The sequence below is a fragment of the Pseudorasbora parva genome, chromosome 18, assembly GCF_024679245.1.
Source record: "Pseudorasbora parva isolate DD20220531a chromosome 18, ASM2467924v1, whole genome shotgun sequence".
In the NCBI taxonomy this organism is placed as follows: domain Eukaryota; kingdom Metazoa; phylum Chordata; class Actinopteri; order Cypriniformes; family Gobionidae; genus Pseudorasbora; species Pseudorasbora parva.
Genome location: NC_090189.1, coordinates 36,585,783 through 36,729,961, shown reverse-complemented (window position 1 = coordinate 36,729,961; position 144,179 = coordinate 36,585,783). Strand labels below are relative to the sequence as shown.

General features: G+C 40.1%; 1 protein-coding gene and 1 long non-coding RNA gene across 3 annotated transcripts; one reads left to right on the top strand and one right to left on the bottom strand.

Moving 5' to 3' along the window:
• Window positions 1–24,778: 24,778 nt before the first annotated feature.
• LOC137047064 (NACHT, LRR and PYD domains-containing protein 3-like) lies at window positions 24,779–98,600 on the top strand. 2 transcript variants are annotated; one of them, XM_067424604.1, is made up of 9 exons: window positions 24,780–24,851; window positions 46,415–47,052; window positions 49,353–51,323; window positions 67,921–68,094; window positions 68,200–68,373; window positions 68,479–68,652; window positions 90,407–90,580; window positions 90,664–90,710; window positions 97,811–98,600. In XM_067424604.1, the coding sequence occupies exons 2-9, from the start codon at window positions 46,436–46,438 to the stop codon at window positions 98,368–98,370; spliced, it is 3,891 nt and encodes a 1,296-aa protein (XP_067280705.1). In that variant the 5' UTR covers window positions 24,780–24,851; window positions 46,415–46,435; the 3' UTR covers window positions 98,371–98,600. The 2 variants fall into 2 exon arrangements, with proteins under 2 accessions (XP_067280706.1, XP_067280705.1); XM_067424605.1 differs by lacking the exon at window positions 46,415–47,052 and having other exon boundaries at window positions 24,779–24,851.
• Window positions 98,601–110,797: 12,197 nt separating this feature from the next.
• Window positions 110,798–114,648, bottom strand: LOC137046428 (uncharacterized). The gene is made up of 4 exons (XR_010898961.1): window positions 114,458–114,648; window positions 114,049–114,294; window positions 113,732–113,892; window positions 110,798–113,631 (listed from the first exon to the last, which is right to left on the bottom strand). It is a non-coding gene; the product is annotated as an uncharacterized lncRNA (long non-coding RNA).
• Between the last annotated feature and the right edge of the window lie 29,531 nt (window positions 114,649–144,179).

Sequence of the window (144,179 nt, the reverse complement as noted above, 5' to 3'; positions counted from 1 at the left end):
GCAATATGCGCGAAATTCAGACCGATCACACACACTAACACTAACACGCTGTCGTAAGGAAAAGTCCAGCAGAACGCGCGTTCGCCGTGTTCAGAGGCTTAACCGGGCTGAGTGAGAATATGCGGCTGCGCGTCAACTCGCTGTCGGTCAGAGAAGGAGAGGAGAGGAGGGCGCAGCTGGGATCGATACTGTAGAAACTGAGCAGGCTATCGTATCTTTTCAGATATTTCAGTATCGATATTTTTGACAACTCTAGTTGCACTGTGCCGACCAGGCTTTTTAAAAGTGAAATAAATCCACACTTCAGAGCGCCGTTTACCGGGCTTCCATGGCTAAAGAACAAGCGGATGAAGCGGATAAAGATGATTTCCGGCAAGCACCGGAAATCATGTGGCCATGGTAACCAAAACTTGCGCGTTTGGAACCGATGATCGGAACCGAAAACAAATTTTCTAAACGATTCCAATGGAATCGTTATTTTTTAAACGGTTCCAAGTTGGAACCGGTTCTCGATGCCCAACCCTAATAGTGAGGCAGTTGTTATAGCGAATACAACACCGATAGGCTGTTTAGGAGCCCGAAGCGGAGGGATCTTAAATCAGCCTGAAGGGGTTGTATTCGCTATAACAACCTCTTCGCTATACATTATCCCACTTTATTTGGCAACCTACCAAATAAATCAATAATTTGACACAAAATATTGATTTAAAAAGGAGTTAATTGATTTAAAAACAGTTTGTATTGCTTCCGATAAAGAAAATAGTCAGTTTCGTCTCTGTGGTTAGAATCCTGCGTCCATAGCAACGCGCTGTTTTTCATGCCAACGGTCTGTTAAGCAGCGCATTCTACATTGGAATTCAACCAAGCCATGTAATAACAAACAATAAACACTGGCATGGTGATTTGCATATTATTTATCAATTTATTTTGTGACAGTGACCACATAGCAAGATTGCACCAAATGACAATATTCACAGAATGTTCCAAAAAAATAAAATAAAAATAACAATAACAAGTGTTTGGGGACACTTACTTGTTAATGCATGACAGAAAGTCAGTTAAATTGTCAGGCCTAACTTAGTCATTTACACGTGAAATGACATGGATGCAGTCTGTGCATTTCATTCACAATTTGAAAATTGTTTTGTTGAGATTGAGAATAACACATAAGTGTTTCTTTTTAAGGCAGGGAAGAAAGCAGTGCCAAGCCATGAAAAGAAGATATAGTGAGTTTATTTCAAAGAAAACAAAACAAAACAAGTGTAGTAGAAGCAGAAGCAACTGAACAAAATGTTACTCTTCACCAAGAAGAAAATGTCAGGCAGCAAAAAACAGTCACTGTAACAGAATCAGCCAGCAAGGAATCAAAAGGCCAGACAGTGGATCCAGCTGACAGCAGTGGCCTTCATTTTCCTCTGTGCTTCCTGTAACTTCAAGTATGTGAAGTGTAGAGGCAATTGTAGGGATATTTGAGAAATATTAAATTTCATTTGTATGAAGCAAACTAAAACGGTAGTAATCATTGCATGTACATGAATGTGCCCTAAAAATACCATGATTTATTCTGCAACAGTACTCACAGATCTTGTTTTTTTTTCTTTTTCTCATTGATGTAATATTTACTTGTGACATTTCATCATTTCTCAGGATCAACGTTTGGTGGGGATAAACAAGCACCTTCATCCCCAATAGAATGCAACGGTATGTACAGTTGTAGTTAAGACCTTAAAGTTCTTTTATTTGCACATGTTCAGAAAGTGAAGTTTGATATCTACTCTGTTGATTATTATTTTACTGTATCTGCAGATAATTCAGCTCTAAGTGACCTGTCTGAATTTGAAGACCACGAAGAAACTTTGTGTCAGCGTAGGTCAGGGGGTGATGGTGACAGACCTCGGGCACTACATGCCAACATCTCCACAGATAGCATTCTGCCAGGACCACACGGTATGCTCCAGTTTTTTTTTAACTTACATATTTCTAGAAGGTATTGTCTAAATGGGTGTTAATGATGAGCTTGTGTATTTTAATTAAATTCCTAAAACCTTAAAAATGACTGATTTCCTTCATATTATTGGAGGGTCTATGGTTATGTAACTAACTTTCATTTAAACTTAATTTGCAGTATCAAATGTATGTATCCTAGGTTGATTTTATTTGACAAACTACACCTTCTGCACTGTTAATTATTTTTATTATTACTCATTGTTTAAATTAATTGAGGACCCCTGGTAGGCTAGTCATCCCTATAAGAAGACCATTCTCTTTATTTGCAGACATTTCACAGTCTCGGGCAGCAGAACCAACACAGCCACACTTGAAGGTGTTCCCTTGAACCATGATGGGTGACTGGGAAAGAGCTTTCAACAAAATGTGGTACACACAACACCAATGGCTGGAGTATTCTGTAAACCGAGACTCTGCGTATTGTTTCTGACACTATTCTCTCCCTGGTATTCAAGAGACTTCATTCACATCATCACTGGGCTATTCTAACTGGAAGAAGACAATGTATAAAGATGAAGGTTTCAGGGGACACGAAAAATCTGAAAATCATGTTAATGCCATGATAGCATGGAATGAACAAAAAAAATAATCTTGACAGACACTTCAATGTTAAATGCCCTCGATAAGAAACACCAAGGAGTAGTCAAACAAAATCGTACCTACATTAAAACAGTTGCTGAATGTCTGTCAGATATGGGAAAGGATCATCAGTGAAGTCAAGGAAAACAAATATTTTTCTATCATTGCTGATGAAACAAAGGATTTAAAAAAGAAAGAGCAATTGTCATTAGTACTTAGGTACTATTATAATGGTTAGGACTGCATCAAGGAAGCAGTCCATGAAAGCTTCCTTGATGCAGAGGGACTTACTCAAAAAATAACACAATGCCTGGAGACGTATGGACTTGAGTACAGGTCAAATCTAGTGGGGCAAGGTTATGATGAGGCCTCAGTCATGTCAGGGAGACTCTCTGAGGTTGCAGCAAGAATTAAAGCTAAAACAAATCACGCTTTTTGTGTGCACTGCAACGCACATTGTTTTAACCTTGTTCCCGTTGACTCAAAAAAATCAGTACCTGAGTCTGAAATCTTCTTTTCTTTGCTACAGAAATTGTATGTGTACATGTCAGGCTGCTATGTGCACCAGAAATGGCTCTCTGTACAAAAGGAAATGTAGCAAGGTGCCCTAAGAGAGCTACAAAGGCTCAGTGACACCAGGTGGGCATGTCCGGTACCAGGCTTGCAAAAACATTAAGGACAGATTGCCTGCTGTATTGCGTGTGCTACATGATATTGATGTGGAGAACAGAGGAGAACGCTCTGTGGAGGCACAGGGTTTACTTGCCCAACTGTATCTTACCTTTATCGGAACACTTGTCATCTTTTCAAAAGTCCTTGGAGAGGCAAAATTTCTTGCAGACATGCTTCAGTCAACGTCTCTTGATTTGGCGAAGGTCTTGGACTTAGTTGAAGCATTTCAAGACACCCTCCAAGACCTAAGAAGTGATTCATCATTTGATGAAATCTGGAAAGACACTGTAGACACTGGAAAGCAGTGCAATATTGCAGTAGAAACTGGTGAAAAGACCACAAAAAATGAGTCCTCATCACTCATCAACCGCATCACTTGGCGATTGAGACAGAGGATAACAACATTAAGGCTAACAACCGTAAAGCTAGCTGGGTAACTGTCTGCTCATTATTATAATCATTAAAAGATAATATATAACATATTCAGTTATCCTAGCTAGCGTTAGCTAACAACCATAATATTGTTAAGTGTGCTGTAAGGTAAGGACATAATGTGTGGTTAGCTCCATAGGTTTCTGAGCTCATGCAGTTGGTCTAATCTATACCATGGACCTCTGTAAAGCCCAAATATTATCAGTATGACAGGCCAGTCCTCCACAAGCCTGCCACAACAGTGGCAGAAAAATGACACTGCAGCCCGTAACAGCTGTTGTAACGTTAGTGGCGAAGGCAAACCAAAAACGGAAACACATCTTCTGTCACTACAGCAATGATAGGTGTGTTGTTTTTCACGCTTTGTAAATAAGGATATAAATACCAAATATGATGAACCATGTAAATTATTGTGGTATAAATTACTATACCAGTAAGCTAGACTTGTATGACACAAGTCAGACATGAAGTTTGTGTAGAGCATTGTCTGAAATGACAGATGAGGATTTCAGGCAGGTTTTGGGAACGGATGAAACTGTACATCGCCAAGCCTTTCTGGATACCTGCTGTCTGCGTTGCAAGTCCCATACTCATGTTAAAAACAACATCAGTCTACTAAGAGTGGTGGTTTGTTTGTCGGACAAATGGCGGATAGCAACGGGGGCGCACAAAATCGGCGTTGTGAGTGGTCAGAGCGCCTGTCAATCAAACTCGCCGCAAAGGGTGAATTGTTGAATCCACTGTTGGACAGCGGAGGTGTAAGGAAGGAGACATGGAACTGTTCAGAAGTGGTATATTCCTCCCCATTCTGGACTGTCTGAGTGGGGAGATGCAGAGGCGTTTCAGTAAGTCAAACTGCAGTATAATGCAAGGTATACAAGCAGTGAACCCTAAAAGCAGAAACTTTTTGGACGAAGAGACCATTTTTAGCTTTGCTGGGATTTATTAATGTGATACCGATGACATAAAACATGAACAGACTGGAATTGAATTGTCTAGTCTCCTAGAGTTTACCATCTTCCTTGAGCCATTCAAATAAGTGTTTTATCAGCTTTTTCGTTTGTGCTGCATAGCTGCGGCCTTACCAGTCAGCAGTGATTCTTCTGAGGAGAGAACAGAAGAATCCAGCTCTTCTAGTTGAGGTCTGCCTTCTTTCTTTTTCGACTGTTTTCCTCTCTTTCTGCTACTGTTTTGATTGTTTCTAAACTAAAGACTGCTCTTTAATATATTAGCAGAGTGTAATGGTTCCATATTTTATTTTTAAACTGTGGTGTTTTCATTCAAACTGTTACAGTGCTAAAACTTTAACTTTGTGTTATTCAGCTTTTTTGTAAATTAATCTTGAAAGAAATGTTGAATGATTTTTTGGCCAAACCATTTGAATTATTACAGTGGGTGGAATTTTTTATTTATGTATTATTATTATTTGAAAGAGATTGTGAATAAATCTACTTCTGTATATTGTGATGGCCAAACTAATTAAAAGAAAAAGTTAACATCGTTTCTGCTTCTGGGTTTTTAAAATTGCTCATTATTAAAATTTGTTTTATGAAAACAAAAAAATATAATAAACACTGGCTCTCAAATTTAACTTAATGGATACAGGGATGATAAAAAACTAAATTAATAAAAAATGTGCTTTATTACTACATTAGTTTAACTTTATTCAAGCTAATTATATATATATATATATATATATATATATATATATATATATATATATATATATATATATATATATATATATATTCAATAGGATTTACATAATATACTGTAGAATTTACCTTTTTTTTTGTCACTGGCGGCCACCCCGTTTGGAGACAGTGCCCCAGCGAGCAGGGCAATCACCCAGTAGAGCATTACAATAAACTAGCCTTGAGCTCATGAACGCATGTAGTAATTGTTCAGCATTTTGCATTGAAAGCATGTGCCGTAATTTAGATATGTTTTTAAGATGGAAGAATGCAGTTTTACAGATGCTAGAAACGTGGCTGGCTTTCAAGTGAAAGATTGGTATCAAAGAGCACATCCAGGTTCCTCACTGAAGAAGAGGGCTTGACATCGAGTCATCGAGTGTTAGACAGTATTCTAGGTTACTACTATTGGAGCTTTTCTGTCCAATAATTACAAATTCAGTTTTATCTGAATTAGGTTGCAGGAAATTACTATTCATCCAAATTTTTATATCAGCTATGCATTCCGTTAATCTTGTGAATTGGTAGGTTTCGTCAGGGCGTGAGGAAATATAGAGCTGAGTATCGTCAGCATAACAATGAAAACTAACGCCATGCTTCCTAATGATATCTCCCAGTGGTAGCATATACAGGGTGAAAAGCAACGGTCCTAACACTGAGCCTTGCGGTACTCCATACTGAACTTGTGATCGGTGTGACATCTCTTCATTTACTGCTACAAACTGATAACGGTCAGATAAGTAGGATTTAAACCATGCCAATGCAGTTCCACTAATGCCAACATCATTTTCGAGTCTATTCAGAAGAATATTGTGATCGATAGTATCAAATGCAGCACTAAGATCGAGTAACACTAATAGAGAGATACAACCACGATCAGATGATAAGAGTAAATAATTTGTAACTCTGATGAGAGCAGTCTCAGTCCTGTGATACGGTCTAAATCCTGACTGGAAATCCTCACATATACCATTTCTTTCTAAAAAGGAACATAATTGTGAAGACACAGCCTTTTCTAGTATTTTTGATAGAAACGGTAGATTCGAGATTGGCCTGTAATTGACTAATTCTTTAGGATCAAGTTGTGTTTTTTTAATAAGTGGTTTAATTATAGCCAACTTAAAAGTTTTTGGTACATATCCTAATGTCAAGTAGGGCTGGACAATAATTCAATATCAATATATATCGCAATTTTTTTTTTCCAATAATGGTGATATGATTATTAAACACATTTTCGATATTTCTATATAATAATATATATTATTTGTCACTGACTTAAGTTAGGCGCGCAGCCGTCAGAGAGAGCAGAACACCATTGGCTACTTTCGTGATGACGTACACCTCAGAGTCACGCAACCAGTGCTCAGCACAGCAGCAGTAGGCTGAAATTTTTGCTACAAAAAGAGCGCCGCGGCCCTGACCGCAATACAAATGTGACTGAACGAGCTTCCACAAGTGAGGAGAAATCAGACGAAATGGTTGATAAGAGAGGAAAGACTAATTCAGTGGTATGGAAGTGGTTCGGCTATACGAGCTCTGATAAACTTCAGGTTTCAGCGTGCTGCAAAATGTGCCAGAGAGTAGTGCGGACTAGCAGCGGGAACACATCAAATCTGTTCCACCCGATAGAGCATTCTGAGAGTCAGAAGATGAGGCACCATAAAAGTTTAAGCCAACAACCTGTCCCTCAAACAACACCACCATCATCATCCCTAACACCAGATGTGTCAAAAGAGAAACCCATGCAGCAAACACAGATCGCTGCATTCATGCCTTATGATATGCAGTCTAAACGTCATAAAGACATTACAAAGGCTGTTACAAACATCTTGGCTAAGGACATGATGCCGTTTACTACTTTGGAAAATGTGCGCTTCAGGACAATGATTTCAATCATCGACCCAAGATACGAGCTCCCTGGGCGAAAATATTTTTTGCGCGCAGCTATCCCTGCACTTGTTAAATAATTGTATCCCTGCAATGGTAAAGTTAGGGAAAGGGCAGAGGAACAACTGAAGTCAGTGTCATTTTTCTCTTTTTTTCTGCAGCTGAGCACTTTTCATATATATATATATTTTTTATCTTGGCTGAAGCACTTTGGTTTATAAGAACAAGTTTTTTTTACAATACGTTTTGTGTAAAGAATAATATAATCAGCCTGTTATTGTTTAAAGATAAATATATTAATAAGGTCAGTCTGAGAGTCTTATGTTTATTTCACTTTTCTTGTTTGTATAAAGGTTAAATACAAATAAAAGGGTGAACGTTCATTTATTTGTACAGTTTTTAATTCTAAAATATTATGTAGTTTTATAGGAGGAGGTTTCATAGACTTGGCAAATTAATTTTTAATGTATTATTTATTTATAATTAATTTAAAATGAATTAACCTCAGAAGATTGTCGGTACAGACATCCATTGTGGGCGTTATTGGCAGTTTTTCTGAGGCTTTTATATTGTTCATATTGATATCGAAATGATATCGTATCGACCGAAAATAAGAAATATATCGTGATATAAAATTTGGCCATATCGTCCAGCCCTAATGTCAAGGATGAATTAATGATCTTAAGCAGAGGATCTATGACCTCTGGAATCATCTCTTTTAGTAGCCTAGCTAGTCGGTATAGGGTCAAGCATACATGTAGTTGATTTGGATGATTTAACAAGTTTAGCCAATTCTTCTCCTCCAATAGCAGTGAATGAGTGTAATTTTTCCTCACTGACACTACAATGTTCTGTCTGAAGTGATACTGTAGTAGACGGCTGCATGGTTATAATTTTATTCCTAATATTATCAATCTTACTAGTAAAGAAGTTCATTAAGTCATTACTGCTGTGTTGTTTACAAACGTCAGAAGTTGAAGCTTTATTCTTTGTTAATTTTGCCACTGTATCGAATAAATACCTAGGGTTGTGTTTGTTTTCTTCTAAAAGAGTTGAGAAATAAGCAGATCTAGCAGTTTTTATGGCCTTTCTGTATGCAATCATGCTCTCTTTCCACAAATTGCGAAAAACATATGAACATATGAATCTTTACTATCTTCTACTCCCATCATGGGAATAGCAAGCTGTTTGATGTCTATGTGATGGATAAATGATTCTCGTCATTTTGATGCAAGGTAAATTTGTGTAAAATGTACTGTGATCACAATAGTAAAGTTGGGTCCTTAAAAGTGTTTAATCAGACCTTGCACTAATGATATGCATGAACAGGAGAAGTGGGCAGGACACCCGCCCACAACAAAATCTCATTGGCCGGAGACACCCCAGAGGAGGGACCTTGGGGCCCGTTTAAAACTCCCGGGCAACAAGATAACTTTGCTTTTTGCTTCGTGCTTTACTAACTGCCATGGTTTTGCGGTGACTTCTGCTTTGATCGTGCGGGCCTTTCCTGCCTGCATGCAGCGTCCTCTGAGCTACCCAGAGCTCTTCATCATTACCATACTTCAAAACTCTGTTTGAACCTCGCCTTAGAAAACTTCCTGGAGTTCGCACAGTGGCGCCACAGAGATGCCCGCCGTGTAGCAACCAGCTAACGGCATCCAGGATCCGGCTTTTCACCCCCAAAACCAACTATTTGTCCCTCTGACCACAACAACTGACCACCAGCCGAGCAACGCCGTGCTAAGAGGAACCCATGCTCGTAGGAGCATATAAACGCAAGTACATGACTCTTCATTCTGGCAGAACTGGTAAAAATCATATCTAAGTGAACAAACTAAGATTGACCTGCTAGTATATTGATTCTTAGGTTGTGGTTAAAGGGGTACTGCAGCACTGGGAAGATGAATCTGTATTTAAACTTGGTCATCAATGTAGTAGAAATGTAAAATTATTTTTGAATTTGGTGTCTTCTAGACTGAGAAAAGACAGAAAATGTATTTTTGTCCCATGGGGATGAAAGACTACAATTCCCAGAATGCTTCGCTGCCCTGTGTCATTCCCAACGCCACCAACTTGATTACAGTGACTGAGTTAGAGAAGACACTACAATTAATAACTGAACGTGTCTGTTCAATATAATGAGTGAGTCACTGCGCGAGTCTCACAGCACTGAGCACTAACTGCTGGAGTGATGAGAGTTGAGGTAATCGCTACTACACTCGCGGCATTCATTCACAACGCGAGTTCAGTCTGGCGCGTTTCAGTTCATGCCTTTACAAGCTTAACTTTCATAGAAATTAATTTGAGAAGTTAAGACTTACATTGCATACCATAGCTCCGTTTAAATGAGTGCCTGTAGCTGCCAGCTGAGCTCTCCCTGCAAGCTGAGTGTTATCTCCCATCCCCCATGCGCGGATTCAAAACATGCGGAAATGGCTCCCTCTGCTGGCTGTAGTCTTTAGCCTCTGGGCAAACATTACTCCTATGAGGCAAAAATCGTCAATTTGCATCATAGGAGGAATTTTTCCAGAAATAAGATGCATAAATCTCTTGTCTCGGGAGATATGAGGGGGGAAAGCACAATAATTTGAATATACTCCAGGGTTTCTACTGATACAAAGCCATATGCTAATCGCTGAAGTAACCCTTTAAAAAAATCATTGGGACTTCACTCCTATCCATTAACAAACATCCCTTTCCCAGTAACTGTATGACTGTGTTTTTGTAAGTGTGTGTGTGTGTGTTTAGAATAGTTCAATAAACTTTTGTTTACCTTTTTCAGATATAAGTGTCTTTGGCTGTGTTTATAAGTTACTGCCTCAAACTGATCGTTTGTGTTACCTAAGCTTACAAACAGTGAACATAAAATTGATATTATTGCCGTTGTAACGGGTAATATCTTGATTCAAGATTGATAATGTACTCTAATTTCAACTGGACGAATAGTTGATAAAGTGTTAAATATTAATTTTGAATCCTTTTATATGTATCATGGTTCCTTTCACTGTAATTCAATACCCCTTTGAGTTATTTGATCCAAATCAATGTCTTACACGGCCAATCGTGGATCAGCTGTGTTGTCATCAGAGCTCTTGCACCCTGCTGCAGCCACCCTTGAGAATCTGTACCGGCTGCATCAGCTGGCTGCTCTTGCGGTACTTTGTTGACATACGTCACAGTCACGTGCCGTCGGCGCAGTCTCAAGTTGGACAAAATTTATAACCGGCATGCACTGCTTTAAGTCTGCCGCCGATCGGTCTGCGCATTTCTGGGTGAAGGCGAACAAGCCTTATATCTTGATGTGGGTCTGGCTTGCCAGGCTAAGTCGATCCTATATTGTCTCAAAATCCAAATGAATCAAATAGGATCGACACAAGTCAATGAATGCAGCACCGTTTCCACAAATGCACATCTTACTCATTGCACCCACAGATTAATCATCTTAAAGGGGGGGTGAAATGCTGTTTCATGCATACTGATCTTTTTACACTGTTAAAGACTTGGAATCCCGTACTAAACATAGACAAAGTTTCAAAAGTTAAGGTGGACGTTTGATGGGAGTATTTCTTTGTCAAAAATACTACTTCCGGTTAGTCATAAGTTTCGGCAAGTTTTTTGAGATCATGCGTCCCCTTTGACGTTAATGGGGGCGGAATTTCCTTGTATGGGCCTTACGGACAATTCTACCGGAAGCGCGTGAGAGAGAGAGAGGGAGAGAGAGGGAGAGAGCGAAAGTAACAGGCTACCCCCATCAAAGCGCTGGCTCGTAGGCTGCTGGACAGGTGATGTGCACATAACAATGTCACCAAAAAAGTGCGTTTTTGGTTGCCAGACCAAGACAGTCCTGCACAGATTCCCCCAAAACCCCGCGTTAAGGCAACAGTGGATGTAATTTGCTTTTCCGGATCAGCAACTGAGTTGCGCGAATGTTTATATCTGTTCGCTGCATTTCGGTGCCGACTGTTTCATAAACAAGGCCCAGCTCGACGCCGGATTTTCCCAATCGCCTAATGCTGAAGGATGGAGCAGTCCCAACGTTAGAAGGGTGAGTGAGACTGCTTCAAATGTCTGTGTTTTTTTTAGTCCGCTTACTGTCTACACAAACCACGCGTAAACACACGTGCACAACTGCACTTCCCACATGTACACCTTCAAAGACAAAAATACGACGATATAATTCAAGTATAAATATGTAAATAACACAAGCCGCTAAGCATATTATATAGTTAGTGTATAACTTGTACCACATACAGACGTCCTGCTCTAGTCGTTTTTGCTGCTGCTCCTGTTCAACTGCAGCCTCTGGGTCTGATTCCGGATCATAGATGTATGGCTGTATCTGATTAAAAGCCATATTTTTATTTTGAATAAAGTTTTTTTCCCGCTGTTAGGGATGACAGCTTTACGACGCACTCGACTCAACATAGCAGCAGCGAGCACACGTCATTATTTAGCTCCGCTCACACGACACGCCCCCACCCGCTCGGCTTTTTTCGGAAAGACTCGGAACAGCGCATCTTTCTTATATAATTATTAAAAAAATAAAGACTTTTCGGAGATATGCAGGATGCAATGCTACTCTATAGGTACTCAAGATTGACATGACACTGACTGAAACTGAGTGTTTCACCCCCCCTTTAATTCTAAAAGTATCCCATAAAATAGATGAACACCTCACAACAAACGATGCACTACAAAAAAAATTAGTTGCACGAGTCAGAATTCGGATCGAAATCGGACGAAATTCACAGAGTATGCCAATCTTAAGAAAAACAATTATGAATAAATGATTTAAAACATGATAGAGTTTGGTGAAAAACTAACTGAAACTCAATGTATAAAGATTATCCTGGCCGTTGATTGTGTATGAGGGCGTTCATGTGACTATTAGCATTGCAGTTCACTCTGACTCGCCCAGGAGAAGCACATCATTTGTAAAAAATAAAGATGAATAAAAACACTAAATTAAAATTGAGATGAATTTTATAAATATATTATTGTAGGCAAGGGCGTAGGTTTGGTCTCAGCTTTGCCCAGGTTTGCCCAAACCAGGTTTGCCCAGATTAAATAGTCTATTATTTATTACTGAGTATGGAAATGCACCATAGTTTAGGAATGAATACGATTATTAAACAATTATCTTTTCAGCCCAATCAAGTACCATAATAATAATAAAACAAAATACTCTTTAATTGTCAAGTTCATTAACATTAACATTTATGCATTTAGCAGACGCTTTTATCCAAAGCGACTTACATTGCATTCAAGGTACACATTCAAGGTACACAAGAAATGTATACAGGTTTGGAACAACTTGATGGTAAGGAAATTGTCAGATTTTTAATTTTTGGGTGCACTGTCTCTTTAAGCAGTCATTTTGAACCAGTAACCACTTTGAAATATTTTTTTTATTTTGAAATTATTTTATTTTGAGCAAGATATAAAGACACATAACAAAGGCTATAAAGAAGCATTTTGATAAGTCAGTACAACAAGTTAAATTCATCATACTTGTGACGTCACAATTCCAACTGTTGCTCGAAAAGGAGTGGGTAGAAGAAAACTTATTTAAACCCACCCCGGTTACAATTAAACAGGAAAAACAACAAAAAACAATGCATTCAGTTCAACTTTACTGACAAAAATGTTCTGAAATTCACATTTTTTATTAAATCTTCTTTATTAATTTACTATTATGACTATATTATTATGGAATTATTTGTCCCATTTTTATCTAAATAATTTTTAAATGTCAAACTTTATATGACAGGATTATTTATTATTAATATAGCTAAATGATAAATTAATAACATTAATTAGGCTATAATCTATTAATTAACCGGTCTAATGTCTAGAAAAATAAGTCTGCCAAGCTTTGATAATGTATGGAATATTATATTAATACATTATCCATTAAAAAACAATAGGCCTACCTAGAAGCACGGATGTGTCCGTCATCGCTGCTGCTTTCAGTCAGACAGTCTGAGACACTGAAATGCTTCTGCAAAGGGTGCAGTTTGTCTTAGGTTCATCGTAAGTTACTGGACAGATCCACTGATACCTTTTTTTCCGCGCACACGCACACGCACACGCACACACATGGGGCGGCAGTGGCTCAGTGGTTCATGTAGGTTGTCTACAAACCGAAAGGTTGGTGGTTCAATATGGAGCCAGAATGGTGACTTTAAAATTTGGCATCACAAATTAAAATTGTCGTTGAAAACAAAAGCAGAACTGAAAAAGGAAACATTGGCATTGAAACATTTGCACTGAAAACAGTTGTATTGGCATTGAAACAAGTATTGGCAATGAAAAAATAAAATAATTAAAATCTTACAATCTTATTCTTTTATTGTATTGGGATTTATTTGTATTTTTCAATGACAATCTTCAGATTTTTTCTTCATGTCACTCTTTTTCAGTGACAGATTTTTTTTACAATGTCAGTTTTTTTTCAATGTCACTGATTTTCAGTTTCAACTTTCTGTCACTGTTTTGGCGTGGAGAGGGGCGGGTCTGAGGGGAGGGGTAAGTAGAGCGTAGTTTCCATATCATTTGCATATAGGTATACTGAAGCAGTAGGCCGAGCGTCACTTTACTGGAACCCTTCGTCAGCTCTGAAGCCTCTTGGCATGACAAATGTCCAGTTTACCGGGAACTTCCAAGCCGCAAGTAAGTCTGTTTTTTTTTATCTGCCATTTACATGTTCTCTCGTGCAACCTGGCCGGCTTGGTTAACTTTTAACTGCCGTTATGCTGTTTTTTCCCCCCGACGTCGACTTGAACATGTAAATTACCAACATTAGCCGTGTTGGCTAACTTAACTGTGGTTAATGCAGGGTCAAATATAAACACCGGTCACCATGCATATGCACCGAATAAGGCTAAAAGTCTGGTTTTAACGTTAATTAATTAAAAAAAATTAATTAACGTTAGGTGTCTGTAGGTATATGGGTCAATGACATGACATGTATTTTTTGTGTCCAAATTATTTATTTTTCTAAAAAGAATTTTAATAAATACATGTCATATATTAAATTGATTTGCAATGTCTCCTTTATAAGAAACCCTTTTCATTTTATTGTAATTCAATTGATTTTTTTGAGTTTTGGTGTTTGAAAGACCAAAAATGTCAGGTGGTGCGACCGTCCGAACCTGCAAGCAGAGAACAAAACTGCAAAAAAAAGGTTAATTTTCTCAGTAAAATTATTAATCAAATAGTTTGTAGTCCTATTTCAAAACTATTTTAATATTTAAAAAAACTTTTGTCCGAAAAATTTACTTCTCCAAATGTCAGGTGGTGCGACCGACATAAAAATGCAATTAAATGCAATGTTCCTTTAAGAAAACCATGTGACAGCATATGACATCACACAGAAGACCCCAGAGGACCCATTTGATGCAGTAACAAGGTTAGTCACCCTCCCATAAATATTAGATAATTTGACATTTTTGAGTAATGATGAGGTTGATTCAACTTCTCATGTCAGGTGGTATGACCCCTGGAAAACTTTGAAAATGTGTTATTATTATAAAAATGTGTATTTGATTAAAAAAATGTATGCATAACCTTGAGCACATGGTCAAACATTTTTATAGGTGTCCAAGTTAATGCCTGTTAGATTTGAATTGAGTTTGAAATGTCAGGTGGTGCGACCAATATGTCAGGTGTCGCGACCAGAATTACAGTTAAACTAACTAAAAAAAGTCATTTTAATTCATGTTTTCGAATATATTAAATACATTTTAATAAATATATAAAGCTTTCTTTAAGATATTAAATTATTTAAAGGTGCAAATTAATCTTTTTTTAATTTGTTTTTGTAGATGCCATTATCAAGCAAGGAGAAAACAGCACGACAGAGCTAATTTAAAAAGTGATCCAGTTGCAAGGGCAGAGTACCTTGCCAAAAGAAAAGCAAGGTATTGTGTATATCTAGATAAATTGCATCTTAAGTTAAGATGTTGTTATTTTTGTGGTAATTACACAGTTATTACATGTTAATAATACATACTTGATAGCAGTATCATACAGCATTACAGAAGAGCATATAGTTATTAGTCATGAATTCAAATGATTAATAAACCATTACCCATTCTATTCAATATTTAAACTAAAATGATTGATTTCACAAATGATATATTATGTCCCATATATTTTCATTTAATTAAAATAACAGGGGTCTGAAACCATGTATCTTTTATAGAGATAGGTATGTTACATTGTCATTACATCTTGTTTACAGCTTGTTTACATCTTAATCACCCACAACTCTGTCATTCTTTTTTTTTTTAGTTATCAAAAAAGGAAGAATGAAGGAAAAATTGTGAAAAAAACAATAAGTCAGCTGTCCAAATCACAAAAAAAAAAACGAGGCAACAATGGAGGGATTACCAAAAAAAGCACAGGGAAGGGACAAGGGCACTGGACAAAATAATGAACTTTACACCTGAATCTATGAATTCGACTGCATCATCTGCTGCTGATGAGCTTCCAGTAGAGGCTCAGCCTAACCCTCCTTATCAGGAAGATGCAAACATGTATGTGCATGATGGGAAGCAACCACAAGCATCCTCAACACCAGAGAAAGAAGTAAGGGTGAAAAAACGCTGCAGAATTTTGCAAAAAGAGAAGGCAGGCTTACGGAAGGAAATGCTAAAACTAAAAAGGCAATTGGCAGCTACAAAACAAACTTCTGAGAAATTGCGAAAGAGCTTAGAAAGGTTAAAGAAAGGCAAAAAAACTGTCAGTGAAAGAAACAAGCCAAAGGGTACAAAGAAACTTGCCCTGGAGAAAAAGGAAGAAGTGGTTAAATTTCTCTGTCGGGATGAGAACAGTCGCCTGCTTCCCGGGAAAAAGGATACAATAACTAAAAACAAAAGCAAACAACAGAGGCGAGTCTTAACTAAACCCCTGACTGAGCTCCATGTTCAATATAATTCTGAAATAAAAAAAAGCCTTTCTCGCTATCATACAGACAGTTTGTTCGCCACTGTCCCTTTTATGTAACACCACCCAAAGCATCAGATCGGAACACATGCGCATGCTTGGACCATGAAAATGTCAAGCTTTTAGTAGACAAACTGCACCAGAAAGGTCTTCTGCAAACTGCCAGAATTTCAGAGCTGCTGACTTCAATTGTATGTAATCCACAAAGCAAAGACTGCATGTATCGGATCTGTGCAAAGTGCTGTTACAATGAAATAGAGGTGGCAGTACCTCAGGAGGAAGTACCTGTTACATGGCAGCAGTGGTCACGAGAGACAAAATCGGACGGACAAAAGACATTCACAAATTTTGCTAAGATGACTCAAAGTGGAACATGGTCTAACCTATTCGAGCTGTTTAGCCAGAAACTTGATTCTCTGGCAAAACATCACTTCAATTGGTTGCACCAAGCTAAAGAGTTCAGGGCATTAAAAGAAACCCTGACAGAGGATGAAGTTTGCCTTCATGTAGATTTCTCAGAAAATTATTCATGCAAGCTGAACAGCGAAGTCCAAGCTTTTCATTTTGGAGGAAGCAGGAAACAGGCCACAGTTCACACATGTGTGGCCTATACAGCACATTGATGTCAGTCATATGCCACCATCTCTTCATCCCTTCGACATGATGAATGTGCTATATGGGCCCACTTAGAACCGGTGCTGAAGGATGTGAGGGAAAGGTGCTATCCTCCACCAACAACTTTACATGTCATGAGTGATGGGCCTGTCACTCAGTACAGGAATAAAAAAAACTTTTATCTCCTTAGCACAGTACCATTTCTCTCTGGGATCAAGTGTGTGACATGGAACTTCGCCGAAAAGTCCCATGGCAAAGGGGCTCCTGATGGAGTTGGTGGGGCTGTGAAACGCGTTGCAGACTCCGTTGTTCAAGGAGGAGCAGATGTGCAGACCCCAAAGCATCTGTACAACCTGTTAAAGGAAAAGGAGTCAAGCATCAAGTACTACTGGATCTCTGGTGAAGACATTGAGAGATATGACGAGGCTCTTCCAGACAGTGTTCCAGCTGTGAAAGGAACACTAAAAATCCATCAGGTGACCACTGCACAACCTGGCAAAATCCAGCACAGGGAGATCTCTTGTTTCTGTAGCAGACCAGGCATCTGCCAGTGTCACAATCCCTCAGAAGTGCACTTCCAGAACACTACTATGGTCCATCCTACAAGTCCCCGAGCCAAAGAAAACCCCAAAGATCTGAATGGGAAATTCGTACTTGTGGAGTATGATGGCCAACCTTTTGTGGGGCAAGTCCTCAAGGTGGTGGGCAATGAGATTGAGGTGAGCTGCATGCAGCAGTCAGGAGGGAAGAATGCATTCATTTGGCCTCACCCTCTTGACATTGTATTTTATTACATCTCAGATGTGCTGGAAGTGATTTCCAAGCCAGAGCGCCTCAATACACGCCATTCAAAGCTGAAAAGTACAGATTGGGACAGTTTGTGCCTGCTGAAAGCATGATTTTGAATTATATTTGAAAAGAGTAGTTTGTTTTATCTTGACTTTATCTTTTATATTGAATTCTGCCCTTAATGTTTCTGGGCCCAATATTTGCACTAATTCACCGTTTCATGATATGACATTTTATAAAATATGTTCTCGTTTTTTAAATGTGTTCCTGAGATGCTTTAAATTTCTAGTTCTAAAGTTCTTTTTTTTTTTATCTCGACTTACTGTTACTACTGAGTCTATTTGTAATTATATGTTACATATTATATATCTAAATGTTATTATAAGACTGAGTTACATAAATTGGTCTGAGGATTAAAATAAAGGCAATTAAAACCAGAATAAAATGCATTGACATTTTTATTTTTATCTTGTGAATATAGATCATTATTGACCACAACGTCAGGTGGTGCGACCGGTCATGGTCAGGTGGTACAACCAGCAAATTTTCATTTAAATGTATCAATTCCCACTGCAATTGCAAAATGAAGTAAGAAATATAACTGTAAAACTTTATATAACGCATACAAATAATTTTAACAGTTAAAAGCAAAAATAAAAACTCCTTATGGGAAAAAATGGTGTTTGAACACATAGAAAAGCAGCCATTTATATGAATTGGAATAAAAAGACAATAAATAAAGAAATGGAAGGGGAATTTACAATGGGATACGCATTTAAGATACTACAATGACTCATATTTACATGTTCTCAGTAGTGCTAAGTACATTTAATGTATATTAATTTAAATTAATATATGGTCGCACCACCTGACATTTTCTGGGTGGTATAATCAGAAATCTTGTTTAATAATGAATTAATGCTGCCTAAAAAGCTGTAAAACCAATATGAATCAACATCAAACATTGTTTTGGACATAAAAAAGCATTTTAAAACCGTTTTGCTAAAAAAAAAAAAAAAAAATATCTTGAAAACCTTATTTGTCATTGACCCATATACTTGTTGCTGCTAAGTATGAGTACATCACAGCAGTGGCTAACAGTAACATAGCCTGTGACGTTAACACTGACATGATAAACAGCTGGGCATCGGCTGTGTGGGCTACGTTACACTATTGACATCCCCAACCACACACACACACACACACACACACACACACACACAGGAGAGCCGCTAGTTCGGCTTAAAGGCAGCGTTAGGCCGGAGACACACTGCAAGCCACACGTTTCTGCTGCGTGTCAGCCACGGGGCGGCTGCCTGCCGTTTTCTCTGTCTTTGCACAACAGAAGCGTGTCTGACGCGGCGCTGCTGCTGCTGGGAAGCCCTATACTTCATGTTAAATATAAATATATTACCTATTGATACAGCAAAGACAACGTCGGCAGTAGCCTATTGACCATACATATGGTATTGACGGCAAAATAGGCTACAGAATATTTCGTTCTGTATTGACAGGTTTAATATTTCAAAATCGATAATTATGTTGTTTTTTATTATTACAAGTAGGCCTATATCTGCATTTATGTTAACCTAAAGACTTTCAAACATGAATGTCATTTATTAATATGTATTCGTGTCAAAATGACATATAAACATCTTTTCCTATGCCGTTTTGCCTAGAAACTGTTGAAGAAAAAATTAATCATTTATGTTTGAATTCACACAGAAGTCAACATCTGTCTCTGCCATACAGAAACACCTCAGTATGGAGTCACAGGACAGCTAGTTTGGAGACACCGGGCCTTAGGTGTCGTTAATTAAATCACAGCCACAGCCACAGAGATTAGATCTTCACACAAACAAATTCTCTACTACATTTACATCATAAAATGTATGCCAGCCACACCTCACATTCCTATGCACAGTCATAAACCCTCCCCATCACCACTTGAGGCCTTGACACAAACACTGATGGAGGAAGACAAGGGGGGGAACCATCGTGTCCCTTGTTTTCTTATTTGAATTAGTTACAGAAGGGTGGGGGGGAAAGGCATTTGCTTCATCTTTCCTTTTGTTTCTGTAAAACACTGACACAAGAGTATAAAAGGTTGGACCTTCTTTTGTTTCCTCAGTTCACACTCGACGCAGGTATTGCCTGGTTGATTGTGGATTCATTCTTGCAAGGATTAAATCTTTATAAAGACACGATTGGCTAAGGTTTGTCTCTTATTCAGAAATGCAACGGAGTTAATATAATTTTGCCTATACAAAACGCTTCCAACACGCTCGCGTGTCGCGTGAAAAATAGGCGTCTCTTCTATTTGAAGCATGCACGCATTTTCCGCGCGGCTGACGCAGGCAGTATGCAAGCGCTAACCGGTTAACATGGGAGCCGAAATAAAAACGGACACGCCACGCAGCCGAGACGCTCACGACACGCTTGCAGTGTGTCCCCAGCCTTAAGTTATATAAACGGCATGCTTGCATATGTATGACGCTCTCAATATAATTCATAATTCCATGTTCATAATGAACCATGCGTTATGGTTATTGTGTTATTACAAACTGTGTGCTGGTTATAAAGATAACGTGGTAACACTACATCATGCTTACTTTTGTAGACGGTTTATAACAATGTCTGTTACAATGTAAAAATGTTTTTTTATTTTATTTCGTGTTGTAACAGTTATTACTGCATGAAGATGAATGGTAACACCTGCAAAATACAGTTACATCCTACAAATGCGTATGATTCAATACTATAAATACTCAAAATTATGTTTTTCAGTATTACTCCAGAATAAGTTATGTTATCTGATCACTTACTGAACGCTTCACCCGCTGTGTCAAAGCACCCACAGAAAAGAGGGGTGGGGTGAGAAATATTAGCATAAAAGGCACATGCACAGAAACAGTTTGCTGAAAACAGAGCTGTTTTTTTACCATGTTTAATGAGTGATTTCTTAGAATACTAACTAGAATTTTTAATTAAAGTATATTACAAAGTTTTAATTTAGACACTAAATAATCATATTAACTTGCAGTGTTGGGGGTAACGCGTTACAAGTAACATGCGTTACGTAATAATATTACTTTTCTGGAGTAACGAGTAAAGTAACTCATTACTTTATAAATTTACACATTAATATTTGAGTTACTTTTTAAAAAAAGTAATGCGAGTTACTTTTTAGTTTTATTAATTTTGCATTAAAAAAATTTTTAAATAGCCTTTTGAATTAAAATGAACGTTGTCGTAGAATCACGCACTCACGTGCGCGGGAACAGACTAGTCAGTCAGAAACGAAGATGGCAGGCCAGAGCTGTACATTACTGCGATGGAAGTATTCTCATTATTTTGAAATCGTAAAAGAAAAGGAGAAGGGAATAATCGTTAAGTGTAGATTATGTGCGGGTGAAAAGCTTTTGTCAACTTCTAAAAACACCACTTCAAATTTAAAAAAACACCTGCATGCAAAGCACAGCACTACACAGCTGGAAGCGAGAGAGCCGAATGATTCCTGCACCCCGCCTCAAGCTAAACAACAAAAACTTGATTTCAGTTCGCCAGGTAAAACAATTAGTTCGACTGAACTGAACAAATTGGTTGCTGCTTTTATTGTTGAGGAGATGCAGCCACTGTCCACTGTGGAGGCGCCCACATTTCGCAATATCATCAGCAAAATCTCCGTGACAGGGAAAAGGCCGGGGGCCGTGCTGCCCGATCGCAAAACCTTTACAAGCTTTTTGGACAAGGCCTATATGGACATGGAGACAGACCTGAAGAAAACTTTTGCCGATCTGGAATATGTTTCCACCACTGCTGATCTATGGACTGCTCAGAATAAAAGTTTTTTGGGAATTACTGTACACTGGATCGATCCTGCTACACTGCATCGCCAGAAAGCTGCAATTGCCTGCAGACGATTTCGTGGGAGACACACGTACGATGCCATCGCAGCGGAGATAGAGCAAATTCACAGCTCGTTTGCTCTTTGTGGTAAGATAACTGCCACTGTCACTGACAATGGCGCGAACTTTGTAAAAGCATTCAGAATGTTTCAAGCTGATGATGACGATGAAGCAGAGCATAATGAAGACGAGGTCATCTTTACGGACTTGAATGAAGTTTTACGCGATGACATTGAGACCAGCGAAAGGTATGTTCTACCTCCGCATCACAGGTGTGCATCCCACACCCTTAACCTTATATGCACGAACGACGTAGTCAAATTTTTGACAGCGAAGGTAGATTGCAAAGCAGTGTACAGGAGTGCAACTGGAAAATGTTCAGCCTTGTGGTCAAAAGTTAAGTTAGTCGATCAACTGTGGCATCAGAGAGCCTGGAGGAATTCAGCAAAAGGAAGTTGCTGGTCCCTTCAACTACAAGGTGGAACTCGTTTCATGATGCGCTAAGCAGAGTCACAGACATTCCCTTAGTGGACCTCAATCAACTTTGCACTCGCCTGGACATCAGATGCATTACGGAGAGAGAGTATCTTTTCCTTAAAGAATACTGCAAGGTTCTGAAGCCTGTCTGTATGGCATTGGATATACTTCAAGGTGAAGATGAATGTTTCTATGGGACCCTTCAACCTACCCTTGAAATCCTGATGGCCAAAATCGTGGCACTGAAAGAGGGCCTCTCTCATATGATGGCTGACCTCCCAGACCTCATAGTTCAAGTAAGTCTGTTTAATATTGTCTTATTATTAGTTGTATTATTATTATTATTATTGTAGTTTTATATTATGTCAAGTAACTTTTATTTATATAGAACTTTATACAATATAGATTGTTTAAAAGCAGCATTTCAGTGATAACAGGAAAATAATGATTCAATGATGTAAACAGAATTAAATTTCGCTGTTAAGCAGCACTGTAAAGAAAATAGTTAACAGTCATTATTCAGTTCAAATCAGTTCAGTGTTTTAGTTTGGTTCAGTAACTGTGTAGTTCATCAATTATGAAATGAGTTCAATATATAGCTAAATGGTTGTTTAAATGGATAGTTCACCCAAAAAAAGAAAATTACCCTATTATTTACTCACCTAGTTGGTGTATGACATTCTTCTTTCAGATGAATACATTCAGAGTTATTAAAACATGTCTCTTCCAAGCTTTATAATGGCAGTGAATGGCAGCTCAAAATTTGAAGACCAAAATAGCACATCCATCCATTATAAAAGCAATATATACCACGCCAGGGGGTTAATAAAGGCCTTCTGAATTAAATCGATGGGTTTGTGTAAGAAAAATATCCATATTAAAGGCGTTGCCGTAAGATGAATACAGAAGGTGGTCCGCCAAAAGCAAGATATTTTACTTTATAATGTGTTAAATATTGATATTTTTCTTACACAAACCCATCATGTCGCTTCAGAAGGTCTTTATTAATCCCTGGATCCTACGGAGCACTTTTATAATGGATGGATGCTTTTTTGGGGGGGGGGGGATCTTCAAATTTTGGGCTGCCATTATAATGCTTGGATTAGCCAGGACATTTTTATATAACTTTTAATTTTTAATATCATTTTTAAGATGAGTTAAGGGTGAGTAAATCATTGGCTAATTTACATTTTTGGGTGAACTATGTCTGTAAGTTTAATTCTACTTTTCTGACATAAATTTAATTATGAACGCATGTCTATTAGTTTATAAACTGGTAGTTTTAATTCAGTTTAAAACTAGATTTTAAAACCCATCTAAAATTTTCTTACAGGCTATCAAGACACGGTTTAGCTCCATCCTTGACAGTGATGAAGCTTTGCTTGCTGCGGCAACCCTGCCAAAATTCAAGCTGCGGTGGCTGAGGGATGAAACAAGAAAAGACAACATCAAGATGATTCTGGCAGCACAGTGTCGTGCTCTCACCATTGATATACCACAGAAAGAGCCACTGCAGTCTCCTGAAAGCAGAGACAATGAAGATGACTTCTTTGCATTTCCTGAAGAGAAGAATCAACATGACGAACAAGCAATTACTGTGGACATGGAGATTTGCGAATATACCTGAAATCAGCTGATATGGGAAATTTACATGAATTCCCCCGGATTTTGAAGATCTTCTTAAAAGCCAACACAGCAACACCTTCCAGTGCGCCAGTTGAGAGGCTGTTTAGTATTGGAAGTCTCATTCTCACCCCAAAAAGAAACCGTCTCACAGACCAGTGCTTTGAGAAACTGCTCCTTCTTCGCTACAATCGTTACTTTGAAATAAAACCCAGATGAAATGGTGAACTTTTAGTATTAAGATAATAATCTAAACGTTACATTAAGATAAATCTTTTTTTTGTATTATTATTATTATTATTGCATTACATTGCAGAAGTGATTTGGACTTTTTTTTTTTTCACAAAATATTTTTTTTTTTCTATTGGAATAAATTTATGAATTTATTTAGGCCATGTGAAATGTATCAAATTTAAAAGCTTACAAATGTACTTACAAATTTGTGGCGTTGTTTGTAGTATCATCTTGTTCTTTAATAAGTTATTATTAAACATTTAAAACGTATGTCTATTTATGTCTTTTGCTCTAATATAACTTAATTCATAATGGCAATTATCTAGCCTATTTTATACTGTTTATTATCACAATGGACAGTAAATTTCAATTTTGCAGTCCATAATCTACCCACACAAAAAGTACAGAAGGAACATTACTGTGTTAAACACTAGTACAAGAATTTCAAGACTCAGCCAGGTAAGAAAAAGTAACTCAAAAGTAAAGTAATGCATTACTTTCCATAAAAAGTAACTAAGTAACGCAATTAGTTACTTTTTTTAGTAGTAACTCAATATTGTAATGCATTTCTTTTAAAAGTAACTTTCCCCAACACTGTTAACTTATACAAAAATGGCATTATATGACCCCTTTAATAAAACAGGTACAGATAATTGTGAGGGAAATGTAAAGAAATCTGGAGTGTATATTAAATTACAAAACATGAATTTATAAAGAATTACAGTGAAACAAATGATAACTGAAGTGCAATGAATATAAATAATGAAAGCAATCTCTAGTACAGGAGGAGGCGCTAAACACATTTAACGAGCGACTGAAGACTAAGAGCAGAAGAAGAGAGATGGGCAGGGTTTATGTGTTGTTGACACCTGAGGTCTCCTGCACATGCGTGTTCTGAGGAAACACAGAAAGTAAAGACTCAATTCTGACGAGATGTAAAGTCACATTTCCAGGAGTTAAAAACGGTCATAAATATCACATTACGGTAAGTTCATTCATCAGCTTCTGATATCATTTCATATTATTGTCCGGTGTTTTCTGTGTGCGATCATATTAAACTCAGTCTTTACAGTTTAATGGTCATTTTAGGAAGTTGTGCCCTAAAGTGAGTTTCAGAAACAGAGCCGCTCGATTAAGACTGTGTTTTAATAACTAGATCAACTATCACTTCTTACTTCTCAGACTCATATCAGGCAAATCCACCTTTTATGCATGTGTTATGTCTTAAATGTATATGTTTTAAAGGGAGGAAATAATTGACCGGACCTCTAAAACTAGTGTGAGCTAGTTTGAGATCAGATCTATTGTTTCTGATTTAGTTCAGATTCATCTACAGATTCTTTACAGTTTGAAATACACAAAGGTGAAATGTGAACATTTAAACAAAATAGGAAAGGTTTGATGCAGTCTAAGAGGAAGAAAGGTTTAGAAACACTGCTATAGACAATTATAAAAATATACATTAATTCATATACATGTTTTTATGTAGTTTTCACACATACTTTATTTCACTTTATTTTATATATACACTTTACATTTACTTGAAAATATTTTTATAAAAGCAATTTATTGTAAAGTAATTGGTGTCTGACCGCAGGAATTGAAATACTGACTCAAAATTTTCTGTCAGATGAGATTATGTCACTCCATATCTTAGTTTTATTATTGCAGGGTTTTTCCTGTATTGAAATTTTGAAAAAGTAATTTTGTCCAAAACTTTATTTGAACAGTATTGTGATTTTATGAGTGGTGTAGATGATACCCCGATGTGCTTAGTCAGAATATGAGTCTGATACTGCTCCATTGGGCTTTGATTATGGGGGCCTATTTCAACCGACACAGGAAAGCCCTCAACTGGATAGACCTACAACTAGGGGTGTGCACGAATATTCGAATAGTCGAATATTCGATCTGTAATTAACATTCGAAAACTAAAAATACTATTCGAATTTTATTTTGTTAATTGGCTGGCAGTAAATGCAGTTGTAGCAGATATCAAGTGGTACCCTCAGGACAGAAGGACAGCCAAACATGGATGAGATGAAGGACGTGCATTTATTTACTTTAAAGAAAAACTAGGTTGGAGCAAAATTAGAAAACACACACACACTGGAAGGCCTACTGTTTCACTCCGCACTTCCCCCGCTGCATTCAGTCAGACTGAGCGCGAACGCTTAAAGGGGAAGCGGATAACGCATCCTAAGGTGCGCCACTAATTAAGGCCCCACCTACAACAATTGGTAGGAACTTCCGACTGGAACCATTGAAAATTAAACATAAATAACAATGAAAGGGTAACATTAAGTTGTGATGAAGTTAAAACATTTACAAAAATATTTATTTCAACACAAATAAGTTAAGGTAAAATAAAATAATAAAAGTAGGATGACATAAAATAAAAAGTCACAAGCAACTGGCTACACAGTGCATCCATGAGAAATCCCTCTAAATCTCGCAGTTATATCTCAATCCACTGGGTGGCGTTGTGGAGCAGGTTAATAATTTAAGTGCATTTGATCACAATGTCGTCGTCTGCCTCGCAATGTTTGGAATTAACGTTACTTCGATGAAAATTGAAAATGCTGTTTGCACTATGATGAAAATGCACAAAATGGAGTTACTTTTGATGAAATCAATTACTGAAACTGAGTTATAATGACATCACCACCACAAACGAGAATCACATGAAATCCAAACACCAGTGGAATGAGCGATCACTGCTCAGGAGTGCAGGTAAGCTCATCTGTAGCTAAGTTACCCCGAGTGCGAGTGAGAACTTATGATAGCAAAATGATCTCGAGACAAATGCTTCCTTTAAAGTTCTTTGAGGGTTTATGAACAGAAAATACAAAGTTCTTCACTCAGACTTCACTTAACCGATATCTTTGTCTCCGCAACGCCTGTCAGTGGCGCATTTTCTCACCCGAGAATAATATCATAATCCAATAATATTATAGTTTATCCCTACATGAAAATGTGAAACAATACAAAGTAAACACATCAGCCATATGAAACACACACACACACAGGTCGGTAGGCTATAGCCTATTGACGTTTGTGTGTGTGTGTGTGTGTGTGTGTGTGTGTGTGTATACGTCACGCTAACTGACGCGCTCTGCGCTCGTGCTCCTTGAGCTTATAATGCTTTTGTTCTTTAGGCATTTTTTTACACACTGTTTAATGTTTTAAAAACCTTAAGATATAACGTAAGCGTGTTGTGTACATTGCCTAATCATAAGCTTGTTCAGAAATGGTGACGACATGTTTAGAGAAAAAAAGAAAGAAACATCTCTCATTTTCTCAAAATACCTAATTTAAATAAACGAATATTCGAATATTCGACTTTTATGAGCCCAAATATTCGAATACAATATTTTGGGAAAATGCCCATCCCTACCTACAACCAATCAGAGCAACAGACTACAGAGCTACAGATGCATCTTTCCCATAGACAAACACCTTGATCACGTTCCACTGTTCCTCTTTTAAAATGAATGCACTGTTGATATCTTCTATAACAGACGCGATGGTGGAATCTACACATCTCAGTTCTTCAACAACAGCCAGTGGCGTAACTTTGTTTTAAAAAGAGGGTGGGACAGTCTCACGAAAATGCGTGAATTTTGTGATTTCACCGGAACAAATAGAAAGTCTCTGCGATGGCGTTAAGCGTTAGATTAAATCGCTCGTCTGTGTAAAGACTGCATGCATGAGCCACAAGAGAAATCTTCACCTCGGATTACAGCGGCAACAAGCCCAGATTGCTTCTTATTTAACAAACGAACAAAATTATGCTCTTCTAGTTAACCAGAGATGTTTTGTTTGTATTAGTAAGGTTCATCCGTGCAGCAAGATGTTTCAAAATGTGGTGGGGACATGTCCCACCTGCAAATTACGCCTATGACAATACTGCCCTACAAAGGCAAAAGACCTTAACTCACTGGAGTGTGGAACTGAGAAAAATGACTTTAAAGATTTTTTGTTGTCCAGACAAATTAGTTATAGGTAGGACACTGGAAATCTGGCATTCAGATGTTTTAGTAATGAAAATTATCTACATACACTATTTTTTTTTACTCAAACTTGACTTTTGACCTCTATTTTGAAGTTACTGCACTCTGCCTTTGTATTGTCTGCAAAAAATGTCATGCCAAGACAAAAAAGGCAGTAACTTCCATATTATCAATATTTGGTCGCTGATCACCATTTGCAAAATCATTATAGTAACACCTCTATAAAATCTAATGATCATGGCATTTATTTTGGATGATTTACAATTAATTATAGCCATCTTCTTATTACCATCATGTGCTTTGGTTGCATTCTGATGCCATATTAAGGACAAATACGTCTTGTAAAGAGTATCTTCATTGGTGTGCAGCAAAACTTACAGGTTGATAGGTGATACTGAATTATATGAACAAGATATGCTTATTTCTAATGAATAAACATTTGCATATATAATGCAAAGATATAAAAAAAATAGAACAAATTCCAATTCCATGCATTTTTACATGATTTGTTATAAGATAAATAGCAAATAGTGCCGCTGGTTAATCAAGGGTTAACTTTGGCTATCACACTCTAATGACAGCACTGACTGGATCGGATTGCCCATTCATAGGCTAAACAGAGTAATTATTTATTGCAATATGTTTTTAATGTTTTTATCTAGTAGAAAAATGATACAATAGGCTACATAGCTTTATTACTTTTACATCTTTGAATGAAAATCGCCTAGCCTAAAAGGACAACTTTTAGATTGATGTGAACGACAAGTAGGAATAATTCTCAGAATGCTTGTGGATTAAACATCTCCGATGACGTTCATTGCCATGGATTTTATCGGGTTTACAAAAAAAGGTAGGATATATGGATATAATTGCGAACTGTTACTACGGATTGTATGCGTGATCGCACGCTGTCACGGCATTCGAGTACACACTCGTGCAGTAGGCAGCCCCATACTGTCTGACAGGCGCGCTGAGTGAAAATTCCGCATTATGAAAACATGTATGACAGTACACAGGCTACACCGTAACTTAAACACGGCAAACTTTAATAGACAGTAAAACAAAGGCGGGACAACATAACTGCATGTCGGTACCGTAACTTAATTTTGACGCATGACTAAACAGAGTACCGTAACTCAGTTTGAGCGGTCCAAAACAAAGGCAAAGAGCGGTAACTGCTGTTACGGTGTTCTGCCTTGGTTTCTCTTGGACTTTTGGAAGTTACTGTTAAGACAGTCCATAATTTTCTCGAAAAAAACAACCGAATTGAATAACGACATTTATCCACATGATAAAGGAGGTCTTGAATGTCCCAAAAATGTCAAGAACTCATTTTCGACCAAAAACGAAGTTACGGCCTTTTGCCTTTGCACGGCAGAATAGCCATCATTGTTGTAAACTAATTCAACCCAAGCACTCTTTGATGACGTGGCTCATTATGTTTCTGGTGATAATCTGTCAATCATCGCCCTGACAATGTGATTTGTCCGAACAGTTTCTGTTTGGGCATAATAACTCCTCTATGGATCGAGTCCAGACCGAACTTTAAGTCCTAAAATTGTTGTGGGCAGGGCTAAGTTATTGTTTTTAATGTTTTCTGGGGTGCACTTATAGGGCCCTATTTTAATGGTCTGGAACTCATGGTGCAGATGAGTGTCCAAATCCACTTTTGCTAGTTTAATGACGGAAAAAATGGTCGGCCAAAAGGGTCGTCCCTCGCCTCTTAAGGGGTCATGTAGTGTTGCACGATATAACAGTACTAGAAAAGTTTTGCGATACTCTGCTATTACAAACGGTACGATATGGAATTTTATTAGTAGTGGTACTTTAAGGTAGGCTTGGGCGGTAATACGGTAAAATGGTATACCGCGGGATCTAAAAATAGCAACGGTATCAGTTTCAATACCGTCAAACCGGCAAAAAAAAAATGCCTTTTTATTAAATGCCTAAATATGTGTATGCGTTGTTGTGACAGCGTGGATGAGAGAGAGAGAGAGAGAGAGAGAGAGAGAGAGAGAGAGAGAGAGAGAGAGAGAGAGAGAGAGAGAGAGAGAGAGAGAGAGGGGAAAAGACGGCGAGTCGGGCACTGAGTTATTCAGTCTCGAAAAAGAACACAACTTCTGCAGTTTGGAAGTATTTTGGGTTTTGACGGTAAATACAGACGAGGCAATTTGCAAATTGTGCAACAAAAAGATGACCGCGAGAGATGGAAATACCTTGAACCTAAGGGCGCATATCCGAAACCACCATCCACTCACTGCTGCGTGGATGAAAAACCGAGCGCACCCTCGGACTATGCTGTAATATTGCCTTTTGTCACACAGCTGGCAATGTAAGCAATAAGCATGAACTCCACAAAAATCAAGTGGACATGGGACTCACAAAAAAAAATGTCAATTGTCTGACAATTGTCTCATAACGGTAAGCATAAAACGTGCAGAGAGTTTCTCAGGGGCAGGGGCTCAAATGTAAAAAATAAAATAAAAATATAGGCCTATATATATATATATATATATATATATATATATATATATATATATATATATAAGCCAAGCCAACAGTTTGTTGACGCTGTCTGAGCCTTACATCATAATGTTTTAATTATTCACGGTAATACCGTATACCGAGGTAAAATAGGGAGGAGGTTTGACGGTATCAAAATTTGGATACCGCCCAAGCCTACTTTAAGGAGGACAGCGCTAATATGAGCTGTATTTCTTAATTTGCGTCTGTGTGATAGCAGGTGTGATTCAGGACGTGTGTGTGAGCTCTTCTACTTCCAATGTTTTAGTGAACGCTGGAAGCAGAGTTAAATATATACGCGCAGCACATGACAAAGAAAGCAACAAATATGCGCGTATTAGAAAATAAAGCGTGGCGTGGGACGTGCACGCACTGCCAGACTCTGACCTTAAGCGCGCTCACACACACACACACACACACACACACACACACACACACACACACACGCACGCCTTTCAGACAACATTTGATCGCTATTCAGTTCTTTCGTGGAATATTGTTTGGGGTTGAATGGTCAAAATATGTAAAAATGCACGGTCTGAATCCCTAAAACCTTAAGCGACTAACAGCTTAAGACTTATCTATTTAATTTGAATTTTGAATAATGTGGCAAAAGAAGACCTGTTCTTGTCTTGTGTATGTGAGTGTGCTAATGTTATTTTGTGCAAATGTATTGTCTAATACTATGTAAAGTGACCTTGAGCTTTGGAAAGGCGCTATATAAATAAAACTTTTTATTCTTCTTCTTCTACCGGTTCTCAATGCACCTGCTGCAGAAGCTATTCTACAATACTTTAAATAAATAATTAGAATTTAAACAAAACATGTTTAGCTTCATATGTATGTTTAAATAGTAGGCTATAGTGTTTTTTTCTTTATTTTATTTAATCAATGTTGATTATGAAAGTGAGCATGCAGCATGAAAAAAAATATGATGCATCATGAGATGCTATATGTTTGAAAAAAATCTTGTGGGTAGAACATGATTTTGACTGCTTCATTGAGTTGTTTTGTATAAATTGTCTCTTAATTTTGATTAATGTTTTACATCTATATTTGGCATAAGAACGCTGTCCATTGATGCCCACTTCAATCACCTAAAATGAGAGGCCAATTCACAAGTCAAATAAAGTGTTTTATTTAGAATAATTAGATTTAGATTTTTTGATTTGAATTGAAATTGAACTAGTTTCATATTTAATCACTGAACAAACAATACATGTATATTATTTTGTGATGTCTTGCCTTTAGGTTAGCCTAGGCTTCTTCAGCCACAGTACTATGAACAATAGGCAACTGCATAAATAAATAAATAAATACTGTAGTGGACAGCACATTTCAGGGCCCAGTTTATGGCCGGGCCCCTCTTTGCCCGTAACAGTGGACAAAGGTTTGCTCCATTTTGATTGGATCCTGTTGGACTAGCACAAACAAAATGTCCAACGCCATCAGATAAAGATGATTGGACAACAGCCAGAAACCTCTTTGAGGGCAAGAAGAAAACCTCTAGTTTCAAGCCCAGGAAGGACAGGACTTCTCATTGGTCTACATGCAGTTTCTGCCCTTCACCCACCTAGAGACTGATCCCTAATGTCCTGGTTTGTGACGTCCATAAACATTCCTCAGAACCTCAGCAGTAGTGGGTGAAACAAAGAAAGACCAAAATGATCCATCCAAATCCATTCACAACTATGTTTGGAAACCTTAAGACTTACGTAAACTACACACATCCATCTCATACTTATTCAGAGAAATAAGTATTCTCAGTGACAGCTATTTTTAATGCAACATCTTACACAAATTAATGAACGCATGACAGTTCAATCGTTTTCTATCATGTTTGGTGTCTATTTGTTTAGTATATTGCCAAGGGTATTCTGATGATGGTTTGGAAAGGGAGAAATCCATTGAAAAATTTTAAAGACACTTTAAAGACTTCTTACTGTGTACAGTATGCAAATGAGTTCCACAGGGGAAAGAAGGGTGGGTCATACTGTGTGCCATCTCTGCCAGCAGCCTATTGCAACACTGGAATGGAGAAGCGCCAAATTGCAATGTTTTCCCTTTCCGGAAAAGGATAAATGTACCCTTTCAACAGACACTCCTTGTTCTGAGTCTCCACATGGGAGGCAAACAGTTCACCAGGTTCTGAGTTTCCTCATCCGAGAGACAAATAGTTCCCCAAGTTCTGAGTCTCCTTCATGAGATAAACAGTTCAACAGGTTCTGAGTCTCCACGCGAGAGACAAACAGTTTCCCAAGTTCTGAGTCTGTCTGGCGAGGATGAGACTGTGAAAGAGCAACCAAGTTCTAAGCCTCTGGTTTAACCAGAGAGACAACACAATATTCGAGGATCTGAATCTACAGCTTGTGAGGCAGAAACAGATACGGCAACGTTCTGTGCCTCCAGCCTGGGAGGAAAGAGACATTAACCAACACTATGTTTAGAGTTTTAGTCCAGCGAGACGACTACAGCATGTCCTGAGTCTCCATGCTAGAGAGACCAGAGCAGATTGACCAACTTCTATGTGTCTGGCCCTGAGAGGCAGAAGACACACAGAGACATTTGCAACAAGGTTAAGCTCAGGAGAGAAAACCTTCACTTTAAGGTTTCTTCATCTGCGTGTTCCAGATTAAGGACCTTCTGCACCTACTTCAGGGCCTCATCTGAATGTTCCAGATTTTTAGGACCCTTTGGTGCCCCAGGAGATCAGCATCCCACAGATCTTTGCGTTCAAGGCCGTTGAAACGGATTCAAATTCCCTTCCCCACTGCATTGTCTCCAAGCAAAACCAGTGGAAGAAGGCTTACTCAACCAAGTGGAACGTAAGTATCACTGAACCAAACCTCTTTCTAGAGACCTTGGCATTGTTGATTATTATCAGTATATGATTTTCTAATTTACATTAGAGGTAATTATATCTGATGCCGGTTAATAACAAATAATCTTTCGTTTATTTGTTTGATGCATAATAAACTCATCTTAGTTTCAGAGAAACAACAGTTTATCTTTCCATAAGATAACGTAACTTTTCTATAGCCACACTTAACTTACATGTATTTTATGCATCTTATGCACTTTATTCCTTTATGATTCATTGTATTCATTTAGTAGTTGTGTTAATTGTTCCGTTTTATCTTTTGTTAATAAAATCCCAATTGTGTCTTCCTTGTGCTGATAAAACAGAATAGGCTCTACAATTTCGAAATCTCACCAATCTTTCAGATAAATCAGCTGACCAACTCTCCCCCCTTTACATTCATTCTAAATGACTGGACAGCCTCCTGTTCGGAGTGTTCTCCTACAGCCAAGGTAAAAGGCCTTGACTAGTGTCCCAAACTAAGAGGGGGGAAGGTGGTCATCTGATGTACTCATAACCACACCTTAAGTGACATGTGATCCAAAATCACAACGTCAGCGGTGACGTGAGTACCAATCACTACCTTACTTGGTTTCCTTGGGTGGACAAAAGTAAAAATCACTACAATACCGTAACGCTGAAATGCTCAGTGGCAGTAAAAGGCATTTAAAACCATTTCTAACCTCAATTTAAAGGGACTGTGCACCAAACATAGCCTTGCGTTCAGTTGTGTTGCTGATGAAGCTCCGAACAAGATATGGTATATCCAGCCTGTCCAGAATGTCAGTATGTATGTGCATTAGCGCCAGATGTGTCAACCTCTTCTGGCTTGTGGTACTTCGGGTCCAAGTTTTCAGTCGTCTGAGTGCTGAGCATGATCTTTCTGATGGAGCAGCTGACACCGGTAGATATAAACAAAGCTCAACGAATGCCTCAACTTCTTTAAATATTTCTCTAGTTTGAGGAAGCAATGATGAAATGAATTCAGCAAACTCTTTCACTGCAGTGAACCGTCTCTCCTTAGTTAGGTCACCCAGCAGAGTTAGCTGCATTTGTAGGCGTGATCGATCAAAATTTTCCGGGAGTTGCATTTCTTCATTTAGCCCAGACAGGTTTTTTTTGCCACTTCGATAAGATTCGTTTCTTTTTGTGCAGCCACTTTCATTCCATTTTGAACAAATCTTCTTTTAAGATCAGTTTGGATTAAGTCTACTGCTTCAAAGAACTGACATCTCAACTATGCTTCTCCAGATTTGCACACCAGAGCCTCTGGTTCTAAAGTGTTGCAGATGCAAGCTGGGGTTTGGCTCAATCTGGAGGGATTTGGCATTTTCAAATTGTTGCATCTTGCAGTGGTGTTAACCTTCTCCATTAGCAGTCTAAAACAGGTGAATTAAAACAATGGCTAAGTGGCTAAACGCATCTTGTTGTCGTATGAGGGACCTGTTCATGTTGGACAGACATTTAGTTACATTTTGTGTCTGTTAAGAGGCACAAAGACACCCTTTACGTGCATGCCCCCAAAGCTGCCGTTTTAGCTGAGGGGGGGGGCTCTGGGCATTAACTGTAATAACTCTGTGTTGCAAGCACCAATCCGGTTCATTTTTTTCTATAGACTGTACTCACAAAGATAACGATCAAGATAAACTTAAAAATTCACCGGAGTTGTCCTTTAAGTGTTGTCTTAAGTGACTTTAATGTTATGATAAGTCTTGAGGAGAAAACTGGCCTGACCTGTAAAACTAGTATGAGCAGTTTCTTACAGAGATTATCATGAGATCAGATCTAGAGATCAAGAGGAAGAGAGGTTTGGAAACACTGCTATAGACAATAATAAAAAGATCAAGGAGCCTTTACTTTATTCTTACATGAGCTGAGCAAAATTTCATTATTGTGGATCCCCATATGGAAAAGTTTAGCTAAAAAGGTGTGATTCTTATATGTTCCAACAGAATACTGTAAGGATCATATATGTGGCAAAAACCACATATACAAATTGCACAATATTAATGTATTTTCAATCAAATATGTCCTACACTGTAAAAAATATATATATGCTGGATTGTGTTAACTACAACCCCTGCAAATCAGTTAGATTTTACTTTAGTAAATTAACTAGCAAGTAAAACGAATAAAAATGGGTAACTCTAATGCAAAGAAAATATTTCCTTACATGTGTGAATGAAATTATTTAACTGCATATTATACAGGATAAATATATTACAGTATTTAATAATACATGAGGAATTGCTGCTTTCAATTTGAAAAATGTGACAATATATTTACTCATATATCATATTGCATGTCATTTTATTTGATGTGCTTGTGATGATATACCCAAAAATATATTGAACAAAATATATAAAATTATAGAACAAATATAATATATAAATATATAGAACAAAATAATGTATTACAAAATAAAAGGAACTGTAATCCGTTACAGTTACTGAGAAAAAAGTGCCATTATATTACAGTTACTTTTAGTTTTAGTAAAACAATTATATCCTATATTTATCCTGATCTAATGACGACAATCTATATAATTCGAAAGCTTACGAACTCAAGATTCATCCTGTGAAAACCGTTTTGAAATTGGACTTTGCATTACCATGGAAACAGTGCTCTAAATTATTCTAGCGGGCTCCTCCCCAAGTGGCGTCGTCATGTTTCATATTTATTTAACTACTTTATAATAAAAACCTTTTATCTTGACAAAACATATTGTCGGAAAGGTCTGAGTCTCACGGTTCAATATCTGTTTGTTTTGTGATATTTGGACAAAAATATATACATTTGACACAGGAAATCGCATTTAAAAAAAAAAAATGGAATTTCAATGACACCCGGTGGCTATTTGTGGTACAGCACCTAAACAAAATCTCATGGGAACTTGATTTTGTGTGATATCAACATCAAATTTAGAACACAAGTTGATTAGACGCATGGCTTTGATTTGACAGTAATTTTAGAGTACACATTATTTTGTAAAATATATTTTATATTAAATATTAATATCTAGTACAGTACATTTGATTTACAGTAAATTAAAAGTTCCAAAACTTTTTTATACTTTACTTTAAGTGATTTAACTTGAGCAATACTCTGCTGACTGTCTTCTTTAAAATGAGACCAAACTTATGGAAACTATATTCCAAAGCATTCTTGAATTGCAACCATTTAAGTTAAGTTTGGATAGTGAATTCTCATGTATATTTTCAAAAAGGGGGATGACAGTTAAAAGGTTAAACCAAAAGTAAAGCATGGTGGGAAGTAGAAATTTGCTGTAACTCATTCTGTAAAGATGTTTAGCCTATATGTGTGTACATGTATGCATTCACATTAATATGGGAAATTCAATATACAGTAAGGCTACACAATAAAGGATAAAACTTTATGAATGTTACATGTAATGCTATTTATGTCTTAATTACTAAATATTGAATGTGCTAAAATATAGCCATACAGGGTCAATGCATACATTGCAGCAGCTATAATTAAAAGAGGCTTTAGTTTCCTTTATTCCTTTTTATTTCCTTTAATATAGGCTATTTTGCATATAATTGCAGTATATCCCCATATATTTGTTTTGTAAAGGTGGTCTACCTATACAAACTATTTGTTAACAATAATATCAGCAATATTTAAAAAAAAGAATTAAACACTCAAAAATAGATTTAGTTCTGTCATCGCAAACTGCGCATGCGTCAACGCGCCGCGGCCAGGCGGAAATCAATCGCGGGTTCATTGTCTCCCTGATATGATTGCCTCCCAGCGGGACCGCGATGTTGTTTCAAGCTCCCGGTAAGATTTGTGTTTGTCATGTCATTCTCAATGCAAATGTTAACTTATTTAATGGCAAGATTTGCTAAAAGATTTGTAAATTGTTCGTTTCTGTTATCATTTCTGCGCCACAGCCTTAGTGTTAGGTAACGTAGGTAACATTAAGCCTATTTATGCTGCGCACGTGCAACATTTAAACAATTACAAGTATTTAATGTGCAAAAATAACAAGTGAAAAATTATTATATTTGTATTAAAGTTATTAAACTATATGATTGGTCTCCTCACTTGTTAGTCCCTTTGAATAAAAGCGTCTGCTAAATGATCAAATGTAAAAAACGACTATTCTTGTTGTTTAACTATGTAATTTGGTAACTAAACCCTAAAGCTCATGGTTTGCATAGATAACGTTACAGCGATTTGCTGTGTGACACCGACAAAAAGAAAAAGTTAGAATCCCGGTATGTTCCTTTTGTGATCATTAATAGTCAATTAATAGTAATTTTTGTGCCAATTCACTTTAAAAGAGTTAAGTTGTAGTGAACTTGAGTTTGCAGATTGCTCTAATGTAGTTAAAATATAGCTAAAATATAAGCTATCATTTGCATTCATGTAACTGCAACATATATGAATCTAAATTATGTACAATATTAACATTTAGTAATAGAACGCAAGTTACTCTATTAGAATAGATTGTTATACTGGAAAACATTATATTGAAGCTAGGCATGTGCCGATTTTCTGTAATTCGATATATCACCATAATGAAAATGCACGATATTGTTATCATGGGTACTTCAAAATATCGTAAATAATAATTTATTACCAATTATAATTTTTTTTATAATGCACTCAAGAATACGTTGCCCATCAATCGTATGAATGCTCAACACAGCAGTATTCTGAGTCAAAGGGACACTCGCTCAGATGTAAATGAGAAGCACATGAATTGATGAAGGAGACGCGCTAATGAAGTGCCGCTCAGTGACAGTAGAGGGCGCTGATGAACTGCACAATGCAGCGTTTACCCCGGAAACCCCGCAAACAAAAGCAACCATGCTAGCAACGTTTTAAAACATTATAAACGCCATTTGTTTTTGTAATCTCAATGTTGTTTATCAAAGCACCAAATACTTAATACTTAAAGATTTAATAGGCTATTTATTTTCAAACTTAAACATTGTTTTAATCTGGACTACAACATGCCCTAATGATTAGAATTTTTTTGGATTATTTGTCCAAAAGACATACGACTTCATTAGTAAAGTTCATTATGTTAATTTATTATTACCAAACTGACAATGAAAAATACTTATAAAGAATTAATTATTCTAAGTAATGTTAATTTCTTAGTTGCTCTTTAATAACAAAATAACCTTTTTAATGGACCTAAGACAAAACTAACAATGATCAGTATTTCTTAACTAACATTACCAAAAGACATCCTTTCTTTACAAATGTAGCTATTGCTCAGTATTAGATAATGCATTAAATAATGAGACATTATTGTAATTTGTTACCTGTTGTTCTTTATAGCCTAATTCTTTTGCACTTTAAACAGTTTGAAAATTGTACTTTTACAGCTCTAGAAAAAATTAAGAGAGTTCAGTTTGAAGTTCAGTTCAGTTCAGTTTGGGCTGAACTCAAAACACAAACAGACAGGTATACATGTAACATTAACATTGATTTCTCTTATTTTTTTCCAGAGCTGTATATATTTTTGGTGCATTGTATTATTGTATTTCAATATTCAGCTATTTATGTTATTACACAAAATAGGTCTTAAAGCTATAATGCTATGACAACACTTTTTTTGCAACTTATTTCAATATTGTGATAATATCGTATACCGTGATAAAAGCTTCATCAATTAATCGCAACATGAAAAATTGATTTCGGCACATGCCTAATTGAAACGTGTTTCTAATATTCATGTATGTAAATGGGTTGGTCAAGAAGATTTTTTCTTTTTCATCCACAGAAAGATCTTTATGAGAACATTTGAAGACCATGCAAGAAGAACAGGTTCCACAGGTTCAGCCACAGACTGTTTCATCCCATGAGGACTGGTTCAGTTTTGAATGGGAAGTGTTGGAGAAGTTTATGTAATGTGAGTTGTAAGACTTTAACTAATGTTAACAAATGAGACTTTATTGTAATGTATTATCTAACATGAAATAACAATGAGAAAAACATTATAACAGTATTTATTAAACTTTGTTAATTTTTAACGTTTAGTTCACCCAAAAATGTAAGTTCTTAAAATGACCCTCATGTCGTTCCAAAACCATAAGACGTTCGTTCATTTTCAGAACACAACAAATAAAGCTTTAATATGTGTACTATAATTACTATGTGAAATAAGTACTAATAAACAGTTAATATAGTAATTGATATAGATACTGATATAGATATCCATATTTATAACTTTATTGACTAAAATAACCAGCTCATGGCAGACCACTTGAGACAAAAGAGTGACCTGAGTGATGCGATGTAGGAGTAGCATAAGCTTCAATGTCTCTCTGGGCAACAAAAGCTCTTCTCTTATAGCAAATCCTCTTTAAATTCAAATTCGTGACCAGTGTTTTGTTTTCCTTTATTCTCTGCATATCCGCATTCATCAATACATCATGCTTCAGGTCAGAGGTCACTCTTTTGGCATAAGTAGACGTGCACGGTTGACTAGATATTTTAGTCTATAAAGTCAAAAATATGGATATTTTTCTAATAAAAAATGCTTATCTGGGAGCATGCAGAGGCTATGAAGCCCTTTGAAAAGAATTATATGATGAACAATCTTGGAATGTTTTCTTCAAGAAACTTAATTTCTTTTCCACTGAAGAAATAAAGACATGGTCATCTTGGATGAGATGGGGGTGAGTAAATTATCAGTCAATTTTCATTTTGGGGTGAGCTAATCCGTTAATTATGTTTGATTGATGGCCATGACACTGTGTTCAATGTATTTTATTTTATTTTTTTCCTGAGCAAAGTTCAGTTTGCTATCAAGTTGGAATTGTAAATTACACATGTGGAGTATAATTTGAGTGTTTCCTTTTGTGTTGAAATAAAAGTGTTTCCATCACAAATTTGTGTTTGTCATAACATATAATATAATTCTGACTGATTTAAGTAAGGAAGATATATGGTCGCTATATATGAACCATACAGGTTTTTTTCATATGGGCATGTTTGTGTATAAAGTGTGTTTAAGCACATGTTTGTGTGTCATATACATCGTGACTTCTGCTCGTTTGAGATGAACACAGATCAGTTGCTCTTTTTTATTCAGAATGAATCTACTCTCATGATTTACTCTAATTATTATAGCTGCTAAACAAAGTTATGCAAAGCTTGTAGAATATAAGCAAAGTTGTGTCCCCTGAATTAATCCACGTCTTAATAAAATCATGACACCACGGCTACAGAAACCATCAATATTATACAAAAACCATCAATATTATACGGAAGCCATCAAAATTATAGAAACCATCAATACAAGTCCCTCTAAAAAAATGAGCATATTGTGATAAAAGTTTATTATTTTCTATAATGTAATGATAAAAATTAAACTTTCATATATTTTAGATTCATTGCACACCAACTGAAATATGTCAGGTCTTTTATTGTTTTAATACTGATGATTTTGGCATACAGCTCATGAAAACCCAAAATTCCATCTAAAAAAAATGTGCATATCATGAAAAGGTTCTCTAAACGAGCTATTAACCTAATCATCTGAATCAACTAATTAACTCTAAACACCTGCAAAAGATTCCTGAGGCTTTTAAAAACTCCCAGCCTGGTTCATTACTCAAAACCGCAATCATGGGTAAGACTGCCGACCTGACCCTGTCCAGAAGGCCATCATTGACACCCTCAAGCGAGAGGGTAAGACACAGAAAGACATTTCTGAACGAATAGGCTGTTCCCAGAGTGCTGTACCAAGACACCTCAGTGGGAAGTCTGTGGGAAGGAAAAAGTGTGGCAAAAACGCTGCACAACGCGAAGAGGTGACCAGACCCTGAGGAAGATTGTGGAGAAGGACCGATTCCATACCTTGGGGGACCTGTGGAAGCAGTGGACTGAGTCTGGAGTAGAAACATCCAGAGCCACCGTGCACAGGCGTGTGCAGGAAATGGGCTACAGGTGCCGCATTCCCCAGGTCAAGCCACTTTTGAACCAGAAACAGAGGCAGAAGCACCTGACCTTGGCTACAGAGAAGCAGCACTGGACTGTTGCTCATGCTGGACCTGTTTGCATGTCATTCGGAAATCAAGGTGCCAGAGTCTGGAGCAACACTGGGGAGAAGGAAATGCCAAAATGCCTGAAGTCCAGTGTCAAGTACGCACAGTCAGTGATGGTCTGGGGTGCCATGTCAGCTGCTGGTGTTGGTCCACTGTGTTTTATCAAGGGCAGGGTCAATGCAGCTAGCTATCAGGAGATTTTGGAGCACTTCATGCTTCCATCTGCTGAAAAGCTTTATGGAGATGAATTGACGTTTTTTTTTCCAGCACGACCTGGCACCTGCTCACAGAGCCAAAACCACTGGTAAATGGTTTACTGACCATGGTATTACTGTGCTCAATTGGCCTGCCAACTCTCCTGACCTGAAACCATAGAGAATCTGTGGGATATTGTGAAGAGAAAGTTGAGAGACGCAAGACCCAACACTCTGGATGAGCTTAAGGCCGCTATCGAAGCATCCTGGGCCTCCATAACACCTCAGCAGTGCCACAGGCTGATTGCCTCCATGCCACGCCGCATTGAAGCAGTCATTTCTGCAAAAGGATTCCCGACCAAATATTGAGTGCATAACTGAACATAATTATTTGAAGGTTGACTTTTTTTGTATTAAAAACACTTTTCTTTTATTGGTCGGAATAAATATGCACATTTTTTGAGAATTTTGGGTTTTCATGAGCTGTATGCCAAAATCATCAGGATTAAAACAATAAAAGACCTGAAATATTTCAGTTGGTGTGCAATGAATCTAAAATATATGAAAGTTAAATTTTTATCATTACATTATGGAAAATAATGAACTTTTATTACAATATGCTAATTTTTTGAGAAGGACCTGTATTATACAGAAACATAGTATGACCGATGTTGCGTCACAGACAGGAATTCAACGTCTCAAGAATACTTCGGTCACTCTGATTCCGCTGGGGGTCGATGAGGTCTTTTTTTCGTGGCCTTGAAATCTATTCTGTATCTGGCAAAGACTGTTGTCCAGAGCATTGCTGTGGAGTTGGGTGTAGACCAGATCAAACCCTTTCTCGCTCAGTGGTGTCACAAAACTCCTTCACCCCTGTTACACAGAATTGCACATCCAATGTTTTGTGCTGTAGTTTTTCTAAAAGCACATCTGAATAGAGTTCGACCGATATTGGGTTTTTATGGCAGAGACAGAGCAGCATATTTTAAAATCAAGGGTTTAAAGTTTGAAACTGAACTCCTGTCTGCATTCACTTCTCAATAAGCGACCAACACACACACACACACAAACACACACACATTATAGTACAATAGTAGTGGCAGTCACACAGCATGTAAAAAAATAAAAATTATAAAAAAGTACAAGTTGGTAGTGTTTTCCCTGGAAATCTTAAGTAAAGTCTAACTTCATAACATTTTAGTGTAACATTAACAAAAAGTAATTTATGCCGTGGTCTGTCTGAATATTACATTCTGATTGGCTGGAAGGTGTGCAATAAATTGTTTAATGCACAGGTAGTTCCAAGTAGGGATGCACCGAATCCAGGATTCGGGTTCGGATTCGGCCGAATATTGGGCTTTTTGACTGGGTTCGGTTTCTGCCGAACCTTAGAATTTTTTTCCACCGAACCGAACCCGCTTGCACTACGCAATACTGGTCGAACATGATGCCGCGGTTGATTATGGCAACGTGTTTACTAGGTGTTCCAATGTCGAGGATCCTCTATATTTCAACCAAGGACTGAGTCCTTCGTTCGAAAATATGTCATATACAGGAAAGGATGCATATGAGTAGCCTTCGCGCTCTTCGCGTTCTCAAATCACCCACAATCCTATGCGCGCAGCTTTGCTATCTTCAGACGTTCCCAGAGTCGGAGCGTGAACGGGGCAAATATGCTTGTATCGGGGTTTGTAGATGGGAAGGAAGGAGGCGGGAACCGGCGAACGTTCAACAACTTTATAATAAATAATAAACAAAACGAAAGTAATGCGGACGACTGCCCGCACACACATAATAAAACATAAACATACCATAACATAAAGTCCAGGCCTAGTCCTCTCTCGTCTTCCATGCTCCTCCAATTATACTCCCGTCACTGCCGTGAGACGGGACCGGTGTGGTGATCAGCTGCCGCTCATTATCACTCCACCGGCCCGCTCTCATGGTCCCTCACCTCGCTGATTGCCACAATGCTTTTAATTACGTTACCAAACATTTGTTATAACCGTAGTAAATATAAGTAAATTTTAATGTTTAATTGCCGGTGCAAATTACTAATAATTTTTTCACTGACGTAATGACGCAATGACATGCACTTGCTAGCCTGTTCCATTTACGTGTTCTCCGAATGCTAAAGTGGAGCCTCGCCTAGCCTATGAAGGTAGTCCTTCCAAGGAAGCATCCTTGACATTGAGAAACACCTAGTATGTCCGGTTCGCGAACGAATCATTCTTTTTAACCAGATCTTTTAAGTGATCCGGTCGAACCAGTTCACCAAATCGGACTGAATCGTTCTAAACGGTTCGCGTCTTGAATCAGCGCTGATCCCACAAGTTACTATAGTTACTCACTTTCTGGCATGAGTGACAGTCCCTCATACTAGAAATAAACTAATATCTTGAAGTATATGTTGCAACTCCAACAGTTCACTGAACTGATACCCCTTTTCCACCAGAATGAACCGGGTGCTAGTTCGGAGCCAGTGCTAGTGTCAGTTCTAAGTTGGTTCGACTTGACAGCCTTCTAAGAACCGTTTGTTTTTCCACATGCTAAGAGCCACAACAGAGCCAGGTCTTACGTCATACCAGAGTCCTGCACGGGTCCATCCCAGACCCGTTAATATTTGCCCGTTACCCGATCCGTGCGCGCAATAAATCACACACGCTAAAATCATTCCAATTAAAATGCTTTATTTTTTTTTATTTTGCACCTCTCTCAACATCACAACAGCGTCATGAATGGGCTAAAGAAACAGGCTAAAGTGCCTTTATAGACTCGTTGTCAACAATTTTATATACTCCACTCACAAACTTTATTTTTACTTCATCCATTGCTAATCCTGCAACGCTTGCTCCATCTGGGCTACGAGAGGCATCAACAAAAGTCGCAATGGTGGTGACGTGATAGATCATATGGCATATCGTTGTTGCGTGTATGTGTAATGGTAAAGGAGGATGACCAGTTTGTTTTTCGAGAACCAGCGAACATTTAAAAGACTTAACCAAACAAAGCGAAAGTAACGCGGCCCCTCACGGACATCTGCCATGCACACACATAATAAAACAAACACAACTCAACGTAAAATCTAGGTCTGGTGATCTCTCGTCCTTATATGCTGCCGAGCTCCCTCATGAGAGGATTTGAGACCGGTGTGGCTCACAGGTGACGCTCATTTGCCATCACGCCCCGGTCTCGCTCGCTCCTCCACCTTGCCACAGCACAGAAAATATTGCACATATTTTTCATCCGGGCTTCTACCCGCTCGCACGGAATTAATCATCCGCCCGCACCCCCGCCCGTGCATTTTATAAATTACTCAATCCACACGTTTTAGCCACTTTTATGCCCGCGGGTACCCAACCCGTTGCAGGACTCTACTGCTAGCGAGGCAGCGGGAAACACAAACACACACAATTTCCAGGCATGTTTTATCTAATGCATTGACGTTGCGCAGACCAACCCACATATGATATCTAAATACTGCGCGAGTGATTCAAAAGCATAAGGAGTCGTTTGCTCTCGCTGTTACTTTGATGTCATATGGCGATGTCACAGCGCAGAAGCATCTCGATCGAGCCTTCCATCAACAATGCCGAACGTTGCGTTACTATTGATTCGACATCGTAAATCATCGGCATCAAAACACAGCGAATCCAACGCATTCATGCAGTTCGTAGTAATTTGTATAGACGGTGATTATATACGAGCCGCAGCTATTAGCTCCATTAGCTGCTATTTAAAAAATGGCGGATCTCAAGTTTGTGTTCATCTTGTTGACCCCGCCCCCTGCGCCTGACGTAAGCGGTTCTTACTTCTAGCCCAGCAATGTTTTGGTGCTATTTAAGAACCACTTTTCCTGGCTCGGAGCTGGTGCTTTGGCTGTGGAAACACAAAGAACCGATTTGAAACTAGGCTCTGGCTCTGAACTAGCACCAGCACTGCCTTGGTGGAAAAGGGGCAAGAGACATGTTTTGCTGTGAGAACCGGTGAGCTGAGATACTGCATGCGTGATAGCGTCGTCTTGAACAGAACTGTTTCTCTCAGAGTGGGACGGCTGCTGTTTCTCTCGGAAAACGGATGCTGATAATATATGAGCACGGGTGAACCAAGGATTTGTGTAAGTTTATGTTATGTCAATGTAAGTTTATTTAATCTGTGTAAAACATAACTGTTTGCACGACAGTGGCTGTATTGAGTGCTTTTGCAAAACATGAATTAAAAAACGTATTCAAGATGACGATGATTACAATAATAATTATTGCTTTACTAAGTTTTTTTAATTACAAATACTTTACATGAATGTGTTTGAATGTATTTTCATCCGCTGGTATGATAGAAATGACGTCATTACGTAAGGACGTAAAAGAAGCTGTGATCCGGTTTTTTTGTGCATGAAGGAATCTATAGACAGCAATATGGTACAGTCATCCTGGCATAATGTTGCCTTTTTTAAAATTAAATTAAATTAAAAATACTCTGTTGTGGACGTTGTTTGTGTCATTAATGTGTTTACTGTGATAATGGACTGAGGATGGGAGTTGGATTCCGTATTCGGTTTCGGATTCGGCAGAATCTTAACCAGTGGATTCGGTATTCGGCCGAACCTCAAAAATCGGATTCGCTGCATCCCTAGTTCCAAGTCAGTTAAATCATCATTCAGCGCATCCCTGTGTGTGTAATAAGCAGGTGTGTGTGTGTGCTGCTGCTGCTGTTGCACGTCCCTCTGTGTGTATGCCCATTGTGCATCACTTATAGGCTCATTTGACTAATATTACACCCTTTAAAAAACTAAGAAATACTGCGCTATTGACTTTAGAGCAGGTGTGTTGGTCAATGATCAGTGTTTTTCAGTTCCTCACAATAGCTTCTCTCCAACAATGCTCCTGAACACACTTGGTTTAGTTGTGTGATTTGTCTGTGTGCAGGTCTGAGCTCAGTTTGTCATTATGGAGAAAAGACGGAGCAGCGAGAGATCTTCATCTGCAGAACCCAGTGATGAAGCTGTAACCTCTGACCCCAGCTGTGTGTCTGTGAGGAGTGACCGATCCATGGGTCATTCTCTTAAATTCAGTGAAGCCGTGACCTCTGACCCCAGCTGTGTGTCTGTGAAGAGTGACCGATCCATGGGTCATCCTCTTAGATTCAGTGAAGCCATGACCTCTGACCCCAGCTGTGTGTCTGTGAGGAGTGATCGATCCATGGGTCATCCTCTTAGATTCAGTGAAGCCATGACCTCTGACCCCAGCTGTGTGTCTGTGAGGAGTGATCGATCCATGGGTCATCCTCATAAATTCAGTGAAGCCGTGACCTCTGACCCCAGCTGTGTGTCTGTGAAGAGTGACCGATCCATGGGTCATCCTCTTAGATTCAGTGAAGCAGTGACCTCTGACCCCAGCTGTGTGTCTGTGAAGAGTGACCGATCCATGGGTCATCCTCTTAGATTCAGTGAATCCATGACCTCTGACCCCAGCTGTGTGTCTGTGAGGAGTGACCGATCCATGGGTCATCCTCTTAGATTCAGTGAAGCCATGACCTCTGACCCCAGCTGTGTGTCTGTGAAGAGGTGAGATATAATAATAATAATAATAATAATAATAGATTTAATTTATAACGCACTTTTCATTCCAAAGAATCTCAAAGTTCAACAATGGAAAAAGGGGAGAAAAAAAAAAAAAATGTATAAAAAATAAAAATAAAGAAAAATACAAACGATCAACACATAATAGCCTTTCTGAACAGAAAGTCTTCAGTTGAGATTTAAACTGGTCCAGGCTCTATACTGCTCTCAGCTCACTGGGAAGGTGGTTCCAAAGCCGCGGTGCAGCCGAGCAGAAAGCTCGATCTCATGATAAGATCATATGATCTAGTATTAGAGATTATATAATAAATTAAACAAAACTAAAGGGAAAATTGTAAGATTTCAGAAGCATCCCAGAATGATGATCTGATGATCTCTGAGCTGAATATCTCTGGAGTCATCTGACAGCCGTTCTGGAGATATTCACCTCAGAGAAGAAACATCCCACACTTTAAGGGTTTTTAGGTGTGGAGTTTGTGTCTAAATTCATCTTGATTTCTCTAAATGGTGCTTGTGTGCTTTTCCTGGTTCACAGCGGACAAATGTTCACACTTTGATTATACAGCTTGAGTCTGATGGAATCATTCTGCGAATCTTTCTCTTCTAAAGCTTGAAGCTACTCGGTAATTACTGCCATTATACAGACGAACACGAGCAGGACATTTCTCAACATTTCTCCTTTTGTGGCCTAAAAAAGAATGAAGATCATAAGCCATTAGAACAACATCAGGTTGAGTAAATAATGACTGCATGTTCATTTTTGGGTGAATTTAACAGGTCCCTTTATCCCTTTAACTGGTCTAGTGTAACTTAGAGATGACATTAAACATGAGACTCAAAAACAAACTTAATACACAGAGTGATGAGTTCAGTTTTTATTTCTGATTTCACCTCAAATCTGTGGACAAACATTCAGTGATGAACTTTGATCCCAATGTCCAGATATAAGACACTTATTGTCTATGTAAATGCTGTTTCATGCATACTGAGCTTTTTACACTGTTAAAGATTCTCATTCTAAACATGGACAAAGTTTCAAAAAAATAAGTTCAACGTTTGATGAGTTGAATATTTAATTGCCAAAAATACCCCTTCCGATTCCTCACAAGTTTCGGAAAGTTTTTTCTGAGTATGTGTCCGCTTGACTTCAACGGGTCGGAATGTCCTTGTATGGGCCATATATTCTCCCAGAAGGGTGCGCACGCAAGCGACCGGACCAGAGAGATAGCAAATGCCCGCCGCCCATAAACACTGCACTCACTGCTGTCTCAGGACCTCACCAAATCAACAATGTCACCAAAAGAAGTGTGTTTTTGATTGGGCGGTGATGACAAAGGTTCACGATCGTGCTTTGGAAGCAGGCGGTGAGTAAAACTGCTTCAAATGTCTGTGTTGGCTATCGTCGCGTGAGTAAACATCAATAAACAACGCGATGGTATAGTTAATATACCAATGAAGCATGCGATGTATGCCATATGTGTTTAAATACATTTGTTTAGCTGACCATTTTAGGAGTCTGTTTTTTTATTGTAAAACCACCCCAAACATAAACCTCTATGTAACGTTATATGCTAGTCTGATGTGCAAAACTGTTTTGCTTGAGATTGCTAAGGTTTAGTCGCATATAATAGCACATAAACCAAATCATATCCTCATTATCCACAAGTAAACACACGCAAATGTTGACAAGCCACTAAATACAGTAACGTTAACTGTTATATATCACAGAGACGGACTTCCTGCTGTTGCTGCTTCTCCTGTTAAATTTATTTCAGCCTCCTGATCTGATTCTGGATCATATATGTATAGCTGAAACTGATTGATAGCCATAGTTTATTTAGGGTAGCGTTTTCTTTTCCACGCTTGTGGATGTCACTGTTTTGTGCACGCTCGTCATTCTTTAGCTCTGCCCACACGATACGCCTCCATCCGCTCAATTTTTTCCGGAAAGACTTGGTACAGCCTATCTTTCTTTTATAAATATAATAAAACTAAAGACTTTTCGGAGATATGAAGGATTCAATACTACTCTATAGATACTCCCATTTAAAGCTCTTAGTGCGTTTGTTCCTGGTCTCTGTCACCTTGAGCTGCTCGCTGGAGGATTGAAAGACACGGTTTTCCTTTTCCCTGTGTTTTTATACTTCTCTGTTTTCTGGGAAGCTGCTTTGGATAAATGTGCATCTGTATTGATTTACTTTATTTAAGGTTATGTTTCATTTATATATTTAAATCCTTTATTCTACATAATTTTAACCTATTTTTTTGTGTCAATGTTTGATCAGATTGGATAGAGATGATCCGACTGGAAATTCTCCTAAACCAATGAATGATGAGCTCCAGAGAGTCAAAGACAGACACAAAACCAGCATGAAGAACAAGTATGAGAGATTATTTGAGGGAATCCAACTCCACGAGAATGAAGCCCTCCTGAACAGGATCTACACACAGCTCTACATCATAGAGGGAGAGAGAGAAGGAGTGAATGAAGAACATGAGGTTTTACAGATGGAGAAAACAGCCAGAACACAACACTCACAAGACACTCCAATCTACTGCAATGACATCTTTACAGCCTCAGCTGAACCAGGATGTGCGGAGAAACAGCAGATCAAGACTGTTCTTACTAAAGGCATCGCTGGAATCGGAAAAACTGTCTCTGTGCAGAAGTTCATTCTGGACTGGGCCGAGGGAAGAGCCAATCAGGATGTAGATTTCATGTTTGTGCTTCCATTTCGAGAGCTGAACTTGATCCGAGATCATCAGTACAGTCTTCACAGACTTCTGCTGGACTTTCATCCTGAACTTCATGATCTGGACTCAAGGATTTATGAGGAGTGTAAAGTTGTGTTAATCTTTGATGGTCTGGATGAAAGCAGAATCACACTGAGGTTTACAGATGCTCAGGAAGTTTCTTATGTGACGGAGGCTTCATCAATGGATGTGTTGATGTCAAAGGAAGTTTCTGATGTGACTGAGACTTCATCAGTGGATGTGTTGATGTCAAAGCTCATGAAAGGAGCCATGCTTCCCTCGGCTCTCATCTGGATCACCTCCAGACCAGCAGCAGCTAATCAGATCCCCTCCAAATACATCAACCGTCTGACAGAGATTCAGGGATTCAATGAGCCTCAGAAGGAGGAATATTTCAGGAAGAGAATCAGGGACGAGCATCAAGCCAGCAGAATCATCTCCCACATCAGAAGAGCAAGAAGCCTCCACATCATGTGCCACATACCTGTCTTCTGCTGGATCTCATCCACTGTGCTTCAAAAGCTCCTGGAAGAAGATCTGAGGGCAGAAATCCCTCAAACTCTGACTGAAATGTACATCCACTTCCTGCTGATTCAGATCAACATGAGGAATCAGAAGTATGAAGAGAGAGATCCAGAGAAACTTCTGCTGTCTAATAGAGAAGTGATTGTGAAACTTGCTGAAGTGGCGTTCAATCAGCTGATGAAGGGCAATGTGATGTTCTATGAGGAGGACCTGAGAGAGAGTGGCATAGACATCACTGACGCCGCAGTGCATTCTGGGATCTGCACTGAGATCTTTAAGGAGGAATCTGTGATTCATCAGAGGAAAGTCTACAGCTTCATTCATCTGAGCATCCAGGAGTTTCTTGCTGCTTTCTATGAGTTTTACTCTCATGTGATCAAGAACAATAAACCACTGCATGAATTCAGATCTTACTGGCCTGATGAAGACTCTCTGTGTGATCTACTAACATCAACAGTAGATAAAGACTCTCTGTATGATCTACTAACATCAGCAGTAGATAAAGCCCTTGAGAGTAAGAATGGACGGCTGGATCTGTCCCTGCGGTTCCTGCTGGGCGTCTCTCTGGAGTCCAATCAGAGACTCTTACAGGATCTACTGACACACACAGTGAAAAGCTCAGAGAGCATCAAGAGAATCACACAGTTCATTCAACACAAGATCAAAGATGATGAGGATATTGATGGACGTGTACTCTCATCGCTACTCTCAGCTGAACTCTCATCTGATCAATCCATCAATCTGTTCCTCTGTCTGCTGGAAGTGAAAGATCAGACTCTGTCCAGAGAGATTCAGGATTTTGTGAAATCAGACAAACACGCAGAGAAGAAACTCTCTCCGTCTCACTGCTCAACAATTGCCTACATGCTTCAGATCTCAGAGGAGCCGCTGGATGAGCTGAACACCAGGAAATACAACACATCAGATGAAGGCAGAAGAAGACTGATACCAGCTGTAAGCAACTGCAGAAAAGCTCTGTGAGTGTTAATTATTCAATTATTCAATAATGAATCAGCAACATTTGCTAAATGAGAGGTTTCCTCCTGCCTTTTCGAATCTCTCTATGAACAACCGATAGTCGAATCATCTATGTGTGTGTGTAAACCATAGACCGGAAAAAAATAAACGGTATAAACAGGTTGGGAAGGGAAGGGAAGGGCAGGACACTAGTCAGCAGTAGGCTAAGACTATTTTTATTTTACTTTATATTTACACTATCTGACTTCTGACAGAAGAGCTGCACGATGAGTGTATCTTGTAGCAAAGGGTGAAATCAGTATTTACATTCACAATTTGAGGGAAATATACGTTTAATCGCCGCGGACAGGCGTCGAATGTCGGCGTCAGTGTATATGTGTTCAAATTATAAAGGCACGGCGCGTCCGGTGCGAATCTCAGTGCCCTTAAAGGGCCAATCGCTTAGCGCTGTGCCACGTCTTTATAACACTAATATTAAGCACCCCCATATTGCCAAAATGGTATGATCCTTGTTTCATAACACCTGTGAAGATTCGACCATGAGATCAGTGGTCGAATCCGGTCCTGCATATCGATGCATCGAATCTTCGACTATTAGGGGTCACCCCTAATGTATAGTTTGGATTCGGGTCTGTGATTGTTCTGCTTTCTCTAGTTGCTGACTGTAATCATTATTAGTAATAGGTAAACTCATAATATCTGTCACCCGGAGGGTGCGCTCAGAGAAAAGTGAGTGGTGCCCCCCTCAGCACTTGGTGCCCTACGCGCGTGCCATTCGCGGATTATTATTTGGGTTTGAATGAACACAGTAGGATATGTCTTTAGTGAACGTGATTACAGTTGAGGTAATTAGATCCGTCTAGGTCTTAAGCCAGACCTAATATTCTGTGATTAATGTTAAGCAAACAATAAAAAAAAATAGAAAACCACCACATGCTTGGCTAAATAACTAAAATATATTTATAAAAAATATCAATGTATAGTTAGATTATAGAGTGAAGACTAAGTAAGCAGTTTTATATTTGATTATTTAATTTCTTTCTTGACTTGCTACTGTTAAATAGACCTAATGAACTAAAAAATAAAGCACTGTTTGTCATATTGTTTGTAATTTGGATTTTTTGCTCATTTTTAAAAACATACAATTAAAAATCTATATTATAATTATAAAATTACATTTAAAAAATATTAAATTACTCGTATCATAAAATAAGATTTTGGTCATCCCAACCTGTTGAAAAGGTTAGTGAAAGGTTAGTGAATGATAACATGATTGATAATGTGATCTCTGTAAGGATCTTCACATTGGCATGTAGTTATTATTGCAATAACAGGAGAGAATGATCAAAAACCAGGGCAGGAACATGCTGGCCAAGTGATTTTTTAGTAAAAAAATAAAACAATGAATAATACGTTCTGTTGTCATATTATTCATATTATCTGTTTTTTGTTTGTTTTTTTACCGTGGTATCGATTTAGTATCAGTATCGAAGTCAAAAATGTGGTATCGTGACAACACTAATGTGTTTATTATTTTTGTTTATCTATTGTGTTTGTTATTTTGATCACATCTTGTTCCCTATATCGAGGGAACTTCGCACTGCGTCGGAACGACGATTTGGGGATACTCCCTAAGCATAAACGCGTCTGAAGTATGAATGAAACTAGTCCAATCCTTATTGGTCCTACGTCATGACGTAGATGTGACGGCATACCCGGAAGCTATAAAGGGGAGCCCGGCGCATAGTAGCGTCAGTTATCGCTCTTCAGCATAACGCTCTGTGTGTGTTTAATCATTGTCTGTCTATTTATTGTTGTCTGTCCCATATATATATATATATATATATATATATATATATATATATATATATATATATATATATATATATATTATCAGTAAAGAGACCAAAGAAAGTAAAAATGTCTAATACAGAGTTTAAGAGGTGCGTGCATCCGTGTCCCCGCTACATCTCGGGAACGGACACGCACTCTCTTTGTGTTCAGTGCCTGGGCGTTCAGCATGCTCATGCGGCTCTCGAGGGAGCCGCCTGCAGCCACTGCGAGCTGCTGACGCTCAGGGTGCTGAGGTCTCGGTTGGCGGTCTTCGATGAGGCCGGCCAACCACGCGAGCCCCGTGGTTTTGGGCCTGCGTCCGCCGAGGCGGCGCGGTGTCGCAGATCATGGGGCTCGCAGCTGGACGTATCAGCGGAGATTGAGACTGCCGAGGCACTTTCTCAATCTTCCTCTGATAGGATGCGAGGCCGGCTACGGGACGATGCCGCGGGTGGAAGATGCTCTCGCGAGCTATCTGTCACCCAAATCGGCATCGTCCCTAAAAGCCCCGGTACTGCCCACCAAGCCATGCAGGGACACATCGGCTTTGGTGGGCAGGGCATATATGGCGGCGGGGCGGGCTGGTAGCGCTCTGCACACGCTGTCTATCTTGCAGGCGTACCAGGCCGACCTTTTAAAAGAGCTGGACGAGGGAGAGGGTCCCTCCCCGGAGGATATTTTAGAGCTGAGGAAGGCCGCTGATCTGTCTCTCCGCGTCACCAAGGGGACGGCCCGTGCCATCGGCCGCTCCATGGCCTCAATGGTGACGGTGGAGAGACACCTGTGGCTAAATCTGTCGGGGATGAAGGAGAAAGATAAAACGTTTCTCCTGGACTCCCCGATCTCGCCTTCTGGCCTGTTCGGCGACGCCGTTAATTCGGTCGTCGACAGGTTTCAGGAGGCGAGAAAACAGTCAGCGGCCTTCCGACAGTTTCTCCCTCGTCGGCCAAAATCAGCGAAGGCTGCCACTAGTGGGCAGCCTCAGCCGTCAGCCAGCTCCTCGCACCGTCAGGTGCAAAAGGAGAGCGTCGCCTCTAGAGCCCCTCCTCCGGGAGCCTGGCAACAGAGGCGGCGCTCTCACCAGCAGGCTTCCGTGCAGAAGGGCGATCTAAGGAACGTCCTTCTCGCTAAGAACGCTGCCTGGAATAGACCATACTCCGCGCGCATATCCAACCCCCCAGTATTAGATTATGCTAATGTCTTGGGTGCGCGCGAGGCAGGCTACGGGACGATGCCGCGGGTGGAAGATGCTCTCGCGAGCTATCTGTCACCCGAATCGGCATCGTCCCTAAAAGCCCCGGTACTGCCCACCAAGCCATGCAGGGACACATCAGCGTTGGTGGGCAGGGCATATATGGCGGCGGGTCGGGCTGGTAGCGCTCTGCACACGCTATCGATATTGCAGGCGTACCAGGGAGCTTGGCAACAGAGGCGGCGCTCTCACCAGCAGGCTTCCGTGCAGAAGGGCGATCTAAGGAACGTCCTTCTCGCTAAGAAGGCTGCTGGGAAGAAGTCCTAGCTGTGGTAGGGCTTCAGAGAGCGGTCCCCCTCGCGCGGGAACAACCGAGGTTGCCTCTCGCGCGACGCTCTCGAAGGGAAAACGATGTGGTAATCCCGCCGTCACAGACGCTTCGGGCCACATCGTTTTTCCTAGGGCACGTTTCGATCCAGTCGCCTCGAGTAAGACCTGCGACTGGGCGGGACGAGTGTCCAAATATCGAAAATCGTATTTCGTCCCCTGCCGGGCATCCGCTTCAGGGGACGGGAAACAAGACTCAAATAACACCCGAGACCAGCCTCGAGAGGCTGATTCCCTTAGTAGATTATCTCGGCGCATGGAAATGCCTTCCGAATATATCCACATGGGTCCTGCGTACTGTAGAAATAGGGTACAGACTGCAGTTCGATCACCCCCCTGCCAAAGTTCAATGTGGTGACATGGACCGCAGTGGTGCCAGAGCGGGTTCGGATAATGGAACAAGAAGTAAAATCCTTGCTGGCAAAGGGGGCCATAGAGTGGGTCCCGCTGTCGGAGAGGGAGGCCGAGTTCTACAGCCGGTACTTTATAGTTCCAAAAAAGGAAGGAGGGCTTCGGCCGATTTTAGATCTGAGGTATCTGAACCGGTCTCTGAGGAGATTCAGGTTCAAGATGTTGACCATTCCCACAATCGTGAGTCAGATCCAGCCCGAGGACTGGTTCGTCACGATAGATTTAAAAGACGCCTATTTTCATGTCTCCATCCTTCCATGCCACAGGAAGTTTCTGAGGTTCGCTTTCGGGGGCGAAGCGTACCAATATCGAGTGCTTCCCTTCGGTCTAGCTCTTTCCCCTCGCACGTTTACCAAATGTATGGATGCAGCTCTGGCTCCATTGAGACTTCAGGGCATCCGGGTACTAAACTACATCGACGACTGGCTTATACTGGCCCAGTTGTTCGAGATGGCAGTTCAACATCGAGATGTAGTTCTAGCACATATCCAACGCTTGGGGTTGAGGCTCAACAGAAAAAAGAGCGTGTTGGCGCCAGCTCAGAAAACGAGTTTTCTGGGGGTATTATGGGATTCGGTTTCGATGCGGGCGCAACTCTCCCCCGCACGAATCAAGACCATTCTGGCGGTAGTCTCAAGAATAAAGCTAGGCCAGAGTATCACTGTGAAACACTTTCAGATAGTGTTAGGGCATCTAGCGGCAGCGTCCAACATTATTCCGTTCGGCCTGCTACACATGAGAGCTCTACAGTGGTGGCTGAAAACCAAGGGGTTTTCCCCCAGAGGGAACCCATTCCGTATGATCAGAGTCACGCGCAAATGCCTTTGGGCTCTAGGTATATGGAAGAAAGCTTGGTTTCTGTCCCAAGGGCCAGTCTTGGGAGCATCATGTTGCCGGAAAACCGTTTCAACAGATGCTTCCCTTACTGGTTTGGGCGCGGTCATGGAAGGCCGCTTTGCGAGGGGTCCATGGGAGGACCATCATTCGACCTGGCACATAAACTGCCTGGAAATGATGGCGGTTTACAGGGCCCTCAGGAGTTTCCTCCCGGAGCTTCGCGGGTACCACGTTCTAGTCCGTACAGACAATACGGCAGTCACCCGTGGCGGTCACCCGTGGCAGGTCCCTCTGAGGAGGGACCTCCTATCGCAGGCAGGGGGCACAATATTTCACCCCCGCCCCGAAATCTGGAACCTTTGGGTCTGAGTACCGAGAGGAGGGCAGACGTTATAGAGACCTTGCTTAGCTCTAGGGCCCCGTCTACTAGAAGATTGTACAGCCTCAAGTGGAATGTCTTCGTCACTTGGTGTAGAGAACGTGAGGTGGACCCAGTTAACTGCCCAGTGGCTTCAGTACTGGAGTTCCTACAAGATCGTTTCTCTGCAGGGCTTACCCCGTCCACGCTTAAGGTGTATGTGGCAGCTATTGGAGCTTTCCACGCTCCGTTAGGTGATGGGCCTTTGGGTAGGCATCAATTGGTTGTACGCTTCCTTCGTGGGGCGCGTAGGTTAAGACCTGTAGTGCGTACCAGAGTTCCAACCTGGGATCTGGCAGTGGTTCTCGAAGGCCTGGCTGAGGCCCCCTTCGAACCACTCGAGGCAGCAGAACCTAAGAATCTAACGCTTAAAGTGGCGTTCCTCCTAGCTATTACCTCTCTCAGGAGAGTGGGAGATCTTCAAGCTTTGGCCATCACGCCAACCTGCTTGGAGTTTGCCCCGGGAGGAGTAAAGGCCGTACTGCACCCTAGGCTAGGGTATGTGCCGAAGGTTCTGTCCAGTACGGTCAGATCTTTGGTTCTTCAGGCATTTCATCCTCCGCCCCACGTGACGGCGGAAGAAGGGAGATTATTCCTTTTGTGTCCAGTTCGGGCCCTAAGGATCTATCTGGAAAGGTCAGCTCAGTGGAGGAAATCAGACCAGCTGTTAGTGTGATTTGGCTCACCCAAGAAAGGGCTGCCTGCATCAACCCCTACTATTAGTAATTGGATTGTGCAGGCAATAGCCTTGGCATATCAGGTGCGCAATCTGCCTTCACCTATTGCCTTGAGAGCCCACTCGACTAGAGGCATGGCCTCTTCGGTGGCCCTTCTGTCCGGAGTCCCTATGCAGGACATCTGTGAAGTGGCTGGCTGGGCTACTCAGCACACATTCATAAGGTTTTACAGCCTACACCTCCCTGCGACCCCCGGTGGCAGGGTACTCCAGTCCTGATTGTGCCTGGTCTCCAGCTCACAATAGGGCAGGCGAATCCTTGGTGTGGCCTAGTGGGTACTCGTTCCCCAAATCGTCGTTCCGACGCAGTGCGAAGTTCCCTCGATATAGGGAACGGCTCGGGTTATGTATATAACCCTTGTTCCCTGAGAGGGAACAAGCACTGCGTCTCGTCGCCACACCGCGTATTGCCTGAGAGCATTATGCTTCATCGCGATAATTGACGCTACTATGCGCCGGGCTCCCCTTTATAGCTTCCGGGTATGCCGTCACATCTACGTCATGACGTAGGACCAATAAGGATTGGACTAGTTTCATTCATACTTCAGACGCGTTCATGCTTAGGGAGTATCCCAAAATCATCGTTCCGACGCAGTGCTCGTTCCCTCTCAGGGAACAAGGGTTATATACATAACCCGAGCCGGTTTCTATAAATATTTTTGTTAATATATATATATATATATATATATATATATATATATATATATATATATATATATATATATATATATATATATATATGTATATGTGTGAGAGTTTTGTAGTGGGGTGTAAATGTATATACTTACCTGTATACTTACCCCTCCATGTTAAGGATGGTTTTAGCTAAAAAGGTGCGGGGCTTGATCTATATGAAGGGGCACCAGAGAAAGATCTGGGTCAGTTTCCCTGGCTAGCGAGCGTGCAAGTGTGGTGCCGTGAGCGATCTTCCTTTTAGTCGGTCTTCAAAGTAGTTGGAGTGTATGTATTTATATCTATATTTTCTTTTCTTTTGTTCTATTGCACAGTTTTGTTTTGTTGTATATAGCGTTGGGTCTGTTTTTACCTCTCAATTACTTTAAAATAAACATCACTTTACACTTTTTACATCTTTGCGCGTATTGCCATTATTTTGTTTGGAGTTATATTTTTTTGGGAAACCCAGTTTCACCTGACAGTGGGCCTGCAAAGACCCGTTGTCTCACATTTGGTGGCAGCGGTGGGATGGCTACTTGCAAATCTGCACAGAGGTGGAAAGCCTAGAATGGGGCTTCGATCACAGAGCAAGGTTAGGGGCGAGTCTGATGTGGCCTGGGATACGGCTGAGTCTACGGAGGAGGAGAGAGAGCTTCCACCAGTGCGTCCCAAGTCCGAGTCAACCCGATGACCCGAGTCCCCTGCGGCGACATCTAGAGGTGAGATGTATGCTGTGATGTGTGACTTTCTGAACGCACAGGAGCAGCGGGAGAACCGCTATGTGAAGGAGATACAGAGTCTACGAGAGTCGATTCTGCAAGCAGTCCGGCCGACAGAGGAGTTGAGTGAGGGCGGCAGTCCACGGATGGAGCTCCCTACACCAGCCCAGCGGAGGAGTAGGGCTTGTCAGAGAGACCGAGACTCACCGACTGACACCAGGTACTGCCAGCCAACACCACGAACGGAGCTGAGCTTCCCAGTCTTCCAACAAGGACAGGACGTGGAGAGCTTCCTTCACCTCTTTGAGCGGCTCGCTAGGACCTGGAGATGGCCAGAAGCGGAGTGGAGTTACCATCTGGTTCCACTGCTGTCTGGGCAAGCACTGGAAGCCTACCTGGCTATGGATGAGGAACAAGTGGAGGGTTATGCCGAGCTGAAGGAGGAGCTTTTGGAAAAATTCAACATTTCGCCGGAGACTTACCGCCAGCGTTTCCGAGCCATGTTGACTCCAGCTAGAGAATCACCGACGGAGACCTATAACAGACTGAGGAACCTGTACCTTCGCTTGGTGAGACCTGAGCTGCACACAAAGGAGGAGATCGGTGAGACAGTGGTCCTGGAGCAATTGCTGCCGGTCCTACCCTACGAGATTCGAGTATGGTTCTAGGAACATAAGCCATCAACTGGACTGGATGCTGTTAAACTGGCACAGCAGAATCTCAGTGCTCGCCAGGGTAGTCAGCATTCTCAACCTGTAAAAGGTAACTTTAAAAACACTTCTAATAGGTCTGGGGAACCTAACACTGACTTCAATGCTACTCAGGCACAGAGAGAGGCGCCTGAGAAAAGACTTAGGCAGTATTTTTACTGCCAAGAACTGGGTTACAAGGGAACAGTGTGTCCAGTTTGTAAGGCAAAATTGACTGGGTTTTGTTATGTCCCAAGGGAGGAGGACAATGACTACATTTACATGGACAGCTGTAATCTAATTATTGACCTTATTCTAAATAAGACAATATTCTGATTAAGGTGTTTACATGAGTTGCTTTTAGAGTACTCCGTTCATGTTCCCGTTTTACATGTGATAGAACATAGATCGATTATGGCACGTCATTACGTCCCCATGCCACGCTATGTTCTCCAACATCCAATCATTGACTTTGGCAGGTCTGTTAATTTTATGGGCTCAGGAAACCCGCTAACTTCACCTGCGGGTGTCGCTGTTGGACAGTTTTACTTTACATTAAGAAGTATAAAAAACATGCGTTTTTATAATGTTTTATATACATTTACGTTGATTTATTTTTGTAATATTATTATGTATTGTCTCTTTCTGTTTTTTGAAGAGACACTACCCCTCTTTCCTCCTTATTGACAGCCTACATTTAGAATAGCTTTGATTAATGATGAAAAAGGTTTAAAAATCGTGACTGTTTGGATTGTTTTTCATGCCGTCGAGCCACAGGCGTTCACTGAATGACCCATCTGGTTTGCGATTACAGATACAAACTTTAGTAAAAAAAAATTACTTTTACAATGAGCATAATAATTACAACAAAAATAAAAATATAGAGAGAGGACACAGTGTTCAGAATGAACAGTCAAGTCAAGCTAATCTCAAGCCATAGACTCTTTTAAGAAAGAACTAAAAACCTTTCTTTTTAAACAAGCATTTTTTACTTTTTGTAACTTTTTTTGTGTTCTTTACGGTTCTACATAAACGTAGGGTCCTCCTTAATATTTCTCTAATTTACAGAAAGTTTCTATCTTTTATCACTTTTAAGATACAGCCTTTTGAAATTAAGATGTAAAAATCGAACGTTTTAGGAAAAAACCTCTGGCGCCTAAAGGGTTAAATCATAACAGAATAACCTTTAAAGAATTAATTCAAAACTCATCTGATCCGTTCTTTTAATGAACGTTCAGTACAATCTCTTATCAACTCTCAAAGCTGTTATTCTTTCTAACAAATCTCTGGCAAGGTTACTCTTCTGGCCACAAAGAGTAAACTTTCCGAGCTATTGGGATATTAGTTAAAGTATTCAAAGATACTCATGAGAGCTGTAGCTAGATCTGAACATTAAAGTGACTTATGTCCTGTGAGCAGTAACAATGACAATTAAACATGGATACAATGGTTTTAATAATTGATACTACGAATACATACGACTAGATAAAGAATGCATGTATATACAGAATAACGATAGGTAACGAAACAGAAAAGGAGAAAGAAGAGAAAGGAAGGGTTCAGAATGGCATTTCACAAACATTACTACAGAGAGCCAGCAAAGAACAATATCACCTTAAACAGGGTTACTAGTCTTAAACGCATCTAAATTTCGATGGAATTTATACTTGCATGGGTTGCTTTGTGTTGAGTATAAAATAATGCGTGTGGGTCCTCTCAGAGTGTTCTGTGAGCTGGAGCGCTCTCTCTCAGTTCTTCCAAGTGATCTCCGATCAGCGGGAAGTTTGAAGGTAGTTTGAAAGTGAATTTTGCCTAAAGAGAGGAAGGTTTCCTTTGAAGTTGTGGAAGTTCCTTGACCATTGAGGTGGTGCTCAGTGCCTGTCCGCTTTTGTCCAAGGACTGAGTAGCGGAGCGCACTGACTTCAAAGGAAACAACCACTCTGACTTCACCTCCTAGCCAGGGCTGAAGCCTCATGACAAGAGGTGAGCCGGCTTCAGAGGACGGGAGGAAAGGTCCGAGGACGAGTAGAGAAGAGCCCAAAGAAATGTTTCCATTTGTCTTTTAAGACAATTAATCCACACCCCTTCTGGGTTAGTTTACCCAATCCAGAGGGTGAATTCTGAGCGGGAAAAATCCTCTTTGTCTCTGTTTACGACCTACTTTGTATGTTTTATCAGGTGTCGTAAAGGGTGTTGATTTTATAGTTTTACTCCCAAGTTTGCTAAACGTATTAATGATACATTTCATAATCCTATTCTGTGCATCATTGATTAAGACAAAGAGAGAGAGGAATATTTAGATATCAAACACGTTATGGCTGGGAGATATTAAAGCAAAGATACATTCTTACACAGGAATACAAGCATTTAAAATGAACTTACATTGTTTATACATCATGACTATGTTGGTATGACATAGGGAGCATACATACACACAATGATACCTCATATACAGTCTGGAATAGTTTTAATTAAAGCTTCATAAGGAAAGTGTGTGTGTGTGTGTGTGTGTGTGTGTGTGTGTGTGTGTGTGTGTGTGTGTGTGTGTGTGTGTGTGTGTGTGTATTGGGAAGAGTCTCGGGCGTATCTCTGTCTGAGAGAATGTGAGAGGGGGAACAGGGTTCAAGTCATGTGACCAGATAACAATCTGATTGAAGTTGTCACAGTTTTCCAAAGATACTGCCTGTCTCATTTCAGCTGGGTCATAAAAACTGTCTGAGGTATCAACTTCTCCAGACTCGTTGGCATCGGGCCCCTAATTTATATGTGGCTAAAAGCTATACACCCTAAACATCAGAATTGACTCATCTTTGATCCTGATGAGAGAGACTCCAGACGCTACACTCAGGTTAAAGATTACCACTCTTTCTATGCAACCTGGGCCACAGATTTTCACTTTATTGAAAACTTTATTGTTTTCAATAAAGAAAACAATAAATAATTTCATGCATGTCATCATTGCGTGTCATCAAAACATCATTGGGTGATGTTTTGTGTGCGTGAACAGCGTGCGTGTGTGCGTGCATGCACGATTTAAGGGCTGGGTGGAGTGTACATATCTGATGATGATAAGTGGGTGGGAGACAACCACAACTGATGATTATTGGGTTTGGGGGAGTTCACACACACACACACACATGCACACACACCCAAGTGAGCACATTGTAGCATTAATTGAGCTGTTTTAAGCTAAGGTCCTCACCAGGCATTAGACAAAAGGGCTTAAATTCAGGTAATTTTTTACTGAAGTAGGAACTTCTACTTTTACTAAAGTAAACATGTCTCTGGTTATTTGTAGCCTACTTTTACTTAAGTACTGGGATTCAGTACTTCCTCCACCACTGGTGATGCATTATACTTGTAGCTCAACAATGGCTCGTTGGACGCTCGTTGGGTGACTGCTTTAATTGTGAGAAACGCCCCTAAAACATCTATCATACAAAATAATAGTTTCCTAAGATTATATTCCTAACAATAAAATAATGTATTTCCTTGCAGATACAGTGATAGAGAATGCCTTATACTCGTAGCTCCACAGCGGCTGGCTGAACTGAGGGGTGAGTCGCTTTGTGATGTAAACTTCCCTCTTCGCTTGATTTGCTACAAACATTTTGTAGCACGCACCCCTTTCTAATGTTTGATACCTGTCAAGCACCCCCACAACCTTATTTTGGTTAAACGTCACATTTTTAATAGCAATAACTAAATACAAATATTCTCTGTATATAAGAAAAAAATTAACATTTCAGTTGTAATATATACAGCATAGAGTTAGGGGAGTTTGGAGCATGCTCCCCCGATACATTTTTTGAATTTTCTGATCTACATATGAGCATTCTAAGACATTTGAAAGCCTGAAAAATTATGAAAAATAGCTTTAAAACTAAGTCAGTGCACAGTAAATTATTTGTCAATTCCTGCTCTCTCCTCATCTCCATTCTTATTTTGCCCTGTCTTTTCCCCTCCTAAAGCATTCAACAAAACATAGGATAAATTTATAGTTAGAATATTTTTTTATCTGAAGAAAACATATTCATTAATGTTTCTTGTCCTCTCACATTGACAGTATAGTTAATGAACACATTAAATCACATTAAAAATTAAACAACGGCTTATTAGTTTCACTGATTATTTTTATCAGTAGTTTAACATTTTAATCCTAAAACAGCTGCCAAATATGAAATACTTAGTTTAGATACCACACCATACCTGGAGGAGGTCCATATTCCACGAGTAAGAATATAGTGTGGCCCCTTTAAAATATGCACGTTCCTCATTGAACTGCCGGTATTTTGTGTGTGTGCGGCGAACTGTGATTCACATAAACAGTGAGAAAAACATGGACTCGAGAGTGCTGTTGTTCAGAAAAGTAACCTGCATATTAGTTTTAGCCGATTGTAATTTAGTTCAATAAAACACATGTACTGTAAGCGGTGATGGTGTTAATTATTTACCTGAGTGAGAGAGAGCTTGCAGTGAATCGCGCTCGGACTGCAGAGAATGTGCTCAGTGAAAAAAAAACGCACCTTTCTTTCGACCTAAAATGAAAAGGGCAGGGCTTTGACGTAGATGCGCTTGTAAAATGAAATGAAAATATGATTTACTATAATTTACTACAGCTTGTAATGTGAAATTTGTATTTATCAATAATACTCTGACATGTGAATTTTATCCAAGTTAGATACATAAAAGAAAAAAGAAAAAAAGAGACAATTTTCTGCCATTACAAACATTATCTCGCCCACCCTGAAAGAGAACCGCTGGGCTAGAGGATGAGCTGTCAATCTAGAACTAGTGGACCAATGGTGATGCTAAGACCTGCCCCTGATTTACATGAAACTCTAGTGGGAACATTTGGAAGCACAAGTGCAGAATGTGGAAACGAGCAAAGAAGAAAAGAGCACAGGCCTACAAAAAAAAAATGAAAATAAGAGCAGAAAACATGATTTTATGTGCGATTCAGATAATTTTGAATTCATTATTCAGTTATGAGCAATATCATGTTAAACTTGTTTAAAGGTTTGATTTACAACTATTGCTTTAATCAGTCTCTAATCATTCCCATATACTGATTGGCTTCATCACTCTGTCACGTGAAAGTTAGCCGGCCCGAATTCCAGGCATGCTTCGTCAACCGAAAAGGCATGCAGGTCCCCTATCTTCTTGATGGAGGCCAAAGCGATCAGGAGTGCAGTCTTCATTGACAGGAACTTAAGATCGACTGACCGCAAAGGCTCAAAGGGAGCCCTCTACAGAGCTTCTAAAACTACTGTGAGGTCCCAAGAGGGTACAAGGGGAGCGCAAGGAGGATTTTGTCTCCTGGCCCCCCTCAGGAACCTGATAACCAAGCATTACCTTCTTGTTCTCCACAAGGTCAAGGTAGGCTGATATAGCGGCCACTTAAACCTTCAAGGTGGAAGGAGACAGCCTTCTTTCCAAGGCTTCCTGGAGAAACAAGAGCACGGACCTGATTGGGAATTTCCAGGGGCACTTCTAAACAGGACAATATTGCAACAAAATTGGATTTATCTCTACTGTGCGTCTGGATAAAACGGTGATGTTATTAGATTATTTTAATTTATCATATAGCGACAATGTTGTTTAAGACCTAATAAAATGATTTTATTTGGATATTTAGTTAAAAAACTTAGATCAAAATTTTAGTGTCCCCAACTGAGCAAGCCAAGCCAAAGGCGACAGTGGCAAGGAACCAAAACTCTTGGGAGAAACCAGGCTCTGTCAGGGTGCCAGTTCTCTGGCCTATTAACAAACAGTGTATGATTATGATTACTAGACTAACCTGGTGGTTGATGTATGCTACTGTGGCCGTGTTGTCTGACTAGCACGTGTTGACCCCTGAGCAATGCTCAGAAGCGGTGCAAGGGGAAAACCGTACTGCCAGCAACGTAAAGACGCGAGGGGACAGAGCTAGCCTGAATGGGAGAACCGCGTACTGATATGTCTGTGTCAAGAAAGGAAGGAGTCATGGAAGTAGGCATCCTTCAGGTCGATTGCTGCAAACCAATCTGCTGGACGAATGCATTCAAAAAGCCGCTTCGCTGTAAACATCCTGAACTGAAGCCTGTGAAGGGATCTGTTCAGGACGCACAGAGGCCTGTTGCATAAAGCTAGTTGAACAAACTCTGAGTTTCAGAGTAGGTTTAGAGTTGACAAATCCAGATAAATCCAACCTGGATTAGATCATGACGTGATTCAAAGAAATATGTCTAATAATTATAGGTTCACAAAGAGCTCAAATGAATACACATTGTTTAAAAGAATTATGAATGCATATATTATATTTACTTTTTGGCTACTTGTCAATCAATATAGTATGCCTATTTATATTAACATATTATGTTAATTCAAAGGGATTATAATTCATATAATATAAATATAATAAATAATTAACACCAAAAGATTTTAGAGAATTTAAAGAATTAGCACCACAATTTTATTTCTAAAGTTTTTCCATTATGAACTGCTTTAATTTGGAATGAGAGATACAGGGGGTGCCATCACCATGTTGTAAGTTATGGTGATAAACACCATGGAGATAAACACAGCTAAAAACCAATCCATCTTCTTGAGCCCGAATAACCAGAGTTTGCTCAAACTAATCTCAAATTTACCTGGGTAACAACTGAAACCAGCTTTGTGCAATAGGCCACAGGACCAGGATCGGTCGTAAACCACCGGTTTTCTTGGGTACAATAAAGTTAGGGTTGTAGAATCTGGGCTTCATTTGGAGGAACAGGCTCAATCGCACCCTTCGCAAGCAGGGTGGCAACCTTTGCATGCATGACGGGCATTGGGCCTCACCATGGTGTATTAGACTTCAGGAAACAGGGGGGACCCTGAGCAAACTGAATATCAGCTGAGCCTAATAGTCTTTGTGTCGTGCGATGTGGGGCACAGTCATCAACCGCGTCCTGACAGAGGAGACCAGGGAAGGACATGCTCTGAGAGCAGACTGGCATCAGAGAGGTACAATAATGGCGTTGCCCGGGGGCGGCGCAGACTGTAGTCCATAGTCTCTAGGTGCTCAGGGATGGGCATGTTAGGTCTTTCTTTAACCACATTAGTGTGGATCAAAAGTTTCTCCCCCAGCCCTCCACCGGGAGAAGGAGTGGCCCTGTTCCCATCTCCTGGAAATAACTACCCATCCCTCAGCTCAAAACAGCAGGAGTTTCTTTGTGGGCTGCAGGACTGGAGCGGACTGGGGCGGCCTCCTCTTTGGCGAGCAGGCTGAGCAGGCTGAGGCAACTGTGCCGGCGGCTGGATGGAGGCAGCAGCTGGCCGCCGGGGCAGTATATGTTAAATAGACTCAGTCTGCTTCTGGATGGTTGAGAACTGTTGGGTCTACCACACCACCGAGTAGCCCCTCCTTCGATATAAGAGTATAGGGTTACATTATTCAAATTCCACATGCCCATGGCATTGGCACTGCCATTGGGTGTTTTCTATATCTCGAATATGATAGGCTTCTAAGCAACCCCCCCCCCCCCCCCCCCCCCATTCTTCAGTCACTGACATTACTCGGAGTGACTGAACGAAAGGAAACTTGATTTCTTAAGTTAGTTTTATTTACTTAAAAAATGTATACGTGTGTGACATGCTTTACACTCAGCGTCTGTCTTGTCCAGTTTCTGCTTACCAGTTTGCTCATAAAAGCTGAAATTTGGCACCTCCCCTATTTTTAACTAGTGCGACAAGCACATTATTAATTATATTACATATTTTATATTTAAAAAAATGGATATTTGACAGTAGCAGTAGCTTGAGTTGGAATGTAGATACATTTATTTTCATTAACACAAAGAGAAACATCTGTAAAATGTTAAAACGCATTTTGAAAGGGTAGGGCATAAAATGTGAATATTCTTACTGAGTTAGAACTATAATTAACCATTTGTCTTCCACAGTGTCATACATTTAGTTTGTGATAACATTAACCACAGGCAAAACCACGCATGGCACTTCACTACCATGGTAAAAAAAAATAGCAATATGGTTAATATGGTATCTAGAATGGCTTTATGGTAATTGATCTATAAACAGCAATAGACACGTTGCTGGCCATTTGACGTATATCCCGTGAATAAAAATAATGAAGAACGAATGACAAGGGAGCGCAAAAAAATGAACAAACAGTACAGTACACATATCTAACATGTATAGAGCAAAATCAAAACAACATTGGCATTAATTTTCAGGCCTTCCTACTTAGGTCTCTCCAGTGCTGGAAATATGATCTAATATTAACATGCATCATAAAGCTCTTTCCTGATCATAATCCGGCGATATTCCTCTGACCTTTTATCTTTAGTAATGTCTCTCAGCCATCTCTCTTTCTATAGTCTTTCTTTTGATTGGCTCATTGTCTCTCCTCCCCCATCATGAGTGGACACCCCCCTGCTGACTGGTTACAAGTGTGTTTTGGTGGTGGGTCCGATAAACTTTCAACAGTGTTTCGCAAACATCATTCACTGCAACTTTAATGAACTTGAATGATGAAATGATTGAACTTTCTTTTAAAATATGGAAATTGTTACATTTTTTTCAACTTTTATTCAGGCTGGAATGTTAAAAAATATTTTGTTCCAGGTTCCTGAAGATAGACAACTGACAACTTTCTTTACGTTTGTTTATTGTTATTTCTTTATTGTTTTAATGTTATATTATTTAATCTTTTCTAGTCTCGCTGGCTGTAATCTCACTGATCAGTGTTATGAGAGTTTGTCATCAGTTCTTCAATCCTCAAACTGTGCCCTGAGAGAGCTGGACCTGAGCAACAATGTCCCGCAGGATTCAGGAGTGAAGCTGCTCTCTGATGGACTAAAGAGTCCAAACTGTCATCTGCAGATACTGAGGTATTTAAAAACATAAGAGAGATAATTTACAGTCCGATGGTGATAATGTCGGTGTGTGTTTGTAGATGATCTGACTGTTGATGTGTGTGTTCTTCTCTCTTCCAGTCTTACTCACTGTAATCTCACTGTTCCTTGCTGTGAGAGTTTGTCATCAGTGCTTCAATCCTCAAACTGTGCCCTGAGAGACCTAGACTTGAGTAACAATAACCTGAAGGATTCAGCAGTAAAACTGCTCTCTGATGGACTGAAGAGTTCAAACTGTCATCTGCAGATACTGAGGTATTTAAGAACATATGCGAGATAATTTACAGTCCAATGGTCATAACGTTGGTGTGTGTTTGTAGATGATCTGACTGTTGATGTGTGTGTTCTTCTCTCTTTCAGTCTTACTCACTGTAATCTCACTGTTCCTTGCTGTGAGAGTTTGTCATCAGCTCTTCAATCCTCAAACTGTACCCTGAGAGAGCTGGACTTGAGTAACAATGACCTGCAGGATGCAGGGGTGAAGCTGCTTTTTGGTGGATTGAAGAGTTCAAACAGTCAGCTGCAGATACTGAGGTATTTTTGTTATAGTATTTTTATAAAGGTTTTAACATTTTACAAAAAGTTTAAAGAAAAAGCACATTAAAAAATAAAATACGCCCCCCCCCAAAAAAAGCAAAAGCAAATCAATAAATAATATGATATCAGTAATTTAAATTGTAAATAATTATTATCATCATCCTCATCAACCATTAATTATGAAAAAATAGTTGAATAAACAAAGGTAAAAACACTAAACAAAACTAGAAAGGGAACTAAGAACAACCAGGGAGTATATGCAGTTTCAGTGATAAACTACAAACAAACTCTCTCCGTGGACTCTCTCCATGTGCAATATTCCAGTAATTTAGGTCAACCAGTTCTTGAACTGAGGAGCATCAATGGACTTCCATAGTCTTAGAATAATGCTCTTGGCAATAATGATTCCATAAATAATGGTACTTTCTACAGAGACACTATAGTCTGACATAGAAACAGATTATCCAAATAGTGCGATTTCTGGATCAGGCTTAAGCACAAAACCGTACATGTCAGAAAACCACTTAAATATTTTACACCAAAAATCATAAAGTTTAGGGCATGTCCAGAAGAGATGGGTAAGAGAGCCCTCTGCAGATTTACACCGGTCACACGTAGAAGAAATTGTGGGAAAAATTCTATGTAATTTAGATTTTGAATAGTGCAATCTATGCATCACTTTAAACTGAATTATCTGATGCCTAGAATTAATAGAACAAGAATGAATCCTGCTAAGGCTCTCCTCCCATACTTCATCTCCTATCTGTATACCCAATTGTTCCTCCCAAGCAGCTTTCAAAGAATGTGTAGAATAACTAATTTCTTCAGAAAACACAGTCACAAAATTTGAAATCAAATGTTTGGAATCAGGTGAACCCAAAAATAGCCTATAAATCCGTTTTTTCTTCCGGCAGGGACTCAAAACTAGGCACTGAGTGACGCAAATAATTTTGAATCTGTAAATGTCGAAAAAAAGTGTGTTGTGGGAAGGGAAAATTTCTCTTTTAGTTGAGACAAAGAAGCAAAATGCTTATTAATATATACATCCTCTAAGGTAACAATACCATTCAGCCTCCACATGTTGAATGTTGCATTTGAGAGAGAAGGGGGAAATGAATGATTGCAATATACTGGGGCAAAAATAGCAGTGTCAGCTATTAAAGCTAGCTTAATTTGATGCCATTTTTTCAAACAGTTTGAAACAAGAAAATAATCGAACTTAACAGATGCAGCCAATACAAAAGCTGAAAAGAGGAGTGCTGGGAGCGAACTGTTTTTAACAGCATTTTTTGTCAATAGCAACCCAGGGGGAAGTGTCAGTTGAGATTTCTGTATTATAATCCTCTTGCCAATAAACAAATCCCCTCGCATTTGCTGCCCAGTAGTAATGCAAGAAACAGGGAAGCCCTAGCCCACCCCTCTCTCTTGGTTTCTGCAAATGTATTTTGGATATTCTGTGGGCTTTAAAGCCCCAGATAAAGGGTATAATTATTAAATCTAATGTTTTGAAAAAAGCCTTTGTCAAGAAGATAGGTAGATTTTGGAAGAGATACAAGAATCTAGGTAGAGAAACCATTTTAAAGACCCTGTAAAGTCAAAATTAACCACCCCCACTTGCGGGAAAGCTACCTGCGCTTCACTCAAATGCCATACTCACCGTTAATAATCACACAAATTATTAAACCCAGAGGCATATTAAGGTTACTTTTATCATGTAAACTACCTATACAACATGTTATATGCATGTGTTTTTGGGACAGAGGAGAAAACGGTCGCATTTACAGCATATATGCTTCCCAAAGCACGAGAATGACAGTGTCGGAGGAGAACGAGCCGGGGTTCATCTGCGCGAGACGAACGCTGCCGGTGTGAATGCACAACAGCGCACGGCTCCCGCTCTCCATACGCACTGCTCCTGCCGGCCCTGCCAACGCACTGCTTGCACGTGCAGTGTGAAACCGGTGTTAGAGGACATTGACATATTCGATAACCAACAACCTCCCCCTCGATCTGCAACAGATTGGTCCGTGCTTTTTTCCTCTCCGTTTTATGCAATTTAGCTAGTTATGTAACTAGCATAAATGTAGTCAAATAAAGTTAGGCTAGCAATAACATATAGAATAAAGTGTATTTTGCCACTTTATAGTCACATATAACTAAAAGATATAATACAGATATTACAGTTATAATATATACAGGTTTACAGATATAGTAGTTGAAATCACTTGTTTAAGGAATCATATTGATGTAACTTATATAAACAAAACAAAATCACGTTAGAGGGTTGCAGGATTTAGTTACTGTGAACTATAACGTTACCTCCTGTAATTATAACACAAGCACACAAGGAAACTTACACTCATTGTTGGGCTCGTAATGTTATTGCGGATGATGTCGGCACCGGCTGTCGGCGAGACGGGAGGATGAAAGCGGTGGATAGTCGGTTCAGCCTCATTCACCAGTAACAGCGGATTATCAGTGAATCCCAGTTGTCTCTGACAAAAGTTTATAAAACTATCCTGTGTAAAATGATCACTACAGACGCGGTTGTCGGTGGTGATCCTCAGCTCTCCATCAAAGTGGCTCTTCATAAAATGAATCCACCTCTTCTTGATATGATTGTTTTTCGGATATTTAAATAAGGACACCGATCTGTTTTGTTAGTGTCTACATCCAAGTAATGCATTTCCACAACGAAGGCATAGCTAGCTAGCAAACTGTAGGCTATATTAACTAATAGTACTCGCGATTGAGCGGCAAACTGATGTGAATATGCTCTAGTTATGTGCCTCAGTGGCTACAGTGCATCATCGACAGTAGGGGCGGAAAAATCCGGAGCACAGCAATGGTGAATAACTGTTTAACGGTCTAACTCCACAAATTTAGTCATTTACAGTTGACAGTCTTTGCAATGTGTTTTAGTAATACATTTCTAAAATGTATAATGTGTTTAGAATTTTTTCATAGAATTGCCTTTACAGGGACTTTAACATAGTTAATGCAGCCTACCATAGAAAGAGGAAGAGTCCTCCATTTACCAATGTCTATCTTTAGATCCTCCAATTTCTGAAGAAAATTTAACTTAAAAATTTATTTAGGGTTTTTGGGCAAAACAAATCCAAGATACTTAAGTTTGTCTGTGATTTTGAAAGGGAAATTGTGAAGGAATTCAGTATCAAGATCAACACTTATCAAGATCAGCCAATTAATTGTGTATCCAGAAACTGTGCCAAATGATTTTATAAGTTCTAACAGTAAAGGGACTGACCGCTCAGGATTCGACAGAAAGAGAACAACTTTATCTGCATATAATGAGATGTTATGATTAAGATTTCCCAGTCTTACAGGCTCGATAGATGGATGATTTATAATTTTAATCCCAAGGGGTTCGATTGCAACTGCAAAAAGCAGACGGCTGAGGGGACATCCCTGACGTGTCCCTCGGTGTAATAAAAAGGGCTTTGACTTGATTTGTGAGTACGCAAGAGATTAGGTGAGCATATAATGTTGTAATCCATGACACAAAACGACTAAAAAAAACCACACTCTTCCATAATTTTTTCCATATAAGGCCATTCAACCTGATCAAAGTATTTTTCTGCATCTAAGCACAGAGCAGCCGCTTTAGAGCCTTTCTTAAACTTATGGTACATTATATTCATTAATTTTCTAACATTAAAAAAAAAGAAAATCTATTAGGAACAAAACTAGTTTGGTCCTTATATATTATGGATGAAATGTATTTATTTAACCTATTAGCTAATACTTTAGTAAAAATGTTATTGTCAGAGTTAAGTTATGTAATAGACCGGTAAGATGAGGGCTTAGTCTCATCCCTACTCTCTTTCAGTATTAGTGAGATGTTAGCATCATATAGTGTGTCAGGGAATTTTTACCTTTCAAGAGAATGAGTGAACATCCTCAGTAAGAAGGGAGCCAGTCTCCCTGAATACCTTTTGTATAGTTCAATACCAAAGCCATCTGGCCCTGCCGCCTTGCCATTAGGAAAAGATTCTATAGCTTCAATTCTTTAATCTCTGGGATAGTAATATCAGAGTTTAAAGCCTCACAGGCAGCATCACTCAATTTAGGAAGATTTAGAGGTCCTAGCCAATTGGAGATGTCTTCTCTTGCTCTTGATGTATATAATTCGTCATAATATTCCCTAAAGCGACCATTTATACATTTAGGATCCACAAGCATGTCCCCTGCTTTTGATTTAATTTTGTATATGGCTTTATTAGCTTGTAAACCCCTCAGCTGTCGAGCCAGCAATCTATGGGACTTATCCCCCAACTCAAAATATTTTTGTCTTATCTTATCCCACGCTTGTCCTGATAAAATAGTATTATATTCATACTTTAATTTTAGAATATTCTGTAAGGTAGAGGGACTAGTGGAAATTCTATAAGAGGGTTCCAATTGAGATAATTCCTCTTCTATTTCTGAAAGTAGTTTCTACGTTTGTCTCATCTAGCTTTAGACTCAAAAGAGATAACGTGTCCTCTGATCAAAGCCTTCATTCAAGATTCCCATAAAGTGGAGTCAGTGACTTCGAAGTTATCATTGGTATCTAGAAATTCTAAGATCTTTTCAGATATAAATTGGCAAAATGGTACATCAGAAAGTAGAGAAGGGTGAAAATGCCAACAATGTGGTTTAAACTTTTGACCAAGATCAAGAACCACTGAAGTTGGAGAATGATCAGAAATTATGATATTATGATAGTCAGAGGAGATCAGGTTTAGGGGTGGGATGGTATGGATTTTTTTTTGCGCGGTTGAAAAGCAAGAAATTCACGCGGTTCTGCGGTAAACCTGTGAAATTTAAAGAAATAAAAGATTTGCAAGAAGCGTTGCGCCAGCCCCCTGTTGCACGTCTTGTTGTGAGTGTGACACACACATTAATATTTTTCTATAGTTTGCTCTGTATATTAAATTCAGAGTATAAATAATGCATATATGCATTTTTAAATACTGTACTGTATTCCAGATATATATAGCCTACATTTTACAATAATAAACGCTCAAACATCCTGTAAGGATGCTGCGTGTTTAGCCTATTTTCCGTCAGTGAAACAACACATAGCCTACAGCCTGTAAAACTGGCTGTAGAATTATTATTTTTTATTTTATTTAAATGATTATAAGTAAATCATGGTAATCTTAAGAATATAAGAAAAATAAATATTTGTTTAAAAAATATTTGTTTTATAGCCTATTGCCCCGCAAAGATGCGTCATGCCGGTTTGCGCTTTGAGATGAATGTGGGACACGAGCTGGATAGACACCATCTCGAATATCTTCGTCTTCATGTTTTCTCTTGATGTTGCAAAGCAACACTTGTTGTAAAATGTCTGAAGAGTGAATTTTATCTTCCACAAAGTCAAGACATTTAAGCTATGTTTGATTATGCACTGCTAGAGAGCGTCTCAGGTTACGTATGTAACCATGATTCCCTGAGAGGGAACGAGATGCTGCGTCGAAACGCTAGGGGACGCCTCTGCGTGCCATGTCATGAAGCACTTGTGTAATCAGTCCAATAGCGGGACGATACGTCACGGGCGGGTGACGTCATCGACCAGGAAGCTATAAAGCATGCCTGGACCAAACAGTCACTAGCTTCTGAAAAAGTCGAACAAATCGATCACAGGCATGCCGGGAGTATGGCATCTCGACGCAGCGTCTTGTTCCCTCTCAGGGAACCATGGTTACATACGTAACCTGAGACGTTCCCTATCTCGAGGGAACTTCGAGCTGCGTCGAAACGCTAGGGGACCTCAATACCCACGCCGCCAGAGTCCCAAATGTCTGTTTGTGTGATTTAACCCAGAAACACCCGGGACCCCGGAGTAGAGGCTACGTCCAGATTGTAAAACCTCACAAATGTATGCGGAGAGGACCACCCAGCCGCATCACAAACCTCTGACAGTGAAACTCCCGAAATAAGAGCCATAGAGGCAGCCATACTCCTAGTAGAGTGGGCGCGGACCCTCATAGGTGAAGGATGTCCGACCGACTCATAAGCGAGCGAGATAGCCTCGACTATCCACTTGCTAAGCGTCTGCTTTGAAGCCGATTTTCCCTTACTCGAGGACCCAAAACATACGAACAACTGTTCTGATTTTCGCCACAGGGCAGCTCTGTGGACATATGCATCTAGGGCCCTGACCGGACATAGCAGATTTAGCTTTTCTTGGTCTTGACTAGTGAACGGAGGCGGACAGAAAGCCTGCAGCATTACTGGTCCCGGCACGTTGGTCGGGACTTTGGGAACATATCCTTCCCTCGGGAAGAGAAATGCTTTCACCATTCCTGGTGCGAATTCAAGGCAAGAAGGTGCTACTGATAGAGCCTGTAGGTCTCCTACTCTTTTCAGTGATGAAATCGCTAGTAGAAACACTGTTTTTAGTGTGAGGAACTTTTCTGACACTTCCTCTAACGGCTCGAAGGGAGCCAACATAAGGCCTTCCAGCACTATGGCCAGGTCCCAAGTCGGCACCCTGGAGCGTGCCGCAGGTCTGAGCCTCAAGGTACCACGGAGGAAACGCGTGACCCACGGGTGTCTCCCTAATGATGCGTTATCTAATGGATTACGATACACAGATATCGCCAACACATACACTTTCAGAGTCAACGGGGATAACCCTGCGGAGAATTTTTCTTGCAAGAACTCGAGAACTGAACCGACCGGGCAGTTAACAGGGTCCAAAGTCTGGTGCGTACACCAGGCGACAAAAACTCTCCATTTGAGTGCGTAAAGCCTCCTTGTGGATGGTGCTCTGGAGTGCAACATGGTCTCTATCACCTCAGTCGATAGACCCGTGTTTATGAACAAGCCCACAGTTTCCACAGTTCCGGGCGCGGGTGCAGTACTGACCTCCCGGCCTGTGAAAGAAGATCCCTCCTGACTGGGATTTCCCAGGGAGCACCCTCTAGGAGAGACATGATGTCTGAGAGCCATACTCGGCCCGGCCCGGCCCGAACGGGGCTACCAATAAGAGCTGAACCCCGTCCCGGCGGACTCTCTCCAGCACTCCTGGGAGCAACGCTAGAGGGGGAAAGGCGTACAGACGCAGCCTCGGCCACGTCTGTACCGTCGCGTCCAGCCCCAGTGGGGCTGGATGTGTGAGGGAAAAGAATGCTGGACAGTGTGTCGTCTCTCGAGACGCAAACAGATCCACCTGGGCTCGCCCAAAGCGGATCCACAGCTCCTCCACCACCTCGGGGTGGAGCCTCCATTCCCCCGGCACCACTCCCTGCCTCGACAGGGAGTCTGCCGCTACATTCAGGACCCCCGGGATGTACATCACCCTGAGCGAGAGCATCTTGCCTTGGGCCCATATTAGAATGTGATGCTTCCACAGCCGACGCGATCTCAATCCCCCCTGGTGATTTATATACGAGACCACCGAAGTGTTGTCTGACCGAACTAACACATGGCGGCCCCGTAGGTCTGGGAGGAAGTGTTTGAGTGCTTGAAACACAGCCATCAGCTCCAGCTGGTTTATGTGCCAGGAGAGCTGATGGCCCCTCCACAGACCTTGGGCCGAGCGGCCACTCATGACCGCTCCCCAGCCAGTTAGGGAGGCATCCGTCGTTAGCATCACGCAACGACAAGGAGCCCCCAGAACTGGACCTTGGGAAAGGAACCAAGGATCTTTCCACTTCACCAAGGCACGTAGGCAGCGCCGCGTGACCTTGATAAGGCGAAAAGGGTTTCCCCTCGGGGAGAACCCCTTGGTCCTGAGCCACCACTGCAAGGGTCTCATGTACAGCAGGCCAAAAGGTATCAAGGATATTTGAGATCCGAGGATCATCGATCGGGCCAACGCAGCAGCGTAGCCTCTCGGGCGCCCCCTCCGTGGAGGAGTAGGACGCAGAAGAGGCGGGACACCCGCAACAGGAGGAGGGACATCGGGGAGAAGAGCCGCTTCCAGCGCCGGAAGCGGGGTGGTGAGTCTCCGCCCCCGGGGGCGCGGAAGTGATGTAAATGTGTCCCCTCCTTTGTTTTTCTGTTGTGTTTCTTTTATAATAATAATTATAGAATAAAGAATAATTATAAGAATAAAGCGCCCCACCCTCAGGTTAGTGCGCCGAAGCATGCATGTTACATGAAGCAATGAGGCACTGAAGACAGCGGGTGAGTCCCCTTTTAGGGCAAACATTCTTCTTTTTAATGCCGTATGTTTGGACTCTATACTTCCCTGAGGGATATTTTGTCTACAAAAGATGAAGAAAAGTGTAACAGTTGGAGAAGTGGGCCTGTAGTTCCCCGGTAAAGGTGGCTAGAACGATGTTTGTATAAACACAGTGTGTTTATGTAGGCTGTATGTTTGCTAGTGTAGCAACAGTAGTTTATAAGGCTGTTTTCTCTTCTGGATATGTGTAATATGAGCAGTTGAGGCCACCGCACATGCCGCGGGCATGTAGCGGTGATATAAACTGACGTATGTTCTCCTGGCGAACGTTTTTAGCTGTAGCCACCTCTGGGTAGCGGTGGCACCTCTGCTAGTGAAATATCTAGATGAATTTGTGAGGTTAGGCTAGCGCATGAACTACAGTAAGGTCTGTCCCAGTCCTTCTTAAGGGCCGTTGTTGTGGGATTATCAGACCGATGCTAGTGCATCAAGTTGGCCTAGGCTGTTGATGGGATGACGGTGGCGTCTCGCGGTGGCATATTGCCCTGGCAGTTGCCCCGGGCTCCTGTCGGTATCCCCGCAGGAGCTTTGTATCCCTACCCGGCCTCCCCGTAGTAGGGTTGTCCGGCCAATGCCCACCCCCCTTCTGCATTTGGGGGTTGTTATTAATGCAAAAAGGTGTGTAGCAGAATGAATCGCGACTCAGCCAGTGGTCGTGGGGACGGGGTAGGCGTCTCTTCGCGGTGCGCAGTCAGACTGGTTTTGCTAGCCCCGCCCCCCAGAGCTAGTGCGGCCGCCACTTCTTGGCGGCCCCCCGGCTTGGTTCAGGAAATGGCCGGTTGTGTGTGTTCAATATATTTCACTTTTTGCTCTGTGTCTTCTGCTTCACCTTTTAGGCTCGGGTCGAGCTGTACTTCGCAACCATCTGAAAGCATCGGTTGGTAGGATGCTCCCCTGGAGTCGAAACACTGTCACGGCTGACGCCCTTGCGCGGACGGCGGACCGCTGGACAACCAGACGGCCGCCCTGGAGGCAGGTGGCGTAAGTTGTACTCCCCTCGCTTTAGAGGGTACAAGGCGTTTTATGCTGAGTGCACTGCTGTGGGCATTGTGTTTTAGGTCCACGCTGGTAGGCGCTGCCTGAGAGACTGCGCCGTCGCAGAAGGCTGCTATGGGCCGCTGGGGCGGACCGACTATAGAAGGCTGGCTGGCGGGAGACGCCAGCCGAGGCAGTCCGGGCAGTTAACTCTGGGTCAGGTGGTAGGCCTCAGTAGGCCTCCCTGCTGGTGAGTTCCGTCGTGGCCCATGTGAGCGGGGAGGGTTCTCCCCAACGATGTCGGCTGCAGTAGAAACCTCGTCATAAGTAGGCCCCTAACGGCCTCCCTGTGGATGAGTCCCCAGGTTGTGACTGGATACCCAGTCCTCATCAGCCAGCAGACAGCCACTGTCAGCCCGACTTTAAGGGCTCGCTGTGTTTCAGCACGCCTCACATGGCGTCCCCTGAGGGGGTGACCTAGGGTTCTGACCATTGGTTGACAGGATCTAGGCCGCTTTAGGCCTCCTGTAGGGTGAGCCCCGGTTCCCAGGTCTTGCGACAGTGTGCGTGGGTGCTAGCCAGGCGGCTAGCATAGTCTCCTATCAGGGACGGGCCGCTTCAGGCCGTCCTATGGTTGTTTCCCGGCCCTGCGGGGTTTCCGGTGGGATTTGCCATCGGATAAGCACCGTATGTCACCAATCTGATAGGGAACTGCCATTTGGCAATAGGCCTCTCCGGGCCGCCCTAAAAAGACCGGACTGTACGTAGGCATCAAACAGGCCTCCCTGGAGGCGAGCCCCGGGAGCACAACAGCTCCCAACAGTTTGCACGTTGGCTGGCAGGAAGTAGGCCGCTCTAGGCCGCCTGAGGGTGAGCCCCCGAGCTGGGACGCTCGGTAGGCCAGTGTATCGGGCTGTCAGGCCTCTTCGGGCCTTTTTGGGAGGGGATTCCCAGACCAGGTCTCGGTGAAAAGCTAGCCATTAGCATAGGTGGCTTCTGGCGTTATAGCCTCATGAGCCCCTGAGGAACCAGTAAAGACACCTTCCTGCGGCTCTTAACAGCTAGCACTAACGGTGCCAGGTAGAGGCGCCTCCTGGCCTCCCTGGAGGGGAAACGGTTCCCCTAAGCGGGAACGTAGAACTGGCTTTGGGCTGACAGCTAGCGGCTGCCTGCCGTTGGGTCCCGGCCTGGGCCGGTATAACTCAGTGGCGGGCTCGTGCCCTAGCACAACGAGACTCCGTTTCTGCTGCACAGTCCCTTCAGGACAGGGACTGGCTAGCCTACAGCATGGTTTACCTACCAAGCTGGCTTAAGGGCTCCCCTCATTGAGGGTCGTCTGCGAGCTTACGGCCGCTTGAGTCTGATCAGACGGGCAGGCCCCCCTCGGGGCCTCCCGGGTAGATCAGTCCATAGGCCTTTTTTAGGCCTCCTGAGCACCCCTGTAATAAATGTGTTCAGTAGATCCTAGGATCGAGCAGAAGAGACTCCCCTCGATGGCAAGGGTAAGAAGCACTAAGCTGAGTACTGCTCTCCAGGATTCCTGTCTCCGAGTTCCGGTCTGAGGAGGACATTGCCAGTTTGCAGTCCCTCAGTCTGGATGCTCATAAGTAAGAGCGATGTCCGGAGGCTCTGTTTTGACAGACAGGGTTGGCCAAGCTGGGGTGTCCCACAGAAGTGATGCCAGGTGAGGCCTCCCTGGTGGCATTCGGTGAAGGTTTTTCCCGAATTAGTGACGGCTGGTGGCGCCCTCGGGTCCCCTAGCCACATTCCCTTAAGGGACTCCTTCCTTCGAAAGTAGTAGGTCCCAGACCCTCGAGCAAGCCGAGAGTAGGAAACCTCAGTTAAAACTTGTTTAGGTTCTCTCTTAGGCATATAGCTTGGGCTATGACCGTAGGGAATGATGTCACTGGCAGCCTGTGTGGCTAGAGGGGGAGTGGTTCAGGCTTTCCGCGAACACTCGTCCAGGCAGTTCTCACTGCTAGTAAGGGACATGCACTCCCCTCAGCATGGCGGCGTGGGTATATCGTTCCCCGTAGCGTCAGCTGACGCAGCGCGAGTTCCCTTTCGAAAGGGAACGTCCCCGGTTACATATGTAACCTTAGTTCCCTGAGAACAGGGAACGAGACGCTGCGTCACATGGCCATGCTTCAAGGTGTGCCTGCCCACAGTCCCTTCAGACGAAGCGGATGTTGTCATGTTGGCACGGTGCCTTTTTATACTTCCTGGTCGCACGGTGATGACATCACCAGCTGCCGACGGTCAGTAGGATTGTGATTTGATAGCGATTTCAGACACCTGTCACGCTGAAGGCGTTCCCCGTAGCGTCAGCTGATGCAGCGTCTCGTTCCCTGTTCTCAGGGAACTAAGGTTACATACGTTCATCATTAACTAATCAATTGTAAATTACTTATAACTGAATCTACTAAATATATGTAAACTAAATAACAACTCACTCATTAATCATTAATGAACGCGTAGTCATGTTTCATAAATCATTAGTTAATCATTTACTAATGACTTGTAACGGAATTTACAAAACATTCATAAAATGTTAGCATATCACTTGATAATCATTTATGAATGTTTTGTAAATGATTAGTTCATCATTAACTAACCACTTATAAATGACTTACAACTGAACGTTATTATAAAGTGTTACCCTATATTGTCTTTTATGAGTTTAATCAATCAATCAATCAATCAACTTTATTTATATAGCGCTTTTACAATCACGATTGTGTCAAAGCAGCTTCACAGTGTCAAACAGGATAATATTGCGACAAAATTAGATTTGGCTGTACAGTCGTACAGGAGAAAACAGTAATGTTATCAGCTTAGTTTAATTTATCATATAGCAACAATGTTGGCAGATCAGTATTTAAGTTTATAGAATTAAATAAGACCTAATTCATACATTTTATTTGTATAATAAATTGAATAACTTTAATCATATTTTTAGTGTCCCCAACTGAGCAAGCCAAGCCAAAGGCGACAGTGGCAAGGAACCAAAACTCCATCAGGGCATGATGGAGAAAAATAAACCTTGGGAGAAACCAGACTCAGTCGGGGTGCCAGTTCTCCTCTGGCCTATTAACACACCGTGTAAGATTATTATTCTGGCAACCTTACAGGTCAGAAATCATATTAGATTGGAATATTCAAAATTTCAGGGTATAACGGAAGAGACAGATTTATTTGGAAATAAATGATGGGATGGTGCGTCGATTACACAAGAGTATGAATACATGAAAGATCGGAATTATGGCGCCGAAGACGGGTTTTGAGCATGTCGTGCCAGTGAGGCAAATTCGGAGGAGACACCATTTGACACGGCTCAGCAGACACTCCAGGATGAGCTGGTCATGTCCAGGCAGGTCCACCATCCGATCCGGACAGGGCCCAGATCCGGGATAAACCTCGGGATAAACAGAGAGACAACATTAGCGTAGATGCCACTCTTTTTATGATGTAACGAGTACATCATGTGTTATGGGAAGTGTTCCCGGTTCCGGCTGACCTAGTTAATGCAGCCTAACAATCAGTCAATTGAATTGAATAAAAAAAAGTTAAAAATGTTCTATGTGTATGCCATAGTAAAGAGATGTGTTTTTAGTCTAGATTTAAACTGACAGAGTGTGTCTGCTTCCCGAACAATGCTAGGAAGACTATTCCACAGTTTAGGAGCTAAATAGGAAAAGGATCGACCGCCTGCAGTTGATTTAGATATTCTAGGTATTATCAACTGGCCAGAGTTTTGAGACCGCAATAGACGTGATGGAGTATAATGCGTTAAGAGCTCGCTTAAGTACCGGGGAGCTAAACTATTTAGTGCTTTGTAAGAAATAAGCAAGATTTTAAAATGTATGCGATGTTTAATAGGGAGCCAGTGCAATGTTGATAGAACTGGACTAATATGATCATACTTCCTGGTTCTAGTAAGAACTCTAGCTGCTGCATTTTGGACTAGCTGGAGTTTGTTTATTAAGCGAGCAGGGCAACCACCCAGTAGAGCATTACAATAATCTAGCCTTGAGCTCATGAACGCATGTACTAACTGTTCAGCATTTTGCATTGAAAGCATGTGCCGTAATTTAGATATATTTTTAAGATGATAAAATGCGGTTTTACAGATGCTAGAAACGTGGCTTTCAAATGAAAGATTGGTATCAAAGAGCACACCCAGGTTCCTCACTGACGACGAGGGCTTGACAGAGCAGTCATCAAGTGTTAGACAGTATTCTCGGTTACTACTTGTGGAACTTTTCTGTCCAATAATTAAAAATTCAGTTTTATCTGAATTAAGTTGCAGGAAATTACTATTCATCCAATTTTTTATATCAGCTATGCATTCCGTTAATCTTGTGAATTGGTAGGTTTCGTCAGGGCGTGAGGAAATATAGAGCTGAGTATCGTCAGCATAACAATGAAAGCTAACGCCATGTTTCCTAATGATATCTCCCAGTGGTAGCATATACAGGGTGAAAAGCAACGGTCCTAACACTGAGCCTTGCGGTACTCCATACTGAACTTGTGATTGGTGTGACATCTCTTCATTTACTGCTACAAACTGATAACGGTCAGATAAGTATGATTTAAACCATGGCAAAGCAGTTCCACTAACGCCAACATAATTTTCGATTCTATTCAGAAGAATATTGTGATCGATAGTATCAAATGCAGCACTAAGATCGAGTAACACTAATAGAGAGATACAACCATGATCAGATGATAAGAGTAAATCATTTGTAACTCTAATTAGAGCAGTCTCAGTGCTATGATACGGTCTAAATCCTGACTGGAAATCCTCACATATACCATTTCTTTCTAAAAAGGAACATAATTGTGAAGACACAGCCTTTTCTAGTATTTTTGATAGAAACGGTAGATTCGAGATTGGCCTGTAATTGACTAATTCTTTAGGATCAAGTTGCGTTTTTTTAATAAGTGGTTTAATTATAGCCAACTTAAAAGTTTTCGGTACATATCCTAATGTCAAAGATGAATTAATGATATTAAGCAGAGGATCTATGACCTCTGGAAGTATCTCTTTTAATAGCCTAGTCGGTATAGGGTCAAGCATACATGTTGTTGATTTTGATGATTTTACAAGTTTAGCCAATTCTTCTCCTCCTATAGTAGTGAATGAGTGTAATTTTTCCTCAGTGACACTACAGCGCTCTGTCTGAAGTGATACTGTAATAGACGGCTGCATGGTTATAATTTTATTCCTAATATTATCAGTCTTACTAGTAAAGAAGTTCATAAAGTCATTACTGCTGTGTTGTTTACAAACATCTGAAGCTGAAGCTTTATTTTTTGATAATTTAGCTACTGTATCGAATAAATACTTAGGGTTGTGTTTGTTTTCTTCTAAAAGAGTTGAGAAATAAGCAGATCTAGCAGTTTTTATGGCCTTTCTGTATGCAATCATGCTCTCTTTCCACAAATTGCAAAAAACCTTCAGTTTTGTTTTCTTCCAGCCACGCTCCATTTTTCTGGCTGCTGTTTTAAGGGCCCGAGTGTGCTCGTTGTACCACGGCGTTGGATTATTTGCTTTAATCTTCTTTAAGCGCCGGGGAGCAACTATGTCTAAAGTGCTAGTAAAGAGAGAGTCAATAGTTTCTGTTGCAGCATCAAGTTCCTCTTGGCTATCTGTAATGCTGAGGAGATGGAACTGATGAGGAAGATTATGTACAAAGCAATCTTTAGTCGCAGCGGTTATCGTCCTGCCATATTTGAAGCGAGGGGATGGCTTTGCAGCCTTAGGTAAATTAAGTATACATGATATTAGGTAATGATCTGAGATGTCATCGCTCTGCTGCAGAATTTTAACAGTATCAACATTTATTCCATGTGACATTATTAGATCTAAAGTATGATTAAGGCGATGAGTGGGTCCCAATACGTGTTGTCTAACTCCAATAGAGTTTAGAATGTCTCTAAATGCCAATCCCAATGTGTCTTTTTCATTGTCTACATGGATATTAAAATCCCCAAACAATTAGTACTTTATCTACAGCTAATACTAACTCCGATACAAAACCAGCAAATTCTTTGATAAAGTCTGTATTGTGCCCTGGTGGCCTGTATACAGTAGCCAACACAAATGTCAGACGGGATTTATCATTTACACTACACAACGTTACATAAAGCACCAAAACTTCAAAGGAATTATATTTGAAACTAGACTTCTGAGTAATACTAAAAATATTATTATAAATTATAGCAACACCTCCCCCTTTACCTTTCAGACGTGGCTCATGTTTATAACAATAATCTTGGGGGGTGCACTCATTTAAAGTAATGTAATCGTCAGGTTTTAGACAGGTTTCTGTCAAGCACAGCACATCTAAGTTATGATCTATAATCATATCATTGACAACAAGCGTTTTTGGCGAAAGGGATCGAATATTCAGCAACCCGAGCTTTATCAATTGTTTATCCGTATTATATCTGTTGTTTATTTGTTGGACATCAATTAAATTTTTACTGTTGAATGGTTTTGATGTTTTTTTGTATTTACTAATTCAGGGAACAGACACAGTCTCTATATGATAATATCTAGGTGAAAGAGTCTCTATGTGCTGGGATTTAGCTGACTTTGGTGACGTGAGACAGCTAGCAGATGGTTGGTTTAGCCAGTTTGTCTGCTTCCTGACCTGGGCCCCAGTGAGTCAAGGTTTAGCTCTAAGACGTGCCAAATTACTAGAGAGAAGAGCAGCACCAGCCCAGGAGAGATGAATGCCGTCTATCTTCAACAGGTCAGGTCTGCCCCAAAAACTTTTCCAATTGTCTATGAACCCTATGTTATTTTGCAGACACCACTTAGACAACCAGCCATTGAGTGATGATAATCTGCTAACTATTTCATCACTCCTTTTCGCAGGGAGAGGACCAGAGAAAACTACGGCTTTTGACATCGTACTTGCGAGTTTACACACCTCTTTAATGTTAATTTTGGTGATCTCCGACTGGCGAAGTCGAACATCATTAGTGCCAACGTGAATAATAATCTTAGAGAATTTACGATTAGCTTTAGCCAGCACTTTTAAATTTGCTTTGATGTCAGGCGCTCTGGCTCCCGGTAAACATGTGACTATGGTGCTGGTCTCTATTTTCACATTCCGTGTAATAGAATCGCCAATAACTAGGGCACTTTCAACAGGATCCCCAGTGGGTGCATCACAGAGTGGGGAGAACCTGTTTGATGTTCTAATCGGAACGGAAGAGCGGTTTTTTGATCCGCGATTATGCTTTCTCATCGTCACCCAGCCCTGCTGCGCGGGCTCAGCCGGAACCAAACAATGAGTGTTCACTAAGCTAGTCGCATCCAAAGCAGTATCTAAAGCTGTTACATTCTCACTACTCTCACATAAAGCTTGGATGCGTGTCTCTAAATCTGAAATCTTCTCCGTCAGCCTGATTAATTCCTTACATTTATCCAGGGTTGCCAACTCTCACGCATCTGGCGTGATTCTCACGCTTTCAGGCTCTGTCTCACGCTCTCACTCCGCCCAACTCAATCTCACGCCAAATTGCCAAACCTGCTTTTGATATTAAACAAAGCTATAAGCTTTAATTTTTTAAAATGTGTTTTAATGAAATTCAAACAATAAATAGCGTTTTGGCGCTAATGTGGCATAATGTTAAAGCCAGAGGCGTTGAAAAGCGGAGTTGCATGCTCTCGTCTCCCTGCAGCTCGCGCTGGTCACGTGGCCCATGAGCGCTCAATACTTCTAGCGCTCTGCCAATGCATTAAAATGGCTTAAGCGAATACACAACAGTTTCACTATATAGATGCAAGTTTTGGTTAACAGTACAGCATAGTGTTAGTGTTTATTGATTATTAAGTCAGCCAAATTCACTGGATCGTTTTATTATGGAGAGTGATAGAGATTCAACATTGTTAACATTAATGTTATTCTTGTATTTAGCCCTCAGGTATTCCTTACTAATAGGTCACACTCATACTCATTAAATTATATTTATTGAATATTTTGAGGAGATCTTTTGGTTCTAAATACTATTTGTGCAACAATTATTGTCAATAAATGACCACTTAAAATATTTTTCTTCTAATATTTGTATTTCTTCTAAAACTTATATTACAATTAGTGTAGTAATTAATATTAAAATAGAGAATTCCAATTCAAAAAGGGAAATTAGAGTCATTTTGTGGCTAAAAAATATTAATGTGTATTTGTAATGCCATTAGGTGCCTTATGGCTCTTTAATAAATATACATGTATCTAATCTAGTTGCTCAAAAATATATTGCAGTCTTTGCATTCTAATAAATATTTAGATATGATGATCAAACACTAGATTTCTTTAAATGTGAAATTTCAAAACTTAAATAACTTGCATCCTAATCTTTTTAATGAATAATGATACTTATATAAGCAGTCACAAGTGAATATTAAGGAATGGCACATATAATTTGACCGAAAGAAATGTTTAAACTTGTGCCAAAACAAACATATTATTATGTACAGTATATATAGCCTACTAGATATAAACTGATACTGAATCAAGATCAAAAGCATTCTCTTCACCCGGGGTGGAGTGCCCTCTGGTGGTGATCACGGGCACTCACACTGGTGAATTGTGACAATACCTTATTTCTGAACAATAGCCAACATAACACACCTGCTAACTTTGCGATGAACACTCGGACCCCGGGAAAGATTATTCCCACCACTGACATTGGGCAAAGGACCATCTACATTGGGCAAATGATTCACCATTTGTGCTTAGTGTAACGTTAGGTTCAGTTTCACTTTCAGAATCACCGTCATCTCATATTTCCCTTCAAAATCAGGGTCCACGAATAGAAGACCCAACACTTAATTGCGAGTAAGCTTTATTGAGGCCATTAAAAAAATTATAATAGTAATAATAATCTAATGCAAATTATCGCTGACGTTGACAATGCTCTGATAAAACAGCTTACTTGCACGTCAGATCCGCTTTTGTTTACACTGATTCAATGCGCTCTTGCTCGTAGATTTTGTATAGAATCGTGATGTTTTGAGTCAGGGATGACGTATGACATGTCTACCATCTAGTGGAGGGGATGTTAAATGAAAATTGCCACCCTATTTGACAAAATCAGACGTTTTATTCAGTGGTAACCCTAAAGGGTTAAGAGTACATTCACACTTGTCATGTTTGGTTTGATTAAAACAAACCCTGGTGTGATTGCTTGGTTAGTGCAGTTAATTTGAACATATGTGAACACTGCCATCTGAACCCTGGTGCCCACCAAACAAGCAGACCGAGACTAAAAAGGATGGGTCTTGGTCCGCTTCCAAACGAACTCTGGTGTGGTTTTATTGATATTTGAATGCAACACAGACCAAAGACATGTAAACGAACCAAAAACAGTATGTAATGTCACAAGATGCAACGCTACATGTCAGCTGATTTGACAATGCTGAAAGATTTGGTCCAATGAGCATGTTTCAAAAATGCTAGAAAAAACACACTAAAAGCATACCTGGACCATCAGAAGACCTGTGTTGCCCATTAGTCGGTAAAGACAACGGAACTGCTGTCTCTTTTGCAGCAGATCTTTGTTTCTGCATACATCGGAGGAAATCCTAGTGCTGTTTTGAATATTTTGAACATTTTATCGTTCTTTGTGAGTTCTCAGCTTGTAAAAATAAAACCATATGTACACACTGTTACGGTGTTGATGTACAAAGGATGAGGATACCAAGACTTCCAAAAACTTTTTTATTCACATTAAACTTGATCTTTACACACAAAAAAAACACCTCATGGGGATTAGAGTGCGGATCGGGCCGCATTTTTCTGTCCGAGCCCGACCCGCGTCCGACAGAGCAGTAACCGAACCCGACCCGAGCCCGACAGGCATTCAAATATTTATGTCCGAGCCCGACCCGAGCCCGACAGTTAAAATCAATTTTTTTCCCCTCATTTACTAATGACACGTACGTTTGTTTGTGTGGAAAGCCCGCTTTTATTAAGCAACTGTAGGAAGGCATTCTGAAATGTTTACAGACGAGCGCATCAGCACGCACACGGGGCATTAAACGTTACACAGAGCCCAATCAAATAGCCAACTGAAATTAAATGAACAAAGGTCTGCTAAAAATGGCCCAAGCTAACAGAACAAAACATTAACGTAACACAATTGAAATGCTTATTGAAATGAAAGTCATCTTACCAATTTTCTCAAACTGTATGTTTCCTAAACTGCAACATGGGATCTATTTACATAAAATCTCCATCAAAGTTTAGGCTAATCGAGGTTATGCAGAAAAAGAATTGCATCAACTGCGGATGGCTTCAAGGCTGTCCTCCTGCCAGCAGCGCTGAAGTTGCGCTCACTGGAATGACGAGGATGCCGCGGGCAATATGCACGCACGTGTTGCGCGTTGTTGTCACGGCGACATAAACAAATTTCTGCATGCAGGAAGACGGATGTTAGGGTAATATTATGCATGTATTTTAATCACAAAAACAAACCATTGCATAAAGTTAAACAGGCCCATTGGCTACTTGCATAATAAGCAGTTTTAAATTTAAAAGGTTCAATACCTTTTCGCGCTGACGTGACCGAGCCCGACCCGAACCCGAATGTCATTTCTAAATATCTGTCCGAACCCGGCCCGACCCGTCGGGTACCGTCGGAACCCGTCGGGCTCGGGTCGGGTATCCATCCTCTAATGGGGATAACAGGTTGTATAACATGAGTATAACAGAGACCTGACCAGGAAGAACTGAACATGAGGGAACTAAATACACACACTGATGACAGGGTTAACGAGGGGGACAGGTGGCATAGATGACTAGACACAGCTGACTTTACTTAACAGATGAAGGGACTGAATTGAGGCGGGAAACTGAAACAAAGGGACATGTGACAAACACAACACCAGGAAACACAGGGAAAAAACCACTACAGACAGACTAGACATGTGACACACACATAACATGATCATGTTTAATCCAGCACACAGCATTGTTTTGAATGTTTGGTAAGCAAGCAAATATACATCATAAAAGATGACTAATCAGGTTGTGACCGTATCCCAATGCCTTTGGTTCAGTAACTTTAGGATCGCTGTTAAAAATGCCAGTGTGAATGCCAAGCGGACCAGGACTATATGTTTTGTTTTTTTGTTTTTTTGTCAAACAAACCGAACTACAAGTGTGAACTTAGACTGCTCTTATGACATTTTGGCATAATTGTGTGTTATTATTCATTCAAGCAAGAAAGAGATCTCGATTCTAGCTTGCTGTCTGTACACATGATACTGGCGCATGTCTTTCTGTGGATTGTGTGTGTGTGTTTCACATAGGCCCTATTTAGACAAGTGAGTTTTTAAAACGGTGTGAAAGTCTCTGTTTCAAGGTTTGAAAACACCGGAGTAGTGTAGACGAGTAGAGTAGCAAAAGTTATGCATTTTAAAGCAAAAACTCAGTAGTGTAAACAGGGCCACAGACGAGACATTCACAGACAGTGGATTATCTTTGTCTTGCTTTGGCTTGAATGAAAGAGAAAGCAGATGCTGCATTAATTGCATTAAATATTTTAAAAAACTGAAAAAAAAATATCACGTGTCAACATGTTAACATTGATAGCACAATTAGAAATATGGAATTATGGAAAACTTATACTTTTAAGTGTTTATGAAAGTCACTCAGTAACTTGTTTATTGAACTGAGTGTATAAAGTCAATGTCACGTTTGCAATCATGCAAATGTTCAGAAAAACAGCACTCTTTATTGTGTGATAACTTGTATCATAGACATATATGATAATTATAATTAGCTGGATAACATCACTATTTTCTCCAGAGCCGAATCAAATTTTGTTTCATTATTTCCTGTTAACACTGTGAAGCTTCTTTGAAACAACTGGACATGTAAAAAGTGCTATATAAAAAAGGTGACTGGCTTGACTCTTGTTATAAATATAATCAGAGAAATCATTGAATGGATTTTTATTATTATTTTGATAACATTTCTGCCCTATTATAGTGAGATGGGAGAGAGCGCTCAAAGCTCTTTCGGATTGCATAACTTCGTGGAAAATTAATAGACATGATCATTCTCTGTAAAGAAACGAGGCATGATCATATGAGAATTCAAAATCAATATATTTCTAAATGTGAGCTCTTATGGGCTAAAAGCCTTAATGGAGCTGTTTACTGTAGACATGTGATCACAAACAAATGTGAGTAGATGTGATTCAATATGTGTGTCCTTCTATGTGAAACAATGATAACATTGATTATGTCCATGCTTGCAGTTGGACCAATGGTGAGTCCAGCCATGCCTCTAACACACACTACACACACATTTGCCCATGCACAGTCGACAAATCAAAGCACAGAAATGTAAACGTTGGAGGCCTGCATGGGTTATTCAATTTGTTAAGTGTGTTTATTGAATTACTGCTAATTTATTGGATTGAGTAGCATTATTGCTGATGTTTGAAAATCCAGTGTGTTTTAATGTGATAATTAGAGAAAAATGAAAATGTGTTTGTGAGACATATAAAGATAACTAGTTAGATGACGAGGCTGTTTTGATCCATCTGTAGGTTGTCTGGCTGTATGGTGACAGAGGAAGGCTGTGTTTTTGTGTCTTCAGCTCTGAGTTCAAACCCTTCCCACCTGAGAGAGCTTGATCTGAGCTACAATCACCCAGGAGATTTAGGAGTGAAGCTGCTCTCTGACATACTGGAGGATCCGAACTGCTCATTGCAGAGACTCAGGTGTGTCAAACACTGATACTGATATAGTGAATGTGTGTGTGCATGATGCATATGTACATTAATGTGTGTTTGTGCACTTATAGTGTTGATCATGGAGGGGAGATCAGGATCACAGCAGGACCACGAAAGTGTATGTCTACACACACACACACACACACACACACACACACACACACACACACACACACACACACACACACACACACACACACACACACACACACACATATACTTAAACAAACACACACACACACACACACACACACACACACACACACACACACACACACACACATATACTTAAACAAACACACACACACACACACACACACACACACACACACACACACACACACACACACACACACACACACACACATGTTGGATTTCTGTATCTTCGTGGGGACTTGCCATATACTTCTATTGTTTTTATATTGATGTAACATATTTTCTGTCCCCTAAGCCCATACCCCTAAACCTACTTCCCCCATTTCTCCATTTCTCAAAAACTTTCTCCATTTCTACAATTTTAAAGGTCCCACGGCATGGATTTAAAAAAATATTTTATAATGTTTCCTGAGGTGTACTGATATTGTTAGTATGGTTTTTACATCAATGAATGTCATAATTTACAGAAGCGCGAGCAGCAGCTAAAGCACTGCCAGTCCAAAGAGACGGAGAGCTGGGGAAAGATTGCTGAGAAAGTGTTATTATTCCGAGTTGTTGGGAGCGCTGTGAGCATGAGTTTATTTTGTCACTGCTTGATTCACTGATGCATTGAGATGGCCAGAGGTGGGTCTGACAGTATTAAACGATTTAGAAAGAAAGTCTGTGTGAACTTCAATAATTAGCTACACATCAGAACTGACCCCAGATCAGGCATTAATGAACACTGTTACTCATGGTTTGTGGCGGTGCTGTCGAATCCATCTTGTAAATCCTTGCTCACATTGCGACTGATAAACTGAATCCATTCTCTACTAATTCTCTGGGTAGGCAAAGCAGAGGAAGGGGAGGAAACCTTTCCTGGTATGACGTCATAACAGAAGAATTCAAGATCAGCTTATCTGGACTCATTTTCTCAAAAGGCAGAGAAAGATAGCCAGAACTCAGTTTACACCCATCAAATTTTGTAGCCACTTGGGGACAATATTCAGGTTAGAGGAACACATATTAATGCTGAAAAACCTAATAAAATTCATGCCATGGGTCCTTTAAATAAGCATAATTTATAAATTGTTCTCATTTGGACCACTCGCTGGTCCCCACAATGATCTCTGGTTTTACTTCCAAATGTCCCCACAATGGAGCCCAGCTAACAAAATGAGCCCAGTTTCTATAATGTTAAAATGTCTGGTTTTCTTGTTATTAATATAATGTTTAAAGGTTACAGCAACGTCAATACAACGTTCAAGAATGAGAAGACTATTACAATAAATTTAAGGTTATACTTCCACACAATTAAGAATCATATAATTGCACCTTTTAAAAATATATATATATTAGCAGTGAGCATTTTGTGCTCTTTATGCGCCATGGGCACAATGACCCTCATTTATCAATCTTGCGTAGAAACTGGTGTATATGTTGGCATAAGATTATGCTTACACTCATCTCACCGCCTGATTTATGAAGCTGTGCGAACCTCTGCAATCCAGGTGTACGCAATACTTGCCCTTAATAAATGTGGCGGCTGAAAACGATCGTCATTAGAATAACACGCCCCTATATATTCAAGTCTCCGCCTCTCCCACGCCCTCATTTTACGTCATGGACAAACAGAAGACGGCAAAGAAGCAAAACTTCTCCGACGTGGAGATCGGGCGCGCTCAATCATCTCACTAGTCCACTAGTCAGGGCACTGATTAGGACATAAGTCAATGGGCTGACTCCCTGATCAGTGCTCTGACTACTGAACTAGTGAGATGATTGACGCGCCCATCGAGACCATCACCAGGGAAGTGAAAAAAAAAATGAAATTGTTTTATTTGGGAGTTTAAAGAGTGGGATTAAAGGCACCTACAAAAACAAAATATGGACCCAAATTACGAGTACTCTTAATAATGTGGAGGTTGAGAAGCGCACTCCAGCAGTTTAAATAGCTGTTTGGATGATAAATTACCATCACAATGCATTATTTTACAGCACGTTTTGAAACAATTAGCATTTAATTTCGTATCACGGCACATGTATTGGGGTGTACAATAGTGATGATAATGTGATGTGGAGTACTACCATTCATTCACATTAATATTTACATGACAATTTGTAAGATTCTTCTTCTTCTTATTATGATTATTATTCTTAATGACGCTTGTTATTCAGAAGAAGAATGTCGTTTTTATTGATTTTATTATTATTTAAAAGAAGAAGGTCATTTTTATTATTTTGTCAGTCTGAATTATTTTAGTCCCAGTCCGTGCGCAGCTGCCGGGCCAGACGGGCCTGAAACGTCAGATAAAGCGCACGGGCTCGCAACTGGAGGAATACATATGCCTACAAATCAAACGCTTTGGTAAAGTCACCCAAATTAAACATTGACGTTCATGTTGCACAAAAATAAACACTGAATGTTGTTGTTGTGGTTTTTAACAGTGGGTCATAATATAGCATATCTTTGCCAGTGCGTTTTGTGGTGTTAGGAATTGTTTTTCTGCGCATTTTCACACTAACTCAAACGTGCGTACACCACCTCCTGAGCTGGCGTAGGATTTGAGCGTGCCGTACGCCAACGTCCATATTGATAAATCTCAAAGTCACCGTGGGTTTGGGTGTACGCTGGAAATTTGGTGTACGCACTTTTGATAAATGAGGGCCATTGTGTTTTAACCGCTTGCTGCAGCTCGTGTTTTTGTAGGACACTCTAAATGTGCCTGAAGTTGAAAAAAAATCAACTCTGAGTGGAAAAGCACCTGACGTCATTTGCTGTTCTTTTCCCATTATCTTGGGGTGTGAGATCTTGTGCGATAATGCCAGACAGAGTGTGAGGGTGAAGTTAGGATAGGATATGCCACCGCTACATTTACATTACCCCTCCACTGTCGTTTCGCTTATTATATAAATAAAAACATGATTTATGTCTTGGATAATGGTCGCTTCAGCTCCATCAGCTCACCCAGCACGAGCTGCAGAGTTGTACTTAGTGTGCAGCAGGAATCAGAGTTCACTGATTGCGTGATGAGGTGACTGACATGCGACTTTTAATATTGAGATTTTGATTATGGTTGCACTTATTATAAGACTAAGATAAAACTGTGTTATTTATTTTTTATTTATACTGTTTTTATGTGATCAATTTGTGCAAAGTAGATTTGGTCAAAAGCTGTAGAAGCTCATAAATAATGTGCAGTTCTAATGTCTGAAGAGACAATCATTCAGGAAAGAAGCCTGTCAGTTGAGTTTATGCAAAACCTTTTACAGGGCTTGAGTATTGTTGTCTTTTACTGCATAAGATAATTCATACTCATTATGATAATTGAAGTTAACTGATGACATTACTGTTTTCACCAGAGCGGCTGTACAGCCAAATCAAATTCTGTTGCAATATTTTCCTGTTAACACTGTGAAGCTGCTTTGAAACAATTGGACTTGTAAACTTGTAAACAGAAGATAAAACGATTCATTTGTTCCCTTTCAGACGGTCCCTTCGACTTACGTCGGAAGGAGTGACGAATTGGGATCACTTTTGGGAGCCCCTATCAGATTTGAGATATAGAAAACGGGCCAATGAACATTGGCGTGCGTGCTTTGCATATCACACCCCGCCCCCCGCGGCGCGGGTATAAAGTGGAAGTGATCGCCACGCACTGTTGTCATTCACTTCGGAGCCGAATGGCGTTGATGAAGCATCTGACTGCCTACGTTCAACGAGAGAGAGAGAGAGCAGTTTAGCAAATTGCACTACACACACGCACACACACATACACACACACAAACACACACACACACGACACACAGTTGGTTCGGTGGCCGTGTTCCGTTTGGTGAGCCTGGGTGCTTCAGCACTAAAAGAGCATATTTCCAGATTTTCTACGTTGCCGCAATCATTGCTAATCACGATCTAGTAGAAGGTAAGTCCTTGGGGAAGCACGACCTGATCGTCAGGTTCCTGAAGGGGGCGAGGAGGTTAAATCCGCCTCGCCCTCCCTCAATACCCTCTTGGGACATGTCTCTGGTGCTGACCACACTGCAGAGACCTCCCTTTTAGCCTTTGCAGTCAGCGGAGTTAAAAATCCTGTCTCTAAAGACGGTACTCCTGACTGCATTGGCCTCCATCAAGAGGGTAGGGGACCTGCAGGCATTTTCGGTCGACGAATCGTGCCTGGAATTCGGGCTGGACAAGTCTCACGTGATCCTGAGCCCCCGGCCTGGATGCGTGCCCAAGGTTATCACCACTCCCTTCTGGGACCAGGTGGTGAGTCTGCAAGCGCTGCCTTCGGAGGAGGCAGACCCAGCCCTGGCTCCTCTCTGTCCCGTCCAAGCCCTTCGGACTTACGTGAACTTACAGAACGCAAAGCTTTAGGACCTCAGAGCAGCTCTTTGTCTGTTACGGAGGCCAGCATAAGGGAAAGGCTGTCTCCAAGCAGAGGATGGCCCACTGGATAGTGGCTGCGTATGAATCCCAAGACGTGCCCTGCCTGCTCGGGATTAGAGCCCACTCCATCAGGGGTGTAGCCTCGTCTTACTGGCAATGTTTTGGTAAGATCACTGCAGGTTAGGTATTGTTGGTTTATAATGACAGGGTTTTTCCTGTATAGAGAATTACGAGACGGCCGCCTGTCTGTCGACAATACTCAGACAGGCAGACAATTGCTCAGATTCAGATCCAGTCGTGATAATCAGAAATATACATCATCACATGATCCTTCAGCAATCACTCTTATATTATGATTTGCTGGTACAAAGTCATCTAAAGCCATTCCATAGCTGAATGTGCGGAACAATGATTTTATATTAATATTATTTCCATCTTTAAATTAAAGTTGACGGAAACTCCGCTCCGCTGCAGCTGTCAATCATCTCCGTTTAGCATTCAAACTGCGTGTCGCAGGTAAAACTCTCTCGAAGATCATATTTCCATTATAGCCTATAATAGCTACTTGATCGGTAAATAAAGGGCTACAGTTCATCTCACATCTGATGAGGCATCTTTAATATCAGTTGTAACTTGAAAATAATGCTTTATGTATGTTTCTGTCGATGAATACACGTGCTGGCTCCTCAGTGATACACTACAACAGCAGCGATAATAAAAGAAAAACGTGGGCAAAATGGTCTCTCTTTGGAAACTGTTCAATGCACGCGAGTGCTCCCGTATGACCAGTTATTTTCGCCGTCATCATCACCCGGGTATATTCGCCAGATGCGAGTGAAAACTCACGCGCTGAGAAGATCTTTCTCTGTGCACTCATCCGAGAGTGTGCACACGTCTCACAGCACACAAATAATGAGTTCTCTTTCAAGTCTTGCGCTTGAACGGACAAACTCACACAAAAAGTATGTCAACATGTAAATTTTGATGAGACATGACAAATCACACACTCACACACACACACACACAGTCACTCAAACACACATGCACACACACACACACACACACACACACACACACACACACACACACACACACACACAGTCACACACACACACACACACACACAGTCACACATTCACTCACACACACACACACAACACAGTCTAGTGACTGTTGTTCTAGATGTTGCGTTTAATAAACAGAATACATTTTTGAAATGTAGTCAGCGTTTGGAGTGCAATAATAATTCTTTTCTTTAACCCTCTGTCCAACGAAGGCGCTTGCACAATTTATTTTGTATAGCTATTAAACGCAATTTTTTTATTTCAAAAGCATTTCTAAATTTAGTTCATATTTGTAACAAACGAAATTCCAAGCCAAAATAATGAAATGTTAAAAAAAAACTCTTCAGTTACCACCATGCAAATTCAAACGTGAATAACACGCTTGTCTCCTTCCAATAAAAATAATGGATAGGTGCGGTGACTGGGATAAACCTACCAACATATGTGACATAATATTTAAAATGACTTATCACGAGAGGAAAAAAATTGCATAACATCTGTTAATGGAAACGCCGTCATTTCGCAATAGTTTTATATCAACATTTTGCGCAAATCTGTAATGGAAACGCGAGTATGCCATACTCTGCCATAAACGCCTGAGAGATCCTGAAAGATCCGGATATAACAGCCTTCTTCTCATACCACGGCATTCTACATCATGAGGAATTGTGCAGCAAGCTTAAATGTGGACAGCTCATAATGACAATGGACACTGTGACACGAATAATACATTTTATTCTTGCACATGCCCTGAATCGGACAGTTCCGATCCTTGGTCGAAGAGTTTGAAAGCGCATACCCTGACTTGGCAATGCACGCAGAGGTCAGATGGCTTAGTCGCAGAAATGTCCTTGATCGCTTCATGGAATTATTTCCAGTTTTGTGAATATATTTTTAAAAGAGAAAGGCCAACATGATTTACTGGCACCCCTCGAAGACAACACTTCCACGTAAAATGCAGCATTCCTGACTGATGTTACGCAATATTTAAATATCTTTGAGCAGCTACCAGTGAGAAACAGCAAGACCTGAAATCATTAGTGAGAAAGATGCAGACTCATATTTCCTACTAGGAAGGACTTTTCAGACTAGAGAAGTAGCCCATATTTTCTCAATGTTTTTCTTGTGTATAATTTTTTTTTAAATATTTTAATATTTTTAATACTCTGTTTGAATATGATCTCTTTTTTGCATTAATATTGCCAGAAATTGTTAATTCACTTTTATTCCAGATTTAAATTTACATTTTCATGTTCAGTATTAATTTAAATAGGACAAATACTAGCAAGATAAACTGTATTTCTAAAGTAAAAACTGTAAATATTGTTTTAAACAAAGTCTTACGATGCAAATTTGTGGCCCTTCACATTTTGTTTGGTTTAAATGTGGCCCCCATTGGCCTCTGAACTTGAGTACCCCTGTTCTAGATGTTTCTCTCTTCTTGTGTTCAGATGCCTGTGATCTCACACTGGATCCAAACACAGCGCGCACACACACACACACACACACACACACACACACACACACACACACACACACACACACACACACACACACACACACACACACACACACACACGCGCACTTGTCTAGTTACTGTTGTTTTAGATGTTTCTCTCTTCTTGTGTTCAGATGCCTGTGATCTCACACTGGATCCAAACACAGCACACACTCGTCTCGTTCTGTCTGAGGAGAACAGGAAGGTGAAGTGTGTGGAAGAGCCTCAGCCATATCCTGACCATCCAGAGAGATTTGATGGAGATGTTCCTCAGGTTCTGTGTGGAGAGATTCTGACTGGACGCTGTTACTGGGAGGCTGAATGGAGTGGATATAGTGCTGAAATATCAGTGACATATAACGGAATCAGCAGGAAAGGATTGAGTTATGACTGTGTGTTTGGATACAATGACAAATCCTGGAGTCTGATATACTATAATAACAGATTCTCTGTCCGTCACAATAATAACACCTCTTATATTCCTGACATCAGTTCCTCCTGTAAGAGAGCAGGAGTGTGTGTGGACGTGTCGGCCGGCACTCTGTCCTTCTACAGCGTCTCTGACACACACACACTCAGACACTTACACACATTCAACACCACATTCACTGAACCCCTCTGTGCTGGATTTAGGGTTAATTCTGATTCTTCAGTGTCTCTATGTCAGATTAAACACACACACACACACTTGTAAATCCTCTTATAACATCCACATACACACACATTCATCAAATCTCACATAATTAGTTATGTTAATTAGTTTAAAGCTACACTGTGTAACTTTTTTAGTTTATTCTTAGCTAAAAACACTTAGTTATTTCAAAAATATATGTCCTCATTAATGTATATTTACTTCTTTCAAGTAATTAAGTATTTTCATAAGTTTATAATATGCCATTGAAAATACCAACACATTCTCACACCCAACTCGTCACATATGGACACTTGACCAGGACCCCTTGTCGTCACATTTCAACGAACTGGGCGTACCTTTATCGTCAATTTTCGACGCGCTGGGTGCTCCATTCATTTCAATGAGAAACCTTTGGCGTCATACACAGACACATTTAATTATTTGCGTTTGTAAAAGCAGACATGATTTTATTAATATTTAAAGGCTACTTTTATATTTTGGAGCAACTAACCCAACTCCTACCCTAAACCTACCCACATCTTAACAATATAACAAGTATTTATTGCACAATCTGACCAAAACAGTATAAAAGTATTAGCTCATGTTGCATTCCAAGTCTTCTGAAGTCATACGATGTCTTCATGTGAAGAACAGAGTTGATCTTGATGTTTTAATCGCTGAAATGATGATCCCGCTGCCCCGTGAACGAACTCATTCATATCTCAGTCAAATAATTCAAAAGACTCCTGAGCCTGACGCGATCAGTCACAAGACACACGAGAGCCAATGACATTTTACAATCAATGCTGACGTAATGACGCAATTGGTCACAAGACATATGAGAGCCAATGCAATTTTACTATGAAATCTGAAGTACGGGCGGCAATATTTGAAATTTGATGTGTTCGTGATCTTCGACGGATGGAGATGCTGATCGCTTTTGGGGATTTTCTTCATGCAAATCAATCGTTTGGCCTCGGAAAACTTGGATTATTTAACTTTTTTGAATAACTCGTGGATGCAGTCGTATGTTATATCTTGTGCTTTATATCATGTTGACACAAATGGGTAGGTTTAGGGATGGGGTGGGGTTGGGTTACATGTTAAAATGTGTCTAAATAGCGTAAATAAAAAAAATGTAAATGAAATCATGTTAAAAGTGTCTAAATAGCATAAATAAAATAAATGTAAATGAAATTATGCTTGCTGATTTAATTGAGAAGCACACTCCAACATGTCATAATGGCAAAATTATAAAACAATAAATAATTTCAATAAATAAATCAAAAAATAAATTTCACAATGACGATAATATTCCCATTCCCAGTGCGTCTGTGTATGACGCCAAAGGTTACTCATTGAAATGAATGGAGCACCCAGACCCAGCGCGTTGAAAATTGACGATAAAGGTACGCTAAGTTCGTTGAAAAGTGACGACAAGGGGTCCTGGTCAAAAGCGTCCATATGTGACGAGTTGGGTGTGAGAATGTGTTGAAAATACATACGGGTGAGGGGTTTTCGAATGCTGGTCGCCATGTTGCCCCTCCATCTTGAAAGTACATTAGCCAAAGAGGGACATACCCGTAAATCCAAGCTTAGCTTTTCACGTTTTAACACTCAATGGCAGTCATGAACAAGGTCGAACTGGAAGCAATGTTAATCTTGGACTAAATCACCACCGTAGGAGTTAAAACAAAATCGGAATTGAGGGGGAACAGAAACTAATATTCACTGGATTGTCATATACCACTAGATGGGGGAAAATATCACACAGTGTAGCTTTAAAGTTTTGGTAACACTTTGCTTGAAGGGGTGTGCATGCATAAGACTGACATGACACGACACGTTATGAATATGAAGGAGTTTTTATGAGTGTTTATGACAACTGTCATTAAGTGCCATTCGCTCAATTATGTCATTTAAATGCAATGATGACATTTCGGAGATGTCTTTGACATAAACCAATACATCATAACCTGTCAGTGTCTTTGTCATGACAGCTTGACATTACCAAGACAACATAACCTGTCATAAACATGACATAGCATATTAATTATCAAACTTAAGAAAATACTTAGCTTTATGGGTTAACATTACATTAAATTGTCTTGAGGTTGGTTTTGACGTTGGCTGTCATGAGGCCATTATAATGTCATGATTTTTTTAATAAATTGAATTTGTCATTAACATGTCATTAAGTGTCAATACTCTCTCAAATTATTGTATAACAGTGTCATGAATATATTTCTTGACCTAAACTACAGTGGTACAAGTTGAATTTGTCATTAACATGTCATTAAATGTCAATACTGTGTCAAATTATTTCATAAAATTGTCATGAATATTTTTCTTTACCTAAACTACAGTGGTACAAGTTGAATTTGTCATTAACATGTCATTAAGTGTCAATACTCTGTCAAATTATTATCATGAATATTGTTCTTGACCTGAACTATGGCATCATAGAGGAAATTGTACAGAGTCATTAAAAACTATTAATATAACTCAAAATGATAGAGTGGAATAGACATATACACCAATATGATGATTTCTATGGTGGCACCACTGGTTTGGTGTATGCTGTGACAGATGTTGGCAGAGCCTCAAAAAGCGTCAGCTGTGTTACACTATGTTAAGAATCCTCATTCATCTTCTTCCACCCACGGCATCTGGGCGAAGCGTCACCGGCAGTAAATGCTGTGTCAATTCTGCTCTCTCATACTTGTTGGAACTGGCACCGGTATGAATTGAGTTTTTATAAAGTTACAATGTCGCATACAAAAACATTTTCTGATTCTTTTTTATTGTTTCATTTCTGTAGGCTGGTACCAGTGTGACGTCTTTGCTGACAGAAGGCATAAAAGGGTCTCCAAAGTCAACTCAGCCACAGTTGGTTTCCATCGGCTCTCCAGGACATGAAGCCCAGTATGTAATTGTGGCAAAGAATGATTATTTTGCTCTTCCACTTGACGTTGAAAGCCTCACTTGTGCTGTAGACAAACTATTTCAAATTCTACTGGCTGTGTAATCTTCAATATCCTTGCCAACTCTCTTCAGTTTTCTCATTTTTTGAGTATGTATATGACCTGCCTTTGTCCCAATCCACTTGCAAACGATCAAAAGTTTTGGAATTGATTGCAAAATTGCAGTCCCGTGCCTAATTGAAACAGACCATGTATACATGTCCAAAGTGCTTACAAAATTTTTTTCTCGAGACAAAACACTTGATTTGGCATTTAAGGGAAGTACATGCACTCTCTGATAGCCAAAATTTAACATTAATCTGTAGACAAAATGGGTGCCCTAGAACATATCATAGTTTCAATTCATTTTCTAAACATCTTAGCAGAGCTCACTCTAATTCATGCCCAACCGTAGAGTCCGGACTTACTGAACAAGCAGATGTATTCTGTCAAATTGATGAAAGCAGAACAAATAATCTTGTAGAGAATGTCCAAATGTTTGAAATCGAGGAAGTTCATCAGAGCAGTTTAAGTCCAACAGACTGTGCTGCTGCTTTTGCTGCCCGCATGTACAGTCCCTGACAAAAGTCTTGTCGCTTATCTATTTTCTAGAAATACCTGATATTAACCTGACTTTTAATTAATCAATTGGTATTAGAAATAGCTCATATGAAAAGCTAAAACCCTCCCAAATGATGTTTAATGCACTGAAATAAATAATTTTCACAGAAGAAATATTTATCATTTAATCAAGACAGAAAGGTCAAATTTTGGCAAGACAAAAGTTTTGTCGCCTATACAGAAATGTAACAAATTTACTGCAAATACAAAAATATGTCAGCAAATTAAGTTGTGGTGCTGTGAGATCCCAATTTAATATCTTGTATGACTTCCATGAGCTTGAAGGACTGCATCCATGCGGTTTGGCAAGGATTCATACAATTTATTGATGAAGTCATCAGGAATAGCTAAGAAAGCAGTCTTGCATGCCTCCCAGAGTTCATCAATATTCTTTGGTTTCGTCTTCCATGCGTCCTCTTTCATCCTACCCCACATATGCTCAATGATGTTCATGTCTGGTGACTGGGCTGGCCAATCCTGGAGCATCTTGATCTTCTTCGCCTTGAGGAACTTTGATGTGGAGATGGAAGTATGCGATGGAGCACCGTCATGCTGCAGAATTTGGCCTCTTTTATGGTTGGGAATATAAGAGGTAGCTAAGATTTCTTGGTATTTTAGAATATTGATGTTCCCTTCCATCCTGCAGATCTCGCACACCCCCATACTGGATGTAACCCCAGACCATGATTTTTCCGCCACCAAACTTCACTGTTTTCCGGGTGAATCTCGGATCCATTCAGGCTTCAGTAGGTCTCCTGCAATATTTGCGGCGACTGTGGTGTAATTCAACTGAAGATTCATCTGAAAATCCACCTTCTGCCACTTTTCCAGCGTCCATCCTTTTAGCAGGCTGTGGGCCTTGGCAAATGCCACACGGTTTTTCAATTGTATTTTGTTTAGTGCTGGCTTCTGGGCACTGATTCGACCATGGAGGCCATTTCGAGACAGAATCCGACAAACTGTTCTGGTTGACACAGGGACTTCAGGTGGCCAGGTCTCGTGGAGCTCTGCTGCAGTGGAAAATGGGCTGGCCTTGGATTTTCGAGCCAACAAACGGTCCTCTCGAGCAGTTGTCTTGCGGGGTCTGTCTGACCTGGGCTTGTCAAAAACGTCTCCAGTCTCTTCAAATCTTTTTTTTATCCTTTGTACTTGATGCTGAGACACATTGAAGGTGTCTGCCACATCAGCAGTGGATCTGGTCTTCAGCCTCTTGATAATCAAAACTTTAGTCTCAGGGTGAATCTTAGGCATGTTTGCAGAGGTCTAGTTGCAGTTGATGTGAAGGTCTAGTGTACTGAGGTTCTTTTTATACACACTTGAGACCTAATTGATCCAATATTAGTCACAGGGGAAGCTCATATGACAAGGTGACAACACTTATGTCTTTGCAAAAATTGACTCAATGGGCTTTACCAAGCTGTGAATATTAGAATTCTTTGTGAAAGTTTAGTTTTTCACTGAAACATTATCACAAAAGCTGGTGGGATTAAAATGAGCCATTTCTTGTAAAAATATCTTGATTAGAAATATATTTCAGCAGCACTTTAGGCCAATTTGTACACAAGCGACAAGACGTTTAGTGACATAGATATGTTTAGTGACATAGATACACCATTTAAACTAACTAAATACTTTTCTGACAAATTTTCCTTTGAGAAACCAGCGGAAGTGTTTCTTGGTCACAGATTAGATTGTGTTAGAAAAAATGGTAAAAAAAAAGCCAAGTGTTAGTGCCGATCACTTGTCAATACATCTCAATAATTAAGACAATTAAATTTCTATTTAGCTGTGACAAAAGGCAAAACATGTATAAACAGTCTTCTGGTGGACAGGGTAAAATGCAAGATTATTGTGATGGTGCACAATATGCTGGACATCCTCTCTACCAAAATCATCCCAATGCACTACAAATTCAATTATACTTCGATGATTTGGAAACAACAAACCCTCTTGGATCAAAAACAAAGATTCATAAAATTAGGGCAGTTTACTTTGCTTTGCGAAATGTGCCATCAGAAAACAACTCTGTACTGTCCAATATCCATTTATGTCTTCTATTTAATTCTATTGATAAAGACATTTATGGTTTTGACAAAATTCTGGAACCACTGTTAACAGATATCAGAGAAATTGAGCAGAATGGTATAGAGGTCAAAATTGGTGATGAATGCCAATTACTTTATGGGACTGTGTGTCTGTTGACAGCAGACAATCTTGCCTGTCACTCTCTCTGCGGCTATGTGGAAAGTTTCTCTGCAAACAGATTTTGTCAGTTTTGTTTAATTGACAAACCAACTTCATATTTTTGATGAAGATAACACTGAGAGGCGTACAATGGAAAACTATGCATACCATGTACAGCTGAAAGATGCAAGTGCAACTGGTGTCAAAGTTAACTCTTGCCTAAATAGTCTACATTATTTCCATGTAACTGAAAATATCGGCGTGGACATCATGCATGATGTTTTAGAGGGAGTCGCACCTCTTGAGGTCAAATTGATGTTCCGACATTTCATTTATGAAGAGAAAAGATTTTCTCTGGAACTACTAAATGAAAGAATAGAAGGGTTTTGCTATGGATATGACCATCAAAAAAATAAACCCAGTGTAATTGTTAATCTGAAGACATCTGAAAATTCTATTAAGCAAACTGCATCACAGATGTGGTGTTTACTGCTAGTGTTGCCTTTTCTGTTGGGTGATTTAATTGATCATAACAGCCCACATTGGCATCTTTACCTGTTGTTGAGAGAAATTTGTGACATCATTTTTGCACCTGTTGTGACAAAAGGGCTTGCTGTCTATCTTAAACAACTGATAATAGATCACCACACACAATTCAAATGTCTTTACCCTGACAGGAATCTAATTCCTAAACACCATTTTATGACTCATTACCCAAGTATTATGACTTTATTTGGGCCTCTTTCCAAGTTATGGTGCATGAGGTTTGAAGCGAAACATAACCCCCTTAAGCGACACGCCCAAGTAGTGTGCAACTTCAAAAATATTTCAAAGACTCTGGCTCATAAACATAAGATTCAGCAAATGTACAACTGGAAATTGAGTTCACCACTCAATTTTGAAATGACTGTACCCAATGCTTTCCCAGTTATGATTGCATCTTTGTACAAAGGTGACAAATTGCTTGAAAAACTGAATGCATACTCAGATTTTGACCTCACTTACACCAGTTCAATTCATGTGACCAATAATATAAATTTCTTGGGGATTAAAGTGAAAACTCACTTTTAAAGGACAAAATAAATATAATTTCACACAAAAAGTGCTTAAAATGCACACAAGAAGCATGTATAGTGTGTTTTAACAATAACTGGAGTAGCCTAGGCTATGTTAAAAAAGAAAATGAAGAATAAAAAATATCTGTAGAAGATTTACCCATTAAAACTTGTTTAAATTATTCAGTTTAGGTGAGAGTATTGTTATGATTATAAAAAATAAAGTAAACGAGCCAGAAAATATGATAAACTTTCTTTTAGTTTAGTATGTAACACTCAGACAGACAGGTATAGGCTCTAGCAGCTGCAGTCACGGTGTAAAGTGAAAGCACACTTTTGATGGACAAAATATAATATCACACAAAAAGCGCTCAAAATGCACACAAGATTGTGTGTGTGCCCACGTGCTGTGTAGCGTGTTTTAACAATAATAACTGGAGTATGTCATTAAAGAAAACAAAGAATGAAAAATATCTGTAGAAGATTTACCTTTAAACTTGTTTAAATTATTCAGTTTGAGTGAAAGTATGGTTATGATTATAAAAAGTAAAGTAAACTAGCCAGAAAATATGATACTTTCTTTTAGTTTAGTATGTAATACTCAGACAGATATAGGCTCTAGCATTGTGGGAGCCGCTGCTGTGACGCTGTACAAACGCTTCCAGTGTGAATACTCTCGCGCATCTGCAGCTGCAGTGACGGTGTAGTTGCGCTGAAGCACGGCTCATGCCCGTTTCACACATACTCCGTCTGCAGTGTGTGTGCGGTGCGTGTTGCGTTGCGTGTGCGTTGCAGGAGCCCCACACCCTGTAGTGCTTTCACATATGCTGCGTTTGCAGTCCGCAACTGATCCACTGTTGCATACAACAAACACAGCATTTATTCATTATTTTTTAAAATCCAAAAGTTTTTACTGAACATGCCTCGTCAGAATTCAAATTCTCTTTGTTTACTCTTTAATAGAAGTCAGGTTACGTAGCCTACTACATTTAAACAACATTTTTTTTAAATTCATTTATTCATATTTATTTAAACATAGGTTATAGCCTAAAATCATAAACATTTTAAATTAGAAACTTAGAATAGGCTATTCAGAAACAGCCGACTCTCGTCTTTTCTTTCGTTTTTAAACCCTTTGAAAAGAAATCCTTGCATTTCGCCTCCAAGAAAGTACGAGTGCTCTCCATTATGGCACATTTTTTTTACCTAAATGCCAGGTAAGGTGTCGTTTTGTTGCTTTACTTGAGAAAAAAAGCCACGTGTTGACTTTGAAACAAGAGTATATTTTAAATGATATGCATCCGTGTTGAAATTACTAGATTTTCGCGTCAGTACATGTTTATTTTAATGTGAACAATGTTCTATCACTTTAATGCAGCAACGCAACGCAGCGCAGCGCAGCAAAAAAATAGACTCGGTACGAAAACGATCCGTGCACTGCTGCAGACGCAACGCTCCTGGAACGGACTGATGGACAGCATCCGCGTGCAGTGTGAAAGCTGTCATCCGTTAACATGGGTACGGAAACAAATACGCACCGCACACGCACTGCAGACGGAGTATGTGTGAAACGGGCGTCACACTTGCGGTGTGAAACAGCCGTAAGAGCTTTTTGAAGGCTTGAAGTCAACCCTGACACTATACAGACACCTCGTCGTGCCCCTCCTTCCTCGACCCGCGCATTCCAAAGGCTCTTTGAACATCACACAAAAACCTCACACTACAGACACGAGGAGTAAACTTTAATAATATGAATAGATAATATGAATGAATGAATGAGTGAATGAATGAATAGATTCAATAATTTGAATTAATCCACCCAACAGCGCCTTAAACATATACTAAGGTATTATGTATATTTTCATGTAATGTGTAAAGTTTTAAGGTTTTTTTTCAGTTTTAAGTGTAAAGTATGCGAGACATGTATTATGAATCTTTACTATCTTCTACTCCCATCATGGGAATAGCAAGCTGTTTTATGTCTATGTGATGGATAAAGGATTCTTATCATTTTGAAGCAAGGTAAATTTGTGTAAAATGTTCTGTGAACACAATAGGAAAGTTGGGTCCTTAAAAGTGTTTAGTCAGACCTTACACTAATGATATGCATGAACAGGAGAAGTGGGCAGGACAACAGCCCACAAAATCTCATTGGCCGGCGACGCCCCAAAGGAGGGAACTTGGGGCCCGTTTAAAACTCCTGGGCAACAAGATATCTTTGCTTTTTGTTTTGTGCTTTACTAACTGCAATGGTTTTGCGGTGACTTCTGCTTTGATCGTGCGGGCCTTTCCTGCCTCCACACAGCGTCCTCCGAGCTACCCAGAGCTCTTCATCATCACCATTCTTCAAAACTCCGTTTGAACCTCGCTGAAGAAAACTTTCTGGAGTACGCACAGCCGCGCCTCCCGTCGCGTAGCAACAAGCTAACGCCATCCAGGATCCGGCTTTTACCCTGCAAAACCAACTATTCATCCCTCTGACCACATCAACTGACTACCAGCCGAGCAACGCCGTGCTAAGAGGAACTCATGCTCGTAGCAGCATTCAAAAGCAAATACACGTCATTCTGGCTGAACTGGTAAAAATCATATCTAAGCGAGCAAACTACGATTGGCCTGCTAGTATATTGATTCTCAGGTTGTGGCTAAGAAATCATTGGGACTTTACTCCTTTCCATTAACAAACATCCCTTTTCCCAGTAACTGTATGGATGTGTGTTTTTGTTAGTTTGTTTGTGTTTAGAATAGTTCAATAAAAATTTGTTTACCTTTTTCATTTATACAAGTGTCTTTGGCTGTGTTTATAATTTACTGCCTCAAACTGATCGATTGTGTTACCTAAGCTCACAAACAGTGAACATACAATTGATATTATTGCCGTTGTAATTGGTAATATCCCCGACACAAGGTTGATAATGTACTCTAATTTCAACGTATCGCTGGATGAATAGTTGATAAAGTGTTAAATATTAATTTTGAATCATTTAATATGTATCTCAGTTCCTTTCACTGTAATTCAATACCCTTTGAGTTATTTGATCTGAATCAATTCCTTACAATTTATATATATTCATGCCTTATGTGAGAGAGCAGGTTTTAAAATTAAATGATTGATTTTATTTCTCGACCTCCTGTTTATATTTTTAAGATATTTGAAATTGTCTATTATCTAACCTTCTGTTGAAGCTGGTGGAGGAAACTTTAAAAAAAAGGGTTCGTGCTAAATTTCTGAGCCCAGAGCCCTCCCCTGACAGCACGCCAAATACATAATCTTTACTCTATTTAATTGATTTAAGTGTGAACTTGTGAAAAACATTATGAATTGAAAAATCTTAATGGCGCTGTTAAAAATAATAATTTGACAGAGTATTAAAGGGTCATGAAACCAGAGGTCAGATTGATGACAGCGCAGGTCCAATGCCTTATCAGTTCGAACCTTTGGACACTAACATACATACAGGAGAAAGTGAAGATGAACCTGATGAAGCACCAATAGAAGTCGTCTCACACTGGTATGATTTTGTACCATTATTTATATAAAGTAGAACATGTATTTATCAAATTGACAGTGTTTCTTGCACTTGAACGCCGGAATAGTAGGCTATATAAAATCATATATTTTTGCGGAAACTAAATTCTACCTCAGAACTTTGCAAAGTTATATAAAAATGCTTATGTTGTAATTTTATAACAGGTGTTCTTGTGGTAACTGCTCCAGACTCAGTCCTGTGGAGAATGTATCTTGTAAAGACATAACACAGGTAAAATCCTACTTCAACTTAGTTTCTGAAGAGAAAAACACATATTCATCTTTATGTTGTAGCCTCTACGAAGTCATTTCTGTCAAACAGGTAATGCACAGATGCGCAAAGGTGGAGTGTTGCCTGTGTAACGGACCAACCATGTTTTGAGGCTGTCGCTCTAAACCCATACGTTCTGCAGGCAGTGTATGGCATGTTTCGGCAATTTTTTGGAGAGGAACCCAACACTCAACAGTTCAGTTTTGCAAAAAAAAATGTAGTTTGTCCACACACAATGTTTAACAGGGGATGTTTCTACAAAGCATTGATTCCTATATGGACACAAAATACAAAATTACTAAATTTAAATGTCATTCACAGCGCTTACAGACACCTGGCATACAGGATTTGTTTTCCGCTGGTGCTGCGGCTATTTGGGCAGACACATCAGAGTTGTCATACTCTCCTGTCACCTGCATCAGACAGCAGTTTCCAGAACAAAGTGCAAAATTACATTGGTTTCTTACTGTCACATGTATAGTTGGTTTCCTTTGTGTTTGCAATGGTCACATGTTCCTTTGTCAGTTTCCCGCCACGTATCTGTCTCCTTGGTTACCCTCATTAGTTAATTCTGTTCCAGGTGTGTCTTGTTCATTAACTCGGTTTGGTTCCCTATTTAAGTTCCTCTTGTGTAGTCACTCCTTGTTCCAGTCTTAAGTCTGATTTGTGGTGTTTGGTGTTCTGTTCATTTATCCTTAAATAATAAAAGCATATCTGTTTGGAAGTTCTGGATCTCTTCATCTGTGCTGCACTATACACCGTGACACTTACCATCTCCTCTTCAGTAGATTTTAACATTTTGCTGTTTATAAATCTGTATTTTGTCATTTATATATATATATATATATATATATATATATATATATATATATATATATATATATATATATATATATATATATATTTTTTTTTTTTTTTAATAAAAATAATTATATTGAAGATGCAAAACCTAATTTGTCCTTTAATTTGCCTAATGACTTTGTGTCCTCATATGTTTGACCATACACTGATTGTTGCACACACAAACATGTGAATTACCCATTTAGAATACAACTGTAAATGTCTTATGTCCGTAACAAAGACGTCCTAATGCAACTACATTACAAATACATTATCAAAACTAATGATGGTTCATCAACCCCTGCTTTTTACCCCTAAATGTAAATATGGTATTAGAGTGTTGAATAGGGTCGTTAATAACCCATCTGACGTATGTGATGGATTATCAGAATACCTGAATAGATAGAGACTAACAAACATCAGTATACATTACCAGTCCCATAGGAAAAATGTGTTGCTCATCTGTTGTTCAATCTCATCTCTTGAGATCAATTTGAGCTTCTCATATTCATATCATTCTGTGATCATTTGTTTCTGAGTTACTTTTCCTAAGGGTCCCTTAGGAGCAAGACATTAGCTAAAAAGAGACAAGACACCAGTAAGACAAAGGAGGTTCAATTGAGAAAACCATTTGAGCAATACTTGAGAAGTGGGATAAACAGCGGAGATCTCATAATTGTATACCCCTGATCTCAATTATGTCTTGGTTATTTGAAAGAGAATTAAAGAGAATAACATGAGATGAATCCGAGACTTTTATGAGACAAATCTGAGAATTACGAGCCTTAAAAGAGAGCTTATTATTGTGTGTCCAACGTCTCTTCCATCTCTTGATTATTTCTCTTTAATGTCTTACTGAAGCTATATATGAGAATGATATATGAGGTATATTTGAGAAATACAAGAAAAAATTGAGAATGCAATTTAAAGATGAATTATCTTTAATAATTAGAAATAACTGTAAAAACAATACTCAATATTGAAAAGTTGAAAACTGCATTTGTGTAACACCAGTACAACACTTCAAGACAAAAAACACTGACCAGCAAGTGGAACGTGGGATACGTGTGTAAGAATGGATTTCACCTGAGAACAAACTAAAGGGATTAAAGCTGCAATAAAGACAATAAAGACAATAAAACTTCACTATCTGAATGCAAGAGTAAACAAGACTGCACCTGGCCCAATCCTATTTCCTCACCCCTGCCGAGATATGACCCTCTCACCCTCTGGGTCACATGCAAATATCACAGATACTGCCACAAGCTGTTTCTGTATGGTCAATACAAATACTTTTGGTGTGATTGGTAAACAGGTTTCATTCTCACATCAGGGTAACTGGTGACATTCCAGCTCTAGTAAAACAGGTCGTAAAAGAAGGACAACCGGGTTTGTTCCTCTGGTGTAGGAGATGCTCATAAAGATCTTTTGATAAACATTTGCTGTCAGGCCTCAAGGATAGGTGGGACCATTTGGGTCTGAGAAAAGAACCAAGATCTGCATAAATATTTGGGTGCTAAATGTTTATTGTTCTTTGATCTGGGGGAGTATTTAAGGGAAAGGAGCAAACCACTCGAGGAAGCATCTGTATCCAGAACTTCCCACACTGTTCCCGTGTGTTTCTAGAAGCCAGGTAAAATGATGACTCTTTGAAACTATGTATATACTATTTTATACTCGAGTAACATTGTATGCTGATCAGTTGTGTATCATTGTCTTTTAATTTGACTATATTTTGATGATTTTGCCTGGCTAAATAAACATTAACTTTGATTAATCTTGTATTATTCTAAGGCCGCTTCTTTTAGTACGATCAAACGGAGTCTGGTATTTCCGCAAACGTTGTCTCGGGATAGATCAAACAGCAGGACGCAATGGCGGGAGCATGGAGCACCACATTAGCGATAATCTGATTTCTGACTGTCACTGTATTAGCAAGTTGCAGTTCCTGTGATTATTATTCCCATTACGCTTTAAGATGAGTAAGCAGGCGCAACCACTTAAAGGTAAAATATTCACTCTGCAATCCTCTGACTAATATCAGAACCGGCTCGTTTGTGTTTGAGAATGTAATTCGCGAAACATATCTCGGGTCCCTTGATGAACGAAGATAGTGAGAAGTAGAGATACTCAGAGAGATCAAAGATCTAAATTAAATCACAACTAATCATTCGATCAGCTGTAATTTATAAATGTAACAAACTCAAGGAAACTACATACAATTAGAGTCAGATTAAATTAAAACATGGAGTCAGATTTAAAATTGGATCTTCACACTTTAATAAATTACAGTGTCCTTTATAGAAGCGCCCGAAAAGACGAACACACACCCTGCGTCCCAATTCGCATACTATCCATCCTAAATAGTATTCGAAAATAGAATTAGTATGTCCCAAATCGTAGTATGTTGAAAAGAGTATTCCAATGCATCATGCATCATTTAAATGCATCATTATATTTAAACTGCAAACACATGAGGAGAGTCTCTGCATTAAAGACCCACAAATGGCAGATCAACGAGCGGCTACATTTCTCTCCGATACGGTAGGAGATTAAACTGGATGTGGAGGATTTGAACTGTGACGAATCTGACGATGATTGACAGGGCAGATAAACGGTGACGGGATGCACGTAACTAAGCGACAGAGTCCGTTAAAGATGGCGAAGTAGTATGTCCCGATGCTTGCATACTTTTCTGCTACACACTCAAAAGTATATACCTTTTCTTCACAAAAAGAGTACATACTTTTAGGACGTAGTATAAGTAGGCGAATTGGGACGCAGCAACAGTATTCCTTCGACCAGCTGTTGGATTCCTACGTTGGGCCAAACAGGTGGAGTTTACACGTGGAACAACAATGTTAGGCTCAAATGAAAAGTATGGTGGCCTGGAGGTGCAAACCAACATGAAAAGATTACAGGGTTTGGTTAGAATGCTAACTATAGTAAGGCACACACTTACTCCGCATATGTAGGTGCTAGAGTGTGGGGACATCACTAGTACAGTACATCACTTCCAGATTATAAAAATAAAACACTGACTAGCACATGGAACAATGTTTGGCTCACACACACATGAAAAGTACGGTGGACTGGAGGTGCAAACTAACATAACAAAATCTGAAACACCAATTTAAATTTTAGAAAACATTTTTAAATATCATAAAACAAATTACATTACCATAAAACATTTACAAGTCCTGAAACAAATTAGAATTTCAGAAAACAAATTACAATAAGAAAAATAAAAGAAGGGGTAGAGAGAGAGATAGCGTCATGCTGTAATGTGTGAACAACAAGGACAATTCAGTGTGGTAGTCTGAACATCTAAAATGCAATGGCCAGATCTTTTAAAAATTTCAATAATTTATTATATTATGTGGCTTTACAAGCATGTTTAACTTAAATCTTTAGACACATTTCTCAGGCAATGGTAATGTTGGTAAAGTAATGGTGTACTATCAATGTACATCACTATGCTCACTCCAGAAGAAAAAAAAAACCTGTTCTCTTGAGTGCTAATAGTCAAAAAAAAAAAAAAAAAGTGCTTAAATTGTCTCTTCTCTATTCTGGACTGTCCATAGACTTGAAGCGAGATGTGTGCAGTGCCAAAGCCTCCCACTTTTCTGGTCAGGTAAATTGTGTGCACAGGGGATCTGGAACATCAACTTCTTTGAGCTTTTCTTGGAACTGCTGGGGCTGCTCCAATACGCAGTCAAAAAGTAGCTCCATCAGCCGATGTACGTACCATGCAGAGTACAATGAAAGTAGTGTTGAAATGATCACATTCTATAGGCTACAGTAGTGGCTTGTGTTCTTTCACTGTTCTCATTGTAGTGCATGGCTGTCAGTTGGGATCTAAGATGAGAAAATATATTAATACAGTAAATCACCTCCCACTTTAGCAATATTTAGGGTTATTTACTCGTGGACACTGACAAAACAATTGAGAATGTACCTGCACAGCATTCCCAAATAAGAGAATGCCACATTCTTTGGAACAAACCGAATGAGTAAACTGTGAAATGACTCCAGTGATGAAGTCTGGTAGTCACCACTTAGGTTTTGTAAGTCCCTAAGCAGTTTTGGAGCCAGGATGACATTCACATGCAGCTGTACCTAATGAGAAAATAGTACAGTCAATATATATGCAATAAAATAGAGATGATAATTTAAAGTCAGATTGCAAATATGGCTGCTTCATATTTTAACATTTAAACTGTTACACAAAAACAGACTGATACTATATAAACGTATGTATGTGGTTATCATTACTTGGTTTTAGCCACTGTCTTGCTTGATCTCCCACAGGTGGTTGATGGAGGCAGTTTGGAAATTTGCCATCATGCTCATGTATGTTCTGCATGTGGTTGGCAACCAATTTCCATTTAGCAACAATTTCACTGCCCGCAGAAGAACTTGCTCCACACCAGTAAAGGTGGTTCACAATGCTCTTCTTCCAAGTAACAATTTCTCTTTAAGTTCTTGTCTTCGCAAGTTGGTACATTTTCTTGGCAACACCTTGAAAAATAAATAAATATATATATATATATATATATATATATATATATATATATATATATATATATATATATATATATGTTATTTACATATACACAGCAGACAGATATTATTTAACAACATTTTCTACTGCAAATCTTGAAAATAAGCTCTTAAGAAACACCTTTCGCCAAGTGCCATGCATCAAACTTGTGCACAACATCAGGCCTGTTCTCTTTGAGGAACTTCATGACAGCAGGATGCCGATCCGTGACAATCGTTTGAACTCGGACCCCTCTGTGCTCCAGCAGTCTCAGACATCATTGTAACCACTCCTTTTCCATGAGTTTGCTGTTGCCAACAACATTACTCTAAAAAATACAGCATTATAATAAATGCTCGCATGTCACCACCCAAAACGGTGTCCCCACTGTTGATGGCCTCTGAAATAACTGTACTTTGGTGTACATTCCACAGCCAGTTTATTGTGGGTAAAAGTAAATTACGCTGGTGTTTTACAAAGGTTGTGTGACTAATTCCTGCTATGTTAAAATGCCTGCGAGAACTAGACACAAAAAAGGACAGTTAGTCATACTAAAGCTGGCACAGAGAATTAATGGATGTGTAAAGAAAAAGGCAAAGCAAGAAGGATGCTCCACTAAAAATTACAGCTGCAGAAAGCTGGACATTTCCTGCTGGTATGTTTGTGACATAAGGCTGACTTGTCCAAGTTTTCTGATGCTCACAATGAGTGCAAACCTGGTCAACGCACAGAAGTGTTCCCACCGTTGTAAGATGTTTAGTACAGCTTCTTGTGCACACCGGGCACTTCCTGAAGAGTAAACAATACATTTTGTCATTTTATGAGGAGGCGTTTCAGCACTGTGCTGAAACAAAGTAAACAAAAACAGGAAAACAAATGAATCTCTGTGCCAATTTGTAAAGCTAGCATGCAAATCCAAACGTCCACATAACTCACCTCTCATTGTAGATGCTATTGTTAGTCACTTCTGGATAAAAAGTGTTATCCCCTGTAGCCTCTCTTCTACACCTTTTGACGGGTGTTGAATAAGCTAAGGGGCTTTCCTCGAATGATGTGTTTGACATGGTAGTGCTGCAGCTAACATGTTTTATATATTCCATTGTTTGTATGCCTAATGATTTGGAAAAGAAACTAAAGCCCCGTTTCCACCAAAATTACCCGGAACAATTTGTACCAAACTGTCTGCGTTTCGACCGCGATCTAAAGTTCCGAGAAGATTAGGCAAATTAGTCCGGTGATGTAGGACAGCGCGCGACTGCTCCTCCAATCAGTGTCGGACAGTAATAATGTTTGTGTGTACCGATTGAAAGATTTAGTGGACTGTTTACATGAGACGTTATCTAAACCGATCTGGTGTTTACATGTGATGACTTTCAATCGCAATCATTTTGTGACATGCAGTTTGTCTGCCGCATCAAAAATGTCAATGCTGTTTTCTCCAGTAGTGATGTCCGGTTCGCGAACGAATCGTTCTTTTTAACCGGATCTTTAAAGTGAACCGGTCGAACCAGTTCACCAAATCGAACTGAATCGTTCTAAACGGTTCGCGTCTTAAAACAGGTACTGATCCCACAAGTTACCGTAGTTATTAACTTTCTAACATCAGTGACAGTCTCTCAAACTAGAAATAAAACTAATATCTTGAAGTAGATGTTGTAACTCCAAGCGTTAGCTGAAGAGAGACATGTTTTCCTGTAGGGGTGTCAACAATAATCGATTCGGCGATGCATCGCGATGCAGGGCATGAACGATTCAGCATCGATGCGGCAAAGTGCCATAATCGATTATGTCACTGTTTATTTTCTGGCGGACGATAAAGTTGTGAAGTTTCAAATACTTCCAGTTCCTGGGCGCAATTCACCTTTATTCCACAAGGTGGCAATGTCTGATACACAATGATGAAGTGACGTTTCACTCATAGTTATCTCTGACAGAAAACGAAACAATAATTATAATCTGCAAAACTTGAAATGGGTTAGTGATTTACTTCAGAGAGCAAGTACTAAACACAATCATATGTTAGTGTCACTGTCTCTTGATGATGGATGTGGTCAAGAAGCTGTCAGTGATCAAAATATTGATTTTGAAGACATTGAAAATGAGTTTGGAGAATAAGCTGGAGATCGCGAATATTAGGCAGACGCTGAAAGTACTGGTAAACGAGCTCTGACGAGGACAGATGATGATGGTATTAAACATCTGCTCGAACCCTTCCAAGCTCCAAAAGGTAACGAAATAGGTTTTATTTTATTCTTCTGTAGCTGTTACTCTAAAATCAGGAGTTTTATATATTATCACGACAGGTAGAGGTCTATCCATGTTAAATATAGATCTGGGTCGCTAACGACCTGAATATGTAAGAATGTTTGGTGAAACAGTCATGCATTTAAGGGTTAATTGCATTTTATTTAATTTTATTTAATTACATTTTATTTTATTTAATAACTTTTATGTCAAAGATACAGGAGACACATAGCAGCCAATACAATCTGTTGTTTAATATCTGCTTGTATTGCCTCATGACTGATGAAAAATTTGCTTTGTGTGCAGTAGAATTTTGATGCATCACAATGCATCGTAGAATCGAATTGAATCGAATCGTTACCTGGTGAATCGTAATCGAATCGAATCGTGAAGGCAGTGCCAATGCACACCCCTATTTTCCTGAGAGATCTCACGAGCAGCTGATACTGAGCTTGTGCGTGTAACCGAACGTGAGGCTCTCGGATCCTCGGATCAGCAGTACAGAATCGAAAACCGTTTCTGTCGGACACGTTCGATACTGAGAACCGATGAGCCGATGAGCTGCGCATGCGTGTTATTTGTTCAGAGGAAAAAAATACAGGTTAAGTGTATAAAACTAATCACGTTTGGAAACATCATAACAAAGCTGTCTCATCACTGTATTATTTTAAGGTTTGGAAACAATGGATTGTAAAACGGTCAAATTAAACATTTATTTGTTTTATCAATAATGCATGATAATTTCAGGAACAGCTTTTATCTTATTTCATTTCTAAGTCGATACAAGGGGGCGGCAGTGGCTCAGTGGTTCATGTAGGTTGTCAACAAACCAGAAGGTTGGTGGTTCGATCCCAGGTTCCACCTGACCAAGTGTCGAAGTGTCCATGAGCAAGACACCTAACTCCAGCTGCTCCCGACGAGCTGGATGGCGCCTTACATGGCTGACATCGCCGTCGGTGTGTGAATGAGGGAGTGAATGGGTGAATGTGAGGCAAAATGTAAAGCGCTTTGGATAAAAGCGCTATATAACTGCTTTTATAAACTGCTATATAAATGCAGTCCGTTTACCATTTACATTTTAAAATGTAATCAAAACACTAGGTTTGATATAGACTATTCAGCTTGCAGCAGTCGCAGCTCAGCACCCTATGCTCAGCACACACACACACACTACTACAGCGGTTCTCGAGTCAGATCGACCGGGTTGAAACGGATCACCAGTACAGAATCGAGAACCGTTTCTATCGGACACGTTCGATCTTTCGGACATGTTCGATTCTGAGAACCGGTGAGCTGAGATACTGAGCATGCGTGATAGCGTCGTAACCGAACTGTTTCTCTCGGACTGGGACAGCTGATGCTGATAATACATAAGCACGGGTGAACTGAGGATTTGTGTAAGTATTATGTCAATGTAAGTTTATTTAATCCGTGTAAAACATCAGTGTGTGCACGACAGTGACAGTCTCTTAAACTAGAAATAAAACTAATTTCTTGAAGTAGATGTTGTAACAATCGATTCAGTTCGATTTGGTGAACTGTATTGAGTGCTGTTGCAAAACATAAATGAAAAAATGTATCCAAGATGATGATGATGTCAATAATAATTATTACTATACTAAGTTTTGATTACAAATACTTTATAGGGATGTGTTTGAATGTATTTTCGTCCGTCGGGATGATAGAAATGACGTAAAGACGTAAAGAACCGGTGATCCGTTTTTTTTAACCGGATCATTGAAACGAACTGTCCGAAAGAACCGGTTCGCGGAAAAGAACCGAACTTCCCATCACTATTCTCCAGCAGCTGGAATGTGTTAACTGTGGGCATAGCAACTCTTAACGGCATTATATAAGCTATTTATTTGTTGTAAAGTGTAATAATCATCTCAGAAAAAAAAAATTCTTCTGTCAGGCGCAGTTAAAGTAAAAACTGCCTGGGGCAATATACGCTGTGTCATTACTCCAACATTATCTTCATAACTTACGAAATAAAAAGTTTACCCCTCAGAAAAATTAACTTTCCTCTCTTGTCAACATGAGCGCGGCGCGCGCTGTCATGTCATGTAAGGACACACTTAAAAGTAATCGGTCAGGTCGTTTACATGGTGAAAAAAAAATAATAACGAGTATGGAAGAGATTCAAGCTGTGCTGCTTTTGATGGTTATGTATAGGTTTACTAAGAGGTAATTAACAATGACAGAAAAGAGCACTAATATGCAGATTCAGCAGCATATTCAGAAAGCTTGTAAAGCTAGATTTAAGATGACAATGTATATTATTATCAGCTATTACGGACATTGAACGTGAGATGGCTGAGACGAACGCGCGCCATCAGACAGAGAGCAAGACTGATATTTACTGAACGTAGACCGAACCTCGCAAAAGACTTTTAAAAATGCCAGTTGAAATAAAATGCTGCGTCAGCTCAACCAATCAGCATGTTCAGCGCCCAAGTCCCACCCTCGAAAGTTCCTGAACTTTGAAAAAGTACTACCTCGCGAGCAGGGCCGTTTGGAGGGGGAAATATTTACCCGGAACTTCATTTAGACCCTGGTAGAGCCCTGCACGGGCCTCAAATCTAGGCCCTAGCCCGGCCCGGGCCCGAGACGCTGAGGCCCTAGCCCGGCCCGTGTCCGACAGCTTATCAAAATTCTCGGCCCGAGTCCGACTAGAGCCCGTTTTTTTTTTTTTTTTTTTTTTACATTGTTGCAGCCATTAAAATAGTTCTGTTTTGTTTTTAATGTCAAAGTAGTTATTTTTCGTTTCGTTTCTTTAGTACGTTAATTTAGAAAAATGTTTAGAGCATTTTTTTGTTTGTTAAATTAAAGTTTTAATTTTTTTAAGTGACGACCAAAAGCGGCCAGCGGCCGACAGTGAGTTAACCGCATATTTAATTAATTTAGTCTCTCAAATCAACTCTTGACTTGTCTTGCCTATAATAAAATCCATAAAACACTTCAAGCATCACAATGTTAGTTAATTTCGCCAACTATTACCACCAGTAGCCTAAAAGGCATTTTTGACGAGCTGAGGCAGGCTGATTCTGCTCGCGGCTCTCGCAAACGGAGCTAAACAAATAAAATAAAAAAAGCACATGCAGGTTGTCTTATAGCCTACCTTACACCTACGCAAATGAATATAAATCCCATCTTCAATTCCCGGGGTATATGCTCATTTAACGGAGTTTACAGCAACGGAAGCAAAAGATTCAAGATGCATTTTATTCAGCAGCTTATTTCAGATTTAAATACCACATAAGAGAGCGCGACGCACTGGTAAGATAATGATCTCATTCATCTCATTCATTTTTATTGAAGATGATGGTGTTTTTGACTATCTTAGACTTATTTTAAGTTTCATTTACGGCCATTTGCGTTGGCTTGCATTAGTCATTTGCTGCGATGCGTGTTGCAGCACCATCATATCTATCTGACTACAACATATAGCCCATAAAACATTGTGACACATAATGACATAATGTTTGAAAGTCTGTAGGTTAACATAAATGCAGATAGGCCTAATTGTAATAATAAAAGACAACATAGCCTAATTATCGATTTTGAAATATTAAACCAGTCAATACAGAACAAATTATTCTGTAGCCTTTTGCCGTCAATACCATGGATATGGCATGGGCCGGCTACTGCCGAAGTTGTCTTTGCTGTATCAATAGGCAATATATTTATATTTAACATGAAGTATAGGGCTTCCCTGTACATTAATAGCACCAGACGCCCCGCGGATGACACGCAACAGAAACGGCATGCTCACACCACGCTTGCAGTGCGTCTCCGTGCTGAAGAAACGCGCGCTGCTGCTGGCGCGGACTCTGAACCTATGCTCTGAACACTGTGCGAGCCATCTTGACAGTCGCGTTAGCTATTATGGTCTCGTGTTGTTTCCACCAGCGCAGAACTCATTGTTCCTTTTAATTGATAAAATAAATATAAAACGAAGGAGAAGCCTATAAAAAGGCCCGAAGCCCGGCCCGCGTTTTAGGTATGACATGAAAATTGGCCCGAAGCCCGGCCCGAGGGGCGTAAAAAAGTCGGGGCCCGTCGGGCTCGGGCATAAATGCAGGGCTTTAGACCCTGGTTCCTGCGATCAAAACACACGAAGTACCACCCAAAGTTCCTGGTTCCTGGGTAAAGTTCCTGTGGTGGAAACGGGGCTTAACTGTATTTAACTGCAAACAACGGCTAAAGGGAGCACAAAATAATAAGAAATTTGGATTCTTACTCTTGCTTCTTCGCTCAGGTTTCCATGAATATTGTGTGGATACATGCTTCATTGGCGTAAAATAAACATCTGTTTGGCACGTTGCATCTTTTGTGAATATTTCTGTCTGGCACCCAACCTCACGACACAAGGGCTTAGAGGAAAACTGCATCTGATTTACAACCTAAAAAAGTACAACACGCAAGCATTCTATTCACAATACGATAAACCACTGAAGGAAAATAAATATCTGTTGTTGGTTAGCATTGACTATGTATGCACCTAATGACCAATTCAGACCGCACAGGAACAACACCTACATTCAAGTGGGCCGCTGGATTTAAAATTGTTTTTTTTTAAAAAGTAATATGTTTACGCTGACCAAACAGACACTGACAAACACTAATTGAAAATGTTTGTTCAGTCGGGGGAAAACAAAACCCGAGCAACGACAAAATACGCAACACACTAACCTGACAAATGTATTTTTCTCTTAAATGCTAATTTTTCTCCGCGGTGTGAACTCAGAGTTCATTGCAGAAAAAATGCTATTAAACATGAAATACACAAGATACACAAAAATAAAGAATATGTTAGCAAACACTTACCACCATTTTGGAGATGGGAATTAGCAAAGCCGGATTCCAACTGTCCCAGATTTACAAAGTTGTCCGGTACAAAATGTTTGCAACAAACATACATTCCGCTTGTTTTCTTCTGCGGCCACGGCAGGCCAACCACCCTCGCCCAAACTTCAGCTCTGGTCACGTCACGGGGAAACAAAAACAACTCTTTTGTGTTGTGGCACAGAGGAAACAAGCACTTACGACAACCCATGTTTCAACTCTGATGATGGACAACTGGAAGACGAACCTGTTACCAATAGAAGTTACTGTCTCATCTCGTGCATATTAACTAAGTTATATTTTATCCATACTACAGCGCAGTGATTGGATTGAATGAGCTTTATGTCGTGAATATATGAAGAGTTTGGTTCCAAAACGCGATAAACGGCAATTTTTTTTAAAAACGAGTTACCGCCAAAACAAGCTCCCCATTGACTCTCTAGTCAAAGTTCGATAATCAGTTTTTAACAAAACGCGATATACGCCGTGTTTCGCTGCCCTGTTTCTTCCCTTTTTTCTCAAACAGAGACAAACGCCAGTCCTGTTTTTATGCAAAGCCCTACAGTTCCATTCGACCAATCACCGCGCACCATTCCATGACGCAAACTGGCACCCTGTCAGTAGACGCCAGTAAACACTCACCTCAGACTTTTACGTTTTTACATAGGCTACTAAAATGAATAACTTTGATGGTATTGAGGAGCTAGTGGTCGTGTCGTCTGTGGGAAAGAAGCGGAAGCCGTAAAAAAACAAACACGAAAGGGAAGTCAGAAAGAGAGTCAGAAACCCAGGCTGTGGCAAAATACAGACGATTGCTTGTTCTCACAGTGAATCAAAAAACTTTTGTCATGCCGACAAACTGACAGCTGACGATCTTCTAAAAAACTTCGACACTTTACTGTCATACCACGATATATATCTGTGTTCCACTATAAGAAAGTTGGCATTGTTATGTAAATCAACTGTCATGGTTGCTTATAGCCTCTATGTTGCAAAATCTCACACAGATGTATTGTTTATTTAAAGTTATATTTTGCACAGAAATATTGTTTTTTTTTTATGACACAGAAATATATGTATAGACAACCTTTCCTTGTTATTTATTGTTATGTCTTTGCTCAATTTCATACAGAAAGTGAGTTTTTGTTGATGAAATGGACTTATAGCATTTTGGGGAAAACGTGTTATGGATATTTGAGGCAACGTGGGGGAGAGGACGCTGGCGTTGTCTGTTCGCCGCTTCTCCACCCACAAATCACGTTACTGTACTATTAGATTTAGATTTTATTTTATTTTATTATGTTTGTGACTAGTCTAACAGTCAGAGCTACAATTGGGACTTATGCTGATTGCTGGCAGCCACTGAGAGGACGTTGTTCACCGTTCGCCGTTTTCCAGCGCTTCTCTGATGTTTATGTTTGAATTGCTGCGGTTGGTTCTGGTTTGAAGGACATTTGATGTTGTTCGCTGCGACTGCTCACTGGTGGTCTCCCTCGGGCTTGAGCTGCATGGTGGCTGAAGTTTGCACCGGCTAGCGTCATCCGGGCCAGCGTCATCGGCGTCCGGCATGATGTTGGGATGTTCCGCTTCTTGGCTGCGCCACTGTTCCGTCTTGCATTGCGGCCGTGGAGCGGCTTGGACTTCTGCGCCGATCCCGGTTTGTCCATAGAAGTGCCCGGAGAGCTTTGTCTGCCCTCTGCATGGTGCTGCGGCGATCCCCACCGTCTGAATCGTCATGAAGACCCATCATCTGGTCTTCAGCTGTCATGCCTCGACGACATCATCGGGACACTGCCGCTGGGAGACATTTAAAACATGGAGTGGACTACAGTGTGCTGCGGAGCTAACAGAGACTTTCACCATCAGCTCTGCTTCTGTTCACCATCAGCTCTGTTTCTGTTCTGTTTTCTGTGTTGGTTGATTGTTTGTGGTATTCTATATTTTTACATGTTATTCATTTTTTGTTATTTTTTTCCCCCTTTGTTGAACTTTGAGATTCTTCGGAATGAAAAGTGCATTATAAATAAAATCTATTATTATTATTATTATATATTGCATTTTGGAGAAAAAAAAATGTCTGTTTAATAAATGTTTAAAATCAAAATATGGATTTGATTTTTTTTATGTTATTACAAACTCATAATGATATATTACAGTTTGAAACAGAAAAAAACAGTTATCATACAAACAACATACAAAATGTCTTTTGGGAAAGAAAATGCCTTTTTTCTCAATTTAACAATTTTGGATTTTTAGCGTTTTGGAACCAAACTCTTCATATGTCGAGAAACAGTCGACGTCGGCATGTCCCCACCAGCCCATACATGGGCCGAAAAGCACATGCTGACGTCAGATTCCGTGACATTGCTCCAACTAAACTTTCTTAAACCGGAAGACAGAAATAACTCTGAAAAATGCAAAAATAAATATTTTTCACTTATGAATTACAATAATGAGTACCTTTAGTTTTTTCAATGATGTGCAACCTATGCATATCTGTTTATATCTCAAAAAAGTGTTTTGAGGTTTCATGACCCTTTAACACCTAATTACATTTTAATGACAAATTAAACTTGTGCCACTGAAAAAAATGTATGACATTATAATGGCCTCAGTCAACATCAAAACCAACCACATGACAGTTTAATGTTAACCCTATAAAGTTTAGTAGTTTCTTAAATTTGATAGTATGTCTTGGTAATGTCAAGTTGTCATGACAAAGACATTTCACATAATGTCATCTTTGCATTCAAAATGACATAATTGAGCGAATGACACTTAATGACAGTTGTCATAAACATGTGTGTCTTATGCACACCCCTTCAAGTAAAGTGTTACCTTTTATTCCCACTGCTGTGAGACTTTTAATCTTGTAAGATGTGAGAGTGTTTGCTGTTTGTGTTGTGTTTGCCTGTTTTGTATGATATAGTTACAAATTTGATGCTGCACTAAAAATCGCCCTTTGGACTTTGAACTTTAACCTTTTGGCCTTAAAAACAACAAGACACTCACCAAATGATTAAACAGTTACAATTACAAACAGTATAAAGAGGATGATTATGTTACATACATAAAGATTACATTGTATCAAACATAGCTAGCAGCACTCTTAAACATCAGGAATCGATCACAGAAATCACAATCTGTCACACTACATTTCCACCGTCTAACACAGTACAACAGTTAGTCAGAAATAATCAAAGAGGCAGAGCTCCCTCCAGAGGAATTCCGTGGAAATGTATAGTCCAACATCCAACATAAGCACATTACTTAGAGGATTTCTCTGAGGATTGAGGATTGCTCTGATTGAGGATTGCTCCTGGCTGATTGATTGTTCCTGATCGATTGCCCCTGTCTGCCTGCTGCTGCTGCCTGCCTCAGCGTTTGTAGCTCTGTATAGCTGCGTTTGAATCTCTATTTGATATATCTTCTTTGTTATATATACTGCTAAAAATAACTTACTCATCACCACATATTGTAGCCTATCAAGTTAAATTTGACATTGCTAGCTTTTAATCTAAATCACTAACATGTGTTAGCTTTTCGCTAGCCTGGTAGCTTTCACTGCACCTGGGTTGCCTTTTTTCTGAGTTCATTAGACAACTGTGGTGAGTTGGATTGTTAAATAGACTCCATCAAACAATTTGTGTTAAAGGGGTACTTCAGCGTTGGGAAGATTAACCTGTTAAGCTGAATTCCAACTTTTGAAAAAATCCTAAGAAATGCATACTCAGACTAAAACAAATACAGTTTGTGAATCCTTTGCACTAAAAGCATAATTATGGTCTCATTTGAAAGCAGACACCTGGCAGTTTACTGTAAAGTCAAAATGATAATATTTTTTATAATCAAAAAAGTTATAAGCTTCAAAGTTTTGTAAAGTTATTAGAAATTTATTTGTATGAAATATCTTTATGAAAATAAACTTGAAGTTGGCCTTGTAAGAAATTAGAAATGCACTACAGCTAAAGCCACAAGTCTGACCATGTTATATTTCAGATCTGAAGATGATCAGTCTAAAACTCTGAATTTTATTAAACGTTTTACAAGATCGTTTCATGTGATTTTATTTTGAGATATCTCTAAAATATCAACTGCTGTTTATTGCCATGTCTTCTCAGCTTTCATTCAGTATATTGCCTCTATTGTTTAGAGGTGCAAACTGCCCCATTCAGTTTGTCTCCCCGGCACACATTCACACTTCTGCGGACTGGTTATGGCTCTAATTATTATTATTTTGTCTATTCAAACTGTTCTATTCAAACCTCATTTCTAAATCAAACCTCTCACTTTACCCTCACTGAGCCTCCATCGAATGCATTTCGTCCAAATAAGCATTTCAGTAGTTTTACATTTAGAAAATGTTCATACAAATTAAGTATTTACTCAGTGGCAGGTGCATCTAGGGCAATCTAGCATGTTAGCTTAGCACACCAGCAAAACAACAATTTATACGATTAAAATTATGTTTTATTCAAAACTTGCTTCATATAACTTTATAATTTATAAGTTGAGTGTTTTATATAACAATATGTGATCTCATGTAGCTTCGGGTCAAAAAATCTGACAGAAAATATACAATGCTAAAAGCTATGTAGCATTGCATTATAAATATAATCTATTATGAAACCACCCAACATGGCATAAAGAACACAGACCAACCATATATTGCCGCGATTGTGTGTTTATTGTCCTAAAACGTGTCTATCTGCATAAAATAGCGATCTGACGATCTCTGGAAGCTGTTTTGGTTATGTCAGATACTGAATGTTGCGGCATACATTCACAACGTGAGTTCAGTCTGGCGCATTTCAGATCATGCGTTTGCAAGCTTAACTTTCATAGAAATTAATTTGAGAAGTTAAAAGACTTACATTGCTCAGCATAGCTCCGTTTAAATGAGTGCCTGTAGCTGCCAGCTGAGCTCTGAGTGTAATCTCCCATCCCCCATGCGCGGGTTCAAAACATGGGGAAATGGCTCCCTCTGCTGGCTGTAGTCTTTAGCCTTTGGCCAAACAGAGGATTTTTTCCAGAAATAAAATGCATAAATCTCTTGTCTCAGGGGCATATGAGGGGGGAAAGCACAATCATTTGAATATACTCCAGGGTTTCTACTGATACAAAGCCATATGCTAATCGTTGAAGTAACCCTTTACGTTTTGGATTCATCAACAAATACAGTAAGCCATGTCTTCTTCTTCTGTCATTTTCCCTTGCACTGCATGCTAAATGTTTAGCATATCTATCTCTGTTGGCAGACAGGGCTTCACATGTGATAAATGTAAGGAAATAGTCTTGCTTACGGAGAAGATTTCATAATTAGAGACACGCATCCACATCTTATGTGAGAGTAGTGAGAATGTATCAGCTTTAGATACTGCTTTGGATGCGAAAAGCTTAGTGAAATCTGTACATGGTTCGGTTCCGGCTGAGCCCTTGCAGCAGGGCTGGGTAACAATGATAAGGCATTGTCACGGAACAAAAAAACTCCTTGTGGCAAGCAGCGGGGTGAGGGACCGTGAGAGCGGGCCGGTGACGAGTGCTAATGAGTGCCAGCTGCGCGCCACACCGGTCTCGTCTCGTGGCCGAGTCAGGTAGCATAAAAGGAGGAGCAAAGGCAGTGGAAGGCGAGAGAGGACCAGGCCTGGATTTTGTTTACGTTTTATTATGTGTGTGCGGGCAGTCGTCCATGAGGGGCTACCCATGTTACTTTCGTTTTGTTTATTTATTTAATTAAAGTTTGTTGAATGTTCGCCGGTTCCCGCCTCCTTCCTTCTCATCTAAGAACCCAGTTACACCCCTCTTCTGTTCCGATTAGAACATCAAACAGGTTCTCCCCACTCATTGACGCACCCACTGAGGATCCTGCTGAAAGTGCCCTAGTTTTTGGAGATTCTATTACACAGAACATGAAAATAGAGACACCAGCCACCATAGTCACATGTTTACTGGGAGCCAGAGTGCCTGACATCAAAGCAAATTTAAAACTGCTGGCTAAAGCTAATCGTAGATTCTCTAAGATTATTATTCACGTCGGCACTAATGATGTTCAACTTTGCCAGTAGGAGATCACCAAAATTAACATTAAAGATGTGTGTAAAGTCGCAAGTACGATGTCAACGGCAGTCTATTGCTCCGGACCTCTCCCTGTTAAAAGGAGTGATGAAATAGTTAGCAGATTATCAACACGCGATGGCTAGTTGTCTAAGGTGTCCACAAAATAACATAGGGTTTATAGACAATTGGAAAAGTTTTTAACTTTATAGATATTATCACATAGAGACTGTGTCTGTTCCCCAAATAAGTAAATACAAAAAAACATAAAAACTATTCAACAGTAAAAATGTAATTGATGTCCAACAAATAAAGAACAGATATAATACAGATGAACAAATTATAAAGCTCGGGTTGCTGAATATTCCATCCCTTTCTCCAAAAGCGGTTATTGTTAATGATATGATTATAGATCATTACCTAGATGTGCTGTGTTTGACAGAAACCTGGCTAAACCTGACGACTACATTACTTTAAATGAGTGCACCCCCCAAGATCGTTGTTATAAATACGAGCTACATCTGAAAGGTATAGGGGGAGGTGTTGCATTCTTTTGAAGTTGTGGTGCTTTATGTAACGCTGTGTAGTGTAAATGATAAATCCCGTTTGACATTTGTGTTGGCTACTGTATACAGGCCACCAGGGCACAATACAGACTTCTATCAGAGTTAGTACTGGCTGCAGATAAATTACTAATTGTTGGTGATATTAATATCCATGTAGACAATGAAAAAGATGCAATGTGATTGGAATTTAGAGACATTATAAACTCTATTGGAGTTAGACAACACATATCAGGACCCACTCATCGTCGTATTCATACTTTATATCTAATGCTATCACATGGAATAGATTTTGATACTGTTGAAAATCTGCAGCAGAGCGATGACATCTCACATCATTACCTTGTATCATGTATACTTAATTTAGCTAAGGCTGCAAAGCCATCTGTAAAACTGCATTCTACCATCTTAAAAATATATCTAAATTACAGCACATGCTTTCAATGCAAAATGCTGAACAGATAGTGCATGCGTTCATGAGCTCAAGGCTATATTATTGTAATGCTCTACTGGGTAGTTGCCCTGCTCACTTAATAAACAAACTCCAACTAGACCAAAATACAGCAGCTCGAGTTCTTACTAGAACCAGAAAGTATGATCATTAGTGTTTCCCACAGATCTGAGAGCAATGTGTGGGGGGTTTAGGCAAAGGGCTCGGGGTGAGGTGGGGATTTATTCACATCCTATATAAATCCCACAACTAATTTTTAAATCCACAACACATTTTACACCCTATACTACATTTATGGATCCGTGGAGCAACATGCCACTTGGACACAAGCCGGGGACTGATCACCCCCGGTTGGGTCGACCGGGTGAGGGTGTATGAAGATTAAGGACCAGAAACACCCTTTGACCCCGGGTTTTTCACTGATGACATGTCCAAGTAGTACCAGAAGGTGTATTCAAACTCTATAATAATAATAATAATAATAATGTAATAATGATCCAGTCATAGTCTATTTAGCATTTGCATTTTAAATCCAAACAATGATTTTTTAACCAGGCAGTGTAGTGTAATATAATATAATATAATATAATATAATATAAAACAGAAAAAAAGATTTAATATGGAGATCCCGAATTGCCTTTAAGCTAATCTGTTATTTTAGATTTTTGGTAATGAAGCAAAAACAAAAATATTTATTTCTGATTCATTTGTTTCATGTTATACAAGATGTCATACTGTCAACATTTTAAAAGTGCTCATAAGCATATAACAATGGTTTAGCATTATAATTTCTATGATGTGGCATTGGTAAAATAATATAAGATATTTTTATTTTAAAGATATTTAAAGGCATATACTTTTTTAAACAACAGTATGCTGGTATATCATTTCAAATGATTTGTCTGTGGCGGCATCTGCTGGCCGTCTTGTGCAGTACAGAAAACAATGTACAAACTATTTGAAGTACAAACATAACTGAAAAAAAATATCAAATGAGAATATAACAAAGCACTATATACACTGATCAGGCATAATATTATGACCACTTATGATCCTGATGATGAATAATGATGAAGTGAATAACACTAAATATCTCTTCATCGCAGGTCATAATGTTATGCCTGATCAGTATATATACATATATAACTTTATATTCTCATATTCTCTGGACCTACAATAACATGGCCCTTAAAACAAAATAATTTAACCTTGTGTTTAAATTCATTCAAACACTCAAGTCGCAAGCAAATATTTGTTGTACATACATGGCAGAGATCTCAGTTCACAAAAGCTTATTGTGCATGATGGGAACCAGTTGTACTCTTACCTTGCATTGAAAAATGCAAAGGAGCCATTGGCTCTCATTTCAGAGGCTGATTGTGTTACTTAGCAACTGCGTTAACAGTCAAATCCTTTCACCATCTGTTGCCAATCCATTTTAGCACCCACTGATTTAAATGACAGCCGCTTAATGAAGACGGTGGGTATGATATCATTCAGAAAATAGCTAAGCCACACTAAACCAGCAAGATACATTCATCTGTACAATAATTGGAGCTTTCCCTATCCTCGCATGTGATTTTATTTCTCTGTTCCCCTTTTCAGAAAAAGATTGATTGCTAAGGTTAAGAGCTAACACAAAATGACAAGTTGTTTGCGCGTTCTCTATTATTAATTCCTAAGAAGCCTGGAGAATTTTGACAGACAATTTCTTCAGGGATTTGTTCAGGGTTTTGACAGTCTGTGAATGTGTTTGTGTGGACATGTGTTCATTTCCTGATGTACAATACATAAACCTTTTTTTTTAAATCCAGTTGTTATTACAAATACAATCCATTTGTTATTACAAATAATTTTCTTGTTTCCAAATTTATATACACATGCAATCAATCAGATAACTTAATGACATGCAGATTGACATAAGAGTTTTGACATACATGAATGATTCCAAATATAAATTATTTCATCTGTAAATCATCATTGCACACTTTTGTTTTTTATCTTCCTACTTTTTGATCAATTAATTTCCATTCACAAAATCAGACAAAGCAATGCCCTACTGCAGTCAAGCTTTGCTGTAAACAAGTCTAGGCAATGATCAGTGTTGGGTGTATCTTTTTACTGTCTTTGTCTGGTTGTATAAACATACACAAAGATGAAGGTAATTTGATTATATTCAGTCAGTTCAAGAACAATTTATGCTATTTTGTTTTTGTCAGATATTATATAATAGTAATGCATGAAGACGAAGGAGATAACTTTAGTTTCTAGGAAACTTTACAAACTCAAAACACAAAACAAAACAAAATCAGGGACAATAATGACACCATAGTCCACGAGGTCCACAAGGACGTGGACATGTTAAAGCTCTCTTTAATTTAGCTCAAAATTACTATCAGAAGTAAGTTACCTTGACAAACTATACAATATTAAAAAGATCTAAGACTAAAGTTATTTTTTTTACCTCTGATTTATTCTGAAAGTCTTAAAGTGACCGTAATGTGTTAATATGTGCCAGGAGTAATGAATATGATGATTCCCGTCGGTACCTTTTGATTGCAATATGCTCGTCATTTGCTCCCATTCATAAAAAAAACTCTTCTGCGTTCGTCATGAAGACTCTCGACAAAACAACATCCCTCAGGGCTTTTAGTTTAAATGTGTGCAGATGTGGAGAAATATTGATAGATTCTCATATGTTTGAGTCAAATTTATATACAGAGAAGTATTATTTACTTAATCTAATTGAAAAACTGAACCTTGTTTAACAATTTTTTTCGTTTCGAATCGTTTAGTTTAAAGGGGGGGTGAAACACTCAGTTTCAGTCAATCTCATGTCAATCTTGAGTACCTATAGAGTAGTATTGCATCCTTCATATCTCCAAAAAGTCTTTAGTTTTATTATATTTATAAAATAAATATAGGCTGTACCGAGTCTTTCCGGAAAAAACAGAGCGCCTGGAGGCGTATCGTGTGGGCGGAGTTAAAGAATGACGAGCGCACAAAGTGGTGACGTCCTCAAGCTTGGAGAAACCCATGGCTATCGATTCTCAGCTAATACAGATATGATCCAGAATCAAATTCGGAGGCTTAAATAAACTGAACAGGAGAAACAGCAGGACGTCCGTCTCTGTGGTATGTACTGTATTTAGTCGCCTGTCAACATTTGTGTGTGTTTACTCGCAGTTTATGAGGACATGATTCGGTTTATGGACTATTGTATGCGACTAAACCTTAGCAGTAGCAAGCAAAACGGTTTTGCACGTCAGACTAGTGTAACGTTATACAGAACAACAATGGACTAACCGTTAGCGCATTTGAATGACGAAGCACGCAATCGTGTCGTTTACCAATGTTTACTCACGCAACGATAGCCAACAGCATAGACATTTGAAGCAGTTTTACTCACCGACCATGAACCTTTATCGCTGGGACCGCTCCGTCAAAAACACACTTTTTTGGTATGATTTGGTGAAGTCCTGTGACAGCATTGACCGTGGAAATCCACTTTGCGATGCAACTGAAGCGATGTTGTGAAGCTTCCCGTCATTTCTGCGTTCAAATCGGTTCAAATGCAGTGCTGCCTTCCTGGAATGCTGTGCTGAAGCGTTGAAGTCGCTTGATGTCACCCATAGGAATAAAGTGGAGCGCGGCGTGACAGAAGTGTTCACGGACGACTGGATCTGCACCTGAGAGAGCATTTCCTCTTTCACTCTAGTCACGCGCACGCGCACCCTACCTGGAGAAGAGCCCGTACGGCCCATACAAGGACCTTCCGTTCTATTAACGTCAAGCCGAGCCATACTCGAAAAAAACTCTCTGAAACTTGTGAGAAACCGGAGTATGTTTGACACAGAAATACTCCATCAAACGTCCAACATTAGTTTTTGAAACTTTGTCTATGTTTAGGATGAGAATCCAAGGTCTTTAACAGTGTAAAAAGCTCGGTATGCATGAAACAGCATTTCACTCTCCCTTTAAAAGTGGACATTTCAAGCTTTCTATACACATATTTCTCATGTCTGTGAGGCAGGTAGGTTGAAAAAAAAACATTGTTTAATGGCTACAACAAAGTAAGCTACAGATCAATGTCTGAGCTGGATTTGAGCGAACACTCACACTCTGAGGGGGGCGCGGACCCCAGGCTGGGAACCAATGCTTTATGCCATTTTAGGTGGTTTTATAATAGATTATATTTATAATGCAATGCTATTCGACATAGCTTTTATCATTGGGTATATTTTTGATTGTAAAAATGATTATAATTTTGACTTTACAGTAAACTGCCATATGTCTGCTTTCAAATGAGACCATACTTATGATTTTAGTGCAAAGGATTCATGAACTGGCGGTGGCGGTGGCGGTGCTACCTAGCAGGTTAACGAGAACTGACCAGAAGTAACTGAGGGTAATAAAGTTAACCATACTGTATACACAAATCTACATACTGTTATACATGACAACTGTCACAGGGTGTTTTGGTGTTGGTTTCATGTTTTAAGGTTTTCATGTTCACTGTCATGTTGTCATGCACTTCCTGCTTTTGTCATGTGGTCTATTGGCATGTGATTCCATGCCCTCATGTGTTCCTGTGTATTGTTGTCATTGGTTTATGAGTTAATCATTATTCACAGGTGTCCCTTGTTTTGTCATTAGCCCTTGTGTATTTTAGCCCTCATGTTTGCTATAGTCTTTGTTAGTTATTGTATGTTGTAACTGTCGGTGAGTGTCATGTCTAGTCAAGTTTGTCACTTCTAGTCAAGTTTAAGTCAAGTTTAAGTCAAGTCTAGTCCAGTCAAGTCTTTTGTTAATGTTTGGAGTTATGTTAAATGTCAATAAAAACTGCACCTGGGTTCTAAACCTCGCCTCTGCAGTGGATCACCGTTACAGAATAACTGACCTCCCAAATGAACCCAGCAGTTGGCCTGCCTGTCTTACGCCAGGAGAATCGTCCCCTGGAGGACTATGTTCAGGACTTTTTATATTTTATTGATGGTTTGCCATGGGACGAGATTCGTTGGAAGAGGTGTTTTTGTTTTGGTTTGGACCTTGCTGAACTCAGTTGAACATCCCTTGAACATCAAACTTCAGTTGAACATCCCTGTACCCTTTACCAGTTTATGGATTTTATTTTGTTTTTGAGTGGATCCTCGTTTACTGTGGGGACTATGGAGGAAGAGCCCCCTAGTCCCACAGCAGTCCATGTTCCAGGCCACGTCCATGCTCCAAGCCACGTCCATGCTCCAGGCCACGTCCATGCTCCAACCCATGAGCCCGCTCCGGTTCCAGCCCAAGTCCAGGCTCCAGCCCAAGTCCAGGCTCCAGCCCAAGTCCAGGCTCCAGCCCATGAGCCCGCTCTGGCTCCAGCCCCAGTCCAGGCTCCAGCCCCAGTCCAGGCTCCGGCTCCAGTCCCAGTCCAGGCTCCAGCCCATGAGCCCGCTCCGGCTCTGGCCCCTGAACTGCCTCTACCGCCATGGCCCCCTGAACTGCCTCTACCGCCATGGCCCCTTGAACTGCCGTGGCCGTCCACGCCCGAGGGCCTATGGCCGTCCACGCCCGAGGGCCTATGGCCGTCCACGCCCGAGGGCCCGGTCCGCCCACGCCAGAGGGTCCGGGTCCGCCCACGCCAGAGGGTCCGGGTCCGCCCACGCCAGAGGGTCCGGGTCCGCCCACGCCAGAGGGTCCGGGTCCGCCCACGCCAGAGGGTCCGGGTCCGACAACGCCACATGGTCCGGGTCCGCCCACGCCACAGGGTCCGGGTCCGCCCACGCCACAGAGTCCAGGCCCGTCTGAGCTACGCCAGGTTCCTTGTCCGGTGCCTTGGCACGGGCCTGGCCCACCATCCCTCCCCCAAGTCTGCCCCCCAAGACTTTTATTGATGTTTTGTTTATATATGGGCATTAGGGGCTGCCCAAAAGGGGGGGGGGGGGGGGTATGTCAAAGGGTGTTTTGGTTGGTTTTATGTTTTAAGGTTTTCATGTTCACTGTTATGTTGTCATGCACTTCCTGCTTTTGTCATGGGGTCTATTGTCATGTGATTCCATGCCCTCATGTGTTCCTGCCTTGTGTTCCTGTGTCTTGTTGTCATTGGTTTATGAGTTAATCATAACAGTTAATCACAGGTGTCCCTGGTTATGTCATTAGCGCTTGTGTATTTTAGCCCTCATGTTTGCTATAGTCTGTGTCAGTTATTGTATGTTGTAGCCCGCTGTCGGTGAGTGTCACGTCTAGTCAAGTTTGTCACGTCTAGTCAAGTTTAAGTCAAGTTTAAGTCAAGTCAAGTCTTTTTTTAATGTTTGGAGTTATGTAAAATGTCAATAAAAACTGCACTTGGGTTCTAAACCTCGCCTCTCTACTGGATCACCGTTACAACAGCGATGTACTAAAAGCAGGATCGGGGATCACGATGAGATCACGGCGGCTGCGGCACCTGGGGGTAAGGACAGAGAGGCAAGATAAATGGAGACGGGAGCACGAGGAGCGACAGAACGAGACAGGGGAGAGAAAAAATAAAATAAAATCTGGTCCGGTTCCCAGACACACTGCCGTTTGGCCCTCCGCCTGCCGAGAGGCTCTTCCTCGCGGTGCTGTTTGATGACACTGGACGCTTGATCCTCCTCTCGATCCTCCTCTGCCCCCTGGCGGCCGGCGGTGACTGAGCCCCGCGGTCCCTGCTCATTCCCTAACCGGCGGACGGCAGTAGGCTCCGGCTCACGGCAAGCACGGCAACTCCTCCGCTCCCTCTCGGATGGCAGCCACCCCACCTCGACCAAGGGGCACGGCAGCGAGCTCTCTGTCCCACCTTCCTCGCTCCAGCACCACCACCTCAGACAGCCCTCAAGGTCTTCATTTAGCCGCGCTGCCCGATCTCCTCAGCACCCCGATTCCCCTCAGCAGTAAGGGCTCTTCGACTGCATGTCCCTCCTTCCTCACGGGTTTCGGCACCAGTGTAACGAAGTTCGTAGATGGGAAGGAAGGAGGCGGGAACCGGCGAACATTCACCAAACTTTAATTCAAAATAAATAAACAAAACGAAAGTAAACCGCGGGCAGCTCCTCACGGACGACGGCCCGCACATACACAAACATAATAAAACATGGGCAGCACCTCATGGACGACTGCCCACACACAACAGAACGTAAACAAAACATAACATAAAATCCAGGCCTGGTCGTCTCTCGCTCCCTTCGCTCCTCCTTTCGCGAGACGAGACCAGTGTGTCGCGCAGCTGGTACTCATTACCACTCATCACCGGCCCACTCTCGCTGTCCCTCGCCCCGCTGCTTGCCACAGTGGCAATTACAACTGTATTCCTGCAAGCAGTAAGTAGCGATTTCATCCACTTATTGACTTTTTAAACAATTTCTAATTAAATTGAAAGTTTCTTAGGGAGACAGCATTGTCTAGATAACGCAAGATGCTAGTACAGTAATAATAGGAAACACCAAGTATTATACAAACTAAATAGTGTGTCTAATGACAAAGGTTAATATTATTTTGTATTACAAAATACAACCGTATACAGGTCCTTCTCAAAAAATTAGCATATTGTGATAAAGTTAATTATTTTCCATAATGTAATGATAAAAATTAAACTTTCATATATTTTAGATTCATTGCACACCAACTGAAATATTTCAGGTTTTTATTGTTTTAATACGGATGATTTTGGCATACACCCCCCCCCCAAAAAAAAAAATTTGCATATCATGAAAAGGTTCTCTAAATGAGCTATTAACCTAATCATCTGAATCAACTAATTAACTCTAAACACCTGCAAAAGATTCCTGAGGCTTTTAAAAACGTCCAGCCTGGTTCATTACTCAAAACCACAATCATGGGTAAAGGCGGGCGTACACGGTGCGATTTTTGCTGTCGTACGAACTTGCAGACGACGAAATCGCGTGGACATCGTGGATGCTCGTATGGTCGCGGCTCGCACCGTGTGAGAGGAAATACGAGATGAGCCGAGCACGTTAAGAGCACCTCCCGACCTTACGATAATTTTTAAACATGTTTAAAAAGTTCGGGGAGTCGGCCCGATTTTTACCAGCATATGGCTGTCCCCTATTGCCAAATCATGCACAAGCACGTCACATACGCTCAATCTATGACTATTATTAGCTCAGTGGCTGCCACATACTGCGTACACACACACACACACACACGTTCTCTCTCTTACGTGCACTCTTCTCTCTCCCTCTGGTTGTTTCGGTTAAAAGGAATGGCTACTGCTGTTCTCTGCTTTTCAACAAATCATTTGCACACCTTTTTTCTTTATTTTTTGTATCTGAAGCTATAGCAGCAACATTGAAAGCTCCGGTGTCTGTGTTACACGAAAGCTCGTGTGATCGTGGCCGGCTCACGGTGCAAACAGTCGTGCCGTGTACCAGCTGATGTGATGTGATAATCAAATTAAAATGACTCGTAGCGTCTGCAATATCTCACGACCTTCCGAGTGTCCGAATTCGCACAGTGTACGCCCGCCTTAAGACTGCCGAACTGACTGCTGTCCAGAAGGCCATTATTGACACCCTCGAGTGAGAGAGTAAGACACAGAAAGAAATGTCTGAACGAAGAGGCTGTTCCCAGAGTGCTGTATCAAGATACCTCAGTGGGTAGTCTGTGGGAAAGAAAAAGTGTGGCAAAAAAATGCTGCACAACGAGAAGAGGTGACTGGACTCTGAGGAAGATTGTGTAGAAGGACCGATTCCAGACCTTGGGGGACCTGCGGAAGCAGTGGACTGAGTCTGGAGTAGAAACATCCAGAGCCACCGGGCACAGGCGTGTGCAGGAAATGGGCTACAGGTGAAGCAGCACTGGACTGTTGCTCAGTGGTCCAAAGTACTTTTTTCTGATGAAAGCAAATTTTGCATGTCATTTGGAAATCAAGGTTCCAGAGTCTGGAGGAAGACTGGGAAGAAGGAAATGCCAAAATGCCTGAAGTCCAGTGTCAAGTACCCACAGTCAATGATGGTCTGGGGTGCCATGTCAGCTGCTGGTGTTGGTCCTCTGTGTTTTATCAAGGGCAGGGTCAATACAGCTAGCTATCAAGAGATTTGGGGGCACTTCATGCTTCCATCTGTTGAAAAGCTTTATGGAGATGAAGATTTCGTTTTTCAGCACGACCTGGCACCTGCTCACAGTGCCAAAACCACTGGTAAAAACCACTGTGCTCAATTGGCCTGCTAACTCTCCTGACCTGAACCCCATAGAAGATCTGTGGCATATTGTGAAGAGAAAGTTGAAAGACGCAAGACTCAACACTCTGGATGAGCTTAAGGCCGCTATCGAAGCATCCTGGGCCTCCATAACACCTCAGCAGTGCCACAGGCAGATATCCTCAATGCCACGCCGCATTGAAGCAGTTATTTCTGCAAAAGGATTCCAGACCAAGTATTGAGTGCATAACTGAACATAATTATTTGAAGGTTGACTTTTTTTGTATTAAAAACACTTTTCTTTTATTGGTCGGATTAAATATGCTAATTTTTTGAGATAGGAATTTGGGGTTTTCATGAGCTGTATTTCAAAATCATCAGTATTAAAACAATAAAAGACCTGAAATATTTCAGTTGTTGTGCAATGAATCTAAAATATATGAAAGTTTAATTTTCATCATTACATTATGGAAAATAATGAACTTTTATCACAATATGCTAATTTTTTGAGCGTTCGCTAGATCCTTCTAACAAACATCACCTTTTCCACCATATAAGTTAAAATGTCATTTGACAAGGCTATTCATTTTGTAAAAATATATATACTTATATTTTTGAGAACTTAAGTATGATCTTTTTGCATGCTTGTATTTCAGAGTACATCACAGTCACTGCATAGCCTACATTGTGACTAATGTTATATAAACATGCAATACCGTTGACAAAAAAAGAGAAGTCCTCACTGGTTTTGGTTTGGGAAAGAAGTTTGTTAGTTCAGTTGCCAGATATCAGTAATTAAATCCCCCAAACAGAGCTTTTCTGTGAAAAGAACATGTATACTATCCGGTGTATTACCTAAACATATCCAATCTGGCAAACATATGCACGCAAGCTCTCTCTCGCGCGCGGATGATCTGAAAACACCAATAAACAAGTAGGCTGCATTTTATCAATCTCCATTTGAGATGTTCTGCTTAAAGTGTCATTCAGTCGGTCTGTGTTCTTTCAGGACGGTCAGAACTCACAAGCTGCTTTACTTAACTGCTGTGAGCTGCTCAAATAAGCCAATCAGAGCAGAGCTCAACATTAATATTCATGACCCTTCCAAATAAGGCAAAAACAGAGCATTACATCCTAGGGACAATTTATAGGGTTGTAAATGGACCTGTAAAACTGTTCTGTTTGCCCTTAAATAAGCCACAAACCCTCTATGTAGATATCAGAGATAAATTTCACATATTGTTTCAACTCATTCTAGGGCACCTTTAATAAATACAATCATATAGACTGAATTTGTTGTAATAATTACATACGGCTACAATGCACTGAGGTACAAACAGTATATAAAGTGTAGCATCTAACTGCTATGAGGGCAAAGAAAACTTAATGTAAAAAGTATCTATTCGCTACCTTAAATATATGTTAAAAATTGTTTGTCAAAATTCCGTAGCTAAACACTCAAGTTTTTGTAAGAGTGCAAGCCTCTTGTCCTGTGCCTGACCAATATGTTCTCCTGTGTACTAATTCCTGACACTGACAATGAAGAGACTAGTCTGCAATAGTTCCCATGGAAACCAGCTTGGTTACTAGGGCCAGTGTGGTTGTCCTGGTAACTGGGTAAATGAGTGAGGGCTACAGATAGACTCAAGTTCCATGAAGAATGAATTCCAAACATCATTAGCACAAATTGGAACAAACCTATTTACTATGTAGGAATTCCTACCCTGGGTTAGCCACAGAAAATGGTAAATCTTTCATTGGCTGCACACTGTGACTGTATTTACAACTCTATTTTAAAGAAATATTTAAAGGTAATATAAACATCATAGGACAATAAACCCAGACAGGGAAATCACCACCCCGATTCAAAGCAACTGTATATTATCAAGCCTATTGTACTCTTACATAAAATGTAATCTATTGATTTGAGTGGACATTATTTTATTATTTGAGAATAAACACACTTATGTAGGATTTTTTTTTTTTTTTTGCCTGGGACAAAGATTCCCTATACATTTTTTTTATATAAATAAATTGTGGATCGCGTCAAACTGCCAAACTGCTGAAATCACGTGACATTGGTGACCTGAATCATTGATCGATTCACTGATTCAGGAACCATTTAAATCTTTTTGGAGGAACACGGAAGAGAAGACAATGATGAATAAAATTGTAGTTTTTGATATTTTTGGAACAAAAATGTATTTTCAATGTTTCAAGAGATTCTAATCAACCAACTGACGTCACATATGGACGACTTTGATGATTTTTTTATTAGCATGGACCGTTAAGTGGACATAGACTGCATATGCTCTGGGACTAAAATATAAAATATCTTAAACTGTGCTCCGAAGATGAACGGAGGTCTTACGGGTGAGGAACGACATTAGTGTGAGTCAATAATGACATAAATTTAATTTTTTGGTGAACTTACCCTTTAACAAACCTTGCTGTGTTTTTGTGAAATTCATTAAAAGAAGGTACACTGCCATCTCGCTCCAACCAAAGAGACTAGAACGCACATGATGTAACAACGAACATCCCAGGAGGACTTGAATGCATCACAAGTTACAGGGAAGCAGAAGGTCCAGGGAGGAGTTCTAGACCAAAATATCAGTATTTTAAAAGATATATTTACAATTATATTGACCAGAAACAAAGCACAAACATTTGCTTGACCAGCCGCAACAGCACAAATAGCAAAATGATTTATTTACCTCAAACTCTCTCTGCAGAACACAATCCTTTGTCTCCCCAACATTTCCTCCGCCATAATCTTATTTTGTTTTTATCCTTTTCGTTGCAATTTGGATTGCAAACGTTCTGCAGTTTATACATTTTAATAACAATTCCAGTCTCACATGAGAACTCCGGTCTGATGCACATGATCTCGCTTTTACTTCTCACATCTCACATGTGTTTGGTTGTGAAACGTAGTTTGCGCACCAGAGAGAGAGAGTTGTCTGAGATTCTTCCTCTTGTACAGTCATGCAGTGTGAAACCTCCTGTCGCTGAGCCATTGGTCAGTGTGAACACAGCAGTGAAAGAAATGCTACCTCAGATAGTCATGCAGTGTGAAAAGAGCAGTGAGCCGACGAGTTTGAAAATTGTGCTGTCTGAACTTGATACAAGCAGGGCTGAGCCTGGTCATTAGCTAGTTAACTGGATGGGAGACCTCCTGGGGAATCTAAGTTGCTGTTGGTAGAGGTGTTACTGAGGCCAGCAGGGGGCGCTCACCCTTGTGGTCTGTGTGGGTCCTAACACCCCAGTATAGTGATGGGGACACTATTCTGTCAAAGAGAAGCATCCTTTGTATGAGACATTAAACCGAGGTCCTGACTCACTCTGGTCATTAAAAATCCCACAATGTCCTTCAGAAAACGAGTAGTGGTTTAACCCTGACATCTTGGCCAAATTTGCCCATTGAATGTAGAATGTAGATCATGTAGAATGATCAGTGCACATTTCATGAAGTTACGGACAAAAACGTTACATAAATACCACTTCTGAATATCATTTAAATAGGCCCATGGGTCTTGGAGGGCTTCACATACAAAAACTGCCTCAAGTTTAGTCAAAGCCCAAAACAATTATGCTTGTTGTATTCTACTCCGGAGACCTTTCAAATGACATATGATACATGACTGCATGAGCTGTATGATGTTTTTGACACATTGCAGTACATAGTGTGTACTAAAAGATTCTGGAAATATATGCAAAAATCTTTTTTACCAGATAGTAACTCAGCACCACTTAAGAGTCACATTGGCTACATGCATTGCAAATTTCAGACTCTAAAGGCCCTATTTCAACGATCTGGCAGAATCGTTGCTACCATGCTTTGAAATCTCACAAAATTTCTGTTCATAACATCGTTATGTCCCCAGTAGTCTAGAGGTATCAAGGGGACAAACATAAAACTAGAACCTGAGTTCACCTAAAACAAATTAAGGTTACACAGAGAACAGAAGACTTAAGCAGACCAACAAACTTTGGGGCAAAAATAAGTAAAGTGTTACTGAAAGTAATTAAACATATATTTATAGTCCCACAAAGGGGAACAAAACAAAAAAGGTGAAATGGGAACAAGAGTGTTGCCAACAAAAAGAAATAAGGAAAACCCAAAAGACCAACTAACTCAAAGTAAGAAGAAGCTTACTAGAAGAATAAATAAATCAAAAATAAATCTTCCTACTCTAACTAAAACAAAATTTACAACGTGTGGCAAACACTCCTTACCTGATGTTACTAGACAAAGTTGAGGACTACATGTTGCAAAAATGTGCAGGGCCCCTAAACTGTTCCCAATTTTAAAAAAACCAAACAATACAAACAAGCAGAAAACTTTACAACAAAGGCCACAGGCCAGCACACAGGAAAGAGAAAAGAAAAGGTCCCCCGTGTAGCAGCCATCTTGGGTTTTTATAGTCTTTGATGATCTCAGGTTCCTGTGTGTGATTGGCTAATCACACAAGACAGGCAGCAATTGGCTGGAGCAAGTACACATGATGGAACCAATGAGGGAACAGGCTCCTGCAAAAGAGCATACACACAGAAAAACAAGACACATATACCTAAAGGACGTAACAAACATATATTAAATGAATGTACGGGTCATTTTCTTACAGATTTCTGGTCATTTAATATAAGATACAGATAAAGTTGCACTGTTTCACCCAATTACATTCAGTAGCCTATCTAGAAGGTACAAACAAATTCCTTGAGAACTATAACCTCCCGCTAGGGGTGTAACAATACACTTGTGTGACGATTCGATATATATCATGATACTGAACCCTTTTTTTACATTTTATTATTATTAAAATATTATTATTATTATTATTATTATTATTATTATTATTATTATTATTATTATTATTAGTGCATTATTATTTTTAGGACCCACACATATTCCCCCATTGCATCATTATATACAGTATATTCAACATTATATATTTAGTCATATATATATATATATATATATATATATATATACAGTCTTGTTCAAAATAATAGCAGTACAATGTGACTAACCAGAATAATCAAGGTTTTTAGTATATTTTTTATTGCTACGTGGCAAACAAGTTACCAGTAGGTTCAGTAGATTCTCAGAAAACAAATGAGACCCAGCATTCATGATATGCACGCACTTAAGGCTGTGCAATTGGGCAATTAGTTGAATTAGTTGAAAGGGGTGTGTTAAAAAAAATAGCAGTGTGGCATTCAATCACTGAGGTCATCAATTTTGTGAAGAAACAGGTGTGAATCAGGTGGCCCCTATTTAAGGATGAAGCCAACACTTGTTGAACATGCATTTGAAAGCTGAGGAAAATGGGTCGTTCAAGACGTTGTTCAGAAGAACAGCGTACTTTGATTAAAAAGTTGATTAGAGAGGGGAAAACCTATAAAGAGGTGCAAAAAATGATAGGCTGTTCAGCTAAAATTATCTCCAATGCCTTAAAATGGAGAGCAAAACTAGAGAGACGTGGAAGAAAACGGAAGACAACCATCAAAATGGATAGAAGAATAACCAGAATGGCAAAGGCTCAGCCAATGATCACCTCCAGGATGATCAAGGACAGTCTGGAGTTACCTGTAAGTACTGTGACAGTTAGAAGACGTCTGTGTGAAGCTAATCTATTTTCAAGAATCCCCCGCAAAGTCCCTCTGTTAAAAAAAGGCATGTGCAGAAGAGGTTACAATTTGCCAAAGAACACATCAACTGGCCTAAAGAGAAATGGAGGAACATTTTGTGGACTGATGAGAGTAAAATTGTTCTTTTTGGGTCCAAGGGCCACAGGCAGTTTGTGAGACGACCCCCAAACTCTGAATTCAAGCCACAGTACACAGTGAAGACAGTGAAGCATGGAGGTGCAAGCATCATGATATGGGCATGTTTCTCCTACTATGGTGTTGGGCCTATTTATCGCATACCAGGGATCATGGATCAGTTTGCATATGTTAAAATACTTGAAGAGGTCATGTTGCCCTATGCTGAAGAGGACATGCCCTTGAAACGGTTGTTTCAACAAGACAATGACCCAAAACACACTAGTAAACGGGCAAAGTCTTGGTTCCAAACCAACAAAATTAATGTTATGGAGTGGCCAGCCCAATCTCCAGACCTTAATCCAATTGAGAACTTGTGGGGTGATATCAAAAATGCTGTTTCTGAAGCAAAACCAAGAAATGTGAATGAATTGTGGAATGTTGTTAAAGAATCATGGAGTAGAATAACAGCTGAGAGGTGCCACAAGTTGGTTGACTCCATGCCACACAGATGTCAAGCAGTTTTAAAAAACTGTGATCATACAACTAAATATTAGTTTAGTGATTCACAGGATTGCTAAATCCCAGAAAAAAAAATGTTTGTACAAAATAGTTTTGAGTTTGTACAGTCAAAGGTAGACACTGCTATTTTTTTGAACACACCCCTTTCAACTAATTGCCCAATTGCACAGCCTTAAGAGCGTGCATATCATGAATGCTGGGTCTTGTTTGTTTTCTGACAATCTACTGAACCTACTGGTAACTTGTTTGCC

Coding starts and splice junctions, on each gene's coding strand:
- LOC137047064 (XM_067424604.1), top strand. CDS start 46,436: ATGGAGAAAAGACGGAGCAGCGAGAGATCTTCATCTGCAGAACCCAGT. Junction 51,324..67,920: donor AGCAACTGCAGAAAAGCTCT/GTGAGTGTTAAT, acceptor AATCTTTTCTAG/TCTCGCTGGCTGTAATCTCA. Junction 90,581..90,663: donor TGCTCATTGCAGAGACTCAG/GTGTGTCAAACA, acceptor GTGCACTTATAG/TGTTGATCATGGAGGGGAGA.